This window comes from Aquarana catesbeiana, linkage group LG11, assembly GCF_042186555.1.
Source record: "Aquarana catesbeiana isolate 2022-GZ linkage group LG11, ASM4218655v1, whole genome shotgun sequence".
Taxonomy (NCBI): domain Eukaryota; kingdom Metazoa; phylum Chordata; class Amphibia; order Anura; family Ranidae; genus Aquarana; species Aquarana catesbeiana.
In genome coordinates, this window is record NC_133334.1 from 149,579,344 (window position 1) to 149,723,522 (window position 144,179).

The window sequence follows — 144,179 nt, forward strand, 5'->3', positions numbered from 1 at the left end:
AACAGGCTTGGATTGCTCACTGGCAATGAAGGTAGGGAACCAAGGGCTGGTGAATGGTGAAGTTGTAACGTTGCTATCCCAAAGAGGTCTTCTTCATATGGAAGCTCGGACACCAACGGACATTACCCACATGTAATGAAGAAGGGGCTCATAGCGTAATTCCGTAAACCATAAAAAAATTATTAAAAGGAAAAACACTTACATTTCAGAATAAAAAGCGCTTGCAAGTAAAATGGCGGCAGTGGAGTCCTCCCGACGCGTTTTGTCATCCAAGACTTCGTCTGGGGTACTTGCCCACTGCAGCCAGACTCCTTTATATAGGGACAAGGACCCCTCTGATGAGAATCCAGCTCCCAGGCTTGTTTGCATTGGCACTTCCGGGGTCATCCAAAATGGCGGACCCGAGTGCTTTCCAAGCCTCTCTTTCATGTAATTCAATTCCCATAGGTCTAATGGTGTCATGTGTTTCAAGAGAAGACGTGGTGCTGAGTGCCTTCCAAGCCTCTCTTTCACATGATTCCATTCCCATAGGTCTAATGGTGTCATGTGCTTCAGGAGGAGACATGATGCTGAATGCCTTCCAAACCTCTCTTTCAAATAACTCCATTCCCATAGGTCTAATGGTGTCATGTGCTTCAGGAGGAGACATGATGCAGAGTCCATCCATTTTTTATAAAATACAGTAAAACAGAGCAGAACAATAGAGAGAGAACAATAGAGAGAGAATAGAGAAAGAAGAACAATAAAACTACAACTATTTTTGGCTTTTTATATATATCTATATATAGATATATATATAGATATATCTATATATAGATATATCTATATATATATCTATATATAGATATATATATAATATGTAATATAATATAATATATATAGATATATTTACACTTTATTTATTTTATTTTTACACTATATTTACACTTTTATTTATAACTGTAACTGTAATGTTTCCAGGTTCGGGTCTCTCAAAATGTGATGGCATCTTTGGAGACCCTGTAAAAGTGTGTACTATGACTGTGCAGTGCTGTACCCTACGCTAATACTCCACTAGTATCTGGTAGCGTTCAAAACATTCACCGATGCAAAGACCAGGTTGGGCAGGACAGGAGGGACAATAATAGAGGGTGTCACTCCTATATCCACGTTTTCTACAGACACAACATCTTCTTTGGGGCGATCATTGGGTAGCGTTCAGCAGAGCCAATTGGAATAAGTATACAGACACTTTTTTGTACCAGCATCTGGCCTTACGGGCAATTAAGTACGGCGCCATCAACCAGTGGTTGAGGTCCACCCCTTCCATATTTAGGTTGTATTCGTGGACACAGAGGGGCTTCTCCACACCAGTCACTGTTGGAATTTGGACTGTCGTGTCTGCGTGAAGGGAGGATAGAACAAAAACATTCCGATTATCCCTCCACTTCACTGCAAGCAAATTATTACTTCTCAAGGAGGCTCTCTCCCCTTGTCTAAGTCGGGACTCTACAAGCCTCTGGGGTAAGCCCCGGCGATTAGATAGCATGGTGCCACATGCACCAATTCCATGATCAAACAAGTGACTAAAAAGTGGCACGCTTGTGTAATAATTGTCCATGTACAAGTGCTACCCCTTTCCAAATAAGGGGGGCACCAAGTCCCAAACAATCTTGCCAGCACTCCCTACGTAGTCTGGGCAGTTGTCAGGCTCCATGTGACTATCTTTTCCCTCGTAAACCATAAAACTATGTGTATAGCCTGTTGCCCTGTCACAGAGCTGTTACATCTTGACCCCATATCTGGCACGCTTGCTGGGAAGATACTGTTTGAAAAACAATTGGCCAGAAAACTTAATCAGGGACTCATCAATGCAGACAACTTGATCGGGAGCAAACAAGGCTGTAAACTGTTGGTTGAAGTGGTTTATGAGGGACAAAATTTTGTGGAGCCGATCGTATCCAGGGTCACCCCGAGGACGACAGATTTCATTGAAATTAAAATGCATGAACCGCAAGATCTGCTCGTATCGTGTCCTGGTCATGCAAGCAGAGAACACGGGCATATGGTGAATTGGGTCAGTGGACCAATATGAATGCAACTCACTTTTTTTAGTTATGCCCATGAGGAGGTATAGGCCCAGAAAGGTCTTAAAATCGGAAACCGTAATAGGTTTCCATTCTCTGGCAAGGGTCAAATGAGGATTAGCGGCGATAAATTGACCAGCATACAAATTGTTTTGGTCCACAATAGATCTATAGAGATCTTCTGTGAAAAACAGCGAATTAAAATCAACTGACGTAAAATAAACTGTTTCCAGCAGAATTCCGGGTTGGCCAGTGAATGGGGGAAGTACGGGTGCTGCAGAAGTGGTGGGCCCCCAATTAAGATTGGCATATTCTGCAGGAAGGGCACTATGGGTTTGATGGGCCTGTGTTTGTCTTCATGGTGGCTGTGGGACACTACATGTGCTAGCCTCCGTACCAGCTTGAACTGCACTTATGGGACTCGCCACGTCACCACATGATACTGCAGTTCTGGATGTATGACCAGGATGTACTAGGCTGCTGGTGTTAGCATATGCAGGGATCAGGCCTGACTCTGTGAACACTGCAGTTATGTGTGTTGTGTTTTGTAAGTGACAGTGATCGATTGATACTGCACTTGGGTGGGATGGACGGAGGGGCTAAACGCAGGTGCTAGCAGGCATCTGGGCTGATCCCGCTAACACTGCTTTTTGGGAACCCTAAACTACTGGGGATGCTAATTTAGATCTGATCCAATCTAAAATATTGATCCGTTCAGACACTATACTAGTAAAGGAGGTGTATGGTGCGTGCGTGGGTTTTAGCACTACTGGCACTAATCTGAAGCTGCCTGGAATTGACACTGACCCTAACTGACACGATAACCTAACTGATGTCACCTGCGGGGTGATCAGGGGTTAAACCTTTATTGGAGAATATATGGCAGGTACCCTGAAGCTATAAAAAAAAAAATGAACTAACCAGCGTCAATCGTGACACTAATATGGTGATCACTAGTGACAGGGGGTAAAAGGGTTAACTAGGGGTCAATCAGGGGGTTAAAACCTTTATTAGGGAATGTATGGGGGTACCCTGATGCTATAAAAACCTGATGGTGAAACTAACCAACTAACTGGCTAACAAGCGTCACCCATGACACTATTACGGCAATAAGAAAATAGATCTACTAGTGACAATGGTGACAGGGGGTGAAAGGGTTAACCGGGGGGCAATCAAGAGGTTAAACCTTTATTAGGGGGAAAAATCAGTGAAAAATTTGAGAACTGCACTTGGTGACACTGTGACAGGGAGTGAAGGGGTTAACGGGGGGCAATCGGGGGGTGATCCGGGGGTGAAAAGTGTGCCTACGTGTACTGGTGTTAGTGTAGTGTTGGTACAACTCACAGTTAGATGTCCCCTCTCCTCTCTCTGGAACTGAAAAGAATTCCATGAGGGGAGATGACTTAAGTTCCCCTGCCTGTGTTTACACTTACAGGCAGGGGAAGCATTTCATTCATGAGAACCATCATCAGAACCAAACAATGGACACAAACCACCACTCACGCCAATGGCAATACTCTCAACCTCGCATTCTCTAATCGCTGCACTCCCTGCAACCTCTCTAACACCCCCTCTCTCTCTGATCATAACCTTATCTGTTTCACACTCTCCTTGTCTCCTATCTTCCATGCTGCCAACCCACAAACCACTACTCGCAGAAACCTTTGCAACCTCAACCCTTCCCTTTTTCATTCTGCTACTGATGGCCTTTATGACAAAATTGCACCCCTGTCCTGCCCAAACCTAACCACTTTCATCTACAACAACACGCTGTCATCCTCCTTAGACGTACTTGCTCCTCTTTCTACACGCAGAACCAGGCCCCATCTGCTACAACCCTGGCAAATAGACGACACCAGAAGTCTCAAGAGATGCAGTCGTGCTCTTGAGCGAGCATGGCGTAAATCTAAGTCCCTGCAAGACTTTACCCTCTACAAATCTTCCCTTCTCAAATATAACTCCTGCCTCCACACTGCTAAACAAACCTACTACAACACTCTCATCAAAATCCTCTCATCCAAACTTCATCAACTCTTTTCTACCCTTAATTCCTTACCCCCCCCCCCACTGCCCCCACCCACCACTTACTACTCAACACATTGCCAACCATTTCAAAAGCAAAATCGACACAATTTGCAAGGAGATATCCAGCATTCAACTTCCTTCCTACCCAACACATCAGGTCCAACACCACACTCAATACTCTCCTCCTTCTGCCTAGTTACCACAGATGAAGTTGATAAACTCCTCTCCAAGGCCCACCTCACTACCTGACCCCTGGACCCTGTCCCCTCACAATTACTATGACCACCTTCCCACTCTGTCCCAAACTCCCTAACCCACATTGTCAACCTCTCCCTCTCCTTTTGCACCTTTCCTTCCCCGCTCAAGCATGCACTGGTTACCCTCATACTTAAAAAACCCTCGCTGGACCCCACCTGTTTAAATAACTTAAGACCCACTCCCTGCTCCCATTTGCCTCCAAGCTCGTCAAGCACCTTGTCCATGACCGAATGAGTCGCTACCTCATGGACAACAACCTTCTCGACCCCCTACAGTCCACAACATTCCACTGAAACTGCCCTACTAAAACTCACCAATGATCTACTTACTGCTAAAACCAATGGCCATTACTCCATACTTATACTCTTATGCCCTGTACACACGATCGAACATTGATCGGATATTCCGACAACAAAATACATCGGATTTTTTCCAACGGATTTTGGGCCAAACTTGTCTTGCATACACACGGTCGCACAAATCCGATCGTTCTGAACGCGGTGACGTAAAACACGTACGTCGGGACTATAAATGGGGCAGTAGCCAATAGCTTTCATCTCGTAATTTATTCTGAACATGCGTGGCACTTTGTGCATTGGATTTGTGTACACACGATCGGAATTTAAATGATCGGATTTTGTTGTCCGAAAACTTTATATCCTGCTCTCAAACTTTTTGTGTCGGAAACTCTGATGGAAAAAGTCTGATGGAGCCCACACACGATTGGAATTTACGACAACACAATCCGATCGCACTTTTTCCATCGGAAAATCCGACCGTGTGTACAGGGCATTAGACCTCCCTGCAGCCTTCGACACAGTTGACCACCTGCTCCTCTTCAACAAACTACACTCCCCCTGCAGATATTGCCCAAATTGTCCCCTCCGCTCCTCCCAGGACCTCCTGCTCTCTAGCATCTATTACCTTTTTTACCACCACCCCCTCCCTTTAGAATGTAAGCTCTATGAGCAGGGCCCTCCTGTCCCTTCTGTATTGAACTGTATTGTAATTGTGTTGTCCCCCCTCTACATTGTAAAGCACTGCATAAACTGTTGGCGCTAATTAAATCAGGTATAATAAAAATAATAATAATCGGAACCGATTAGCAGGTCCAGGCCAGAAATCATTGGCCTGGAACTGAAGACTGATCGGTTCTGTAACAAAACCGATCGTCGCAGGCGCGCCCCCTGCCCATGGGGCGTGAGTACTGTATGAGTATGGCAATTCGCGCAGTGGTGCCATTCTGCTGCCATATATCGGCGTGAGCTGGTCGGGAACCGATTAAAGGAATATTTCATGTTTATTGTTTTATTTTAAGCATTATTAGAATCACTGCTCCTGAAAAAACGATTCTTTTTAAAAACTTTTTTTTGCATTGATACATGTCCCCTAGGGCAGTACCTGAGTCCCCATACACTTTTTATGGCAATAACATGAGAACAAGTCTTTAAAATGAAACATAATTTTTCATGTTCGTGTCCCATAGACTTTAATAGGGTTCACATGTTCGTTAGAACATTTTGCCTGTTCGAGGTGTTCTGGTGCGAACTGAACCGGGTGGTGTTCGTGTTCAGCCCATCCCTAGTGATAACAATTTTACAAAACCAGAGGCAAAGATAATGCAATATTACCCAACAGAGCATGGAGACAAAGAGGTGAATACCTTAAACCTTAAAGCAAGAACTATTCAAAAATCCTTGTATAGAAATATCCCATAAACACATTCCTATTTATTGTGCAAAGGTATACACACTTATTGTATAAAAGTCTATAGAAAAAAAGCTATTGCTTATTGCTTAGCAATATATCTGTACCAACATTTAAAAATCACATAAAATCACAAACAATACACAATCCCATGGTTTTATAAAAAATATAATGTGCTCATATAAAGAAAGAATACTCTTTCCTTGGCTGAATAAGACCTGAGTCTTAGAAATGTTTGCAATATAATGTAAACGCAGAATAAAATTCAGTGTTCGTAAACCAAGTGCTAAGGTTAGTATACCATTATTAAAAGGAAGTAAACAATGGAGATGGGCTTCCTGCCATATTTTGCTGTAGATATAGACCTGCTATTCGAAATTGATCCTTAACAAGCGTACCTTATATGGTCCTTTAATGCAATTTGACCAGGTGAGGATTAAGCCCCGTTCCAGGCATTCAGAACCTTATTTGTGCTTTTGGGAGTATTTTTTATTTTATTATTTTGATTCTCCTTCTGTTTGTTTTTCAATAGGTGAACAACTTTTTCCTCTGATGTTACATTTTCTGGTTCCACATAGTCCAGGCTTAATGGACTCTCTATGATGGACTTTTGTTTTTTTTGTTTTTTTACATCATGATGCATTTATTGTGCAACATTTTCAGTTTGTGGATGTTTTGTAACATATTGTGGGAAAACATTTCAATAAAAATATATTATGAAAAAAAAAGAAGTAAACAATATGTTAAATACCCATGCTGAACTATGTGAGCTATCAAAGTCACTGCGTTTAAAAAAAAAAAAAAATCCAGCCATGAGTGGAAGAAACTCCAAGGAAAAAGGATGTAAGTATACAAAACAACACAGTCAAGATGGAAAAAGGCAAGGGATTTTAAAGGTGCAAAGGAGTCCAAAACAAAAAATATATATTGTATAAAAAGGTTTTTATATTTTTAATAAATTCAAAGTAAAAAAATACACATAGACAAATAATTGCAGTGTTTTACAAGTAAGGTGGTCACAATAAGCAGGTAAACTTGAGAGGGTATAGTCGCACATTAACCCGACATGTTTTGCTGAGATGCTTCTTCAGGGATGGGCAGATTGAAACATTAATAACAGGAAGAACTATGCATGCAAAGAAACAAAGAAAAAATCGTAAATGAATAAACAAATAATTGGCTACTGTAGGCAAATATATTATAAGGAGAGCACAGTACAGATCGAACACTGCAGATATGGTGCTTACCCCATGGCACCAACCAACCCGCATCAAATGCTGCCCAGTCCCGCAACTAACACGATGTCACTGATGACGACTCCTGGTCGACTCCCTTACCGGGGTTGTCTGTCACTGGCATGTCTTTCCCTCCCCCACAATCCTTCAAGCCCAAATCGAGGTTGTTTCCACTTTTGAATACTAACCCCAATATTTGGGCTTTTATTCAGCAAACCTCCCAAGCTATTGAAGAATCCCACTTTTCTTCCTCAGGGCCCTCTAACTTGACCTTAGAACAAAAAGACGCGATTAAATCACTTCAATCTAATCCTGAAATAATAATCAAACCCACCGATAAAGGCAGAAACCTGGTTATTATGGAAATATCCCAGTATGTGACCATGTGCAAAAAAATTCTGTTAAACCGAGACTGGTACCGACCCATTTCTAAAACAATAATTGATCATTTTTGTATGCAGTATTGTACAATTTTTCTCAAAGCCTATCATCAGGGAATTATTTTTAAATGTTAGGGATCCCAGGATCCCTACATTTTACGCCTTACCAAAGGTACACAAGTCCCTGACTGAACCCCCTGGACGTCCAATAATTTCTGGCTGTTCCAGCCTTATTGAAAATGCCAGTTCTTTAATAGATAGCTATCTTTACTCCCATGTAACATCGCTCTTCTCTTATACCAAACACACCATTGACTTACTAAGAACCATTGAAGGCATTTCCCTTCCCTCTAATACTTGGCTTGTAGCCCTTGATATTGAGAGTCTTTACAACGCTATTCCCCATAATAAGGGCATTGAGGTGATACAAAATCATCTAAATGAAAGAGGTCCTTCTTTTTCTAATTACAGTAAGTTTGTACTTGAGCTACTCGATTATATCTTGAAACAATGTTTTTCTCTTTGACTCTTCCCACTACCTCCAGGTGCAGGGGGTTGCGATGGGGACTAAATGTGCCCCATCGTATGCCAACCTGTACCTGGGGGGTGGGAAAAGGATGTTTTCTCTCGGGATGATTTGACTCATCTCTTGGATAGGGTGATCTCATGGCATCGTTATATTCTAATTTCTAAGGTTGATCTCTATCAACAATTTCAACCTTAAATTTACTATGCATTGTAGCCAAACTAGCATACATTTTTTGGGACTTAGTCATCTCAATTGATGCCAATGGAAAGCTGGATTCTTCTCTCTACAGGAAGCCCTCTGCAGGTAATACCATACTCCATGCTAAAAGTTCCCATCCAGACTCACTACTAAAAAGTATTCCATACAGTCAGTACTTACAGCTCAAGCGTAATTGCAGTAAAGACTCAGATTTTCAAATTGCTGCTAAAAATCTCTATTGCAGACTAAAAATTTGAGGCTACAGTCACACTTGCCTTAAAAAGGCATATAACCGAGTCAAGGCTCGAAACAGAGATTCTCTGATCTTTTCTTTCAAATGTTCTAAAAAAGTTGATACAGTGAGAGTCATTACTCGTTACTCAAACCAACATGCTGAGATTAGAAACATTTTGAACAAATTATGGCTGCTTTTGTCAGCAGACCCTATTGCAGTGAAATATATCAGAGAATTTCCTGAGATCACATTTAGACGAGTTCCGTCTTTAAAAGATCGGTTAGTTCACAGCCATTTTGATAATGTTCCTTTACCGACTACTCAGATCAACACAGGTACTGACCCTTGTGGCCAGTGTGATGTTTGTGAATTTGTTGACCACAAATCCCAATTTAAACTTCCAAATGGCACTTGGCATTCCATCAAATTTAGAGTCACTTGCCAAACACCTAGTGTCATTTACCTAGCCCAGTGTCTTTGCGGTGGCTTCTGCATTGGGAAGACTAAGCGACAGTTCTTCAAACAGATAAGAGAACACATTAAACCTATTAGGAAAAAAAAGATGGATACTGCCATCAGCAGACACGTTGGCCTATATTATAACTATAATCCAAATGTTATTAGATTCTTAGCATTGGAGCATGTGCCTCTGGACTCAAGGGGGGGCAGTGTTGATAGTACATTGCTCCAACTTGAGGCCCGATGGATTTATGATCTTAGGGTCACTGTATTTCCTGGCTTTAATGAAAGCCTCAGCTTCAAGCCTTTTCTTTAGTTTTTATCACTGTGAGCTCACCTTTTTTATGTTCCTTCCCCCCTCTGGCTTCCATGTTTATCTTCCTTTTTTTTTTTTACCAATTGAGTTTTATTCTTAGGATTTACATAAAAAATATATTATTCAGTGTATAGCCTCAGCATGTATTTTATTTTATTGTATCTTTATTCAGTATATTTGATGACTATTTACAATCTTTTTTGTATTTATGCAGTTATAAATGTCTTGGTTGGAGAGCACAGTACAGTTTTGACACTAAGACAGGTTACAGCTGTGGGTGGTCTAGTATGCTAGTAAGTTTTTTCTATTAAGTCTTTTCAATCATCTAAATGTTTCCACCTTTTTATCCATTAAGCTTCAATTATGTTATCTATCCTTTATACTACTCTGATAATATTTTATTGTATCTATTGAGACATTGTCCAATATCCTTGGGTTTACATTTGTAATTAAGTTTAATTTCCCCTGTTTTTTTTTTTTTCTTCTTTTCATTGATCTATTTTTAATTATCTAAATCTTAGTCCACCCACAATTTTTTCTTGCCATACCTTCTTCCCTTTTTTTTCATTTTTTCATTTTTTCATTAGAATGATTCCCTGCGTTTTCTACCTAGCAGGCCATTTCAAGTCCACCCTCCATCCCATGCTTTGCCAATACATGCTTTTAAAGTAAAATTCAATAAAACAATTTCTCCCTTCTTTGGCTGTTTTAGTTTCTACAGCCAGTCTTGCTCCTTATTCACCCTTATTCAACCATTGCTATTTTTATTATTACCATTATTCATTTATTTTATTTATTTTTTAGTTTGATCCTTCTGTCCTCTGTGACTGCACATTATGGCCTCCCCTAGGGGATTGTGTTAGTTGCGGGACTGGGCAGTGTTTTGACGCACCATATCTGCAGTGTTCGATCTGTACTGTGCTCTCCTTATAATATATTTGCCTACAGTAGCCAATTTGTTGTTTATTCATTTACTATTTTTTCTTTGTTTCTATGCATGTATAGTTCTTCCTGTTATTAAAGTTTCAGTCTGCACATCCCCTGAAGAAGCATCTCAGCGAAACATGTTGGGTTAATGTGCAACTATACCCTCTCAAGTTTACTTGCTTATTGTGACCACCTTACTTTTAAAACACTGCGATTATTTGTCTATGTGTATTTTTTAACTTTGAATTTATTAAAAATATAAAAACCTTTTTATACAATATATATTTTTTGCTTTGGACTCCTTTGCACCATTAAAATCCCTTGCCTTTTTCCATCTTGACTTATTTCCTTTTTGGGGATGTGGTGCCATTTTTAGTGGGTGTTTCACCACTAATCGGACCAAATCTATTTTGTATACAAAACAACAATGTAAAATTAAAAATAAATAAATACAAAAATGCATGATTGACAGATCCTTGGTACTGTTGAATAATAAAACAGGAGTGAGATTTCAGGTGACATCATTGACCAAATATGTTTATGACAAGATTTGGTTAGTGACATCACTCAGGATCCTTGCCAGCTGGTTTACAAACAGCAGTAATGGCAGTAGGTAATACCCCAATGGCAGTGATTAGCTACTTTTAACAAAACCTTGCAAACTTACCTTGAAAAAAAAGCCTGAAAAACACAATAAGATGCTGCTTCAATAGACTTTAATGGGGCGTGGCACTATGTTTGGGTTTAGCAGACGTTTTGTTGGGTTTTCCAAATCTCCTGCGAACCAAACTTTGCCCAGTTCATTTATGCCTGTTGACTAGTAGCACAGATATATGGAACATATACAGTTATACCAGTAGGTTTACATACCCTGGCCATATTAGGTCAATTACATCATAAGTATCCCTGCCCTTTTTTGTTCACATGTAGCTGTGGAGCAGGGACTATGCCTCAGCTGCAGCTGATTGGGGAGGTGAGTATTCAATGTGACAGCTTTCCACTAGTTCTGCTGGATTGAATTCAGACTGAATGCAGACCAAACCCAGTCCATTCCTAGTCACAAGCATAAATGATATGTTTGGAGAGGAGTCAACAAGGACTATAAAGAGAAGCACACCTACTGGATCTAAGCTGTTTTGATAGCGTGAGAAATACAGGGGGATAGGAAATTTAGTCAAAATTGATGGCAAGATGAATGTCAGAAAATGCTGTATGAAAATATATCATTGATCAGCCAAGCAACGGTGAATGGGGTGCACTTGAACTTTTCAACATGACAAAGATCTGAACCATAAGGTTAAGTAGACCCTTTAGTGGCTGCAGCAGAAAAATTAAAGGTTCTGGAGTGGCTATCACAATCTCTTTACCTCAACATCATTGTGGCACTTTGAGGAGACCTTAAACATGCAGATCATGCCAGACAACCTAAAAATTTAGATTTATTAAAAACTAAGGGCATGTAAAATTCTAACAGGGTCATTGTATATTTCTTTGTTGGCATAAATTAATGATTGTGCTTTTCTGTGATGCTTAACCTGTACGCATATATGCGGCCTCTGGATAGGCTAAATTTAAGGCAGAGCAGTTGCATATATGCATCCATATAGAATGGCTTTCTGTGCTGAGAGCACACTCCATGTGCACTCCTAGCACAGTAGCTGAAATTTCACTGAAAACCCCAGATGTATGATTGCAATCAGGAGTTTTCAATCCAAATACCAGGAGGTGGAGGTGGGCATTCCAATCATGTGACCAATGTGATTGGTTCTCACAGTGGTCACATGATTCGAATGCCCACCTCCACCCCCTGGCATAAAGAGCCAGGTCTGGCGGTGGGAAAGCGGTTAATAGTTAAATAAGAATCACAATAAAAAATAAAGACACACATCACAATAAAAATAAAGAAATGTTTTTGGTCTCATCACACAAAAAATTCTACATTGTACAAATTTTGCCACGGGTATGTAAACTTATGAACACAGCTGTACATGTAAAGAACCATCTACAATACAAGTGTGAAAGTGTATGACACTAATATTTTATAATATTATAATATTAAGACACAAAAATTGCCTAAAATATAAGTACAAAAGATCATTGTTATCCATGAATTCCACTGTAATAGGTGACCAGTCAGACACATGCCCTTTGCCACTTCCAACAAAAATCATCAAAATTATGGCTTCTAGAACAACAAGCCATCTTTAAATTAAATAATTTATTGAGTTATGTAAACATGTTCTGATCCGCATAACTGTGTAAGAGAACTACAGATTTTGTAAATAAACATTTAAATACATGAAAGAAAGAAAGAAAGAAAGAAAGAAAGAAAGAAAGAAAGAAAGAAAGAAAGAAAGAAAGAAAGAAAGAAAGAAAGAAAGAAAGAAAGAAAGAAAGAAAGAAAGAAAGAAAGAAAGAAAGGGATAAGCCCAATAATACTGTACACAAAGCAAATGGAAGGATTATATCCATTAATCTGATAAGAAAACTCAGGCAGGGTTTCTTTCATACAAAAAGAAAAAAAAATCAATACTTCATGTGACTATTTTATGAAGCCTCAGTCAGAAACCTTGAAATTCTTCAAGAAAAAATGTAGCAAAAAAAAAAATATATATATATAGCATATACAATTGCAACACAAGCCATATTGTAGTGTATTTGTTATTTAAAAAAATACCTTTCCTTTTCAATCTACAGCTGTTGTAATGTTCTGTAAAATTCAATGCAATATAGCAACTTAGAGCTGTTCTGTACACTGTTGGTGTACAGAACACCTACAGAAATATAATTTCCTTGTACAATTGGCTTGCTGATTTTCTCAGATGTTTGCACTAAAATACAAATCTAATTTTAGGCACCCTTGTAAGAGGAATTTAGGTTTTACTCCCCAAGGATTAAAAACCTCTACTGGGATGCAGACCCTGCAGGTTTTCCTTATTAGAACACAAAACGTGCACCAGCTAAGTATAATGAACAAATCACTTCCATTGAGAATCAGTATACAATCAGTCTGGTGAAACATATAGCTATTTCTTCACAGCAACAATGTTAAAATCCCTGTAATATACTGTTTTTACCATGTAAAAACATGGTGCACACAAAACACAGTGAAACCTTGCTCCAGTTTATTAACATTATTGCCCTGTACACATGACCTGATTTCCCGTCGGTATAAACTCTGAAGGTTTTTCCGACGGAGTTCCGACGGAATTCCACTGATAGTGTCTTGCATACACACCATCACACCAAAGTCTGACCGTCAAGAACGCGGTGACATACAGCACGTACGACGGGACTAGAGAAAGGAAGTTCAAAAGCCACTGCGCCACCCTTTGGGCTCCTTCTGTTAATCTCGTGTTTATCTTGTGTTAGTAGAAGTTTGGTTAGAGATGATTCGCGCTTTTCAGACTCCAGCTTTTTCAGATCATTTTACTGCTGTTCAGCTTGTGCTTGTGGGTTTGTATCTGGTTTTCAGTGCATGTAGTCAGTTCGTATCTGTTTTTCAGTAACAGAGGGGGAATGGAGTGCTGACAGGTGCTGCTGATGGATAGATAAGGGGCAGTGGCGTGGGAGATCAGATATGTCCAGGGGGTGACAAGCAGTTGAAAACAGTTAAAGATGGTTAAGGCATCTATGATGAGCGGCAGCCAGCTTGTCAGAGTAGAAGGGACTCTGTGGTATGAGAAAGCAGAAAGAAAAGCAGCGCCGCTCTAAGGGTAGTAGGTAGTTAAAACAAAAACTTTAACATTTTTAAATTGTGCACTCACATTTGTGTGATTAAAACAGGCATTGGTAAGTTCTCCTGGGCAATGCAGAGTCACTTCCGGAACCAGCTGGTCTGTGGTGGGGCCGGCCTCGGCCGCTTGTGGTGGAGTCAGTAGCTCCGAGGCGTGGGGTTCCCTCTGGCAGTGCGTCAGCAAGTACGTGGGAAGATGACATCAGGTGGAGGAGAGAGGGGGCGTGGCCGTAGCGCTCGCATTCGTAGCATGCGTGCTCCTTCATCAGGCATTAATTGATCCTTCATCAGGCATTGATCACGATGGCTGATGAAGGAGCACGCATGCGCCGAATGCGAGTGCTACGGCCACGCCCCCCGCTCTCCTTCACCTGACATCATCTTCCCACGTACTTGATGCGCTGCCAGAGGGAACCCCACTCCTCGGAGCTACGGACTCCACCGCAAGCGGCCGAGGCCGGCCCCACCACAGCCCAGCTGGTTCTGGAAGTGACTCTGCGTTGCCCAGGAGTACTTACCAATGCCTGTTTTAAACACACAAATGTGAGTGCACAATTCTAAAATATTAAAGTTTTTGTTTTAACTACCTACTACCCTTAGAGCGGCGCCGCTTTTCTTTCTGTAATCTGTTTTTCAGTGCGTTCTTGTCCACTCGTTGGTGATTTTCAGCTCACTCTTCAAAGGCCTTGCTGTTCTTCAGTGCGTTCTGTTAAGTTCGTTCTGCCCAGCCGACCGTTTTAAAACCATGTTGCGGGTACGTACTCATCGTAGAGTTCATGCTGTGTGGAGGCTTGGTGTTGGGGTTTATAGTTTGACCCAAGTCCAGTCCATGAACAGGGCGAGGAGCAGTTCATGGACCAAGAATTGGTTACTCCAGCATAACCAATTCTCGCTCATGCCTTTTATTTGTGAGATCCAGGAGAATAATCCTGATGATTTTAGGAACTTTCTCAGGATGAAGGACCCCATTTTTCACCATCTGTTGGCTTTGATGATCCCTTATATCAGCAGGCAGGATACCTGCATGAGGCAAGTCATCACTCTGGAGCAGAGGCTAGTTGCCACGTTGTGGTACTTGGCGACTGGGAGAAGCCTGCAAGACCTCAAGTTCTCAACAGGCATCTCCCCCCAGGCTCTGGGATCATTATCTCAGAGACCTGTTCTGCCATCATCCAGGTCCTGCAGAAGGACTATATTAAGGTGAGTTTTCTCCTTTAACATCACATTATATGTATTTAATGTTTGCTAATGTATTGTATTTAGTTCATCATTCCCTAATTACCATGATTGTAATATGCTGTGAATGTCCCCTTTATCCTCATGCATGCTGGAAGCTTTTAATGCTCCTTTTTTGGCCTACATGCATATTTTCCTTCACTAACCTCCCCAACATGCTATCCTGGGCCCATATACACCTATAGCCTAGTCACTTATTAACAATGTATGTTGTCAGCTCCATTGTAGTGCTTTACCCAAAACACCCCCTAAAATGTGTACAAATGTTATTGTTGTCCTTAAATGTATTTATAACCCCCCCCCCCCCAAAATGTGTCCAAATGTTACGTGTGTCCTTAAATTCAAGCAGAGTGCTGGAGGCTTTGTTTTTTTGGCTCCCAAAGTCACCTCAAACCCTTCCCCCCCTACAATTTTATCAATGGGCCATCAGAGGGGGTGAGAAATCTAATAAGTGGGCATAATATTTTAGTCTTTAAATACTCCTTAAAATAAATGTTATACTGATGTTGTGCAAGAATGTTTTTTGTGTAATCTGCTTGCAATGTTATATGCAAAAGTACTTATATTTTTTTTCTTGTTTGACTCCACAGTTTCCTTCAATGCCACAGGAATGGCAGACTGTGGCCTCCCATTTTGCCGACCGTTGGGACTTTCCAAACTGTGAAGGGGCTATAGATGGGAAGCATGTCCACATCTTGCCACCACCCCATTCGGAGTCTTACTATTACAACTATAAGGGGTTTAATAGTGTAGTGTTAATGGCGGTGGTGTCAGCACAATATGAGTTCCTCTATGTGGACGTGGGGAAGAATGGCCAGATGTCAGATGGAGGAGTCTTCGCCCAGACGGAGTTTTATCAGCATCTCCAGACTGGTGGCCTGGCATTGCCACCTGATGCAGATAACGTGGAAGGACTCCCCTTCATCTTTATTGCAGATGAAGCATTCGGTCTGGGCGAGCACCTGATGAGGCCATTCCCCCAAAGAACCCTCACCCTGGACAGGAGGGTTTTTAACTACCTGCTGGCCAGAGCGAGAAGAGTTGTTGAGAATACCTTCGGGATAATGGCCAGCCAGTTCCGCCTATTTCTGACAGCAATCCATATGGCGGACTACAAAATCAACCATATCATCCTATGCTGCTGCATACTGCACAATTATTTAAGAAAAAATTCACAAAATTATATAGCCTCAGTTGGGCCTGAGGTCGGAGTTATTACAGAGAATCCCCTGACGGACCTGGATACTGGCCGTCCTGGTTTGGCCCCCCAAAGCGCCCATGAAGTTCGGGAGAAATATGTAAATTATTTTATGGGTAGGGGGGCCATTGCTATGCCAGACAATGTCTAAAAAATTGTTTAATAAAAAAAAATATTATCTGATAAAATCTTGATTTTTCTTTATTGCTTCTTGATTTTTCTTTATTGCTTGTGTTTGTTTTTGGCTGTATCCTAGGTTCTCCTAGTGCACTTGTAGTGCCAAGTGGATTTTCCTTTAGTAAATAAGGCCCATTGTCACTGTAAACACAAAATACCTTAAAAACTGGTATTGAGCATTGAAAGAAGAAGCCACACATTGCTGATTGTCCAAATTTTTACTGTGTGCACATTCACACATATGCGTTATTAAATTTTTGTTGACAACACATTTTTTTTTGTAAATAGGCGTGTTTAAGAACATAAAACATACAAAACTATGGAACTTACAAAGTTCAACGTAGAAAAACAGAAGGCAGTATCAGACATTTTAGTGTCCAAAGTGTCTTGATATTGCCTTCATCAGATGGGGTGATGTCACCCCTGTAAAAGCCAAATTTTGAAGAAGCACACAAATTGGGGATTTCCTTCCTGATCCCATGCCTAATGTCAACATGTGCTATCTCCCATCATGGGGGATCAATAGACGTGTTTTGGGGGGGCAACCCCTTCCTCTCACCTATTTCATTTGGGAGGAAGGGGTTGCACCCACCAAACGCTTACATTGAAATGGCAGATAGCACATGTTGACACACTGTGTGCATCTTCAAAATTTGGCTTTTACTAATTCCTAAACAAAAGTGTTTTTAAGACAACAACAATTGAGAAAATGGTTGTATTTTGAAGATCTTTTAAATCCTCCTCAACACATCAGTCATGTTCTTCATTTGTTGCTCCATAAAATTTAGTTTGTTTCACATGATGTCGATTTCACGATTCCATGTCGTGATGTCTTGGATTAGGAGTTGTGCACTTGCACTTGTGAAATGTTGAGCTTGCTCTTCCACAACCAGCAAATCACCTAAAAAAAATTGAGAAAAACATGTCTTATAAATATGCAAGCATACATACTGTATATTACCTGAAGCTGGGGTGTCAGACACTCACCTGTTGTGGTGACAAGTTCGCCAAGTTCCTCCACATCTCCTTCCTCCAGATCCTCGTGGTGTGGTGTTTGGAGTTCCCCTTCTTTCTCAGGTGGGGGGTTCCTGGTGTTCCTGGTGTCCTCTGTTGAGTCTTGTCTGAGTCTTTGGTCCCATATGAGAAGGAAACAAAAGGTATACTTAGCACACAGATATTTAGGTATGACCAAATGTATTTAACCTGTATCTGCCCAAAACATTGTATTTAATGAGCGAACAATGTTTACTACGAACGCTTACTGTGTCCACTAACCTGAAACGTGCCATTTTAAAATGTCCTACAGTAAAGAAAATCACATGGCGCAAGTAATAATAAGATTAATCGGAACACACGACAAGTACTTTTTTTTCGAAGCACTTTCTTGATCCTTCTGTACTGATCCAGCTCCCTCAGTTTCAGGTCTGACCAGCGTTTCCTTATTTGCTCCTTTGATCGTCATACCCCAAAATTTGTGTGCAGACTCTTCACAACTTGCGTCATAATTTTGGCCTTTCTCACATGTGGGTTTAGGTATGGTCCATTCTTCCCATCATAATCGTTCCTCCTCAAGATGTCCACCATCTCCACCATCTCACCAAAAGACATATTTGAGGCCTTAAATCTTCACCTCCAGGATCGGGACGTTTCTACTTTCGGGCTTTCCTCCTCCTCGTTACTCCAATTAATAACACACACCTGCTGTGTCTCTGCCATGTAGCTCCTACTGCGTGCCAAAGAGAAGGGGCGGGGAATACACTAGAAAGAACGTCAGGAGCGGGCGACGCATGCTACTTTGTATACAAAGTAACACGCGTGTGTCGTACGTACGTTTGGTGTGCTGAGAAAGGAGGACGAACATTCTGTAACAAAGGTAAAATGTTTTAACTTTGGAACATCAGTGGCCTATGCTGCTTAAAGATTGAGGCCTATATTGGGATAAGATTATGAGAGTTTAGGCTGACATTAATGTTCTTGTCTTGTGTATTGTCTTTACAGAAAAACTGAATCACTTTAAGAACCCAGAATTTATGGCCAGTTTCATAGACAGGTATAGGGAGATGAGGAATTTGTGGGAGGTGAAACACAGCTTATATTATAATAAACAAGTTAGGAAGTCAAAGCTGGAGAAACTTCTGGAATTTGTGAGGTTCTTGGAAAAGAAAATTGGGATCTTGAGGAACATGTATAAGAAGGAGCATAATAAGATCCAGAAATCACTCCGATCAGGAGCATCAGCAGCGCAAGTGCATGTACCCAGGCTGTGGTAATTCCACAAACTGTAGTTTCTGGACTACCAGACTGAAGCCAGGGAATCACTTTCTACCCTTCCCTACAGCCTTCCCTCCACCCTTCACTCAACTTCAGCAGAGGCTGACGAGGAACAACCTGGGCCTTCCATCCTGGAAGAAGTGGATGCGCCCAGTTGGAGCCAGGTATATTATTTTTAGACATATTTATTGTCCTTATATTAATGATGTTAACTAGATGTTATAATTGATAACAAATTAATGATTTAAAACAAAGAGATTTACATATCAATAGACAGTAGTGGCCAAAAATCAACAGTTGATCAACAGATCAACAGTTTTAATCTCAAGTTTACAGTTGAATTTAGCCAGTCAAATCTAACTTTTTTGGATATTCAAATTGTAGTTAATTCGGATGGCAGCGTGGGAACAACTTTATATCGTAAACCATCTGCAGGAAATTCCCTGCTGCATGCCACAAGCTCCCACCCAGTTCCCCTCATCACCAGTGTGCCCTACGGGCAATATCTGCGAGTGAGGCGCAACTGCAGTGATGATTCCGATTTTGAAAAGGAAGCCAAATGTTTACATTTGCGCTTTCTTAACCGGGGATATAGCAAAAAATGCCTGAAAAAGGTATATCTTAGAGCAAAAAATCAGAATAGGGCTTCTCTCCTACACAACACTAGATCCAAAAAAGCTAACCCTGGAATTAGACTCATCACTACTTTCTCTAGTCAACATAAACAAACACGAGAAATCCTTAAAAAATATTGGTACCTCTTGATGGGGGATGAGAAGGTGGCTAAACATTTAAACCTGTATCCGCAGATTACGTTTAGACGATCCCGCTCTTTGAGGGATTCGTTGGTTCACAGTCACTATGAAAGCCATACCAGAATAGTTAAAGAAGCTGACAAGGGCAGTAGACCGTGCCACCAATGCAATTATTGTAGATACATTCTAGCGACACGAAGTCTATTGTTGCCCAATGGGCATCTATTCAAACCAAAATTTGCAGTAACATGTCAATCCATCGGCATAGTGTATATTATGTTATGTGAATGTAAAATGTTCTACATTGGTAAGACAAAGAGACTCTTTTTCTGTCGAATAAGGGATCATGTCTCCCTAATACAGAAAAAGAAAATGGAGACCCCTATTAGCCGCCATGTCGGCTTGCAGCATAACTTTGACAGCAACTGTCTACACTTTTTTGCCTTAGAACATATTCCTCCTGGGGATAGAGGAGGAAATTATGACAGACTACTCCTTCAAAAGGAAGCACGCTGGATACATGGGTTGTCGGCCCTCAGATACCCAGGCATGAATGATGCATTTAGCTTTAAACCATTCCTTTAAGGACTAGGGCATTCTAGCTTTAGTCCTTCCTCTTTCCCCTTTCTTTTTTCTTCTTGTCTTTTTTTACTTTGGGTTGCTGAATATATTTATTATTTTCAGTGTCTAGATTAGTTGGCATTTTTCGGATGCATTAATTGTATATAATTGTTGTAACATGATTATTATTTCTGATATCGATATGTTTAATTTCCACTGATTTATTGCTACTCATCTTACAAGCTATTTATGTAATTACATATGCACATTTACGTTTTAATTGCTAAATTCGGGTGTTTTCAATTTTGGGCTACCCTTGTCAATTTAGACCACACGGACGCCCGGGGCTTAGGAAGTGAACAACCAATCGCTCTGAAGGTGGAGGCCCTTGAGAATTGAGTCCGGTTATGTCACATGGGGGTTTTTTATGTGAAGCAATTGCTAATACTGAGCCTGTAATACAGCCCTCTAAAGATTGCCTGTTTAGAACGTATGTATAGTAAAGCATCTGAAGCTAGGCACGATGGTTCAAGGTGAACAATGATCGGTTTGCCCTTTCTTTCTCCCTTAGTCAAGATGGCGCCATCAGCGCCCATATGCTCTACAGGCTCTCAGTGGTGTAAGCATGCGAACTAAGCATTATGAACGCTGCTGACGTCGGAATGACGTCGCCGCGTTCCCCTGCGGTGCTGTGACGCAGGCATCCTCAATGAGCGTCCGCATCCCGGCGGTGAGATCAGACGCCGCCGCGATGGGGGGATATATAAAGGCGGTTCACATACCGCACACTGCTCTGCTACCGGCACTTCTCTATTGAGGGGGCATGGAGTGTTCTCGAGCCCACATGCCGAATTGATGTTCTACAAGTAAGTGTTATACCTGCAGCCCTGTCACTCTTGACGGTCAGCTGCATTCACAAAGCTCTAATGGCTTTTTCTATTGTATTTTTATCTAGATAGTATTGCTGGAAAGGGATTGCTCCCTCTGCACAATCAACCATAGTTCTTACCAGTTACCAGCTCACTATACTATCGATATATTCTGATCCTTATGGTCTGCATGTGCTGTGAGACTTTTGTGTTTCAAGCCATTATCAAATTGGTTCTATCTAAGGTAATGATTTTTCACTGGATGCACTGGATGCACTGGATGCACTTTGCATTCTTTTTGTGGCTAATTTTGAATTTATTTTGCATTATTTAAAGGACTACTTTAAGACTTTATATTCCCCTGTGGTCACATCAAGACAAGGAAACCCTTTATGTATGAGAGCCCCCCAGCTGAAAATTGGTAGCAGGTTATCAGCTAATTCAATCACTTATGCAGGATTGGTGTATTACAGCCTGGTAAGATTTGTAAAGCAAAAAATCTTTTTGTATGTTTTTCAATATATATATACATTTTTATGTTATTATTATTTTCCTGTACAATCTTCATTTCATTATTTGAATCAAACATCATTAGATGCATATTGTGCCTTGCTAACCAGCATGGTAAAAAACTCTTCATGATGATATATGTATTGATCATTGTTATTTTCCTATTGTTTAGAGTCCACTACAATCATTGCCTTTAAACTCCTGAAGAAGCTTGTATTAGAGCGAAACATGTCGAGCGGCAGATTGTCATGGAATCAATTAAGTAGTTTCATCCTGTTACACCTTTTAATGTGATTTTTTTGGTGGATTTATACTTATGTTCAAGCTTTTTTATGATGTTGTCTCATCTCTTTGGGGCATAGATATTTTAATCTATGATTCAAAATATAGATTTTATACATTATGATTGTACAGATTTATTGAATTTTGATCATACTGTTTATTTAAATAGCACCTTAAAAGTCCCTGGGGAAAACCCCCCCTCCCCCTTTTTTTGGCAAATTAGCCTTTACTCCTAGTGGCCAAAATGTTTGTGACCAGCTTGAAAAATGCTGGGATCAGAATGATAGTCTTTTCTATTTATTAACATTCAATTTGCAAGTCATGAGCTGAAAATTGTGTGTGAATGATGAAGCAAAAACTAAAACTATGTTCCTTTTTTATACACAGGATGAGCTCAGCCAGGAGGAGGGTCTGGAAAGTGGCAGCCAGGAGGAGGGTGTGCCCAGTGGCAGCCAGGAGGAGGGCGGGCCCAGTGGCAGCCAGAAGGAGGGCGGGCCCAGTGGCAGCCAGGAGGAGGGCGGGCCCAATGGCAGCCAGGAGGAGGGCGGGCCCAGTGGCAGCCAGGAGGTGAGCGGGCCCAGTGGCAGCCAGGAGGTGAGCGGGCCCAGTGGCAGCCAGGAGGTGAGCGGGCCCAGTAGGAGCCTCACCCAATCCCAGGTGCCTCCCCTCTGCCTTTCCACCAAAAGGCCCAGGAAGGGGACGATGATGGAGGAGGCAGCACTGGGCCTCATTATGGAAGCCAGCAATGTCCTCAGGAGCCCCCCGACGCTGAAGAGGCCTATGGCTGCTATCTAGTCACCAGGTTGCTAGAATTGGAGAAGGGCCAATGCCTCCTCTGTGAGGGAATTATTTTTGATGCCCTTCAGAAGGGGTTGAGGGGCCAGCTGACTGAGAACAGCCACATATATAAGCAAGACCATCCTCCTCCTCCTGCCACAAGTCCACCACCAGAGCCACAGCCTCCAAGGAAGGCTGCAGTGAAGGGTGCAGGGAAGGATGCAGGGAAGGGTGCAGGGACGCGTTGAGGGAAGGCTGCAGCGAAGAGAAGAAAGTGATGATCTGGGTTCAGTCTGGTCTGACAAAAGACGCAGGCTGTTGTAGTACCACAGCCTGGGGACAAATATGTCATCTGCTGTTGGTCCTGATCTCTGGGATTCCTGGACCAGATTGGGCTCCAAATTATATGGACTCCTCAAGCTTCCAATTTGCTTTTCCACAGACTTGATGTGTGCCCTGGGCCAAAAAGCTTTGCAAATACAAAAAGTTTCTCCAGCGTTGCCTTCCTTTTTATTTTGTTACCCAGAATAAATGGATATTTTATTTTCAGAAAATACTTGCCTATGTGTTTTTCTTCAAATAGGACAGTTTGTTTGTGAGTATGCAGGTACATTTCAAAAAGACAATGTCAAATTAACAAGGGACACCAACCTCATTGAGGTTAATAAAAAATACAAGATAATAATGGTATTGTGGTAACTTGACACACAAAAAAATAAAATTATATGGAGATCACTAGAAAATTATTTTTAATTCATCCTAAAAAAAATCTTGATGTAATAAAAAATATGACTATAAAAAATAATTGTAAATGTTATAATGGAGATCTGGCTTTTAAAAAAAATAGAATATTATTCATGAGATCAGGAGAAATAATGAAGAAATAAGTTTGTGAGAACTCTGTGTGAATATGAGCAGCAAAACAACTTCATTCTTCTAGCATTATAAAGAAGAAAAGAATGTGCTGCATTAAAAGATCATAGAATTAGCAGCATGAGGTGTGCTAGCTCCAATACGAATGCTAGTTTTACATCACACCAAGCGCTTCCTTCTCGTACTTGCTTCAGAGCATGCAGTGTTTTTGGTCCATCAGAACAGCATACAGACGAGCGGTTTTCCCGATAGGAATTGGTTCTGTCGGAAATATTTAGAACATGTTCTATTTCTAGGTCCATCAGAATTTTTGAAAAAATAAGTCTGATGAGGCATACACACGATCGGAATATACGATGAAAAGCTTCTGTCGGACTTTTTCTGTCAGACATTCCTCTTGTGTGTACACGGCATTAGCCTCTCCATCACAAAATTCCCCCCACTACTGTAAAGTTCCTCTCTGATCTGACACATGCAGCAGGGCAGGCTAGTAACTCAACTAAGGCTAACCTTAGTGGTGCAGGGGCGCCGCCCCCCCATCCATGAGTCCGGCCCCCAAATCTACATGTGAGGGCCCGGACGCATGGATTCCAGTGTTTTTTTTTTTTCTTTTGAAGCACGTGATTAGAGCCAGAGGTTCTAATAGACTTCAAAAAAGAGTGGGTTTGGGGAACAGAGCACACCCACTTGTGTGACAATAGCTAATGAATATTCGCTATTGTCTCCTTCTTTCTACTCCCGGCCAATCAGGAAGCCCCTATTGACCAGGGAGTTTTAGGACGTCTGTCTCCCTTGGTTGATCGCCGCTGTTCATCTTCCGTGGAGGGGAGAAGGGGGATGGGGGTTGATGGCCACTGTAAGTCTCCCACGGGGGGGTGACTGCCATCAGTCACCCACGGGGGGTGCTGTTAGTTTGTGCCACCCCCCACAATTTAGAGCACCATCCGCCACTGCTACCTAGCATGAGCCCTTGCTGGTGCTTGCTACATCATTTTGAGGACCGGGGATGGTCTGTGAGGGCTTTCCAAAGCACAGCACTTGGCTGGTGATGTTTGTAACTTTGTTCTTACACATATAAGACAATGAGGTCTGCTTGTCAGTGGATTATGCTATCCCTACTACATTTTTAGAGGCTTTATCATTATACCTTCATGTGTGGTGGGTCATTCCAGGAACCAGTTCTGTGTGTGTGTAGACTGGGGAGTGTGGTATCTGTCCTGTGCTGGGGTCACACACACCCGCTGCTGAGCTAACCCCCTCACAATAGGTTGAGAAGATTTCTGTGATCTACAGGTTAGATTGCCTGTATATACATCTTGGTGCATGAACGAAGGTACACTGCCTTTTAAAAGGGTCCTCCCTGATGCCTGTATACTGATCTTTCGGATGGAGCTACCCTGATGTGCTTGGCTGCCTGGTTATTCTGGTCATCCTCTCTCCATACTGTTGATCCTAATAGGACGCCACTATGATCGTGTGCCTGATTATATATAAGCTGTTTCCCAGCTTGTTGCTGGTAGGCATTCAATTTATCTGGTGGTGGATTTTTTCTCACGAGGTGCTATTGGAAAGATTTGCCCACTTCATTGCACTTTATGGGACTTTCTTTTGAAATTCACTTTTGGACTTTATTTTTTTATTGATTTTATATTTTTATACACAGTTATGTTTGTGTTTTTTTTTTCATATTATTTATGTGATCCTTCAGAGATCCATACACAATTTGGTCATAGCGCGGTTCCTACCCACCCACTAATCTATTTGATTGTGCATATCCCACAATTTAAAACTGCTGCTAATTTATGTATTTTTCTTTTTTGTGGTAGCGTGGTAATATTTTTTCTGATCACATGATCCTGGCTCCTTCCTCTGCAGAGACCTGGCTCCAGTGAAGATCTTCAAGCTAATGGTCCTCATGCCTCCCAATGCCCCAGATCTCCACCCCCAACTTTGCCTCCACCAGTAGAAAACCAAGCTTCTGGAGGAGGGAGCCTGACTGCCTCCCCTGCTCATCACAGGGCACTTCATGGTTGAAACAGCCATGAGTCCTTTCACTGCTTTGACCCCCTTGCTTTGTTTCCCTCTCTGTTGCCTGGTTAAATTCCTTTTTTCTCCCCCCACTGGTTCTCTTGTCCTATCAGACCCTTACCTTAGACTGCAAGACTTTCTCCCAAACTTGGCCTTCCCTCAGCCACGAAGTGTCATACTGCAAGTTATCGCTCTCCAACTTACAACCCTCTACACCAGCTGAGATTCTTCTTCATCCTTTGGTCTCCTGTCACACATAGACAGGCCTTCCATATATTACTTGACCTGAGACCACATCGCTTCCCGCTCCCAATACCACCACATACACAGAGAAGACTATTCTCACTTCTACTACCGACCAACGATGCCTTTGCCTAGGCTTATTCAACATGGATATCTATTATCTACTAATGTATATACAGTATCTCACAAAAGTGAGTACACCCCTCACACTTTTGTAAAAAAATGTATTATATCTTTTCATGTGACAACACTGAAGAAATTATACTTTGCTACAATGTAAAGTAGTGAGTGTACAGCTTGTATAACAGTCTAAATTTGCTGTCCCCTCAAATAACAGACAGCCATTAATGTCTAAACCGTTGGCAACAAAAGTGAGTACACCCCTAAGTGAAAATGTCCAAATTGGGCCCAACTAGCCAATTTCCCTCCTCTGTGTCATGTGACTCGTTAGTGTTACAAGGTCTCAGGTGTGAATGGGGAGCAGTTATGTTAAATTTGTTGCTATCACTCTCACTCTCTCATACTGGTCACTGGAAGTTCAACATGGCACCTCATGGCAAAGAACTCTCTGAGGATCTGAAAAAAAGAACTGTTGCTCTACATAAAGATGACCTAGGCTATAAGAAGATTGCCAAGACCCTGAAACTGAGCTGCAGCACGTTGGCCAAGACCATAACAGGGTTTAACAGGACAGGTTCTACTCAGAACAGGCCTCGCCATGGTCGACCAAAGAAGATGAGTGCGCGTGTTCAGCGTCATCCAGAGGTTGTCTTTGGGAAAGGGGTATGGGGGTCAGCCTGTCAGTGCTCAGACCATGCGCCGCACGCTGCATCAAATTGGTCTGCATGGCTGTCGTCCCAGAAGGAAGCATCTTCTAAAGATGATGCACAAGAAAGCCCACAAACAGTTTGCTGAAAACAAGTGGACTAAGGACATGGATTACTGGAACTATGTCCTGTGGTCTGATGAGACCAAGATAAACTTATTTGGTTCAGATGGTGTGAAGCGTGTGTGGTGGCAACCAGGTGAGGAGTACAAAGACAAGTTTGTCTTGCCTAGAGTCAAGCATGGTGGTGGGAGTGTCATGGTCTGGGGCTGCATGAGTGCTGCTGGAACTGGGGAGCTACAGTTCATTAAGGGAACCATGAATGTACTGTGACATACTGAAGCAGAGCATGATCCCCTCCCTTTGGAGACTGGGCCGCAGGGCAGTATTCCAAAATGCTAATGACCCCAAACACACCTCCAAGACTACCAGCTGCCTTGCTAAAGAAGCTGAGGGTAAAGGTGATGGACTGGCTAAGTATGTCTCCAGACCTAAACCCTATTGAGCATCTGTGGGGCATCCTTAAACGGAAGGTGGTGGAGCGCAAGGTCTCTAACATCCACCAGCTCCATGATGTCGTCATGGTGAAGTGGAAGAGGACTCCAGTGGCAACCTGTGAAGCTCTGGTGAACTCCATGCCCAAGAGGGTTAAGGCAGTGCTGGACAATAATGGTGGCCACACCAAATATTGACACTGTGGGCCCAATTTGGACAATTTGTTGCCAGCAGTTTAGACATTAATGGCTGTGTATTGAGTTATTTTGAGGGGGCAGCAAATGTACACCGTTATACAAGCTGTACACTAACTACTTTACATTGTAGCAAAGTATCATTTCTTCAGTGTCCCTCTGTCTCTCTATCCCCTACTCCCTCAATTTATACTCTTCTTTTTCTCCACCTACCTTAACCCATCATCATCCACTCCCCTAGCTCTCCTAATCTCCCTCTCCCCCCCTTACCTTCCATCAAATCGTAGTAAAAAACGCAAAGGGCGGGGTCCTGATGACCAGTATCGTTGGTCAATTCAGGTAACAGGTTACCGGCTCACCTAATAGGGTGGTGTTCCTTGTCAGAACAGGAGAAGTAGTCAAAATCTAAGGGGAGTGGGAATAGGACCCAAGGTGTCCTTACCTTCAGTGAAGGAAAAGGAACAAACTGCGGTTTACCCTGATATATCTTTATTAGAACAATTAGTAGAAAAACATATTAATCATTGAAAGGAAAGCATAAACAATAGGAGATTGCATAAGGTAAAAACTGACAACGTTGTCACTTAAAAACGCATGCCCATGAGCTCAGCCATATCCCAGTCATCCACATGTGTCAATCATCTCAAGTCATTAAGTGTGACTTAATATACAATGCTTACATGTGTTTAGGCGAGGTGAGTTCCAGGAAACCTTGGTAGCACAAGTCGGTACCCGTATTGTGCTTAACCATGGACCTCCAGACTCCCTATATGCCTATAGAGCTGCTGCATTATGTCTTTACAATGTTGAAGAAAGCATTGGTAATCTCAGACAAATAAATGCAATTCTGGCTAGAAAGTATCCCTGATAGTTAGTGAACAAGACAGGTTTTATTTCTGGATATAGCACTGTCAATCATAGAGATAATATATTAAAAAAAAAAAAAATGCAGCACGCTGTGATGCAAGCATGCGACTTGAGTCAAGGAGAAACAATAGATCCACAACAAGCCTGTTAGTCATTCAGCACCATGTTTCCATGAAACATTAAAGATAGCACCACATATAATTTGGATAGGACAATATGGTCAGCTGAGTCAAAACACAGAGCCTCAAAAAAAAAAAAAAAAAAATGTTCAGGCTGTGATTGCTTGCTGGATATACCAGTTGAAAAGAGACTCACTGTTTAGACGATATTAGATTGGTCCTCAATTGCAGCGACAAGGTGGTAAATCCAGAGTCCTTTGCAGGGGTCCACAGATGTGCAGGATGCAAATCTCTGTATTCCTAGTCCTGGTGACATGCACAGGATGTTATCCACTCAAAACCAGCATGGGGCCGCCTGGCCATTTACTTCCAGTTTTTGGTTGTTTGTGGATTTCCAGTTTGCGGAGATAGGATAAGGGCTAAAGAGTGATGAAAAGCCCAAGTTGGCTATCGGCAGAGGGCATGTGTAGGCACACACACCGACATGTTTCACCCACTTGTGACGTGGGTTTCTTCAAACCCTTTCTTCTCCCTTGACCCCCTCTTCCACCCTTTCACTTGTCCACTTCCTCACCTGCCTTCCTCCCCTCCCTTCCCTGACCTCCACCCCTCCCCATTTCCCACTACCTTCTACCTACACCCCCCTACACCCCTCTGCTCCCTACCTATAACCCATTGCAAGTAAACACAGCCACAGATGCTGAGTGAATGCTAATAAATCATACTACCGTCCTACTCGAGTGTCCATCTGGCAACACAAATCAAAGACCATAGTAGGGTCCCCTATATCTGGCTATACACGACCCTGTTTTTGTACTCCCAGCAACTCAATTCACTTAACTTTAGAGGTATAATCTACCACCTACTAAACTATAACAATTTCTTGACCAACCTTTGATGGATGGGGAAACATTACTATCTCTAATATGCTATTAGGACTCGCAATGGGACTTATGATATGTACCTTAGGTATTACTGCATAGATGATTTATCGTTTACCATAAAGTAATTGCATTAAGCTCTCTGTCTGGATGACCACCTGCAAGATCACCAATGTTATGCCCCCCCCCCCCCCTTTACAGTTTTTTTGTTTTTGAACCCTGAGGGACTAAGTGGAGGGGCGCCAAGAGTGGAAAACCCATTCAGCCCAGTGCATAACCTTAGAACCTGTAATAGATTACTAACTACAGTTCTAAAGTGAAGAGGTGTGTCTTAATTAAGTGGGAAACATCAAGGAAGTGTGATAGTAATATAGTCAAGTAATATAGCAAGCGTGTAAGTGCAGTGTAATATAATCCTGTTTTTCTAGATAAGAGACATGAACAGGAAGGGGGGTCAGGTAGTATGCGTTCACTATATTTTGGTGGATTAACATCAGAACGTCTAGAAGTGGATGGTGGGGGAGGACTCCCCATCTGTCATGTCTTAAGGCATGAGCCAAACATATGTGCTGAACGATATGTATAGCCATTGGCAGACAGATATGTTTCGGTCATATCGTCTCAGAGACCCAAAGACAAAACAAAGCAGTAGATTAAGTGAGCCAAATTCTTTATGTTCAGTCTTTTTATAGTGCAATACTGCAGTACCTCATGTTGAAAAAAGGAGAGGCGTGGAGGTGCCAACTGTGGTAGCTTGTTTATGCAAAAATAAAAGTTAGTGTAACAATTACACTTACTGGTTCGCAGGGTGGAGGTGTTTCTTTGAGATGGAAAGTGTCCTGGGATGTGCTGTTATCTTGTTTCCGGCTCGGATTTCATTCCTTCAGGCGTCTGGGTGTGGAGTCTGTACACAGGCTGAACCGCTGCATCCAGTGCATGGAAAGCTCCACGCTGACCACTCTGGAGTGTGGAAGAGGAAATGACGTCACTGATGCATGGCAAACGTCCAGGCTGGTGTTGGAGATAATGCAGGGATAGTACAGGCTACGCGCTCGGGGCTCACAGCTCCTTCTACTGGCCTTTTTGCTCCCTGGAGGAGAGCAGCTTGAATATATAGTGGAGGCAATTAGGTTAATTAGGTTAAAGTGTATGGGCTGGAGGTCTGTGGCTGTGGAACCACAACAGCCAGCAGACCCACAATCTTCCAAAAAGCACAAAAAAGTTGAAAGTAAAGTATGAAGAATTAAAAATATGATGAATTGGGGGTAAGTTTAATAAATATAAGGATAATAATAGTAAGTGGAATTAGAGTTAAAACATTTATTTAGAAGATGAAAAAAATGTGGAAAAAAAAAATTAAATAAAAATATAAACTAAAAACTAAAAACTAAAAAATAAAATGAAAAATAAAAATAAAAATGGGAAAAACAATGAAAAATAGAAATAAAAAAAATAAATAAATAAAAATAAAAATAAGTATACAAATAAAAATAAAAATAAATGTAAAATTAAAATAAAAAAATAAAAAATGAGATTAAAAAGCACTGGGATACACATTATGAGGATGAGCTCAGGGGGACATGAGGGAAGGGGGGGTGGAGAGGGGTGGGGTTAGAAAGGGGGTGAAGTTGTTATATAGAACGGTGGAGTTGCTATCTGGGTCCATGAGGGGACCCAGAAGACCAAATCTCCTCCGTCAATCAACATTGGTGGGATGCTTTTTTCCTAGAACAATATTTATCATATAAAATCACACCCAGAGGCTTGAGAGTGTTAAAACAATGTTCCTTCTTAGACCCAGACCTATCCAAAGAATGGGCTTTTGTATCTGAATTCTGTACAGAAAAATGGATAAAAATTATTATTGCACAAAGTAAAAGGAAATATGAAACCTTGGTAGCTGAAATTAGGGAAACCTGCAGCGGCATCACACAACACATTGCGCAACTTCCAAACACCTGGCTCGGGACACTAAAAAGGAACACCATCAGACAAGAAAATGACCTTATCCAAAACAAATTAGGAAAATTCAGGAGGGACATTGGTGATTATACCAACAACAGGGTTTTCTGCTGGAAGAAAAAACTGGTTGCTCCACCACCCTGGAGACCTGCACCTAGGTCACTCTTAACAGGTCCCTCACCGACAATAACCACCCAGCACTCCCACCATAACCCTTCACCTATCCCCGTTCCCCAACCTCTTCTCCAACTCATTCCCAAACCACAGCGAGTGGCAAAAACCAACAAAAACAAAAAACTCATAACCCCCAGTCAAAAACAATGCTCACACCAGTCAACAATACTCATGGGGATCCAGATCCATCACCAGATACACCTTCAAACCCAGTGGTTGAACCAAACTCCACTCCAAGTACTCCTTCTTTCAACACCAGGGTTATAACAAATACACAGTCCAACCCAGTCACCCCCCTTTTTCCTACTTCATCCTATAGCCCCACAGTGACCAACAACACAGAAACAACCAAGGATTTTTTAGGGTCAGCCCCCCCACTCAGCCCTTCAAAAGAAAGTACGCAAGAGAGGAGGAAGGGGGGGCAGAGGAAAACTTAAAAGGAAAAATACGGAAAGTATAAAGATTTTCAACTTATCCACCCATATATTATCTATGGAAGAGACCTCACTCGAGCAAAGGTCTCACCTTTGCACCTACCATCCGCCCAAACCCATTTATGTTATTCAAAGACCTTAATAAATTTATACGAGACTTGACAGTGAAAAGATTCTACAATATCCAATCCTCTCTGAAACCCCCACCCTCTCATGAACCCATTGAAACCATTAACCATGATGTCCTCTCAATAGATACAGACACAGATTCCTCCATCATCTTGGACCCAGATGAACTCCATACAGAATATCCCTTTGCAGATATGGAATTGTACACTCAACACTACCAAACATCCCCTTCCGATTCAACATACAAAATTCAAACCCAAGTCCATCTTCAACCCAGTACATAAAAAAGGCCTCTATCTACAGACTTTCTATCAAGTCATGTATACCGACCTTGTCCAAATGTGTAAATCGGCTCCCAAGAAAAGAGCTAACCTCTCTAAAGCAGAACAGAAGGCCCTGGATGAGTTAACCAACAACCATAATATCATCATAAAGGCAGCAGACAAGGGAGGCAGCATTGTAATACAGAACAGTTCAGACTACATGGCGGAATCACTCAGACTATTATCCGACACCAACACTTATTCCAAACTCACTCATGATCCCTTACCAGAATTCACCCAGAAAGCCACAAAACTATCCCACAGAGCCCTAGAAGATGGTATTATTTCCAAAGCTGAACTGTCATTTCTCATCAAAGGTTTTCGTAAAACTCCCTATTTTTACAATTTATGGAGAGCATCACCAGCGGGTTTTCTATGTACATAGACCATTTCCTTCAACCCCTTGCGCAACACCTCCCATCTTATATTAGAGATAGTACCCACCTATTGGAGATGCTTTCCTTCTACACCTGGGAACCCACCTACCAGTGGGTATCCTTGGACATTACATCTCTATACACTTCCATCCCCCACGCAGTAGGCCTCAGAGCAGTAGAATATGTTCTCTCTGAGGACCCCCTCATCATTCCCAGACAGGCACAGTACATCCTGGAGGCTACACAATTCTGTCTAGAAAACAAGGCACTGCCATGGGTGCCAATTTTGCCCCAAGCTACGCCAACCTGACTATGGGCTACTGGGAACTACAATACGTCTCACATAACAACCCTTTTGCCGCCCATATCATATATTATGGGCGCTACATCGATGATATCATTCTAATCTGGGAGGGCACATCAGAGAGTATATAGTCCTTTGTCAAGCATTGCAACTGCAAGTCCCTAGGGCTATCCTTCACCCATGTCATAGACCCTGAAAAACTAATCTTCTTGGACTTAGAACTTTTTCATAGTGAATCTGAAATACATGCTACAAACTTTGTCAAACCCACCGCTGGGAATTCCTATATTCACTACCAGAGCTGTCACTATCCAACATGGATCAACAACATACCGAAGACCCAGTTCCATAGAATTTGGTGGAATTGCACCAAGGACGAAGATTACCACATACAGGGTAAACTCCTTTCCAATAAATTTCAAGACAAAGGATACCCACCACATCTGGTACAAAAGGCCTTCCTCCAACAGGCAAAAAAACCTCCACCCAAACCCAAAACTTCAGATAATCCACAACCAACACGTTTCACTACCCAGTTTCATGATTGTCACAAGAAGATGGGGAACATCTTAGTCAAACATTGGTGCATCTTGCTTGGAGACCCCTTTCTAGGTTCTTCCCTCACCCAACTACCCAAGGTTTCATATCGTAGAGCAAAAAATATTAAAAGTAGGATAGCACCCAGTAAAATCCATAAAGTCCCACCCACTCCAGCCTCACACATCCCCCTAATTCCATTAGTGGGAATGTACCAATGCCAGAAAAAATTATGCCTAATGGACCATGGACAAAAAAAACTTCACTGTTAAAGACAAAACATACACCATAAAAGACTTTTATAATTGCTCCAGTGAATACGTGGTGTACTGCCTGACCTGCCCATGTGGTCTCTTTTATGTGGGCAGGACCATACGCCCCCTACGCCAACGTTGGCCAACGTTCCTTTTTTGAAGGAACACCAAAAATCTACCATGGGCCTCAGAGTCTGGGTCATCGAGGCAATGCCCAGAGGTCTTCCTGCTGTGGAACGTTTCAAACGCCTGTGTCAGCAGGAGGCCTACTGGATATATTCATTGGGTACTCTCTCGCCAGGGGGACTCAATGAAGAATTAGAAACACATTCTTTGTTGTAGTTTACTTTCCTTCCCCCCCTTCCCCTCTCCAATCATACATTCATTCTTTACTTTCTTATATATATATATATATATATATATATATATATATATATATATATATATATATATATATACACCTTGCCCATCACTATACAAACCATGTAGAAGTTTCTTACAACATAAAAATACCCCCATGGTCCTTTGCTGTCATATCATCCAGTCACCTGAGGGACCGCTGTCCCCTCATGGACCCAGATAGCAACTCCACCGTTCTATATAACAACTTCACCCCCTTTCCCCCACCCCCCCTTCCCTCATGCCCCCCTGAGCTCATCCTCATTATGTGTATCCCAGTGCTTTTTAATCTCATTTTTATTTTTTTTATTTTAATTTTACATTTATTTTTATTTTTATACTTATTTTTATTTTTATTCTATTTTTATTTCTATTTTTCATTGTTTTTCCCATTTTTATTTTTATTTTTCATTTTGTTTTTTATTTTTTATTTTTTATTTTATATTTATTTTTATTTAATTTTTTTTTCCACATTTTTTTCATCTTCTAAATAAATGTTTTAACTCTAATTCCACTTACTATTATTATCCTTATATTTATTAAACTTACCCCCAATTCATCATATTTTTAATTCTTCATACTTTACTTTCAACTTTTTTGTGCTTTTTGGAAGATTGTGGGTCTGCTGGCTGTTGTGGTTCCACAGCCACAGACCTCCAGCCCATACACTTTAACCTAATTAACCTAATTGCCTCCACTATATATTCAAGCTGCTCTCCTCCAGGGAGCAAAAAGACCAGTAGAAGGAGCTGTGAGCCCCGAGCGCGTAGCCTGTACTATCCCTGCATTATCCCCAACACCAGCCTGGACGTTTGCCATGCATCAGTGACGTAATTTCCTCTTCCACGCTCCAGAGTGGTCAGCGTGGAGCTTTCTCATGCACTGGATGCAGCGGTTCAGCCTGTGTACAGACTCCACACCCAGACGCCTGAAGGAATGAAATCCGAGCCGGAAACAAGATAACAGCACATCCCAGGACACTTTCCATCTCAAAGAAACACCTCCACCCTGCGAACCAGTAAGTGTAATTGTTACACTAACTTTTATTTTTGCATAAACAAGCTACCACAGTTGGCACCTTCACGCCTCTCCTTTTTTCAACATGAGGTACTGCAGTATTGCACTATAAAAAGACTGAACATAAAGAATTTGGCTCACTTAATCTACTGCTTTGTTTTGTCTTTGGGTCTCTGAGACGATATGACCGAAACATATCTGTCTGCCAATGGCTATACATATCGTTCAGCACATATGTTTGGCTCATGCCTTAAGACATGACAGATGGGGAGTCCTCCCCCACCATCCATTTCTAGGCGTTCTGATGTTAATCCACCAAAATATAGTGAACGCATACTACCTGACCCCCCTTCCTGTTCATGTCTCTTATCTAGAAAAACAGGATTATATTACACCGCACTTACACGCTTGCTATATTACTTGACTATATTACTATCACACTTCCTTGATGTTTCCCACTTAATTAAGACACACCTCTTCACTTTAGAACTGTAGTTAGTAATCTATTACAGGTTCTAAGGTTATGCACTGGGCTGAATGGGTTTTCCACTCTTGGCGCCCCTCCACTTAGTCCCTCAGGTGTTTGACCCCGCAACTTAGACCAGGTAGTGAAGCTAGGAATAATGTTACGAAAGCTTTAAACTTAATTCACAGGGCACATACAGACAACTTTGAAGGCATGCTGCTGTCTACAGATGCATAAAAATCTTTTGACCGCATCTCCTGTGATTTTCTGCTTCCGACATGCTCTCATATTGGCTTAAAATCACATATGCTCACTTAGATATCCACATTCTATCAAAACCCTACAACACAATTGAAAATTAACGGTACCCTTTCTGATCCGGTCCATATATACAATGGAACGAGACAAGGGTGTCCCCTTTCCCCTCTACTTTTTATTCTTACATTGGAACCATTAATAAGAATGGTACCCAGATAGCAAGCAATTGTGCTGCAAGTTTGAAAATGACTTGATAAGTAATTGCTGGACTTGCCAGGCTTCACAAGTTTAACATACAATTGCAGCAAATTCACATTGCATAACTCCAAATCAAATTTCTTTGCAAACATTCTGCAAGTCTGTTGCAAGTCCTATTTCAGTTATGTTGTGCAATAGTCATCCCACCACAGGGGTCACTGTGGTTGAATTTTCATGCTGTAGACTTGCAGAGCTCTTGCTGTAGACTCACCACTGCAACTTTTCTCCTGCTAGAGACTTGCCACACAAATTTGCTACAAATTGGAAAAGTGTCAACTAGAACTCGTGCTTCAAGTGCTCTGCAAGTGTACAACTTGCCAGTGAAAACATGCAGCAAGTTAACAGACTTACAACTGTGTGGCAAATTATCCATGCTACCTGGGTAAATAACTCTCCATCCATACATGGATTCCAGATAGGTATCAAAACATTTAAGTTTGCAGCTTACCCAGAAGATCTGTTGTTCTTCATAAAGCAACCTCATATCATTATGCCCAATGCAATGCATTTAGACACTAAAGTTATGTATCAAACTTTAAAATTAACTACAAAAAATCAGAAGCATTAAACTTGCCTTAGGGCAGACATCTTATCCTCTACTCAAACAAATTGTTCCTTTAAATGGGAAGAGAAAGCACTCAAATACCGAGGCGTATGGCTCACACCAAAACTCAAATCCATGTATGCTATAAACTTCAAACCACTACTCCAGAATATAAACAAAGACCTTGAAAAATGGACCCTGATATCCTTTTCATGGTTTGGTAGGACACCTATAATAAAGATGACAATTTTACCTAGCATGCCTTATCTATTCCAGACCTTGCCAATATCTATACCAGCAAGTTTTTTTCAAGCCCTATAATCAATGCTCACAAGGTTTTTATGGGCCTATAAAAAAACGCGCATCAATCTCCAACTGCTTACCCAAGTCAAACACAATGACAGAATGGGTTTTCCAAATTTTAAAAATGATTATTACACTTCCTATATTACCTGAATCATTGACTGAAACTGTCATGCGGACAGCAAAGACTGGGTAGTTTTGGAAAACAACATCGGCACTATACCTGTCACTATACCTGTGACACACTCACCCTGGATTACTTGGGAATTGTGTCCAAGTACTTCAAAGCATCATTGATAGGTGCAGCACTTAGGGTGTTTCAAAAAGTTAAAAAGGGAACCGAGCTGTCATCATCACCAGGACCCTTGACACCATTATGCTCCAACACAGCCCAAAACCCCCTTTTTTTTTTACACTAGCCTTGACAACCCTGACACGAACATATACGTACAAAACAAAACCCCTTCTGGCTACACATTGTATAAAATAGGGCAAAATTAAATCTTATACTGAGTTAAAGGAAGAGCAGGGAAACACAGCTATGACAAGTTACGCGTACCAACAAATTTATAGCTACATTTCTAACAAAACAAGACTCCCAAACTTTAAGACATCTGACTCCACTGGAATCAATTTGCCTGGAGGGAGCTAAGAGGGACAAATCCACATCCTTGGTATACTCCTGGTTGCAATCCTCCAATACTCTGGGGTTGGATAAACATAAATCACTCTGGGGGAAAGCCTTGAACACTATATTCAATGATGAACAATGTGTACATACTTGCGTATTCACACATAAATGCTTCATTAGTAGTCGTCTCCAGGAAACCTCCTTTAAATTTCTCACTCACTTGCACACAACACCAGTTACGTTAAGACAATCGTTTCCTAATAACCCGGATCTTTGATGGCATTGCAACCAGGAGCAAGGCACTTTAACACACATCTGGTGGAACTGCCCCCTCAAACAAACATACTTGAATAAAATGATTGACAAGATAAAACATGTAACCAAAACTATAATTCAACTATCTACAGCTTGCTGCCTTTTGCACATCTCCAACTGCACTATGAAAAAATACAAAAGGTCTCTGACTAGACATTTACTTACTGCGGCAAAAACTTTAAATTCCAAGATATTAAAAAATCCACACATTCCCCTACACTTACAGAATGGCTTTGCTGTGTAGAAAACCCCTATGCTATGGAAGTGATTAGAGCAAAAGCAAATGATGATACAGACAAATTCAATAAAACCTGGAATGTCTGGGTCAAGTTTAAATACTCAAAAGAGTATGACAAGATCACCAATAGCTGCACTACGATACTTGGATTTATCCCGATCACTTTGACTTTAATATGACTGTGTGATGACCCCATTGTTTGACTGTCTTGTTTCTTTATTTTCTTTATTGTACTTTCTTCTATTTTTTTCTATATGATTAAGAATTTTTATAATATGTAAATGACACTGGTTTCATTTATATAGTGTGTATGTACAAGTTCCAGATCTTAATGTATCTTTTCAATGTATGCAATATACATACAATTTTTACAGAGCATATTTTACCATCTGCAAGTGACCAGAAATCAATCAGCGCAATCCACGTGTGAAAAACTATTAATAATACAAACACGTGAAAATATAAATAAAATATCAAAAAAACAGTAGGCGCTATCATTAAAAGTGCTTTCACTTCACTATAAAACAAAAATTAAAACAAATAAACAGTGCTGTGCTACTCAAATGGTATATCTCAAAACATGTTATCAAGTGCCTAAATGAATCACAATCCTAATACCCCCCAAAAAATGACAAGTGTAAAGTTCATAAAGCTGTATAAAGTTCATGAAATATAATGACAGATGACTGATTGAAGTAAATTGGTTCAACAAACAAGTGCAAACAATGATTCAAAAAAGTTATCGCACTCGCCACCACCAGTGTCATAGGCTGCTCACCTCACATTTTGACCCCTGTTTCACCAGCGGTTCAAAAATAGCAGTCTTCCCCTCTGAGGATGAAAAATATCTCTGGCATGGTGCTGGTGCTTTAATTTCAATAGTTTTTATTGAGATATCAACAAAAGAATTTAGCAAGAATACAGGTATAAGCATTGTGCAACAATTACCGAAATAGTACCAGACATATCATAAAATACAGTAAAGATAGAGACCTATATGGTGCTAGCAGTAGGTTAAGTCCAATAAGACTGACTCCGGTAAGAAGGACCACTCCTCCACCCCAGCACCCCTGAAGGGAACTTGCTGTGCTGGGAGGGGAGGCTCGCCCTCCAGGTGGAGCCGAACAGCTAGTATTATGGTATCTGGTGTAACAAAAGTGAAGCAAAACCATTAGAAAGGAGAGTGAATCAAAAATGAAGTGTCTAGTATGAAGACTGAACCTAGACTGTTGGGAGAACAAACAGTGATTATAGCTATAGTTGCATGTGGAGGTCCAATGGGTGGAGGGAATCAAACCATAGGTCCAATCCTCAGCAAATTAGCTTTGGTAACAAGAAACCTTTCACCTGTAATTAAGTAAAGGGCTGAAGTAGCTTCTCCAAGTGCTAGCAAAGTAGTAGAACCTGTATGAAGATAACAAGAAGTTAGAAGAGGAAAGGAAAGAGGAAAGATGATCTTGATGCTACGAAGGAAGAACTCCAATATCTCCCCAGATCTACTCCTGTCTATAGATGCAGAAAAAGCATTTGACAGGGTAGACTGGGGATTTATGATGACTACACTATAATATCTTGGTCTGGGGCCTAAAATAATGAAGTGGATCACAAATCTCTATAGAGGACCTACGGCTTGTGTAAAAGTAAATGGCAAGATGTCACCAGTATTTTAAATGCTTAACGGAACACGACAAGGATGCCCGCTCTCGCCCCTTCTATGTGTATTATCTTTGGAGCCTTTTCTTGGAACTTTGTGAAATAACCGAGGGATAGAAGGGGTGAGAGTAGGGAGAAAAGAACATAAGGTCGCGGCATATGCCGACGATATCCTTGTGTACGTGACTAAGCCTAGAGAGAATCTCTTAAATCTCTTGAAAGAAATCGACAAATATGGAAAACTCTCAAATTTCAAAATAAATCCTGTTAAAACAGAAATATTGGATCTAAAAGTAAGAAAAAAAAGAGATCCCGGCCCTTCAAAAAGAATTTCCATTTACTTGGGTAAAGGGGGAGCTTTCCTACCTAGGAATTAAATTAACAGCATCACCCGAGAAAATCTACCCTGCAAATTACATCCCACTTTTAAATGAGATCAAGGCAGAAGCTAAGAAGGTAAACATACAAGCATTATCGTGGATTGGTAGAGTTAACATGATCAAAATGGAAATACTACCAAAGATACTATACAAATTCCAAATGTTAACCAATAAAGGTTCCACAGAGCTTCTTCAAAACCATACAAAAAATAATAACAAAATTCATATGGCAAAACAAAAAACCAAGATTAAAACTGGCACTAATTTCTACGAAAAGACAACATGGGGGATTAACAGCACCAGATATTTCAAGGTACTATAAAGCAGTCATCCTAGCACGTATGATAGAATGGGCAAAAGAAAATGAAGAAAAAAATGGATAGTAATTGAAAACACTTTAAGTAAAACCATGCTTCACAAAAATATTTAGATATTAAACAAATATAGAAGATTAGACCCCAACACACACGAGGTGACAAAAAATGTATTTAAAATTTGGAACGCACTACACCGGAAACAAAAATGGACACACAATTCACCATTGACGCCCCTTACGGGAACAAATTTTTTCACACCGTGTGAAGATATTTTTCGTAGACTAAAAATAAAAAATCCATTAATTAAAGATATTATAAGGAGAGGGAAGTTGGAATCTGCACAAAAATTGGAGATCAAATTCAGTGGGAAACTACGAGAATGGGAATATTTTCAATTAAATCACTTAATAAATACATCACCGCACCCGTTTAGAAATGGAGAAAGATTAAACCAGTTGGAAAAGCTCTGTATGACATCAACGCCATTGAAGGGAGGCATCTCGAAAGTATATGAGTTCCTGATAGACCTGGAAGGACAAGACAGGCCTCCCTTCATTGAAAAGTGGGAAATAGAGCTAGATACAAAGTTAGAGGATCAACAAATTAAGAGAATGATCGCAGGAGGATACAATCAAGCATGGGATATAAATACTATTGAGCTGAATTATAAATTCCTAGTCAGGTGGTATATGACCCCAGAGAGACTACACAAAATCAATCAAGTGGAAACATCAATGTGCTGGAAAAACTGTGGACAAAAAGCCACAATGTTACACATATGGTGGGACTGCCCGAAAATCAGTACATATTGGCAAGAAATTATTATAAGTATAAAGGAAATAACAGACGAGACGATAGAGAACAACAGACTGATCTGCCTGTTCCACGAAACCAACTCCTCTAGTAAGCAATATACGGAAAAAATAACGTCAAGATTACTAAATGCAGCAAAGGGAGTGATCCCAAAAAACTGGCTAAGGAGCGAAGGCCCAGACTTAAGAGACTGGATTAAACAAGTGGAGTATTATCATAAAATGGAACTTCTCTGCTGCAAGGATAAAGAGCAAATAGAAAAATGTAATTCTGTCTGGGCTGGATGGGAAAGATTCAAAACCTCAGAAAAATACTGGCAGAAGAAATTGGAAGGCATTAAACATTAAAAGGAAGGAAGGAAGGGGAGGAAGGAGGAAAAGGAAAAAGGAAAGAAAGAAGGAGATATTAGAGAGAAGAGGAAAAACACTGAGAGTAAGGCGGGGGGTGGGATTAGAAAGGGCGGGTAATAGGTGAGTGGGGTAGGACGGGAAAATTTTTTATATGGTCATTATTAAAGAAGGGAACTTCAGGGTCTCCAGTCCTTGTTTGTTTATTCTTTTTTGAAAAAAAAGCCACAATAATGTGAACTTGAGAAGGAACGAGTTTTAAACGTCACGTTGAAAAGGGTCTCTCAAAAGAAAACACTGAAGTGGTAAAGAAAAGAAAAAAAAAAAAAAAAAAAAGGAGAGTGAATCAAAAATGAAGTGTCTAGTATGAAGACTGAACCTAGACTGTTGGGAGAACAAACAGTGATTATAGCTATAGTTGCATGTGGAGGTCCAATGGGTGGAGGGAATCAAACCATAGGTCCAATCCTCAGCAAATTAGCTTTGGTAACAAGCTGAAAAAGCCTTTCGCCTGTAATTAAGTAAAGGGCTGAAGTAGCTTCTCCAAGTGCTAGCAAAGTAGTAGAACCTGTATGAAGATAACAAGAAGTTAGAAGAGGAAAGAAAAGAAGAGAGAAAAGAAAAGAGAGGGTAGAGAAGAAAGGGATGATACATCGTAAGACAGTGCGGTACTCGCTCATCTACAGAGGCCCAGGTGATGGAGAAGCTGTGGATAGTAGAGATATGTATCTAGTCCAGGGATCCCAGATAGCATCGTGTTTAGAGGTAGTGTCCAGAAGAATGCTAACCATTTTCTCTTGGGCCATGATCCATGAAATCTTTCTCTTAATCAAGAGAAAGGATACAGTTGGTCTTTTCCAAGCCCATGCAATTGTGAGCTTGGTCCCAAGGAAAATTAACATAATAAGTCATTGGACTAATTTAGGGGTTTTTGGGCAAGGAAAGTTTAGCAGAGCTAGCTGAGGAGACTTTTGGATTGGTAATCCCATTATTTTCCTAATGATAGTAAATATCTTACTCCATAGGCCCCTGAGCCTGGGGCAGTCCCACCAAATGTGCAGCATGGGCCCAACATGTCCACAATAGGGATGAGCTTCGCGTTCGAGTCAAACCCATGTTCGACTCGAACATCGGCTGTTCGATCGTTCACCGAATTGCGAACGTTATGGGCCGTTCGCGCCAAATTCGCGTGGCGCGTCATGGCCCATAATTCACTGCGGCATCGCAGTGCATTGCTGGCTGATGATTGGCCAAGCATGCACTATGACCCGCATGCTTGGCCAATCACAGCGCCATCGGTAGAGAGAGGGTGGCTTTGGCCAATTATGGCTCAGAGAGCTTAGAACACGCCCCACACTATATAAGGCCGCCTGCACGGCGGCCCTGTGTAGTGTGTTCTGGCGTGCTGAGAGATAGAGAAAGAGACAGTGTCATTTCATTTGAGTTAGCTAGATTAGGCAGGACAGTCAGTGAGTTAGCTGCACTTACAGTGTATTGTGTATATATATGCATCCCAGGTGTTGCATCTATATATATACACTGTATTCAGTTTAGCTAGATCCGTTCCTGTTATCTTCCTACTGACAGGCAGGCTTGTCTTGTTACAGTATTTACAGCTACCTGAAGAAAATTGCTGGTGTCCTTTTGATCCTATTAGTACCACAGTCAGGCAGCTAGACTATTTACAGTTAGTGTAGTGTGTCCTCCTCACAGTGTTCAGTTAAAGCTACAAGTTAGTTTAGTGTGACCTCTGCACAGTGTTCAGCTAAAACTACAAGTTAGTGTAGTGCACAGTGTTCAGCTAAAGCTACAAGTTAGGGTAGTGCGTCCTCCTCACAGTGTTCGGCTAAAGCTACAAGTTAGTTTAGTGTGACCTCTGCACAGTGTTCAGCTAAAGCTACAAGTTAGTGTAGTGCGTCCTCCTCACAGTGTTCAGCTAAAACTACAAGTTAGTGTAGTGAGACCTCTGCACAGTGTTCAGCTAAAGCTACAAGTTAGTGTAGTGAGACCTCTGCACAGTGTTCAGCTAAAGCTACAAGTTAGTGTAGTGCGTCCTCCTCACAGTGTTCGGCTAAAGCTACAAGTTAGTTTAGTGTGACCTCTGCACAGTGTTCAGCTAAAGCTACAAGTTAGTGTAGTGCGTCCTCCTCACAGTGTTCAGCTAAAACTACAAGTTAGTGTAGTGAGACCTCTGCACAGTGTTCAGCTAAAGCTACAAGTTAGTGTAGTGCGTCCTGCTCACAGTGTTCAGCTAAAACTACAAGTTAGTGTAGTGCGTCCTCCTCACAGAATTCAGCTAAAACTACAAGTTAGTGTAGTGCGACCTCTGCACAGTGTTCAACTAAAGCTACAAGTTAGGGTAGTGCGTCCTCCTCACAGTGTTCAGCTAAAACTACAAGTTAGTGTAGTGAGACCTCTGCACAGTGTTCAGCTAACGCTACAAGTTAGTGTAGTGCGTCCTGCTCACAGTGTTCAGCTAAAGCTACAAGTTAGTGTAGTGAGACCTCTGCACAGTGTTCAGCTAACGCTACAAGTTAGTGTAGTGCGTCCTGCTCACAGTGTTCAGCTAAAGCTACAAGTTAGTGTAGTGCATCCTCCTCAAAGTGTTCAGTTAAAACTACAAGTTAGTGTAGTGAGACCTCTGCACAGTGTTCAGCTAAAGCTACAAGTTAGTGTAATGCGTCCTGCTCACAGTGTTCAGCTAAAGCTACAAGTTAGTGTAGTGAGACCTCTGCACAGTGTTCAGCTAACGCTACAAGTTAGTGTAGTGCGTCCTGCTCACAGTGTTCAGCTAAAGCTACAAGTTAGTGTAGTGCATCCTCCTCACAGTGTTCAGTTAAAACTACAAGTTAGTGTAGTGAGACCTCTGCACAGTGTTCAGCTAAAGCTACAAGTTAGTGTAATGCATCCTGCTCACAGTGTTCAGCTAAAGCTACAAGTTAGTGTAGTGTGTCCTCCTCACAGTGTTCAGCTAAAACTACAAGTTAGTGTAGTGAGACCTTGTTAGAATATCAGAATTTATGAATGGTTGAGTTCTTCTGATAATTGAATTATATATATATATATATATCTTCTAGATTGGGAAAAGGTGAAGTTATATAGGTTTTTATACTCATGAAAGTTTATGCTGGTATAGGCTTCGTATGCATTTCTTGGGAGAGATTCATCTCACATATGGATACAATTTAGTGTAGACCATTTCACCTCCCCCATCGTAAGAGATAAGATTACAGTCTTTCCAAAGACACAAAGTTCCAGTATGTTAAGAGTAGGCTGTTTCTTTACATTACTATAATTCTTGATTAGGATATTAATAAGAACACTGCATTTTAAATATATGTATACTAATATGTAGGATTTTATATGTTTAAAGGAAACGTATATATTGTAAGTTAAATGATTCTTAAATGATAGCTATTCTCACATAGTTCATAGCCCCACCCTTAGGAATGTTGGAGGGACTGAATTTCCCGGTCTTTTCTGTGGGCCTATAAGTATAATGAAGCTTTTTGGGCCAGGCTCTTTGGAAAAGGTGGGGGTTAATTGTAGGAGTACAGACAGGCTGTGGGGAAAGGGACACATGCTTTTCAGTTCTCCATGAAGACACACACACACAGACACACACACACACAGATCTCAAGACATTGAAGCTTTTACACACAGACATATCTGATTTAAACTTCATTTTAAGAATAATCTATTTTTGTATTCTACATTTTGACATTGTTTTTGTAACATTTTGCTAATTGATCATTAAATCAATTTTGGAGGTTTTACACGAGAACTTAATGGATTTTTCTTGGAACTTTTCTCATCAATATGAATTATTGAAATATAGTTATTAATACAGTAACTACTCGAATTTTACAGACCTCTGCACAGTGTTCAGCTGAAGCTATAAGTTAGTGTAGTGCGTCCTCCTCACAGTGTTCAGCTAAAACTACAAGTTAGTGTAGTGAGACCTCTGCACAGTGTTCAGCTAAAGCTACAAGATAGTGTAGTGCGTCCTGCTCACAGTGTTCAGCTAAAGCTACAAGTTAGTGTAGTGCATCCTCCTCACAGTGTTCAGCTAAAACTACAAGTTAGTGTAGTGAGACCTCTGCACAGTGTTCAGCTAAAGCTACAAGTTAGTGTAGTGCGTCCTCCTCACAGTGTTCGGCTAAAGCTACAAGTTAGTGTAGTGCGTCCTGCTCACAGTGTTCAGCTAAAGCTACAAGTTAGTGTAGTGCGTCCTCCTCACAGTGTTCAGCTAAAACTACAAGTTAGTGTAGTGCGTCCTCCTCACAGTGTTCAGCTAAAACTACAAGTTAGTGTAGTGAGACCTCTGCACAGTGTTCAGCTAAAGCTACAAGTTAGTGTAGTGCGTCCTCCTCACAGTGTTCAGCTAAAACTACAAGTTAGTGTAGTGAGACCTCTGCACAGTGTTCAGCTAAAGCTACAAGTTAGTGTAGTGTGTCCTCCTCACAGTGTTCAGCTAAAGCTACAAGTTAGTTTAGTGTGACCTCTGCACAGTGTTCAGCTAAAGCTACAAGTTAGTTTAGTGTGACCTCTGCACAGTGTTCAGCTAAAGCTACAAGTTAGGGTAGTGCATCCTCCTCACAGTGTTCAGCTAAACCTACAAGTTATTTTTTGGTGAGCTCTGCACAGTGTTCACCTAAAGTTACCTGTAGAAGGTTGGTGGTGTTTTCCTGATCCTATTACTACCGCAGGCAGCTAAATACGCTACAAGTTAGTGTAGTGCGAGCTCTGCACAGTGTTCACCTAAAGCTACCTGTAGAAGGTTGGTGGTGTTTTCCTGATCCTATCACTACCGCAGGCAGCTAAATAAGCTACAAGTTATTTTTTGTCCAGCTCTGCACAGTGTTCACCTAAAGCTACCTGTAGAAGGTTGGTGGTGTTTTCCTGATCCTATCACTACCACAGGCAGCTAAATAAGCTACAAGTTAGTGTAGTGCGAGCTCTGCACAGTGTTCACCTAAAGCTACCTGTAGAAGGTTGGTGGTGTTTTCCTAATCCTATCACTACCGCAGACAGCTAAATAAGCTACAAGTTATTTTTTGGCCAGCTCTGCACAGAGTTCACCTAAAGCTACCTGTAGAAGGTTGGTGGTGTTTTCCTGATCCTATCACTTCCGCAGGCAGCTAAATAAGCTACAAGTTAGTGTAGTGCAAGCTCTGCACAGTGTTCACCTAAAGCTACCTTTAGAAGGTTGGTGGTGTTTTCCTGATCCTATCACTACCGCAGGCAGCTAAATAAGCTACAAGTTAGTTTTTTGCGAGCTCTGCACAGTGTTCAGCTAAAGCTACCTGTAGAAGGTTGGTGGTGTTCTCATACTACAGGCAGGCAGATGATTTTTCTAGCTGCAGTATCAGTATATATATATATATATATATATATATATATATATATATATATATATCCCATCTTAGTGCAGCTACAGGCCATTAGTATGTCTGGAAGGCCCACAAGGAGAGGCAGACAGTCACAAGCCAATAAAAGAGGGCAAGCAGGCTCTGTGTCTAGAGGCAACAGTGCTGGTCGTGGAGACGGTGCATCCTAATCAGCACGTGGCCGTGGGACACGCTTGGCCTTATTTTCGGCAGCTGGCCATGTTGAGCCGCAACATGCGGAAGACTTGGTTGAGTGGATGACCAAGCCGTCCTCATCCTCCTCATCCTCTCTCACCCATGCTCAGGGCCCTCGGCTCAATGTCATCAGTGACTCCTTCCCTAGCCCCACCATGTCCTCCTGAGGAGTCCCTCGAGCTGTTTGACCTCAGTGTTGGGTACATGCTCCAGGAGGATGCCCAGCGTTTGGAAGGCTCTGATGATGATACTGAGCTAGATGAAGGCAGTAACGTGAGCACGGACAGAGGGGGTGCCCAAGAAGGACACCAATCTGGCAGTCATGCTCCCCCTGCTGCAGCATACTGCCAGGTTTGCTCCAGTGATGAGGAGGGAGGGGATGATGGGGTCACTGACTCAACGTGGGTGCCTGATAGGAGAGAGGAGGAGGAGGAGGCACATCACCAACGAGGCAGGATGCCCTCCAGGGGCCAGCCTAAGGGCAGCACACTGACTGCATCACACCCCACAGCTCCGCATGTGCAGGGTGCTGCAGTCTCTGTGCATTATTCAAAAAGTTCTTTGGTGTGGGCCTTTTTTGAGACGAGTGTATCAGATCGCACCGCTGCTATTTGCAACATATGTCTCAAGCGTATCTCACGTGGCCAAAACATCTCCCGCTTGGGCACCACATGCTTGACCAGACATATGTTGACCTGCCATGCAGTTCGTTGGCAAGCGTATCTAAAAGACCCACACCAAAGAACAAAGAGGACCTCTCCTTGCTCCTCATCAGCTGAGATCTCCAACCCCACTATACCTTCAGTCCTCTCTGAGACTTGCACTGAGAGGAATGAAGGTGTAGAATTAGGTGTGTCACAGCCAAGTACTTGTGGGCAATCTGCTTTCGGTACACCGACGTCAGATTGTACCAGGCAAATTTCCCTGCCCCAGCTGCTGCACCGCCGAAAGAAGTTCACTCCCAGCCATCCACATGCCCAGCAGTTGAATGCTAGCTTAGCAAAATTGCTAGCACTTCAACTGCTGCCTTTTCAGTTGGTAGACTCTGCCCCCTTCCGTGAGTTTGTGGAATGTGCGGTTCCTCAGTGGCAGGTACCCAAACGCCACTTTTTCTCTGGGAAGGCGATTCTGGCTCTCTACCAGCATGTGGAAGTCAATGTCTTGGCTTCGCTGGACAGGGCAGTCAGCGGTAAGGTGCATATTACCGCTGACTCATGGTCCAGCAGGCATGGACAGGGACGTTACCTAAGTTTCACAGCGCATTGGGTGACTCTGCTGGCAGCTGGGAAGGATGCAGGACAAGCTGCAGTAGTGTTGGAGGTTGTTCCACCACCACGCCTCCAAAATGCCACTACTAATGATTGTGACACACCTCACTACTCCACCCCCTCCTCTTCTTCTTCCTCCATGGCCTCTTCCTGTGATTTGTCCTCGGAACCAGCGGTGCTCCGTAGGCGTTCAAGGGGCTACACAAGTACGCAGGCCAAAAGATGCCATGAGGTGCTTGAGCTGGTGTGCTTGGGGGACAGGAGCCACACTGGGGCAGAGGTTCTGTCAGCTCTGCAGGGGCAGGTTCAGAGGTGGTTGACGCCACGCCAGCTTAAGGCAGGAATGGTGGTTTGCGACAATGGCACCAACCTCCTCTCTGCCCTCCAACAGGGACAAATGACCCATGTGCCCTGTTTGGCTCACGTCCTTAACTTGGTGGTGCAGTGGTTCTTGGGCAGGTACCTAGGCTTACAGGATGTCCTGAGGCAGGCCAGGAAAGTCTGTGTGCATTTCCGCCGGTCATATAATGCCAGTGCTCGGCTGGCGGACCTCCAAAAGGAGTTTAACCTGCCCAAGAACCGCCTTATCTGTGACATGCCCACCAGGTGGAACGCAACGTGGCTGCACACACAGCAGAGGGCCATCAATGAGTACCTGTGCGACTATGGCACCAGGACAGGGTCAGGGGAGCTTGTTTTTTTTCCCCACGCCAGTGGGCCATGATCAGGGATGCATGCACTGTCCTGTCACCATTTGAGGAGGCCACGAGGATGGGTAGCAGTGACAGTGCATGCATCAGTGACACTGTCCCCCTTGTCCACCTGCTGGAGCATACGCTGTGTGGAATAATGGACAGGGCACTTGAGGCAGAATAGAGGCAGGAAGAGGAGGACTTCCTTAGCTCTCAAGGCCCCGTTTATCCAGACAGTGTTCCTGCGTGCCCGCCGATCACACAGGAAGAGGATGAGGAGGAGGAGGAGGAGGAGGAGGAGGAGGAGGAGGAGGAGGATTGTGTCAGTATGGAGGTGGAGCCTGGCACTCAGCATCAGCAGCAGTGTTTAAAGGATCAGTCCCAAGAAACACATGGATTTGTACGTGGCTGGGAGGAGGTGGCTGCGGAGCATGTCATCCTTAGTGACCCAGAGGACCCTGGACCGAATGCCTCAGCAAACCTACGCTGCATGGCCTCCCTGATCCTGCAAAGCCTGCGTAAGGATCCTCATATTCGTGGTATCAAGGAGAAGGACCAATACTGGCTGGCAACCCTCCTTGATCCACGTTACAAGGGTAAGGTTGCGGACCTTATCTTGCCATCGCAGAGGGAGCAGAAGATGAAACATCTTCAGGAGGCCTTGCAGAAAGGTCTGTGCAACGCGTTCCCAGAGACTGGAAGGTTACAAACTCCTGTTTCTGGACAACGTGTTGCTGAGGCTTCGGTCAGTCAAAGAAGGAGCGATGGAGAAGGTGGCCGCCTGACTGATGCGTTCAGACAATTTTTTAGTCCGCAGCCCCAAGGTATGATCAGTTCCAGCAACCATCGCCAGCATCTGTTTTACATGGTGCAGGAATACCTAGGGGCAAGATCTGACTTGGACACCTTTCCCAACGAAAATCCTCTGGGTTACTGGGTCTTGAGGATGGATCACTGGCCAGAGCTTGCACAGTATGCAATTGAGCTACTGGCCTGTCCTGCATCCAGCGTTCTTTCGGAACGCACGCTGTCCACCGACTCGGTCGATCAACTGACCTTCATAACAATGAATCAGTCTTGGATCACCACCAGCTACCAAGCACCTGATGCTGATGTAACCGAATAATTTTTTTTGAAATCTCAGATCCCTTCAAAGACTGCCTATGCTGATGCTGAGTGACTATCCTGAGTAGGGATGAGCTTCGAGTTCGAGTCGAACTCATGTTCGACTCGAACATTGGCTGTTCGCAAGTTCGCCGAACAGCGAACAATTTGGGGTGTTCGCGGCAAATTCGAATGCCGCGGAACACCCTTTAAAAGTCTATGGGAGAAATCAAAAGTGCTAATTTTAAAGGCTAATATGCAAGTTATTACCCTACAAAGTGTTTGGGGACCTGGGTCCTGCCCCAGGGGACATGGATCAATGCAAAAAAAAGTTTTAAAAAAAGACGTTTTTTCAGGAGCAGTGATTTTAATAATGCTTAAAGTCAAACAATAAAAGTGTAATCTCCCTTTAAATTTCGTACCTGGGGGGTGTCTATAGTATGCCTGTAAAGGGGCGCATGTTTCCTGTGTTTAGAACAGTCTGACAGCAAAATTACATTTTGAAGGAAAAAACTCATTTAAAACTACCCGCGGCTATTGCATTGCCGACAATACACATAGAAGTTCATTGATAAAAACGGCATGGGAATTCCCCAAAGGGGAACCCCGAACCAAAATTAAAAAAAAAAAAATGACGTAGGAGTCCCCCTAAATTCCATACCAGGCCCTTCAGGTCTGATATGGATATTAAGGGGAACCCCGGCCAAAATTTAAAAAAAAAATGACGTGGGGTTCCCCCTAAATTCCATACCAGACCCTTTAGGTCTGGTATGGATTTTAAGGGGAACCCCGCGCCAAAAAAAAAAAAAAAAAAACGGCGTGGGGTCCCCCCCAAAAATCCATACCAGACCCTTATCCGAGCACGCAACCTGGCAGGCCGCAGGAAAAGAGGGGGGGACGAGAGTGCGGCCCCCCCCTCCTGAACCGTACCAGGCCACATGCCCTCAACATTGGGAGGGTGCTTTGGGGTAGCCCCCCAAAACACCTTGTCCCCATGTTGATGGGGATAAGGGCCTCATCCCCACAACCCTGGCCGATGGTTGTGGGGGTCTGCGGGCGGGGGGCTTATCGGAATCTGGAAGCCCCCTTTAACAAGGGGACCCCCAGATCCCGGCCCCCCCCTGTGTGTGTGTGTGAAATGGTAAGGGGGTACTTACCCCTACCATTTCACTAAAAAACTGTCAAAAATGTTAAAAATGACAAGAGACAGTTTTTGACAATTCCTTTATTTAAATGCTTCTTCTTTCTTCTATCTTCCTTCATCTTCTGGTTCTTCTGGTTCTTCTGGCTCTTCTGGTTCTTCCTCCGGCGTTCTCGTCCAGCATCTCCTCCGCAGCGCCTTCTATCTTCTTCTTCTCGGACCGCTCCGCACCCATGGCATGGGGGGAGGCTCCCGCTCTTCTCTTCTTCTTTTCTTCTCTTCTTCTCTTCTTCTTTTCTTCTCTTCTTCTCTTCTTCTTTTCTTCTCTTCTTCTCTTCTTCATTTTCTTCTCCGGGCTGCTCCGCATCCATGCTGGCATGGAGGGAGGCTCCCGCTGTGTGACGGTGCTCCTCGTCTGACAGTTCTTAAATAACGGGGGGCGGGGCCACCCGGTGACCCCGCCCCCCTCTGACGCACGGTGACTTGACGGGAATGCCACAGGAAAGTCCCGTCATGTCCCGTGCGTCAGAGAGGGGCAGGGTCACCGGGTGGCCCCGCCCCCCGTTATTTAAGAACTGTCAGACGAGGAGCGCCGTCACACGGCGGGAGCCTCCCTCCATGCCAGCATGGATGCGGAGCGGCCCGGAGAAGAAAATGAAGAAGAGAAGAAGAGAAGAAAAGAAGAAGAGAAGAGCGGGAGCCTCCCCCCATGCCATGGGTGCGGAGCGGCCCAGGAGAAGAAGATAGAAGACGCCGCGGAGGAGATGCTGGACGAGAACGCCAGAGGAAGAGCCAGAAGAGCCAGAAGAACCAGAAGATGAAGGAAGATAGAAGAAAGAAGAAGCATTTAAATAAAGGAATTGTCAAAAACTGTCTCTTGTCATTTTTAACATTTTTGACAGTTTTTTAGTGAAATGGTAGGGGTAAGTACCCCCTTACCATTTCACACGGGGGGGGGGCGGGATCTGGGGGTCCTCTTGTTAAAGGGGGCTTCCAGATTCCGATAAGCCCCCCGCCCGCAGACCCCCACAACCACCGGCCAGGGTTGTGGGGATGAGGCCCTTGTCCTCATTAACATGGGGACAAGGTGTTTTGGGGGGCTACCCCAAAGCACCCTCCCAATGTTGAGGGCATGTGGCCTGGTACGGTTCAGGAGGGGGGGGCCGCACTCTCGTCCCCCCCTCTTTTCCTGTGGCCTGCCAGGTTGCGTGCTCGGATAAGGGTCTGGTATGGATTTTTGGGGGGACCCCACGCCGTTTTTTTTTTTTTTTGGCGCGGGGTTCCCCTTAAAATCCATACCAGACCTGAAGGGTCTGGTATGGAATTTAGGGGGAACCCCACGTCATTTTTTTTTTTAAATTTTGGCCGGGGTTCCTCTTAATATCCATACCAGACCTGAAGGGCCTGGTATGGAATTTAGGGGGACTCCCACGTCATTTTTTTTTTAATTTTGGTTCGGGGTCCCCCTTTGGGGAATTCCCATGCCGTTTTTATCAATGAACTTCTATGTGTATTGTCGGCAATGCAATAGCCGCGGGTAGTTTTAAATGAGTTTTTTCCTTCACCAGCACCAGTGCCTAAGGCCCAATTTTTCAGCCCGTTTAACAGGGGCGTGTAATTACAATTTTTGATGCAATACTTTGCAGCAGGGCTCATTCCTGCGTTCTAACAAGAGTATCTGTGAGGGGTTGCAGTGTTGTGGCACCAGCACCAGTGCCTAAGGCCTAATTTTTCAGCCCCTGTTTAACAGGGGCATGTAATTACAATTTTTGATGCAATACTTTGCAGCAGGGCTCGTTCCTGCGTTCCAACTAGAGTATCTGTGAGGGGTTGCAGTGTTGTGGCACCAGCACCAGTGCCTAAGGCCCAATTTTTCAGTCACTGTTCAACAGGGGCATGTAATTACAATTCTTGATCTAACATTTCACAGCAGAGCCCGTTTCTGCGCCCACCAAGAGCGAGTGAGGACTTACAGTGTTGTGGCACCAGCACCACCACCACCACCAAAGGCCCAATTTTTCAGCCCCTGTTCAACAGGGGCATGTAATTACAATTCTTGATCTAATATTTCACAGCAGGGCCCTGTGAGGGCTTACAGTGTTGTGCCCACGACAACACCTAAGGCCCAAATTTCTGCTGAGTATATAGGGCAGGCCCCTACTTTCAAACATCCAACTTACAAACAACTCCTACTTGCAAACGGAAGGAGACAACAGGAAGTAAGATGAAATCTAACCCATAGGAAGGGAAATTCTCTCATGTAAGAGTTAATATGGGAAAAACATTTCTCCTTTCCACTGATGCTTTATCACCAATCCTTGTTTCACAAAAAAACCCAAATTTTCAAAAAACATTTGTCATTGGGTCAAAAAGTGAGGCTCAATCTTCTGAAGAGGAGCACAGACAGCAAAACAAATGTCACAGGGGTGATGTTTTCCAAAAAGCTTAAAAAAGATTTTTTGGCTGGAGCTAAACATGTTAAAAATGTACCCGTTCAAAATTACAAACAGATTCTACTTAACAACAAACCTACAGTCCCTGTCTTGTTTGCACCGCCTGTATACTGCTGTTCAGAGTATATAGGGCCTGGTGGCCCCACACCTTTCCTTTTTTTAATTTGGGTGCGGGGTTCCCCTTAATATCCATACAAGACCCAAAGGGCCTGGTAATGGACTGGGGGGTACCCATGCTGCTTGTCTCACTGATTTTCATCCATATTGCCAGGACCCGACATTACATTAAAGCCGCAAGCAGTTTTAAATGACTTTTTTTCCTTTAAAAAGGACATTTTGTGCAGGGACTGTTCTGAGCACGGGAAACAAGCGCCACTTTACAGGCATACTATAGACACCCCCCAGGTACGATATTTAAAGGAATATTTCACTTTTTTTTTTTTTTACTTTAAGCATCATTAAAATCACTGCTCCCGAAAAAACGGACGTTTTTACAACTTTTGTTTGCATTGATACATGTCCCCTGGAGCAGGACCCGGGTCCCCAAACCCTTTTTAGGACAATACCATAAAAATTAGCCTTTAAGATGAGCACTTTTGATTTCAAACGTTCCAGTCCCATAGACGTCAATGGGGTTCTAACGCTCGTGCAAATTTTCGGTCCGTTCGCAGGTTCTGGTGCGAACCGAACCGGGGGGTGTTCGGCTCATCCCTAGCCCACAATTGCGAAAGCACATGGGGGAAGCATTTGGGTAGATTTTGGAGAGTTTTATGGGGACCATATACCATCTCATGAGGACTTTCATATTCCCTTCAATTGATGCTATATTCAAAATGCCCTTAGATGCTGCAGTAGAAGCTCTAAGCCATTCTTCAATACTCCACGTGTGTTGTAGGTCGCTTTCCCATTCTCTCATAAAGAGTGATTTGGTCTCAGCATTTGGGTAGATTTTGGAGAGTTTTAGGGGGACCATATACCATCTCATGAGAACTTTCATATTCCCTTCAATTGATGCTATATTCAAAATGCCCTTAGATGTTGCAGTAGAAGCTCTATGCCATGCTTCAAAACTCCACGTGTGTTGTAGGTCGCTTTCCCATTCTCTCATAAACAGTGATTTGGTCTCAGCCGTAGCAAGTGATCGGTAAATCATCGTAATCCCGCCCCTCTGCTCCACAGCCTGACCACACCACCGTTCATATTCCATGATCGAAAGTGGAGTGGGATTGGGGGACCGAAGGGACTGAAGGAAGTGAAATATCTGTCTGTATCGGAATCTTTCTGTGCTGGGCATGTCAAGTTTGTTAATGCAATGGGCCAAAGTAAGGAGTCCCGTAGGGTTAGCAAAATGTCCTATCCTATACATCCCCTTATCTAGCCACCACTGGAACGCTTTTATGTTCATGCCAGGAGGAAAAAAAGGATTTCAGAAAATGTGAGACAAAGGATGCCAGTGTGATACTAATAGAGGATTGGTTTTGAGAGAGTCCCATATTGCAAGGGAGTGGGAAAGTGTAGGGACCATGATGGCAGGCCTAGATTTAGACAAGGACCAAATGATATAATCTAAAGTAAATTGAGGGATAGCTTATCGTTCCATGTGTACCCAATCTGGGAGTGCAACCTTAGAGTAGATAGTGGAAAGTTGGGAAAGTTGTGCTGCCTGGTGGTACCAGAGAAGGTTAGGCTGACCCACACCTCCCTGATCTCTGCTCCTAAACAGGGTCCCTTTGGCAATCCTATGCCCCTTCACACCCCAAATAAATTTAATGATTTTAGATTTACATTTCCTGAGGTGATCCTTGGGGACGGATATTGGTAATGATCTAAACAGATAAAGGATGCGTGGGAGGAGAGTTATTTTTACCAAATTGACTCTGCCTAACCAGGATAGCCCCATTTTATCCCATCGTGATAAGTCCTCTCCTAGTTTGCGATAGAGTGGGGGAAAATTTGCATTATAGAGATTGTCAATTGACGCTGTAAGGTTGATACCTAGATAGGGGATCATTACCTCGCCCCACCCGAACCGGAAGCTGTCTTTGAGCAGGGCTATCATGGATATTGGTAAGTTAATGTTTAGTGCCAAAGATTTAGAGTAGTTAACCCGAAGGCCAGATACCTTGCCGAAGTCATCGAGCACCCTGCATAGATTTGGTAATGAAGTAAGTGGTGAGGTGAGGAAAAGCAAAACATCATCAGCAAAGAGGGCACACTTGTGGGTTTGTGGGCCACAATGCACTCCATGTATATCCGGATTATCCCGGATGGCGATAGCTAGGGTCTCGATGACCATAGCAAAAATCAATGGGGACAAAGGGCAACCTTGTCTTGTACCATTTAAAATCAGGAAAGAATGCGAATAACCCTGCATTTTAATTTGTGCTACCGGAGTGGAATAGAGTGCTCCTGTTATATTCATAAAGGATTGACCGAAACCCCATTTTTGTAGTATCAGGAACAGGAAGGCCCAGGAGACACAGTCAAATGCTTTCATGAGATCCAGTGAAAGCACGAATCCCTGCTGAGGGGGTCCCACGTCCCAGCCAGATCTTAGAAAGGAAACTATGTCTATAGCTCTCCTGATCTGATCTGGACCCTGTCTCCCATGAATAAAACTCACCTGATCCATATGAATATATAGGCTAATAAAGGAGGATATTCTATTCACTAGGATTTTCGTTAAGATTTTTAGATCATTGTTGATATATGATATGGGCCGACATTTAGTGGTGCAGCTAGTGTCCTTGTCTGGTTTTGGTAGTACTGTGATGAAGGCGGAATTGAGCGTCTTGTCTAGTTGTGCTCGAAGCTGGTTAAAGAAGTGGGCTAGATAGGGAGAAAGCAGCGGGGTAAAATGTTTGTAGTACGGGACTGAAAAACCATCCGGACCGGGAGCTGAGTCATTTTTAAGGTTATGAATGACCTGGGAAACTTCCTCCACTGAAATAGGGTTTTCCAAGCTGTCCCTATGGTGATCCCTGAGCTTACGGATTTTTAGTCAGCCGAGGTAGGAATCAATTAGGCTAGGTGAGGGTTCATTCCCATGTTTACTGTACAAGGAGCGGTAGAAATCATGAAAGGCTTCCATAATTTTCTGGGGATTCTGGGAGAGGGAACCATTGCTCAATCGTACCTTAGGTAAGGCGCACGCCCTCAACCTAGGAGTTAGCCTGTGTGCCAACATGGCTCCTAGCTTGTCCTTTTGATGGTAAATCCTCCCTCCATCCCATCTCAAGCTTTTCTCAGCTATGGCTGTAAGGGACAAATTAAGAGCCGTGCGTGCGGTTTCAAGAATAGCTGCCGATTCCAAAGTGGGGTTGCGTTTTTGTTGCTTGCTTAAATACGAGAATTCCCTTTCTAGTCTGTCTATCTTTTTTGCAGGCCTTGCTTATTCTAGCGGACATTTGGATCAGTTTACCACGTATGTAGGTTTTGTGTGCTGCCCATAATGTGGTGGGAGAAATATTAAAAAGGTCATTATGCAAGAAATATTCCTGGATATCTTTTTCAATTTCACAGACGTGAGAGGGATTGCTAAGTAAAGAGGCGTTTACTTTCCAATGAAACCCATGTTGATGAGTCATCGGTCTGTGTATGATCAAGAGGAGGGAAGAGTGGTCTGACCAGACAGAATCCTTAATGATTGCTTTTCGCACAAGCGGGGTATGTTTTTGCAAAATGAAAAAGTGATCAATTCTGGCAAAAGTATTGTGGGGACTGGAATAGTGTGTATAGTCCCGAGTCCCAGGATTTAGTTCTCTCCAGGCGTCCACCAAACCCTGTTGGTAAATCTGTCTGGCTACGTTGAGGCTCTGTCTGGTGGGACGCACACCATTCTTTCCTGGGGGCCAGGACTTATCCTTTCCTGCATCAAATGCAATGTTCGAATCTCCGCCATAAAGGACCATGCCTTCCAGCATTGGAGCTAGGGTGAGAAAGAGGGATTGAAAAAATTTCGATTGGCTTCGATTAGGTGCATAATATGAGATTAAGGTGTAAAGCTGGTTATCAATGAGTCACTTCACTAGTATGAACCTGCCATCAGGGCCCCTAAATTCTGAGGTCAGTGAAAATTGGGATTTCCAGGAAAAGAATATACCTACCCCTTTGGTTTTTTGTCAGAATTGGCAAGGTAGAACGTAGGGAATTTGGCATGTATGAAAGACGGGGCATTGGTAAGTGCGTTTCCTGGAGGAATAGTATATCTATTTTTTGGTCATGATAGTACTGAAAAACTTTCCGATGCTTAATTGGGGAGTTAATCCCCTGTATGTTGTGTGAAGCAAAGCGCAGGGCCTGTGTGTAGGTGGTGTGATCAGCCATGGAGCAGCGTAGACTGAGATGCCAGCAAATCCCAATCACCTACCTTCCATCGGAGGAGTGATTCGTGGTTACGATCCGACCTCAAGATCAATAGATCATGTTCCTGGGTCCTGCGGGTGAGCGAGACCGCATCCGTCACTGAAAAGAGTAAAAATTTAGTAGAGGGTAAAAGAGAAAAAGGGAGAAAAAGAGTAAGGAGAAAACAAAGAAGGATCCAGGGATATGGGAGAAAAGAGTTCACCATATCCCAAGATATAAATATGGCACCCCCAACTAGTGGAGGAAATCCCAACTAGGAGCAGGAAAAGAAAAACCCCAGCCCTGAGTGTAGGAGAAGGCGCATAGGTGCCGCTCCGTGCACGGCACCCCCAAAAACATTGCTAACAAATAACATAACGTGTTATGGTACTTTCTCCTTCCCAAAAATAACTTTCCCAAGATCATAAAGGGTTAATGTCCTCTAAGGCCATTGATGAGACCTCCCAAGGAGGAGGTGAGGATCAAATAACCTGTGGTGTGGGTGAGGTAGTAACTCAGGGGATGCTAGAGTTAAATGTTATTGTGTAGCAGTGGCAGAGGAAGTGCTCAATAACTGATGGTGGGAGACAAAATATGATGACTTCCGTTCAGAAAAGAGATCCACCTATAGGGAAATTTAAAGCAGAAAGACAATTATTCCCTGTGATCCCGGAGTCCTATGATGACAGGAGGGATACGTCTCATCCCGTGTAGAGGTCCTGCGCATTGGGTATTGAGATTCGTGCAAGTCCGGAAGTGTCCACAATCAGGTCATAGAGGATAAACTTCCACCATGGAGGGGGATTGTATTAGTGTCCTGAATCCAGCTGGATATGTACTAACCACCGAGCAAATGGGAGTTTCAATTGAGCAGTCAATTGAGGAAAGCAGGCAGGCATGCGTGCCTAAGTGTGTAGATGTGCCCATTTCCCAAAAAGTTATGAAAAAGGGAAAAAAAAATAATGAAGTGAGTCTGTCGTTCAGGTAGCAATGCCGTCCTTGGTTTATTGGTACTTAAGTTTTTGCCACGTAGAGGTGAGAGGACTAGATGGAGGAGGACTTTTGAGCAGGCTGGATGGAGATGACTGCATCAGAGAGGTTGGATCTGTGGGCAGGAGGCCGAGCTTCTTCAGCAAAATTTCTCCTTCCGCGAGCGTAGAGAATCTTAAATTCAAATTTCAGGCTCAGGGGGAAAAGCCACCAGTATTTAATATTTTTCTGTTGCAGAATAGACAGAAGGGGTTTGAGTGCTCACCGTCTCTGGATAGTGAAGGGAGAAATATCAGCATAAACCTGTGCTGGCCCAGAAGTTGAATTTGTGGGGTGGTGCAGGCTCTCCTCATTACTTCTTCTTTGACATTGTAGTAGTGAGGCTTCACTACAATGTCATGAGGCAGACCATCCGAGCGAGGGGGGCCATAGGCTCTGTGTGCCCAATCAAGTTCCAATTTGTGGGCTCTTATGTCAGGTATCAGGTTTTTGATTAAAGAGTGTACTGCTTCCGGGATGTCAGTGAAAGTCTCTGGAAGACCTCTGATCCTAAAGTTCAGCCTTCTGGACCAGTTTTCATGGTCATCAATTTTGGCTATTGCCCCCTCCAATTGTTCATGCAGCGCTTGGAATCGATCAGTATTTTGATTGACTCGATCAATGGTGGCATCCATTTTATTTTCAATATGCTCAATGCAAGAGCCCAGGAGGTGAAGGTCATATTTAATGTCTGAGGTAATATCTGAGGTGATTTTAGCAGCAGTTTGAGCAAGTCCTTTGTCAAGCATTTCAGCAAATCTTGAAAAGAGCATAGTGATATCTTGGGGGTGAGAGGTGATCTGGCTCAAATCCTGTGGCTGCAGTCCAGGCCTCTGTGAGGTTGATACTGAGGGTAACACATTCATGTCATCCAGGGACTGATTAATAATGTGGAAGCTGGGGATGCTGGGCCCATTATAGGAGAAGGCTGCAGGGTCCCTCCACATACCTCCTCATGAAGAGCCGCCCACCAGGGAGAAGAAGCAGCTGTGCCTGTGTAAGGAGCATCACGAAGCAGCCGATCCGCCGCCATCTTAGGTGTCACAGCGGCTTCCAGCAATGCCGTGATAGAGGCTGCGGGGGTCCGTTTCAGTAGCCCAATCAGCCTGAAATTGTGTCCGCTAGTGGCCTGGGTGTTCCGGTCCCGACTGAGGTGATTGGGGGAGATTGTCCCTGCTACAGAGGGCGCCGAATGCTCGGAACGGAGCTCTGTGGCTAAGCGTCCATGTCACAGAGCGCCGCGCATGCGCCTCCGGTGCTGGCGCTTTAAATCTCACTTCTCTCACACTCCCTTCAATAAGCTCAGGAAAGCCTTGATACCTCTCTCCCAATGGAAGATATATAAGGAAAGAGAATGGCAGAATCTAGTGTTCTCAGTTTTAAAACATGTATTTCCCAGATCAGGAATTGGTAAAACACTCACAAGTGTGGCACTTCAAGCCGTGCTAGCTGAACAAGCATAAAATCAAAGATTCCACGAGATGGCTGCGATCTGACATTAGTACGTAGGCTCTGCCACCTATACGCGTTATGTCAAGGCAAAGACTTCTTCAGTAGGGATGGGGCTAAGACATCACTGCACTGCTTAAATACTCGCTTTCATCCCTGTCACACACTGGCGGTTATTCAGCCACTCATATCCTGCCAACCAAGAAGTAGCATGCACAGGGGAAGAAGTCACCGCTAAAATGTGCTGGGGACACTACTAATCTCAAAAAAATTTGCAATGTTAAAATAAAAAAAACAAAGCTTACCTACCAATAATAAGTCACATCACAGCCACCTTTACACTAGGATACCACAAGAATTAATACATGTCACAATTTAATATTAATAAAACCAATAAGAATGCAAATAATTACAAATAAAAATGAAAATAACAATAATTATAAATAAAAATAAAATTTTCATTAAAATTAAAATATAAAATAAATTAAAATAAAATAAAATATAAAATAAAAAATATATAACTAAAAATTAAAGAATATAATAATAATGAAAAGTTAGCAAAAAATACAGAGAAAAGAATAGAGAAATATGAGCATATACATATTTAAACAACTTCCAATACAATATTGTCTCCTAAAACGAAAAAACTGAAAAAAAAAAAAAGTCATCTATCACTAATAAAGCAATTATTAGCATTATTAATGATAGATGACTTATCTTTTATTCAATATGAGAGTTTTTTAGTTTTAGGAGACAGTATTGTATTGGAAGTTGTTTAAATACAGTATCTCACAAAAGTGAGTACACCCATCACATTTTTGTAAATATTTTATTCTATCATTTCATGTGACAACACTGAACAAATGACACTTTGCTACAATGTAAAGTAATGAGTGTACAGCTTGTATAACAGTGTAAATTTGCTGTCCCCTGAAAATAACTCAACACACAGCCATTAAACCGCTGGCAACAAAAGTGAGTACACCCCTAATGGAAATGTCCAAATTGGGACCAATTAGCCATTTTCCCTCCCCGGTGTCATGTGACTCGTTAGTGTTTCAAGGTCTCAGGTGTGAATGGGGAGCAGGTGTGTTAAATTTTGTGTTATTGCTCTCACTCCCTCATACTGGTCACTAGAAGTTCAACATGGAACCTTATGGCAAAGAACTATCTGAGGATCTGAAAAAAAGAATTGTTGCTCTACATAAAGATGGCCTAGGCTATAAGAATATTGCCAAGACCCTGAAATTGAGCTGCAAGACCATACAGCGGTTTAACAGGACAGGTTCCACTCAGAACAGGCCTTGCAATGGTCGACCAAAGAAGTTGAGTGCACTTGCTCAGCATCATATCCAGAGTTTGTCTTTGGTAAATAGATGTATAAGTGCTGCCAGCATTGCTGCAGAGGTTGAAGGGGTGGGGAGTCAGCCTGTTAGTGCTCAGACCATACGCCACACACTGCATCAAATTGGTTTGCCTGGCTGTCATCCCAGAAGGAAGCTTCTTCTAAAGATGATGCACAAGAAAGCCCACAAGTAGTTTGCTGAAGACAAGCAGACTAAGGACATGGATTACTGGAACAATGTCCTGTGGTCTGATGAGACCAAGATAAACGTATTTGGTTCAGATGGTGTCAAGCGTGTGTGGTGGCAACCAGGTGAGGAGGAGTACAAAGACAAGTGTGTCTTGCCTACAGTCAAGCATGGTGGTGGGAGTGTCATGGTCTGGGGCTACATGAGTGCTGCCAGCTACAGTTCATTGAGGGAACCATGAATGCCAACATGTACTGTGACATACTGAAGCAGAGCATGATCCCCTCCCTGCGTATACTGGGCCGCAGGGCAGTATTCCAACATGATAGCGACCCCAAAAACATCTCCAAGATGACCATTACCTTGCTGAAGAAGCTGAGGGTAAAGGTGATGGACTGGCTAAGCCTGTCTCCAGACCTAAACCCCATTGAGCATCTGTGGGGCATCCACAAATGAAAGGTGGAGGAGCACAAGGTCTCCAACATCCACCAGCTCTGTGATGTCATCATGGAGGTGTGGAAGAGGACTCCAGTGGCAACCTGTGAAGCTCTGGTGCACTCCATGCCCAGAGGGTTAAGGCAGTGCTGGAAAATAATGGTGGCCACACAAAATATTGACACTATGGGCCCAATTTGGACATTTTCACTTAGGGATGTACTCACTTTTGTTGCCAGCGGTTGAGACATTAATGGCTGTGTGTTGAGTTATTTTGAGGGAACAGCAAATTTACACTCTTATACAAGCTGTACACTCACTACTTTACATTGTAGCAAAGTGTCATTTCTTCACTTGTTCTTTCGTGTTGTCACATGAAAAGATAGAATAAAATATTTACAAAAATGTGAGGAGTCTACTCACTTTTGTGAGATACTGTATGTATATGCTCATATTTCTCTATTCTTTTCTCTGCATTTTTTTGTTAATTTTCTGATTATTTTCATTATTATATTATTTTATTTTTATTTATATTTTTTTTATTTTATTTTCTAAATGAAAATGTATTCAGTTGAAAATCAGCACCAAATCCCGGAGTAGAAGTATGCACAAAGAGCAAAAAATGTTAAGACTTTAAATGTGCTGAAAACCTCCCTTTGGAATAACTAGTCAGGCGTGGTCTAGCGCTGGACGGAGATGGCCACCTGAATAGATCTGTCCTGCACAACGGGGCTATAAACTACTACTTACAGGACAATATGAGCTCCAAATGGGGAAGAACGACCACAATATTCTTACTCCCCCCAGCCACAAAGACTCACTCTCTCAATTATCTGGCAACATACCAGCAATGTTACGTATGGCTTCAGGAGATGGCCATGCGGCATCAGGAACTAAGCAGCCATGTTCTGCACACAGCTCCTCTCTGCAACAGCAAGCTAACAGAGGCCCTCCTGCCTTAGTCACACAGTCCTTGTGCCTCACACATACACAAAATCGTGGCTCGGATGGGGACAGTGGAGCAGACTAACACCCGCCATGCAGAAGCTATCAGACAGGTATAAAAATCTTCTGACATAAATCTATCCCATATCCTTGAGATCCATAGTCACCTGGAAGATCTGGACAATTGTGGCCACCGCCACAACATATGTGTCAGTGAGGTTCACAGAAAATATAAAGCAACAGCTTATAGAGCAAACAGTGTCTGGGATATTTAATGACCTACTAGTAGGGATGAGCTTCGAGTTCGAGTTGAACTCATGTTCGACTCGAACATCGGCTATTCGCCAGTTCGCCGAACAGCGAACAATTTGGGGTATTTGCGGCAAATTTGAAAGCCGCCGGGGGCATGTCCAAGATGTCGGCTTGAGCAGACATGCTTCCCGGAGCTCTGCTAGAGACGGATCCTGTTAACTTATCCTGCCTGGTTTGTTTGTCACTGACTTGGGCGCTTGGATCCCCCTAGGCCGTCCTGATCCTCTGCAGGACCGAAGAGCGGTAAGAAGCTCCGTTTTCCCCCAACTGCAACTGTTCCTGTCGAGCCGGCAGTGCACGGGGTGAAAATTCCAACATGGCCACTCAGACGGTGGCTGAGGAGACTCCCTTCCTGTCTCTCCCTGAGGTTATGGCGGCAATATCGGCATGCCAGGCTACCCTATCTGGGAAAATGGAAGCGGTCCAGACTGATGTTGGCCTGATTAGACAGGACTTGGAGAAGATCCGTGGCCAGCTGGGGGTGGCCGAACAGGACATTGCAGAGGAGAACTCGGTGGCGATTCGGACCCTGCAAAACAAAGTCAAGGTCCTTGAATATTGCGCCAAGGACGCCGAAAATCGCAGTAGGTGGTACAACCTGCGGATAGTGGGACTTGCGGAGGGGGCAGAGCGACAGAACCCAACTACCTTTGTGGAAGACCTCCTGCGATCCCTGTTCCCCGGAGCTCAGCTATCCCCTTATTTCACTGTGGAGAGAGCGCACAGAGGGGACCGGCTGGCTCCCCACCCTGCGCCTGTTAAACTTCAGGGACAGAGATGAACTTTTGCGGGCTGCACGAGTGCTGAAGGAAATCTCCTACCAAAATAACAGGCTGCTTTTATTTCCGGATTATACTGTTGAAACCCATAAACAACGCAGATTCTTCGATGCGGTCAAGGCGGCCATGAGGGCGAAGGGGGTTAAATACAGCATCCTTTTCCCCGCGAAGCTGAGAGTGGTAGATGGCGAGACAGTGCGTTTTTTCACCAATCCCAAGGAAGCTACCTCGTGGTTGGAGTCGCTACCTTCCCTGAAATTAGTGGATCCTCACCTTAAAGTGCCTGAATTTTGGCGGCACCCTCACACTTAGTATGTTTTGATATTGGGAGCGGACTTTATGCAGTTTTGTTTATATGGGTTTTGTATTCCTAGTTGCTCCCCTGGTCTTAGGTGCTGCCTCCACGATGTGTGAAGGAGTCCCGGGATGCCAGTCCAAACAAAGCTGCCTGCTGTGGGGTCCCTGGATTCATTGCAGTGATCGGTGACTGTCTCCATGTTGGTTTTGAAGCCAGGACTCCATATGACTGACATCCTGACCAACTCCAGGTCACCATGTACCTAACCCTTTGAAGTTTTGTGCCCCTGGTTAGTCCAGGTGAATTATCTATACTCATATATGTTTGGTTACCTATGGTTCTCTAGCATCTCCCGTTGGGAAGTTCTGTGCCCCCTGTTGGCTTAGATTGTGGTCCCCCCTCTGTGTATTTGAGGTAGAGGGGTGGCTGACTCTCTATGGTTGACTAAGGGACGCCTCCCTGAGTGAGCTACTCTGAAAGAATTGGGTTTGGGGAATTATGCACGATTCCAGTTTACGGGGTCTGCTGGGTGGGGGGAGGGGCGGGCAGCCGTTGCTGACCCTTGTTGGTTTTGGTTTAGTTTTTTTGTTTTTCACGGTATATTTTTCTCAAATTTTTTCTGTGACAATATTCCTTATCTTTAGGTATGGTAAAAAAATCTATGTCATGATGGACTCGTGGCTCTTGTGGCTGTGGGCACTGGTGTCTGGTCTTCCGCCCGGGTGGTCAATCCTGCCCCCCCAGGGATGGAGCACGGTGGTAGTTACTACCGGACCACTGTCTTTGCTTATAATCACTATGGCTAGTTTTTCAGTACTCTCCTGGAATGTCCAGGGACTGAATTCGGCTGTTAAATGTTCCCTGGTTTTTAATTATCAAAAATAGTATGCCCCTCATATCTGTATATTACAGGAGACCCACCTTGTGGGTTCACGAGTCCTTGGCCTCAGAAGAGCCTGGGTGGGTTCACACTACCATGCCACATATTCTAGTTATTCCCGGGGAGTGAGCATTTTAGTTCACCGTTCTCTCCCCTTTCAGCTGCAGAATGTCAAGACTGACCCAGGCGGAAGATATGTCATTATGCATGTGATAATCGCTAACACGGCATACGTGATTGTGGGACTTTATCTCCGCCTCCTGCAGATATGTCTCTTTTGTATGATATTATGCGTATGGTTATACAGTATGGTACTCCACATGTCATGTTGCTGGGGGATTATAATTTGGTTCCGTGTCCGGATGTAGACAGGCTCCATCAGTCGACTCGCAGGACTCCTGACCTTATGCAGTGGGCCGATACTTTTGAGCTTATTGACGCTTGGCGGCATTATAACCCTTCTGAGAAGATGTATACATGTCATTCGTCTACTTTTCGGACCCTCTCCCGCATTGACCTGGGGTTTTTTACGCGGGCGGTGCTGCAGAGGGTTTCGAAGGTACCAATCCTCCCTAGAGGAATCTCCGATCATGCCCCTCTTATGATGATGGTGCGGTCGGGGCCCACTGCTGGGCAGAGACTGTGAAGACTGTCGGGGTAATGGATAGCAGACCCTAAGGTTCAGGAGGATATGTCGGAGGCCTTGTGTCATTATTGGCTTGAAAATGCTGACTCAACAGGGACATTGGTGGTTTGGGATGCATTTAAGGGATGGCTGAGGGGAGAACATACTTCCCGCATTGCTCATAGTCAAAAGCAGTCTGTGCGGTCGCTGGGGGAACTGGAGAGTAAGCTTAAGAACAAAGAGGCAGAATATGTCGCCACTCCTACCCCTCTTAACTATGGGGCCTGGCAGTGTGCACTCAGGGCGGTTGAACTTCTGAGGATAGATATGACAAAGAAGTCAATGCTTAGTACGGCCCAATGAGTTTTCGAGTATGGAGATAAAAAAAACTGCTGTCGTTGCTGTCCCGAGGCCAGAATGCTAGAACTCATGTTGGGTGCATCCGGGATGAGGGAGTAGTTCCCCTCACAAGCCCTGATGAAATCCTTGCTAGATTTATGTGTTATTATAGTTCCCTTTACTCTAGAGTGGACTATGAGTTATCAGATCTCGGGGCCTACTTGGATGGGGTGGACTTTCCCGCTCTGTCCCGGGAGGCCAGGGAGAATCTGGAATGGGATATTACCCTGGAAGAGGTCCAGATCGCTATGACCCAAATGCAACCTGGGAAAACCCCCGGTGCAGATGGCATCCTGGTCGAGTTTTATTCCACTTATCAAGAATTTCTAGCTCCCAGACTCACCAGGTTGTTCGCCCAGTTTGCTGAGCTGGGGTCTTTGCCGGAGTCTATGTCCGAAGCTGTGATTGTGTTGGTGCCCAAGCCGGGTAAGGACCCCGAAGACTGTGCGTCATATCGACCGATTTCCTTAATCAATGTCGACACAAAGCTGCTGGCAAATATATTGGCCAATCGCCTGGCGCAGGTCCTAGATGAGCTCATCCATGTGGATCAGACGGGGTTCATGCTCGGCAAAGGTACTGATATCAATTTGAGACGACTTCACCTCAACTTGACCATCCCCCATGATAATGCTGGAACAAGAGTCACTCGACGCCGAGAAGGCATTCAATTCGGTTGAGGGGGCTACCCTTGGGAGGTTCTGGGTAGGTATGGTTTTGGCCCTCATTTTTTGCACTGGCTGCAGTTGCTCTATGACAAACCCACTGCTTGTATAAGGACTAATGGTGGGATTTCCGAAAGGTTTCTACTACAATGTGGCACGCGTCAGGGTTGCTCTCTTTTGCCTTCCCTGTTCGCCCTGACGCTGGAACCCCTGGCTATCCTGCTCAGGGCGTCCCAGGAGGTGGAGGTGTTGCGGATAGGCCCCTTGGAGGAGAAGGTGTCATTATACGCCGATGACGCCCTGTTATACTTACATGACGTGGACTCCTCCCTGCGGGCTGCTCTGGAGCTCTTCAACCGGTTTGGCCGTTTCTCGGGGGTCCGAATAAATTGGACAAAGTCTGTATTATTCCCTCTTGACCCCATGTCACGGGCCACTGCGGCCACCACCCAATTGCAGTGGGTTTCTAGTTTTAAAGATCTTGGTATTCAAGTAAGTCAAGACCCCTCTGAATTTTACGAGCTAAATCTGCGCCCAGTGCTAGTACAACTTAGAGCTAGGTGTGCCTGCTGGGGAACTCTCCCGCTTAATCTCTTGGGACGCATTAACTTGATAAAGATGTTTTTTCTCCCTAAGTTTAATTATTTATTTAGAAACTCCCCAATGTGGATCCCGAACATATTCTTTAGAAACTTGACAGCTGTATTGGGACCTTCATTTGGGCAGGGTCTACCCCTCAGCTGGCATGATTCACCCTGTGTCTTCCTGTGCGGTGCGGAGGATTGGCATTGCCTAATTTTCGGGTATACTACTGGGCGGCCATTTTGGTGTCGGTCTGGTTTGTCCGCTCTAGAGCTAATGCTGCAGTGTGCCTGGAGGCGGCTCTTCTGGGCTCCCTCTGAGAACCTAGTATATAGGGGTTCTGGGGCTTACACTGATCTTCCGCTTCCGACTAGGACGACGCTTGGAGTGTGGGTGGTAGCTAGGAAGAGGTTTCACAAGCCAAACCAGTGGTCACCTTTTCAACCTTTGTGGGGAAATTCTAGTTTCCCGCACTTTCGTACAATTCCGGACCCGCAAATATGGGCAAAGTATGGGGTGAAGACTCTTCGAGATATCATGCCAGCAGGGAAATTATTGACCTACAAAGACCTCTCCACCAAGTCTAGGTTGCCCGAGTGGATGTATTTCCGATATCAGCAGTTGCGCCATGCAACCCGAGCACAGTTCCCGGGACCCATTGTCCTTTCCATGGATCCCATAGAGGAACTCCTGGCTCAGGAGTCGCTTTCCAAGCCTCTCTCTTCCCTCTATTTGTCATTACTCAGCTTGGACTCTCCCAGGTTGGAGAGATTGTGGGAGATGTGGAGGGCTGACATTCCCACACTTGAGAGAGAGGAGTGGAACGATTGGTTATCTCTTCTAGGGATAAAGTAATATGGGCTAAGTTTCTGCATAGGGTGTACTACACCCCTTAGCGGCTGCACAGACTGTACCCCTTGAGAGACCCCCTATGTGGTAGGTGCAAACAGGAGGTAGGGACATATTTCCATATGTTCTGGACTTGTCCTAAAGTGAATAAATTCTGAGCTGTGGCGTTGGAGGCCATTAATGAGCGCCTTGGGTTATCATTGGTCCACTCGTCGGAGTTAGCACTGCTCGGTATACAAGAAGATGATCAAAGGCCACGTTATACTAAACTCCTGATTGCCTTCTTACTTTATTATGCCAAAAAAAATTCTTCTTAAATGAACCTCCGCATCCCCACCACCATGACGCTTTGGGAAGAAACTATTAACAAAGCTCTCCCACTGTATAAAATGACTTATTTTAATAGAAAGTGCCCCAAGAAGTTTGAGGGTATTTGGTCACCTTGGACAGCTTAAGTTTTATTTAAGAGTCATATTTGAACAGCATGATGGAACCTTTGTACACTTTTTGTCCGAGGGGCTTTGGCGCCCCCCTTTTTTCTCTCCCCCCCATTCATACTCCTCCTTGTATCTGATGGACTTTTGCTGGAGATCCATTCTGATTCATTTAAATTATAAGCTATCGATGGACAATTCTGGTGTGATAACACGTTTTTAAATATGACTGTGACTAACAACTGGATTCTTGTAGTTCTACCCTCCATTATATGACCTGTAATGTATACCATTTATATTTCTGTCTTGTACCATGCTTTTCTTAATCAATAAAATGAGATCTTTGACCGTGAAAAAAAAAAATTTCGAAAGCCGCGGAACACCCTTTAAAGTCTATGGGAGAAATCAAAAGTGCTAATTTTAAAGGCTTATATGCATGGTATTGTTATAAAAAGTGTTTGGAGACCTGGGTCCTGCTCCAGGGGACATGGATCAATGCAAAAAAAAGTTTTAAAAACTGCCGTTTTTTCGGGAGCATTGATTTTAGTAATGCTTAAAGTGAAACAATAAAAGTGTAATATCCCTTTAAATTTCGTACCTGGGGGGTGTCTATAGTATGCCTGTAAAGGGGCGCATGTTTCCCGTGTTTAGAACAGTCTGACAGCAAAATGACATTTCAAAGGAAAAAAAGTCATTTAAAACTACTCGCAGCTATTAATGAATTGCCGGTCCGCCAATACACATAAAAGTTCATTGATAAAAACAGTATGGGAATTCCCCACAGGGGAACCCCGAACCAAAATTATAAAAAAAAAAAATGATGTGGGGGTCCCCCTAAATTCCATACCAGGCCCTTCAGGTCTGGTATGGATATTAAGGGGAACCCCGGCCAAAATTTAAATAAAAAATGACGTGGGGTCCCCCTCAAAATCTATACCAGTATGGATTTTAAGGGGAACGCCGCGCCAAAATTTTAAAAAATGGCGTGGGTTCCCCCCAAAAATCCATACCAGACCCTTATCTGAGCATGCAACCTGGCAGGCCACAGGAAAAGAGGGGGGATGAGAGAGCGCCCCCCTCCTGAACCATACCAGGCCACATGCCCTCAACATTAGGAGGGTGCTTTGGGGTAGCCCCCCAAAACACCTTGTCCCCATGTTTATGGGGACAAGGGCCTCATCCCCACAACCCTTGCCCGGTGGTTGTGGGGGTCTGCGGGTGGGGGGGCTTATCGGAATCTGGAAGCCCCCTTTAACAAGGGGACCCCCAGATCCCGGCCCTCCCCCCTGTGTGAAATGGAAAGGGGTACAAAAGTACCCCTACCATTTCACAAAAAAACTGTCAAAAACGTTAAAAATTCCTTTATTTAAATGCTTCTTCTATCTCCTATCTCCTATCTCCTATCTCCTATCTTCTATCTTCTATCTTCCTTTGGTTTCTTCCTCCATCTTCTTCTTCTTCTGGTTCTTCTGGTTCTTCTGTTTCTTCCTCTGGTGTTCTCGTCCGGAATCTTTATCCGCGGCGTCTTCTTCCCTTCTTTCCTCGGGCCGCTCCGCATCCATGATGGCATGGAGGGAAGCTCCCGCTGTGTGACGCTTTTCCTCTTCTGACGGTTCTTAAATAACGGGGGCGGGGCCACCCGGTGACCCCACCCCCCTCTGACGGGAGCTTCCCTCCATGCCATCATGGATGCGGAGTGGCCGGAGAAGAAGATTAGAAGATTAGAAGATTAGCTTCCAGATTCCGATAAGCCCCCCACCCGCAGACCCCCACAACCACCGGGCAAGGGTTGTGGGGATGAGTTACTTGTCCCCATCAACATGGGGACAAGGTGTTTTGGGGGGCTACCCCAAAGCACCCTCCCAATGTTGAGGGCATGTGGCCTGGTACGGTTCAGGAGGGGGTGTGCTCTCTCGTCCCCCCCTCTTTTCCTGCGGCCTTCCAGGTTGCGTGCTCGGATAAGGGTCTGGTATGGATTTTTGGGGGGACCCCGTGCCATTTTTTTTTTAAATTTTGGCCGGGGTTCCCCTTAATATCCATACCAGACCTGAAGGGCCTGGTATGGAATTTAGGGGGACCCCCATGTCATTTTTTTTTTAAATTTTGGTTCAGGGTTCCCCTGTGGGGAATTCCAATGCCGTTTTTTTCAATGAACTTTTATGTGTATTGTCGGACCGGCAATTCATTAATAGCCGCGAGTAGTTTTAAATGACTTTTTTTTTCTTTGAAATGTCATTTTGCTGTCAGACTGTTTTAAACACAGGAAACATGCGCCCCTTTACAGGCATAGTATAGACACCCCCCAGGTATGAAATTTAAAGGAATATTACACTTTTATTGTTTGACTTTAAGCATTATTAAAATCACTGCTCCCGAAAAAACGGACGTTTTTAAAACTTTTTTTGCAATGATCCATGTCCCCTTGTCCCCTGGGGCAGGACCCAGGTCCCCAAACACTTTTTATGAAAATAACTTGCATATAAGCCTTTAAAATTAGCACTTTTGATTATTCATGTTCGTGTCCCATAGACTTTAACGGTGTTCGCGTGTTCGAACACATTTTTTGCCTGTTCGCAAGTTCTGGTGGGGGTGTTCGGCTCATCCCTACCTACTAGACAGACCCGCAGACTCCCCTATAGAGATGGAAAGGATTCATAGGACATTGAGACCCAGTGGACGAGAGAATGAGCCTCCAAGAGTCATTATATGCTGTCTGGTTAATTTTCCACTAAATGAAGCAATTCTCAGAAAAGCAAGAGAAGGAACTGAGTACTCCTTAATGGGAATGAAATTAAGCTCTTCCAGGACCTATCCACCCTTACTCTCCACTACAGACGAGCACTCTGCTGGACCAGCTGCACGCTAGAGGAATCCCATATAGGTGGAAATTTCCATTCTGCCTGCCATGTGGAGGGGACACACAGCACAACTCCGTACCCCTGATGACCTACAACCATTCTTCGAATCCATGAACCTGCCCCTAATAGAAGTCCCGGGCTGGTATAGTTCCTTCTCCATTTCAGAAACCTGGATCAAAGTTTTCAAAAACTGCACTCCAAGAGCGCAAAGACATTGTGACCAAATCCGCAAAAACTCATCTTCCTTGATGCATACTCCAAACCGCAGAGACAAAGCACCCAGGAGCCCTGGCTCATCCCCACCAAGACCTTATCAACCCTAACCTAATCTCCTTTTATATGGTGTACACCGTCCTATATCCCCGTCTACACAGTAAACAAAGATCTCCTTACTGGTAAAACTTTTTGTACACTCCATTGCAACATGCAGATACAAACTTTTCCTTACCAAACAAATTGCATTCTTTCGCCAAATCGGGGACCTTTTGTCCTCCTTTTCAATGGGGATTCTTATTCTTGGGGGAGACTTCTACGTTCCTCTCAATCCAATTTTGGATACATCTTCAGGCACTTCAGCCATGCCCTATAGAGGTATAGAGTGGAAGGTGCTGCGCTAACCAGAAGAAAGCTGTAAATCTCTATCTGTGGTCAATAAATTAAATAACATAAAATCGCGTAATAAATCGCATAAATAAGTGTTGGCACTAAAGAACATTCAAGTCTTAATAATCAGCATCATGTGTATGTGAAAAAAAGTGCATAAAGAATCTTACTCGATTGGTATATACTAAATGGCAGAAAATCGCATATCAAATCGCATAAATATGTGTTAACACTAAAAACATATAAATCTTAATAATCATGTGTAAGTGCACAAAGGACATAAACACTACTTCATGTGAATAATTCCCAATAAAAATGCATAAAATAAATAAAAAATAACCATCAAAAACATATCCTTATAAATGGTGCAAAACGTACAAAGTGCCAGTGCTTGAAGGTGATCTAGATATCGCGTGACCGGGCGTGACCGGATGCTGGAGTGAGAGGAGGTGTGTGTGTGAACTTCCCCCAGCCCGATGCCTCCGTGTTCACCTGAATCAACCCGGCAATTTGACCTGGCTGGATGAGCTTTTTCCCCCTGCAGAACTTGGCATCTGTTCGGCTGCCTGGCTCCCCTGTCTCTGCCCGTGCCGGAGTGTGACGCCGGAGCAGCAGCGCAGCCGCCCGGGAGAGGACGTGGATCCGAGCCCTCGGAGCAGGGAGGAGAGGGTCGGGCTCTCTGCTTGAATGGTTACCCAGGCAACGGCTTCGGCACTAGCGGGAGGAGGCGGCTGGGACGGCGTGTGTTAACAGCAAAAGGAGCCATCACCGGCTGGCAGCACTAAGGTACCAGCTACTGTGGTTATTCAAAAGCGGACTGTCTCTCCCCTCTCCCCGAGGGTCGGGTTACCGCCACGGACAGGGGGGGTGGAGGCTCAGGCAGCCTGACATACTGTTACACAGCGATCCTGTCTTTATTAGGGAGAATATACTTCCTGACAGCTGGTGGAGGGCTGTATCAATAAGACAGACCCTAACCTATCGCTATAATAAAAAATCTTAACAGTGCTGAAATACCTGCTATTTTAGGTTGGTCAATTATCCCAGCAGCAGCTAGAAGGACATTACCGGGTCTGAGACAATACTGAGGGAAGAGAGAGGAGGAGGGGGGGAGGGGAAGAGAGGAAGGGAAAAAAAAAAAAAAAGTGGTAGAGTATCAACTCCACGCGTGGTTAAACCCTCTTATATATCCCTCTGGATCATACAATAAGTCATGACTAGGAAAAAGGGAGAGGAGCTGCAACAACAGGAGAATACTAGCTCCCAAATGACCCGCACTTCAAAAGAGAAGGGGAACCAGGCAGCAGCTGCAGCAGCGGCCAAACTGGAAAAATTTGCGCACCCCTCTACCTCATCTCCATCTAAAAGCACTCAGCAGCAGCAGCAGGACAGATCACAAGCGGGAGGTTCAGGGGACAGGAAGAGTCTAGGAAAAGGACCAGCGGTAATGTACACAATAAAAACGGCGAGCAGCAAAAGCTCTGCGGGCGAGCCCGCGGGATTAGCGACTAATAATGCCACTGTGCAAAACGCACCAGTAGAAGCTGAACCCACACTGAAAGATGATACATCTAGTGGAGGACTTTGGAAAGTTCTCAGGATTGACCATCAACTGGGAGAAATCATCGCTCCTGCCGGTTGATCCATTGGCCAATCCTATTTCGATGAGCTTGCCCCAACTGAAAGTTATGGAGAAAATGAAGTATCTCGGTGTTGTGTTATCCAAGGACCCCAGTGCGTTCATTGAGGACAACTTGGTCCCCCTCCTATCAAAACTTTAAAAAAAATGTGATATCTGGAGTAGACTCCCCTTATCTGTGGCGGGTCGGGCCAATCTGATTAAAATGGTCTGGTTGCCTCAGTTGTTATACCTGTTCCACAACTCCCCAGTTTGGATTGGGGAGAAGTGGTTCCAAAGAATTCAATCCCTTTTCAGGGAATTAATATGGAAAAAAGGGCAGGCCAGGATAGGTTTACAAAAACTGCAGTGCCCCGTCACGGAGGGGGGACTGGGGGTTCCCCATCCGTCTACCTATTTCCTGGCAGCCCAGTTACAACAACTTGGCGGATGCGCCATTGATGGAGGGGGAAGTAAGAGTGCTCAAATTATCTTACAGGGAAGCCCACATAGTTCACTAGTGGAAGCACTGGAGGCAGATTCACTACAAGGAGAGATCCCGACACTTAAAATGATTACTAGGGTTTGGCAGACAACTAAGCGATTAATGGGGTGTAAAGGAACCTCAGAATACTCACCAATTTGGAATAATAAGAACTTGCAGGAATTACTATCTGTTGACAGGAACAAGTTGTGGGAAAGGTGCGGGATAAGCCGGCTGATACAGCTATATGTGGGGGATACCCTGAAATCCTTTGAGGAACTGAGGCATGAGCACGGGTTGCCAAATCGTGTATTCTATAGCTATCTACAGATTAGGCATGCCTTGAGCAAGCAGCTCGGTAGGCAACCCCCCACATGGTGTAGGATTCCACTACTACAAACAATAATTAAATCAGAGACCTCTAAGGGGTTAATCTCAGAGATATATACCCAATTAATAAAGCGAATAAATATGCAGGTAGGCTTCCCTGGGGGCAGGGACAGATGGACGGCCGATGTGGGGGAGATAACGGACACACAGTGGAAAAGGATCCTGGAACTTGGACCAGAGGTGTCGGTCTCACCCTCACAAAAAGCCTCCCATCTGATGCTGTTGCACAGATCTTACTACACACCAAAAAAGCTTTTTATGTTTGGCCACAGAATTAACGACGAGTGCCCTAGATGCAGAAGAACAGGCGACTTAATTCATATGGTATGGAGGTGTCCAAAACTAGTCAGGTATTGGTCCGAGATTTTAAAGAAAATAAATACCACGTTTAAAATTAATTTAGAGCTTGATCCCAAGACTTGTGTGCTGGGACATGTTAATAATGGGCTGAGAGACAGGAGCACAGCGGTAGCGGTAGCAAGATGCCTGTTTCAAGCCAGGAAACTAATAGCACAGTCTTGGCAATCAAGAACCCCCCCAACTCCGGAAGATTGGATTGGAACCGTCAACTCCACAGTGTGGAATGAAAGGACATTTTACATTAGGTCAGGCAACTACAATAAGTTTGTGAGATTGTGGAATTTGTGGGTCCAAGCAATGCCATGCCCGCAATCAGTGCTACTTTAGCGCTGAGAGTACTTGCCTTCTTATTAATGGAGTGCGGCTGAGTTAGGAGTAGCTTAGAGACAAGAGAGAACAATACACAGAACCGATGCTGTCCATTGGGTGTGCCTTGGAATTATGGGGGTCCAATAAGGGAGGGTCACAGGGGGGTGGGGGGGTGGGCTCAATCAAGAGAAAAGTAATAATACATAAATATGTATAATAGTAATAATAGGATATGTGGTCAACCGGTTTTGAGGTATAAGTTGTATGTTATGTGATTTGTAGTTCGGCACTACTGTTACTATTTTCACATTGAAATGCAAATCGTAACACATTACTTAAAAAAAAAAAAAAAAAAAAAAGATATCGCAAATAGAACACATCAATACAACATGATATGGATAATAAATAATATAAATAAATGTCCCAATATAGTGATACAAAATATATTGTGCTGGCCTGCAAATCAGATGACCAATGACATGCCAGTAGGTGCAGCAAACTTAAAGTGCCAGTGTAACAGTCATTGAAGGTGCAAAAACAAGTTCAGGTGTATTCAATAAAACAACAGTGGGGTGTCTGGGATGCAATTCACTCAGTGTCCTCTTCGTGCATAAAACACTACTGTAAGCAGTGGCCCCTTACCTAGCGGTGCTGGGTCAACCGCATGAATTGTAGCTAAAAACGCCAGGTCCTGAGCCTTAATCGCGTCCCTATATCCACGCTTGCCGGTGTTGGATTATCCTAATGGCAGCTTATGATTACCAGTAGCTATGGTCCTATCAGGGGTCCTGGACCAGCGCAAATCCTAGCTCAGCCTCCACATCTCAGGTGTGTGTGTACAGGAATATGCAGGACAAAGGTACCTGATAGTGAAGTATGTATTAACCAGGTAATGCTTTATTAAAATCTTTAAGTAGATGTACTTACATAAAAAACAATGCAGAGCAAGCCTCTCTCCTACGAGCAGCGAACTCGTTCTGTGTCTAGCAATGTGAAACAGCCTATTCCGTCCCTACGCGTGACGTCACCGATCACGTGACTTCTTCAGGGGATGAGCAAAATAGGCTTATTGTGGTCTTAAATAGTCTCTCCCATAGTGATTAATGGGCGGCCATTTTCTCGTAGCCGTGCCGGCCATTACTAGGTCTCACATGGGCGCGGCCATTTTGTAGGTTAGAAACGACTACCAAATCATAGCAAAACTAGGTGTTTGATGGGCGCGGCCATTTTATAGGTTAGAGAAGACTTTTTACTCATACCAAGGCAAATAGATACCGAATTGGCTATATGTTTATGTAACGATATATTGCGTTTCTCATAAATATGGCTTAATGATATACAGAGGGGCTAGTTGGCCAGAGACGAACGCATAGGTGGGCATATATTAAAAAAGAGAGAGATCCCGCTGTATTGGAAGCTACAAGTTGTCAAATAGTCGGAGGCTAACACTAAAAATGCATACATGGAAATTTTAATTGGTGAAATATAATAAAACAAATTTTAAAAGGCTAAAATTAAATGATTTAATAAAATATAATTAAAAAATAAATGCGGGGTTAAGGTGCAAATCGCTGGAATATCCAGTAAAATTAAAATTAGAATTAAAATTAAAATAGCTGCGGAGGGATGATGGAATGGGCTATTTCATAACATGTATACTCGTATAAATATTGCATGGAATACCTACAATCACAGTACAATCATATAAAATGTGAGGGGAGGTGAAATAGAGGGGGAGGGGAGAGGTGATGGGGGGAAGGGAAAGGGAGAGGGGGGACGGGGAAGGGAAGGGGAAGGGGGGAAGGGGACGGTGAGAGGTAATGGAAGGAGGGGGAGGGCCGGGGGGGATACGAATAAATCTGTATTGATAAATCACAACATGTACTAATAGTAGCAAAATCCAAGGGCATAAGAAGAGAGAGGGGGGGAGGGCCAAAACATATTCTTAAAATACTGGTGAGAGGAAAAGAGAGCTGGTAATATACACTCCTATTAAAAATCGCTTAAAAAGCAGTTTAAGTCAAATTCGATGTTCAAACCTCTGGGTGCAAAAGTATCTAGGGTGAAAATCCACTTAGATTCGAGCTGGTTTAGGGTCCTAACCTTGTGTCCCCCCCGCCAGTGTCTGACATATGGTTCAATTCCCCAAAATTTTAATTGTGTGGGGTCTTTGTTGTGACACAGCAGGAAGTGTTTAGAAACACTATGTTTGTCATGGGACTTCTTCTCGTTGGGGCGTCTAGTTCTCAAACATGCAAAACACCTTTTGCAAGGGAAGAAACCATTCCGGGTAAAAAAGGAGATTACTTTCTTTGGTGGATCAATTATGTTTTTCACAATTTTGTCTCTAAGGGTGGGTGCTTTCTTGTAAATGAACCTGAAATTCCTTATCTGCCAGAAGTATATGCCAGTGTCTCTTGATGATCTTCTCAATTCTCTTGTGTTGGGCGTTGAAGTCCAAGATTATCGGTGCTACCGCTAATGTTGTTTCATTTCTGGTTTTATCTCTGATTAATTCTTTTCGGTCCATTTCCTTGACTTCCAGTATTTTGTCTCTTATGAATTGTTGGTCGTAGCCTTTCTTGGCGAATCTCTGCGCAATCAGTTCTGCTTGCTCTAGATAAATATTAAGGTGGGTACAGTTCCGTCTTACCCTCATAAGTTGACCTTTATGGACATTGAACAGCCAATTCCTGTGGTGGCAGCTTTCAATAGGGAGATAACTGTTCCTATCCACCATTTTAAAGTGCGTACGTGACCATAGTATACCGTTTTCTTGTATGATGTCTAAATCTAAAAATGTCACTTTTTCATCACTGGCCTCCCAAGATAATTTAATATTTCTATCATTGATGTTAAGGTTTTCCAAAAAACTGGTGAGCTGATCCAGTTCGCCTTTCCAGAGTATAAAGACATCATCGATATATCTCTTGTAAATGGCTAGTTCGGTGGGCCTGTCTCTAAAAACATTCTGTTCCTCCCACTGGGCCATGAAAAGGCCTGCCACGCTTGGGGCAAATTTAGCTCCCATCGCTACTCCTGTTTGTTGATAGTAGTAATTCTTGTCATACCAGAAATAGTTGTTCTTAAGGCAGAAGTCTAAGCATTTCACTATGAATTTCCTTTGGACGCATGGTAGCTTGGTGTATGACCTAAGGCCCCATTTTGCGGCTTTGCATGCTTGATGGTGAGGTATCACTGTATATAAGGATGAAACATACGCGGTAGCCATAATCCATGGACCTGTTTCTTTTGGGACATCTTCTAGTATTTGCAACATCTGCTTAGTGTCTCTGAGGTATGCCTCTGTATTCTGGACCGCTGGCTGTAGGAAATAATCTATATATTGCCCGATTCTCGATGTCAGTGAGTCTATCCCATTTACAATCGGTCTTGGTGGTGGGTTAATTTTATCTTTATGAATTTTTGGCAATGAATATATGATCGGGGTCCTACAGGAATCAGGTATCAGATATCTAGCTTCTTTTTTATTCAGTATGTTTCTCTTTACTCCTAAGCACACCACCTTTTCTAGTGCTTTTCTGCACTTGAACATCAGGTTACTTAATAATCTGCTGTAAGTTGTCTCATCTCCCAGCATCTTGGTCATACTGCTGTGGTATTGCTCTTTCGATAAAATCACAATTCCCCCTCCTTTATCTGCTGGTCGTATAACCAAGTCTTTCCTTCTTGTTAGTTTCTTAATACCACTCTTTATGTGGCTTGGTTCTTCTCTTTTCTTGATTTTTAAAACTTTAATATCATCTAAAACTACTTTTTTAAAAACCTCAGTATACTTGTTCTTTATTGAAGGATTAAAAACAGATTTGTTTCGTAATGTACTATGCACAATCTCCTCATCACAAGACTCTATATGTCTAGGCCTTGGTGGATTTCCTGCAATGTACTTGGCAATATTAAGTTTCCTTGCGAATTTCTGGATCCCTAGAGGGTGCATATTTTAATCCTTTGTCTAGAACCCCTATTTCCTTATGTGTCAACGTTTGGCCGCTCAGATTAAAGATACCCTCTCCTTTCACTCCCTTTTTCTTTTGCTCTCTCTTTCCAGATCGCTTTCCTCTCTTCTTTCTTGACTTCTTCTGTGGCTTCTGTTTTCGTCTATATGTCTCGGGGGAGGGTTCTCCCGGCCCCTGTCTAAAAAAGGCCTAGTGTTGTTGGAGGTTTTGTGCTGTGCAGGATGTTGCCTATATTGGCCATTTCTCTCCTCCCCACGATCAGTCAGTGGAGCATAATAGTTGTATGTAGGTATCGGGCTACGTTCATGGTGTCGATGATTTCTCTGTTGTGGTCCTCTTCTTTCTTCGTATCCGTAATCTTGACCAGGGCTTCTTCCTCTTGGGCCTTGATAGTCATATGTTGGTCTTCTGTTGTCTCTGTAATCATATGGCCTCCTCTGTTCCCTATGGTCTTGTGTGTATCCTCTATAATCCCTCTGGTCATATGGGGGTTTGAACCAATTATTCCCATTATATGGTTTCCTATTGTTTCTCCCGTAGAACGGTCTTCTTCCACCACTCTGCGAGGTTCTATCATTTTGCTGGGGTCTTCTTTTTCCTCTTTGGGGGTATATGGATATTCATTCTTGTATCTATCATCTTGGTATAATTGTCTAGGTGTTGTTCCTCCATTTCCTTGATCATAATAGCCCCTCCTCTGTGGGCTTTGTGTGGGTGGTTCATTTGTCTGCTGGGTGTACATCCTCACTATTTTCTCTGGTGTTGAATAGGTGGAACTCACTTCTGTTTTCCCTAATTGACTTTGCCATTTGAAGGCTTGGTCATTCTTAAAATCGTTAATGTCCCTAATATATTTTTTACTTTTCCTTTGCTGTACCTCCTTGTCCTTCTTAGTTAAGTCCCTATTGAGCTGCGTGGTCAGTGTTTTAAACTCAGAAAAATAGTAAAAACGCACGTATGCGACTGGACAGCTGCATGCACCGAAGCAAGGGTCAGACATAAGCCCAAAATCAAACTGAGGTATAGAGGGGAAAGGTGCTGCGCTAACCAGAAGAAAGCTGTAAATCTCTATCTGTGGTCAATAAATTAAATAACATAAAATCGCATAATAAATCGCATACATAAGTGTTGGCACTAAAGAAAATTCAAGTCTTAATAATCAGCATCATGTGTATGTGAAAAAAAGTGCACAAAGAATCTTACTCGATTGGTATATACTAAATGGCAAAAAATCGCATATCAAATCGCATAAATATGTGTTAACACTAAAAACATATAAATCTTAATAATCATGTGTAAGTGCACAAAGGACATAAACACTACTTCATGTGAATAATTCCCAATAAAAATGCATAAAATAAATAAAAAATAACCATCAAAAACATATCCTTATAAATGGTGCAAAACGTACAAAGTGCCAGTGCTTGAAGGTGATCTAGATATCGCAAATAGAACACATCAATCCAACATGATATGGATAATAAATAATATAAATAAATGTCCCAATATAGTGATACAAAATATATTGTGCTGGCCTGCAAATCAGATGACCAATGACATGCCAGTAGGTGCAGCAAACTTAAAGTGCCAGTGTAACAGTCATTGAAGGTGCAAAAACAAGTTCAGGTGTATTCAATAAAACAACAGTGGGGTGTCTGGGATGCAATTCACTCAGTGTCCTCTTCGTGCATAAAACACTACTGTAAGCAGTGGCCCCTTACCTAGCGGTGCTAGGTCAACCGCATGAATTGTAGCTAAAAACGCCAGGTCCTGAGCCTTAATCGCGTCCCTATATTCACGCTTGCTGGTGTTGGATTATCCTAATGGCAGCTGATTACCAGTGGCTATGGTCCTATCAGGGGTCCTGGACCAGCGCAAATCCTAGCTCAGCCTCCACATCTCAGGTTTGTGTGTACAGGAATATGCAGGACAAAGGTACTTGATAGTGAAGTATGTATTAACCAGGTAATGCTTTATTAAAATCCTTAAGTAGATGTACTCACATAAAAAACAATGCAGAGCAAGCCTCTCTCCTACGAGCAGCGAACTTGTTCTGTGTCTAGCAATCATGTGAAACAGCCTATTCCGGGACGGAATTGTTTCACATTGCTAGACACAGAACGAGTTCGCTGCTCGTAGGAGAGAGGCTTGCTCTGCATTGTTTTTTATGTGAGTACATGTACTTAAAGATTTTAATAAAGCATTACCTGGTTAATACATACTTCACTATCAAGTACCTTTGTCCTGCATATTCCTGTACACACACACCTGAGATGTGGAGGCTGAGCTAGGATTCGCGCTGGTCCAGGACCCCTGATAGGACCATAGCCACTGGTAATCAGCTGCCATTAGGATAATCCAACACCGGCAAGCGTGGATATAGGGACGCGATTAAGGCTCAGGACCTGGCGTTTTTAGCTACAATTCATGTGGTTGACCTAGCACCGCTAGGTAAGGGGCCACTGCTTACAGTAGTGTTTTATGCACGAAGAGGACACTGAGTAAATTGCATCCCAGACACCCCACTGTTCTTTTATTGAATACACCTGAACTTGTTTTTGCACCTTCAATGACTGTTACACTGGCACTTTAAGTTTGCTGCACCTACTGGCATGTCATTGGTCATCTGATTTGCAGGCCATCACAATATATTTTGTATCACTATATTGGGACATTTATTTATATTATTTATTATCCATATCATGTTGTATTGATGTGTTCTATTTGCGATATCTAGATCACTTTCAAGCACTGGCACTTTGTACGTTTTGCACCATTTATAAGGATATGTTTTTGATGGTTATTTTTTATTTATTTTATGCATTTTTATTGGGAATTATTCACATGAAGTAGTGTTTATGTCCGTTGTGCACTTACACATGATTATTAAGATTTATATGTTTTTAGTGTTAACACATATTTATGCGATTTGATATGCGATTTTTTGCCATTTAGTATATACCAATCGAGTAAGATTCTTTATGCACTTTTTTTCACATACACATGCTGCTGATTATTAAGACTTGAATGTTCTTTAGTGCCAACACTTATTTATGCGATTTATTATGCAATTTTATGTTATTTCATTTATTGACCACAGATAGAGATTTACAGCTTTCTTCTGGTTAGTGCAGCACCTCCCCCTCTATACCTCAGTTTGATTTTGGGCTTATGTCTGACCCTTGCTTCGGTGCATGCAGCTGTCCAGTCGCATACGTGCGTTTTTACTATTTTTCTGAGTTCTTGTTTTCTTTTCTTTTTCCAATTGGGTAACGCAGGAATATTCTGATTACATGCCCTATAGAGCACTGGAACAAATCAAATTGCAACTCCAAAGCCTCACGTTACATGATACCTGGAAAACATTGAATCCACATGGTAAAGATTATACTTATTTCTCTCCTGTACACCAGAAGTACTCACAAATTGAATTTTTTTCATCTCCCAACCTGATATCTCTTTCTTACAAAAAGCTACAATAGAGCCCATGATACTTTCAGACCACCACCCAATCACCATTCATCTAATTTTCCCAGAAAATATCTCCAGAACGAAAACCTGGAGACTCAATACCTCTATACTCAAAGACCGACAGATAAGCAAAGGTTCCATACATGTATTCAGGAATAATTCTCTTGCAATGATACCACAGAGACATCACATCTCACTCAGTGGAAAGCACATAAATGTGTAATTCGGGGAGTTTCTAAAGGTCGCTTCAAAAATAAAAAAAGAACGCTAAGCAAACATTTCATCCCTCATGACTCGCATACGCTCACTAGAAGCGACACACAAACAAAATATAGCCTCCACAACCCATCAAGAACTCGTCCAAACAAGACTTCTTCTTCTTGAAGAACTCAATATGAAAACCAAAAGGCAGTATATTTTAAGGCACAAAATCTATTATGAACAAGATAATAAAAGCGGCAGACTCCTGGCCAAAGCAGTTCAAAACAAAAAGAGTAGTGCCACATTCCATCACATAACAGATAAACAGGGAACCATACAATCCTCCAACAAGGGTATAGCACACCAATTTGAAAAATATTACCAATCACTCTACAATATTTCTTCCAACCCCAAATCCCCCATAACACTGAAATGAGAACTTACACCATCCAAAACTTTCTCTCAAAATAAGGTGCCTCAACGATATCTACAGATGCCTCCCGTAAACTCACTCAGAAGAGGATTTCGAGAAAGCCTTCAAAGACATGAAAGTCGCCAAGCACCTGGCCCAGATAGCCTCCCACTACAATATTACAAAACTTTCAAAGATAACCTAAAACCTTGCTTCCTTCTAGCCTTTCGCTCATTTAAATCCGATACCTAACCTTCCCCACAACTCCTAGAAGCACATGTAGTGGTTAGTCCAAAAGAAGGAAAAGATACTTATCTTATTACAAACTATCGCCCAATATCACTTATTAACGTTGACTTTAAAATTTACGCCAAGTTCCTTGCTAATCGCCTTTTTACCACTCCTCCCCTCCTTAATCTCCCTTGATCATGTGGGCTATTATATCTGGTAGAAAAGGTAGGAATAACACAATCAAAGCATTAAACATTCATCATTGGCTTAATCATAATGGAAACAAGGATTTTTCCAATCCCTCGATGAGGAAAAGGTGTTTGACAGGGTGGCCTGGGATTATATAGAAGTCCTTGCATCAGTCGGATCACTGAACCTAATACTGTCATACATAAAAGAACTATATTCCTCTCCAATGGCGGGAGTTTGCGTAAATGGCCACCTGTCCAACGCCTTTCATCATCATAATGGCACCAGACAGGGATGTCCTCTTTCCCCTTTACTATTTGCCCTTACCATTGAACCTTTATTAAACAAAATATGCTTAAATCCTGATATTAGAGGCATCACCATTAAAAATCAAACATATAAGCTTGAGGCATTTGCAGATGGCCTGTTGATTTTTTAGCAGAACCCCACATCTCTCTACCAAACCTGCTAAAAGACCTAAAACAATTCCAGACACTCACTAATCTAAAGATAAACAATCAAAATCAAATGCTTTAAACATAACATTACCTCCAGACAAGGTCTCACAATGCCAAAAAACTTTCCCTTCTTTTGGGCTAAAGGTTATCAGGGCTGGCTCAGCCCTTCCCTCTCTGAGCTGGCCACTCAGTTGTCGGCTAATTGCCAGCTCTCTTCTCTCTCCACAGTTTACCAGCTGTTGTGGATCTGCTCGTCAGTCCTGCCTACTTAAAGACATCCAGCTCACTTCTTTCCTGCCTTCGCCTTGGTCACAACACAAGAAACCATCTCCTGCATTCCTGTTTAAAGACTGGCTTGCTGACATCCCTTCTGGCTTCTTATCCTGCTTGCTGTTCCTCTACTTGGATCCCTGACTTCTGGCCTGGCTGATTACCGATCTGGTTACTGAACTCTGGCTTGGCTGACTACCCGATCCAGTCACTGGACTCTGGCTATGCTTTGACTATGCTTACACTATTACCTTTTTATTTTTATTAATAAACAAGTGTGATTTAACTGTACTTCTGTCTCGGTCTGGTTCATGGTTTCTGACAAAGACTCAATCACCTACCTTGGAATCAAAATTCAAACATCCCTGTTGAATCTTTTCAAATACAATTTCACCCCAATTCTAAAGGAAACAAGGGAAGATTTAAAATGCTAGAATGTACTTAACATCTCCTGGTTTGGCAGAGCCTCCCTATTCAATATGACTATTCTCCCTCACTTCCTCTACTTGTTACAAACCATTCCCATACGAATACCACCTTCCTTTTTTCTCTCCTTTCGTCAAGCTTGTTCCTCCTTCATTTGGAGAGGTATATCGCCTAGAATCAAATTTAAACGCCTCACCCTCTCGAAAAATAAAGGAGGTATTTCCCTCCCCGACTTATGCCGCTACTACTGGGCAACCCATTTAACTTGTGTAGTAGATTGGAACATTTACCACACGGTAAAGGATTGGGTCACACTAGAACACTTAATCTCACCCCGATGCAAGCGATCCTTACCATGATTGCATCCAAAACCTCTTCTCTGTTGCAAAACTTCACCCCCTGATTGGCCCCACATTGGAAATATATCATATCTCGAATAAAGTCTAAAACCCAACTCCATGGTTTAGCCCGTTAACCCCATTACATTCCAATCCAGATTTCCCTCCAGGCACCAATGATAACTTCCTTAGTCAGATTTGGCCCCATAGAGATGTTCTTGCAACTCACTTTTTCCACAGAGGAGCCTTCCTAAAACTGGATGACCTGAATGCCAAACTAACTCCCGACTGCATCCCTATGTGGACCTATATGCAAATAAGACACTTCTTGTCCAGACCAGAAACTTCCCAACATTGGACGAAAAAACCTATCTTGGAAAATCTTTGCACCAAACACCCCCCCCCCCCCCCCAAAGACACCTTATCTCGGAACTGTACTGTTCATTATTCAAAGAATACTCCGCTTTCTCTAGCAAAGCGTGTATAGCCTGGGAACAAGACATACATTTTGCTGACCCTGAATGGAAAACTATCTGTTCCCATATACACAAGGGTTCTCTCAACGTATCCACTCAAGGATGTGGATTTAAAATCCTCCTGAGATGGTACAGAACCCTGGCACTACTTAACACATTTTCTAATTCTATTCCTAATAAATGTTGGTGATGTGATGCCGAAGTTGGTTCAATGCTTCATATATCGTGGTCATGCCCTATAACCGAAACTTTTTGAAAGTTAGTACATAACACCACCCTCTCCTATGAGGGAGGAGTGGTATCACAGACTTAACAATATAGAAAAAATTGAGGAACTCATCAGTATTTTCCATGAAAAGATTTCCAAATTCACAGCAACATGGTACAGTTGGCAACACTATAAAACAACATCTGAACATTCGATGAACGTGCGTTGATCTCTTCTTGACAGAGAGCCGCCCTACTGAATTAAATACAAACACTAAGCTTGCTCTTGCCTCACCTGGTTTCTAACATGTAACTGTAGAACAGAGAGATCATCCCACTCATCTAGCAATATAGAATCAACTCCAATATGCTTTTTTTTTTAACTAACCCATTGCAGCTTTAGTGGAAAGAAAGGGGAGTCTGGAAACTCCCTCCCCATCCCCCCTCCTTCCCTTCTTTTTTTTTCCTTTTTTTTTGTCCCACCCTACTCTTCTACCTTCTCTTCATCTCCTGATAAAAAGAAAAGAAAAAAGCACACCATACTACACAGTAAACAATTAGACATCAAAGAAATCCTGGACAGCCGCACTCCAAAAATATTTGCCTTTATTCAATAAAGTGTCATCCAAAATACAGGTCACAGCAGAGTGGAACAAAGCTTATGCGTTTGTTCCAACACAGAACACAGAGTGCTTAGTCATAGCTAACAATCATAAAAATCAAAGTGAAATAAATAATAAAAGTTACAAACCATGTGACCACATAATTAGCAGATACCAATTAATCAATGAGTATACCAATTAGGCATCATGGGTCAACTGCAGTTTCAACAAGTGCAGTGAAAAAAATATAAATTAAAAAAAAAATATATATAAAATATAAATATAAAAATGTATATATAAAAAAAAATGTGAAAAAATTATGTATATATGTTGAAATATGCATGTGTATAACAATGAAATAAAGTGAAATAAAACATTGTAAACCAACAGTAATTAATGCTTTAAAATGATGGAAAATGTATTAAATGTGTGTATAAAATAAAGTGAAAAGAATAAAGTGCAATAAAAAGTGAAAGACGGAATCTGTGTTGCGATAAATATTACTAATATCGGACAGATCCATATACATGAAACATCAATTAATATATATTTGGTATATCAAATGAATATATGCAATCAAAATAAGGGATAAGGGAGAGGGAGGAGAGGGAGTTGGGAGGAGAGGGAGTTGGGAGGAGAGGGGGAGGAGAGGGGGAGGGGGAGGGGGAGGGGGGGGAGAGGGGAAAAAAAGGAGACGGGGGGAAGGAGGAAAGGAGAAGGGAGGAAAGGAAAAGGGGGAAAAGGAGGGAGAGGAAGGGGGGAGAAGGCAGGAGAGGGAATGGGGAATGGGGAAGGGGGGGGGAGGGAAGAGGGGAAGGGAAAAACGGGAGTAAGGGAAAAAGAAAAAGGAAGAAATTGTGTTCACTAAATAGCTAAACATGAATATCACTTACTATATCCAATGATGGCATGCAAGCATTAGATGTTAAAAATAGTCTATATGGAATGTAACTACGATAATGTGTATTGTAAATGTTCATAAATGCGATGAATGAACAAATCAAAGTGTGTTAATAAGCAAGCAAAACACCGCACTTGTTGTAACCATCAATACACCATCCGATAATACACATCGTAAATAAGGAATATTAATGCGTCAATGGATATAGACGTAAAGACAATAAATGTTGACACTGCCATGTTATGTGTTAAAATTCCAAATATGGACACCTATAAGCATTTAAACATATACAAATACACCTAAAATCAACACGATCTACACAGAGATCCATAATGTACATAATCTACACAGAGGAACACCAGTATCTTCATATTTTCATAACATGAGGCTCAATGAGGATCTATCAACAGTCATAAAACCATTAATGAGTTGATATAAGAAAGCTGATTGAGTATCATTTAATAAATAACGCTGCAAAGCAGAAAAAAAAAAAAAAGAGAAGGGTGTTCATATGAGATAAAAAATTGCATTAGAGCAGAACTTTTGCTATAATATCTAAACCTGAACATGTGTATATACATACTATTATATGCTAAGGTAGGGATTAACGAGTAGTTATAAACTAGAGACTGGATAATAGTAAATACTAGTAATTGAAGCTGAACTGTCAGAACGGTATGATTGGATATAGACCTATGGTCATACACCTTACAATCCAGCAGAAAATCGGTTGCCGGAGTGAAAGGCCCAATAACACCTAAAGCCCATTAAATTATTCTGATCATTCAAAGCAAACAATAAGCTAAAGACTAAGTAATGAAAAGAAAAAGTATGATGTTAATCTCTATGGGCAATGGTGAAGTACAAGTCTATGTTATACATATGACGATCAGTACAAATCTATATCATACAGATATGACGATCAAACAAAGACCGGCCACTAGGATTAGGAGCCCAATGGGCAATAGTAAAGTACAAGTTTATAATCATATATATATAACGATCATACAAAGTCTGACTGCTGGGTTTGGGAGCCAAATGACCCCCAACCATAAATTAATTGGTTGAACTAACACAACCGTATGGTTAAGTGTGAATCTGTGGCCATACACCTTACAATCCAGCAAAAACTTGATTGCTGGAGTGAAGAGACCAGTAGCACCCAGAATCCAATGAACTGCTCTGATAGCTCAGATCAAACAGTGTACCGGATACCGGGTAAAGGAAAAAGACGATTTGAAGTTAATGTATATAAATAATTCAATCTAAATCTGTGGCCGTGCATGCGACAATCAGACACAGTTCAATGACCAGATGGGAAATGAGAGGAGGTCAGTCATGAACTGGTTAAACTAACACAACAGTATAGTTAAGTGTGAACCTGTGGCCATACACCTTACAAACCGGCAAAAACTTGATTGCTGGAGTGAAGAGCCCAATAATACCCAGAATCCAATGAACTGCTCTGATAGCTCAGACCAAAACAGTGTACTGGACACTGGGTAATGGAGAAAGACAATTTGATGTTAATATATATAAATAATTAAATCTAAATCTGTGGCCATGCATGCGACAATCGGACTCAGTTCGATGACCAGATGGAAAATGAGAGGAGGTCAGTCATAATAGTAGGAAACATCCCACTCAAAGTTTAACCCTGAAGGTATTCTCGTGTGTAAGGAGAATATCCAGAATACTTCGCACTTGCAAAGCATTCTGAACCTGTTTCCTCCCATGATGGGGGTAGTAACCCTTTCTATTCCTTGGATGGAAAAACTAGAGACATCTTTAAAATCGATGAGATTCCAGTGTTTAGTAACATTGGTGAACCTGCTCCTCTCAATATCATACAAATGATCATATAATCTGTCTTTCAATCGGCGTGTAGTGCGACCCACCTATTGAATGTGGCAGATGTCACAGGTAGGGATGAGCCGAACACCCCCCAGTTCAGTTCACACCAGAACCTGTGAACGGACAGAAAATTTGCATGAACGTTAGAACCCCATTGAAGTCTACGGGACTTGAACGTTCGAAATCAAAAATGCTAATTTTAAAGGCTAATTTGCATGGTATTGTCTTAAAAAGGGTTTGGGGACCCGGGTTCTGCCCCAGGGGACATGTATCAATGCAAAAAAAGTTTTAAAAACGGCCCTTTTTTCGGAAGCAGTGATTTTAATGATGCTTAAAGTGAAAAAAAAGTGAAATATTCTTTTTAAATATCATACCTGGGGGGTGTCTATAGTATGCCTGTAAAGTGGCACCTGTTTCCCGTGCTTAGAACAGTCCCTGCACAAAATGACATTTTTAAAGTAATAAAAGTCATTTAAAACTGCTTATGGCTTTAATGTAATGTCCGGTCCCGGTAATATGGATGAAATTCAGTGAGACAAATGGCATGGGTACCCCCCCAGTCCATTACCAGGCCCTTTGGGTCTTGTATGGATATTAAGAGGAACCCCTCACCCAAATTAAAAAAAGCAAAGGCGTGGGGTCCCAGGCCCTCTGAACAGCAGTATACCGGTGGTGCAAACAAGACAGGGACTGTAGGTTTGTTGTTAAGTAGAATCTGTTTGTAATTTTGAACTGGTACATTTTTAAAGTGTAGCACCGGCCAAAAAATCTATTTTTAAGCTTTTTGGAAAACATAGGGAAGGGTTATCACCCCTGTGACATTTGTTTTGCTGTCTGTGCACCTCTTCAGAAGATTTTACCTCACTTTCTGTCCCAATGACAAATGTTTTTTGACAATTTGGGGTTTTTAGTGAAACAAGGATTGTTTATAAAGCATCAGTGGAGAGGAGACACACGTTTTTCCCATATTAACTCTTACAGGAGAGAATTTCCCTTCTTAGGGGTAGATTTGCAAGTAGCAGTTGTTTGTAAGTTGGATGTTTGAAGTAGGGGCCTGCCCTATATACTCTGCAGAAATTGGGGCCTTAGGTGTTGCCACAAAACTGTAAGCCCTCACAGTTACTCTTGGTGGGCCCAGGAACGGGCTCTGCTGTAAAATATTAGATCAAGAATTGTAATTACATGCCCCTGTTGAACAGGGTCAGAAAAATTGGGCCTTTGGTGGTGGTGATGCTAGTGCCACAACACTGTAAGTCCTCACAGTTACTCTTGGTGGGCGCAGAAACATGCCCTGCTGTGAAATATTAGATCAAGAATTGTAATTACATGCACCTGTTGAACAGGGGCACAAAAATTGGGCCTTTGGTGGTGGTGGTGGTGTTGCCACAACACTGTAAGTCCTCACAGTTACTCTTGGTAGGAGCTGGAACGGCCCTGCTGTGAAATATTAGATCAAGAAGTGTAATTACATGCACCTGTTGAACAGGGGCAGAAAAATCGGGCCTTTGGTGGTGGTGGCGCTGGTGCCACAACACTGTAAGTCCTCACAGTTACTTTTGGTGGGCGCAGAAACGGGCCCTGCTGTGAAATATTAGGATATTACATGTCCTTGTTGAACAGGGGCAAAAAAATTGGGCCTTAGGCACTGGTGCCACAACACTGCAACCCCTCACAGATACTCTAGTTGGAGTGCAGAAATGAGCCCTCCTGCAAAATATTGCATCAAAAATTGTAATTACACGCCCCTGTTAAACAGGGGCTGAAAAATTGGGCCTTAGGCACTGGTGCTGGTGCAAAAACACTGCAACCCCTCACAAATACTCTAGTTGAGTGCAGCAATGAACCCTCCTTGCAAAATATTGCATCAAAAATTGTAATTACACGCCCCTGTTAAACAGGGGCTGAAAAATTGGGCCTTAGCCACTGGTGGCGGCGCCCAGAACCAAAAATATTCTTACAAGCTATCAGCATGATCATTGAGGAGGAAGACGATAGTCACTCAGCATAACAGGATAGTCACTCAGCATCAGCATAGGCAGTCTTGAAGGGATCTGACATTTCAAAAAAAATTATTCGGTTACATCAGCATCAGGTGCTTGGTAGCTGGTGGTGATCCAAGACTGATTCATTTTTATGAAGGTCAGTCGATCGACCGAGTCGGTGGACAGGCGCACCCTGTAACCAGTTACAAAACCTCCAGCAGCACTGAATTTGCGTTCCGAAAGCACGCTGGATGCAGGACAGGCCAGTAGCTCAATTGCATACTGTGCAAGCTCTGGCCATTGATCCATACTCAAGACCCAGTAACCCAGACGCTTTTCGGTGGGAAAGGTGTCCAAGTCAGATCTTGCCCCTAGGTATTCCTGCACCATGTAAAACACACGCTGGCGATGGTTGCTGGAACCGATCATACCTTGGGGCTGCAGACTAAAAAACGCATCGGTCAGATGGCCACCTTCTCCACCGCTCCTTCTTTGACTGACCGAAGCCTCAGCAACACGTTGTCCAGGAACAGGAGTTTGTAACCTCCCAGTCTCTGGGAACGCGTTGAACAGACCTTTCTGAAAGGCCTCCCGAAGATGTTTCATCTTCTGCTCCCTCTGCAACGGCAAGATAAAGTCCACAATCTTACCCTTGTAACATGGATCAAGGAGGGTTGCCAGCCAGTATTGATTCCTCTCCTTGATACCACGAATACGAGGATCCTTCCACAGGCTTTGCAGGATCAGGGAGGCCATGCAGCATAGGTTTGCTGAGGCATTCAGTCCGGAGTCCTCTGTGTCACTAAGGACGACATGATCCGCAGCCACATCCTCCCAGCCACGTACAAGTCCATGGGTTTCTTGGGACTGTAAATGATCCCTTAAAGACTGCTGCTGATGCTGAGTGCCAGGCTCCACCTCCATGCTGACACAATCCTCCTCTTTCTCCTACTCCTCCTCCTCCTCGTCCTCTTCCTGTGTGATTGGTGGGCACGCAGAAACACTGTCTGGATAAAGGGGGCCTTGAGAGCTAAGGATGTCCTCCTCTTCCTGACTCTTCTGCCTCAAGTGCACTGTCCATTATTCCACGCAGTGGACAAGGGGACAAGGGGGACAGTGTCACTGATGCATGCACTGTCACTGCTCACCATCCTCGTGGCCTCCTCAAATGGTGACAGGACAGTGCATGCATCCCTGATCATGGCCCACTGGCGTGGGGAAAAAAAACAAGCTCCCCTGACCCTGTCCTGGTGCCATAGTCGCACAAGTACTCATTGATGGCCCTCTGCTGCATGTGCAGCCGCTGCAGCATGGCCAATGTTGAGTTCCACCTGGTGGGCATGTCACAGATTAGGCGGTTCTTGGGCAGGTTAAATTCCTTTTGGAGGGCAGCCAGCCGAGCACTGGAATTATATGACCTGCGGAAATGCACACAGACTTTCCTGCCCTGCCTCAGGACATCCTGTAAGCCCGGGTACCTGCCCAAGAACTGCTGCACCACCAAGTTAAGGACGTGAGCCAAACAGGGAACATGGGTCAGTTGTCACTGACGGAGGGCGGAGAGGAGGTTGGTGCCATTGTCGCAAACCACCATACCTGCCTTAAGCTGGCGTGGCATCAACCACCTCTGAACCTTCCCCTGCAGAGCTGAGAGAATCTCTGCCCCAGTGTGGCTCCTGTCCCCCAAGCACACCAGCTCAAGCACCGTATGGCATCTTTTGGCCTGCGCGTTTGTGTAGCCCCTTGAAGGCCTCGGAGCACCGCTGGTTCCGAAGTCAAATCAGCACAGGAAGAGGCCAAGGAGGAAGAAGAAGAGGAGGGGGTAGAGGAGAGAGGTGTGGCAGAATCACCACTAGTAGTATTTTGGAGGCATGGTGGCAGGACAACCTCCAACACTACTGCACCCTGTCCTGCATCCTTCCCAGCTGCCAGAAGAGTCACCCAGTGCGTGGTGAAAGATAGGTAACGTCCCTGTCCATGCCTGCTGGACCATGAGTCAGTGGTAATATGCACCTTACCGCTGACCGCCCTGTCCAGCGAGGCCAAGACATTGCCTTCCACATGCTGGTAGAGAGCCGGAATCGCCTTCCGTGAGAAAAAGTGGCGTTTGGGAACCTGCCACTGAGGAACCGCACATTCCACAAACTTACGGAAGGGGGCAGAGTCTACCAACTGAAAAGGCAGCAGTTGAAGTGCTAGCAATTTAGCCAAGCTAGCATTCAATCGCTGGGCATGTGGATGGCTGGGAGCAAACTTCTTTTGGTGGTGCAGCAGCTGGGGCAGGGAAATTTGCCTGGTACAATCTGACGTCGGTGTACCGATAGCAAATTGCCCCCAAGTACTTGGCTGTGACACACCTAGTCCTACACCTTTATTCCTCTCAGGGAGATGTTTTGGCCACGAGAGATACGCTTGAGACATATGTTGCAAATAGCAGCGGTGGGATTTGGTGCACTCGTCTCAAAAAAGGCCCACACCAAAAAACTTTTGGAATAATGTGCAGAGACAGCAGCGCCCTGCACATGCGGAGCACTGCGGTGTGATGCAGTTGGTGTGCTGCCCTTAAGCTGGCCCCTGGAGGGCATCCTGCCTCATTGGTGATGTGCTTCCTCCTCCTCCTCCTCCTCTCTCCTATCAGGCACTCACATGGAGTAAGTGACCTCATCATCCCCTTCCTCCTCATCACTGGAGCAAAGCTGGCAGTATGCTGCAGCTGGGGGAACATGACTGCCAGATTGCTGTCCTTCTTGGGCACCCCCTCTCTCTGGGCACACGTTACTGCCTTCCTCTAGCTGGGTACCATCATCGGAGCCTTCAAAACACTGGGCATCCTCCTGGAGCATGTACCCAACACTGTGGTCAAACAGTTCGGGGGAATCCTCAGGAGGACATAGTGGGGCTAGGGAAGGAGTGATTGATGCCATTGAGCAGAGGGAAGAGGCCGCGTTGGCAGCTGCTTTGCCAGACAAAGTACCCTGAGCCTGTGTGAGAGAGGATGAGGAGGATGAGGACGGCTTGGTCATCCACTGCACCAAGTCTTCCGCATGTTGCGGCTCAACATGGTCAGCTGCCGAAAAAAAGGAAAAGCGTGTCCCACGGCCACGTGCTGATGAGCATGCACAGTCTCCACGACCAGCACTCTAGACACAGAGCCTGCTTGCCCTCTTTTATTGGCTTGTGACTGTCTGCCTCTCCTTGCAGGCCTTACAGACATACTAATGGCCTGCAGTGAGATGTAGCTGCACAAAGCTGAGATGTATATATATATACTGATACTGCAGCTAGCAGAATCAACTGCCTGCCTGTAGTATTATTAGTATGAAACACCAGCAATTGTCTTCAGGTAGCTTTAGGTGCACACTGTGCAGAGGACGCACTACACTAACTGTAAATGCTGTAGCTGCCTGCCTGTGGTATTAATAGGTTCAGAAGAACACCACTAATTTTCTTCAGGTAGCTTTACTTGAACACTGTGCAGAGGAAACAGTACACTAACTGTAAATATTGTTGCTGCCTGCCTGTGGTATTAATAGGAGCGGAACAACAACAATTTTCTTCAGGTAGCTTTAGGTGCACACTGTGCAGTGGATGCACTACACTAACTGTAAATACTGTAGCTGCCTGCCTGTGGTATTATTAGAATCAGAAGGACACCACCAATTTTATTCAGGTAGCTTTAGGTGTACACTGTGCAGAGGACACAGTACACTAACTGTAAATACTCTAGCTGCCTGCCTGTGGTATTAATAGGATCAGAAGAACACCACTAATTTTCTTCAGGTAGCTTTAGGTGCACACTGTGCAGAGAACACACTACACTAACTTGTAAATACTGCAGCTGCCTGCGGTACTGTACTAATAGGATCAGAAGAACACCACTAATTTTCTTCAGGTAGCTTTAGGTGCACACTGTGCAGAGAACGCACTACACTAACTTGTAAATACTGCAGCTGCCTGTGGTACTGTACTAATAGGATCAGAAGAACACCACTAATTTTGTTTAGTTAGCTTTAGTTGCACACTGTGCAGAGGACGCACTAAACTAACTTGTAAATACTGCAGCTGCCTGCGGTACTGTACTAATAGGATCAGAAGAACACCACTAATTTTCTTCAGGCAGCTTTAGGTGCACACTGTGCAGAGGACGCACTAAACTAACTTGTAAATACTGCAACTGCCTGCGGTACTGTACTAATAGGATCAAAAGAACACCACTGATTTTCTTCAGGTAGTTTTAGGTGCACACTGTGCAGAGGATGCACTACACTAACTTGTAAATACTGCAGCTGCCTGCGGTACTGTACTAATAGGATCAAAAGAACACCACTAATTTTCTTCAGGTAGCTCTAGGTGCACACTGTGCAGAGGACACAACACTAACTTGTAAATACTACAGCTGCCTGTGGTACTGTACTAATAGGATCAGAAGAACACCACTAATTTTCTTCAGGTAGCTTTAGGTGCACACTGTGCAGAGAACGCACTACACTAACTTGTAAATACTGCAGCTGCCTGCGGTACTGTACTAAAAGGGTCAGAAGAACACCACTAATTTTGTTTATGTAGCTTTAGGTGCACACTATGCAGAGGACGCACTACACTAACTTGTAAATACTGCAGCTGCCTGCGGTACTATACTAAAAGGGTCAGAAGAACACCACTAATTTTGTTTATGTAGCTTTAGGTGCACACTATGCAGAGGACGCACTAAACTAACTTGTAAATACTGCAGCTGCCTGTGGTACTGTACTAATAGGATCAGAAGAACACCACTAATTTTCTTCAGGTAGCTTTAGGTGCACACTGTGCAGAGGATGCACTAAACTAAATTGTAAATACTACAGCTGCCTGTGGTACTGTACTAATAGGATCAGAAGAACACCACTAATTTTCTTCAGCTAGCTTTAGGTGCACACTGTGCAGAGGACACACTATACTAACTGTAAATACTGTAGCTAATTGGACTAATAGGATCAGAAGAATACCAGCAATTTTCTTCAGGTAGCTTTGTATACTGTAAAAACACCTGCCTGCCTGTCAGTAGTAGGAAGAGAATAACAGGAATGGATCTAGCTAAACTGAATACAGTGTATATAGATAGATAGATAGATAGATAGATAGATAGATAGATAGATAGATAGATAGATAGATAGATAGATAGATAGATAGATAGATAGATAGATAGATAGATAGATAGATAGATAGATACCGTATTTATCGGTGTATAACACGTGCCGGCATATAACACGCACCCCAAGTTTAGGAGGGAATTTTAAGGAAAAAAACTTTTAGGAGGGAAGTTTAAGGAAAAAAAACTTACATTTAAATGCCCATCAATGCAGCCTCATCAGTGTTCATCTGCAGCCTTGTTAGTGCAGCCTTGCCCCAGTGTCCAGTGCAGCCTTGTCAGTGCAGCTTTGCCCCAGTGCAGCCTTGTCAGTGCAGCTTTGCCCCAGTGCAGCCTTGTCAGTGCAGCTTTGCCCCAGTGCAGAATTGTCAGTGCAGCCTTGCCCCGTGCAGCTTTGCCCCAGTGCAGCCTTGCCCCAGTGCAGCCTTGCCCCAGTGCAGCCTTGTCCCCAGTGGTCAGTGCAGCCTTGTCCCCAGTGGTCAGTGCAGCCTTGTCCCCAGTGGTCAGTGCAGCCTTGTCCCCAGTGCCGCTGACATACACAAGTTTAGTGTGTATTTTTAAATATGGCGCCACGGAGTTCGGAGGGACTCGGCGGCACTCGTTCAGCTGAACGAGCACCGCCGAGAACACAGTGACTGGGCGGAGCCGAGATACACATAGCCGAGGGTTCTCAGCTCTTCTCGGCGCCGTTCACAGTCACGCCCAGTCCCTATGATGGACATAACAGAGGTCCAATGGCGGGACTGGGCGGGACTGTGAACAGCACCGAGAAGAGCCGAGAACCCTCGGCTATGTGTATCTCGGCTCCGCCCAGTCACTGTGTTCTCGGCGGCGCTTGTTCAGCTGAACGAGCACCGCCGAGTCCCTCTGAACTCCGCGGCGCCATATTTAAAAATACCCGCTATGTGAATGTCGGCGGCGATCGCTCCGATAGATCACAAAAATAGCGGGGATCGGCGTATAACACACACCCACGATTTTCCCCTGATTTTAAGGGGAAAAAAGTGCGTGTTATACGCCGATAAATATGGTATATATATATGTATATATATATATATATATATATATATATATAGATATATCTATATAAAGATATATCTATATATCTATATATATAGATATATAGATATATCTATATATAGATATATCTATATATAGATATAGATATATCTATATATCTATATCTATATATAGATATATAGATATATCTATATATATACAACACCTAGGATGTATATATATATACACAATACACTGTAAGTGCAGCTAACTGACTCGCCTGCCTACTCTATCTAACTTAAATTAAATGACACTGTCTCTCTGTCTATCTATTTCTCTCTCAACGCCGGAACACACCACACAGGGCCGCCGTGTAAGTGGCCTTATATAGTGTGGGGCATGTACTAAACCCCCTGAGCCATAATTGGTCAAAGCCACCCTGGCTTTGGCCAATTACGGCTCTCTGTACAGACGGCGCTGTGATTGGCCAAGCATCAGCCAGTAATGCACTGCGATGCCGCAGTGAATTATGGGCCATGACGAGCCACTCGAATTTGGTGCGAACGGCCCATATTGTTCGTAATTCTGCAAACGGCTGAACAGGCGATGTTCGAGTCGAACATGCGTTCAATTCGAACACAAAGCTAATCTCTAGTCACAGGTAATGATGTATATTATGTACTGGGTGTTGCAATTGATAAAGGATAGAATATCAAATGTTTTGCCGTTGGTACTGGACTTGTCGTTTTTACCTGTTTTAATATAGCGACAATAATCGCATCCTTTAATGCCACATTTAAAATTCCCTCTAAAGTGCAACCAAGTCAGTCTCTATTGTTGTTTGCTAAAAAGGCTAGGTGAAAGGGAACTGCCCAATGTGGGTGCTCTATGAGATACCGACTTGATGCCCTTAGAGAGAATTTGATTGTATATGGGATTGTTCAATAAGATAGGGACGTATTTGGTAACTGTGTGTTTGATCCTATTGTTTTCTGAACTCTAAGGTGTGGAGAAAAGTGGAATATTAATGGAGGAGAAAGGATGTTTTCTGTATCTATTGCTGTTGGCATTCTCCAATAATAGGGTATTTCTAGGTATTCCGCTAGCTGCAGATAAAGCTTTTTGTGTTATTTTATCAGGGTACCCCCTGTCTCTAAACCTCTGTGTCATATCTTTGGCCTCCTTCTCAAATGTATCCGATATACTACATAAACGTTTCAATCTAAGAAACTGACCATAAGGTATACCCCTAATTGTATGACTCGGATGGGCAGAGTCTGCTCTCAAATGGCTGTTGCCAGCCGTGGGCTTTCTGTGTAAACCTGTGATAACCTTTCCATTGGTGCCTATCAGTTTCAAGTCAAGAAACTCTATGGTCATAGCATGAAGATTACCAGTGAATCTCAAATTGAGGTTGTTGTCATTTAAATATGAAAGCCATAGATCCAACCTGGCTTTTTCAGCAGATGTAATAAACAACAAGTCATCAATGTAGCAACAGAAAAAAATGGTATCCAAACGACGGGGGCTATCAACAACTACTCGTTAATCCCTACCTTAGCATATAATAGTACGTATATACACATGTTCAGGTTTAGATATTATAGTGAAAGTTCAGCTCTAATGCAATTTTTTGCATTTTTTTTCTGCTTTGCAGCATTATTTATTAAATGATACTCAATCAGCTTTCTTATACCAATTCATTAATGGTTTTATGACTGTTTATAGATCCTCATTGAGCCTCATGTTATGAAAATATGAAGATACTGGTGTTCCTCTGTGTAGATTATGTACATTATGGATCTCTGTGTAGATCGTGTTGATTTTACTTGTATTTGTATATGTTTATATGCTTATAGGTGTCCATATTAGGAATTTTAACACATAACATGGCAGTGTCAACACGTCTTTACGTCTATATCCATTGAAGCATTAATATTCCTTATTTACGATGTGTATTATCGGTTGGTGTATTGATGGTTACAACAAGTGCGGTGTTTTGCTTGCTTATTAACACACTTTGATTTGTTCATTCATCGCATTTATGAACATTTACATTACACATCATCATAGTTACATACATACATTAGCTATTTAGTGAACACGATTTCTTCCTTTTTCTTTTTCCCTTCCTCCCATTTTTCCCTTCCCCTCTTCCCTTTTTTCTCCCCCCTTTTCCTCATTCCCTCTCCTGCCTTCTCTCCCCCTTCCCCTCCCTCCTTTTCCCCCTTTTCCTTTCCTCCCTTTTCCTTTCCTCCCCCCCCCCCCCCTCCTTTTTTTTACTCCTCCCCCCTCTCCCTTATCCCTTATTTTGATTGCATATATTTGTTTTATATACTAAATATACATGAATTGATGTTTCACGTATATGGATCTGTCCAATATTAGTAATATTTATAGCAACACAGATTCCATCTTTCACTTTTTATTGCTCTTTATTCTTTTCACTTTAATTTGTGCACACTTTTAAAATTTTCTGTCATTTTAAAGCATTAATTACTGTTAGTTTACTTAGATATACACATACACACATTTACCACCATTTTCACAATGTTTTATTTCACTTTATTTCATTGTTATACACATGCATATTTCAACATATATACATAATTTTTTCACATTTTTTTATACATACATTTTTATATTCATATAGCTTGACACTGATTTTTTACTCAACTTTTTCATACACTTTTGCTTTTTGCACACGATATCCTTTATTTGTACTTTTTCAATCATTTTTTTATTGATCTCGTTTTTGTTCTGTTTTTCACTGCAACCACAGGTGACCCATGATGCCTAATTGGTATATTCATTGATTAATTGGTATCTGCTAATTATGTGGTCACATGGTTTGTAACTTTTATTATTTATTTCACGTTGATTTTTATGATTGTTAGCTATGACTAAGCACTCTGTGTAGTGCGAAACGCGTAAGCTTTGTTCCACTCTGCTGTGACCTTTGGATGACCTTTGGATGACACTTTATTGAATAAAGGCAAATATTTTTGGAGTGCGGCTGTCCAGGATTTCTTTGATGTCTAACTGCTACAGCATTGCCAGCACCCGGACTTCTAGACTGGAGGAGATGCCTTTTACTTTGATCTGACCCACCTGGAGCGGTAAAACTTTCTCTTTACACAGAAAACAATATCTCTTTAAAACTGACTCAACCCTAGCTTATGCACCATCGTCATCTATCCAAACTTCTTCTATGTTTATTTGTGTTCAGAATACAATACATGGAGCTGCTCTGATTTGAAAATGAAAACTCTTTATTATATGTTATATGTAACCCTTGCAAAGTTCATGTGTTTCAATGTACTACCTGTAATGTTGGAATATGAAATATGTTTCTTGTATGTCTCATTCTCTTGAATAAAAAATTATGGAAAAAAAATAGTCGTATACCATATAAACGTATAACATTTTTTTATTAAATTGGTTAAAATGTGTCTCAAAAATACATAAGACACTACATTAAAACATAATGTACCAGCATCATACTACTAAACCCCATGCACTCCTCCTTGTCTTCAAAAGGTATACCCTCTAGTAACTGATCTGATATAACATAGCTATTAAGAATAATATCAGTCGGGAGAAATTGAAACCAAGGAGACGACCACAACCCAATGCGTTTAGCCTTGTCGGCTTCTTCAGGGGTTTTTGATGGGGGTCAGATGGGTAAGTAGAGATGCTGTAAGAGAAATAAAAATACATAATATACATTCATAGATATACAAATTCATTTATTGAGAATATGGGTATACATATAATATAAACACTTACATTTAATATATACCGATTCTGGGGTACCCAATGAGGGCATAAACACACTTCCACCAAAGCACTATATGTGAATCAAGTGTCTGTCCAAAATCAAACGTGCAGGCAGATCAACCCAAATAAGGGGGGACCCTCACCAAAATAAGCCAAAAAAAGATACAATGCTCATGGATTAACAAATTTTACTATTGCCATTCAATATTAAAAAAAAAACAGGCACTAAAAGAAAAACTAGAAAGGTGAAAAAACCCACCATGATATTTTCTTCCACTAGGATAACAGCAAAACCACTGGGCAACTTATAAACCAAACAAATCTAAAGGGTAGCATCAGTTCAATTTAGGAGTACAAGGCTAAGATGATAAGCACGGTATCAAAATCTGGAATAACATAAAAGAATATACTCATTTAGATTACAGAATGACCGGTTTAACCATGTCATTTAACGAAGCTTAAAATGCCATAAACATACCTTGTTTTCCTACAAGAATATTCCTCTTGTTCTGTTCAACATGAATGTAAACTAGGGTTGTCCTGATACCACTTTTTTAAGACCAAGTACAAGTACCGATACTTTTTTTAAGTACTCACAGATACCGATTACCAATATATTTTTTTAAATGTCATGTGACAGTAGCACTGATGGGTGGCACTGATTATGTATCACTGATGAGCACTGATAGGTGGCACTGACTGATGAGCACTGATAGGTGGCACTGACTAATGGTTGCCACTGATAGGGGGCACTGACTGATGGCTGCCACTGATAGGGAGCACTGACTGATGGCTGCCACTGATAGATGGCACTGATTGATAGCTGCCACTGATAGATAGCACTGACTGATGGGCACTGATAGGTGGCACTGACTGATAGGCACTGATAGGTGGCACTTATGGGCACTGATAGGTGGCACTTATGGGCACTGCTGGGCAGGCACTGATGGGCAATTGCTGGCCTGGCATATAAAATGACATGAATGATGAGAGGTGTCATGTAATTTATCATATAGTATATACTATATGCTGCAATGCCCATCTTGGTACACCTTGCACTTGGCAGCAGTAATCAGCAGTGCACATCTTGTTACATCCAGCCCAAACAATATGGGCTAGGTGTAACAAGATGTCCACTGCTGGCTTACTGTGGCCGAGTGAAGGGTTTACCAAGATGGATGTCGTAATGTTACCCTCCAGAAACACAGAATGTCTCTTCCCTTACCGAATGTGATGGCTCCGGTCACCAATTTTGATGGAATATGCGGCTGCATCCTGCACCCTTTCCCCGGCCAGCTTACCCCTAGTTCCACTGCTGCCAGCCTGTTGACTCGATCTGCGCTTCCCCCTCTCTGCCTGCTAACTTACAGTTTCTGCCTGCTGACTTCCACCGCATTCCCACGTATCGGATTAGGCATTGGGAGCAGTTGTGCATACCACTCTACCTGTAAAACATAATGATCAAGAGCACCAGCATTCACCTGCATTACAAAAAATGTGTTCCCAGATTATTTTCATTCATTTCTATTGTATATCCCCTATTCTGAATAAGTGTAGAGCATGCTAGCTTGTAATAAGGGATCTACCCATAAATTAATGTGTGAACATTAAGCATCCATTTAGAGTGTAATTACCAGTTCAAAGTGAGCAAGCTGAATAATAACACATCAGTAGTGGAAGGGGGTTCAAAGGAATGGTTTAAACCTGGTGACTTTGTTGCCTGAAGCCGGAAAATCTATTGGGTCTCCAGCTGCAGGAGTCTTTTATCAATATCTCCTCCTCTAACTGGTCCTCCTACATGTTCCATGGCAAAAAACTTCATATGATTTAGCTCAAAATTATGGTACAGGCCTATATGATGGCTAATTGCCGATTGCATCTTGCCATTTTTTATCTCATATACATAATCCCTTATGCATTTTTGAAAGGGTCTTTTTGTTTTGCCCACATAAAATGCTTTACAGCTACATCCCATATAATTGACAACTCCTACTGTGTCTCAGGTAATGGCTTCCTTTGGAGCCCATAGTTGTCCATTGGTCAAGCAAATAGTTTTTGCTTTCCAAATCCAACTACAGTAGTTGCATTTACCGCATTTATACGTACCCTTACATTTTTGACTCCAAGGAATCCTAGAGACAATTTTGTTCAGATGGCTGTGAGTCAAATAAGCTCTTAAGTATCTTGCTCTACGGTATGTTATTGATGTTTTTTTACCAATGTATTTTGCAACTGTGGAGTCATCCTGTAGGAGATGCCAATGGTGCTGTAAATTTTTTTTTAAATTCACATAATTATGGGAGAAGATCATAATAATTAGTGTAGGGTTATTATTCTCTGGTTTGCGGTGAGTATATAAAAGTGATTCATGGGATTTCTGTTTAGTTCTATTAAAGACCTTTTTCAAACACTTTTTGCTATAGCCTCTTTTTAAGAGACGTATTTGTAGATCCGTTGCCCAAGTTTGAAAGTCACCCTCCTTGCTACAATTTCTCTTTAGCCTTAGATATTGGCTGTATGGTATACTGTTCTTGAGTGCTTCTGGATGAGCACTATTTGCGTGGAGAATTGTGTTAGCCGATGTTGGTTTTCAATATAGATCTGTGGTTAAACTTCCATCCAACCCCTTTAGAATTTGGATATCAAAGAAGGTGACTCTCTGTTGGTCAAACTCCATAGTAAATTTCAAGGGAGTATGACCAATCCATGTCATAAAGGTCTCCAGTTCACCACACGTACCCGTCCAGATCATAAAAACATAATTTATGTACCTGTGCCAGAACATGACATGGCACAGGTGCATTGACGAATCGGCACTGGAGAACACCGATCGCTCCCATCCCCCAAGGTACAGGTACACATTTAGTTCCCCATCACAACCCCCTCCACCTGGAGGTAATGGGGAGCCATTGAAAACAAAAACATTTCTTGACAGAACATATTCAAGCAGTTCCAAGACAAAGGCATTATAAGGCCACATGGTACGATTCTTTTCTTTAAGGAATTCCGCAACAGTAGTAATTCCTTGTGTATGGGGTATAGAGTAATATAGGGCCTCAATTTCAATTTTTAACAGCCAAAAATCTGCTGGCACAAAAATGTCTTCCAATACTCTCAATAAATCCCTGGTATGCTGTACATAGGAGGGCAGGGATATTATGAATGGCCTTAGATAATCATCAATCAACTTACTAGCCTTTTCCGAGATGCACCCAATACCCGACACAGTTGGTCGACCAGGTGGAGTTTCTTTATTCTTATGCACCTTTGGTAAAGAATAAAATGTTGATATCACCAGATATTGAACATTTAGGAATTCATACATGTTCTGATTAATTAGACCTGCCATAAACGCTCTTCCAACAATCTCCCTAAATTCCTTATAACATATCTCCATTTGTGTTTCTGGGATCCATCTATGCCATGTTGTTTATAATGGCCATACACATCTTAATATACTTTGGTCGATCCATGATCACCACATTGCCCCCCTTGTTCAAAGGTTTTCTAATGATGTTTTCATTCTTGGTTAAACTTAAGGATTTTTGTTGAAGAGGGGTAAGATTTCTGTCCTTAATATTAGAGTGCGGCAGACATCTAATATCATGAAAAACTTTTTGAAAAAATGACCAGATGTGTATATTCCTTTACAAAGGAGGAAAAGATTGAGATGTATTTGTGTATTCAGGGATGACTTCCATTCTTGGGTCAGGGACTGTTTTGGGGGGTATGTCAAGATCTGAGGATTCCTCAGAATTACTTTCCTCCCAAAGTTGCATTAGATCTTTTAGAGCCCGGAAATCAAATGATTGTAAAATCTTTCCAGAGCTCCATATCTCAAGCTTTTTGAATCTGTGGAGTGACAGTAGTATAACGAATAACATGAAACAGCAATTTTCTGGCAAAGAGCATAACGTCCTTTGCCCATTCAAATTTATTCCATTTTTGGGTGGGGCAAAAGCTTAGTCCCAGGTCCAAAACCGATTTTTCATCCTCAGTCAATTTGTACGAGGATAAATAAATCACTTCTAATTTATATTTATCGAATTCTTCTTCGTCATGTACTGTAGGTCCCCAAGTTGCCCTGTATCTTGGAGTCCTACAAAGGGGGCTGGCCTACTTGTGAAGAAGAAGGGGCTGCTGATTTGGAATTATTCCTCGTGTGTTTATATATATTTATGTTTCGCCAGAGGGACCTGAACTCCTACTATTGCCTCCATTGTGCAATTATGTAGTAACAAAACCACCAAAGGTAGGTAGAGTAGACATAGACAATTGAAATTGAGGAAAAGAAAAAGAAAAGTTTAGGGGTGGTAAAGATGAGCCCCACAAATCAGAAAAGCCACCTTTGTTAGTGTTCTGTCTTTTAGTGCGTGTATTACTTGTGCCGTGACCACCAAACTTTTTTTGATTTTCATACGTTCAGGAATTCCTAATGTTGCTGAGTCAATCTGTTAGAATATAGATGAGGATGACATCAAAGAAATTAGATCTGTGTCATCATCATTGTGCTGAGTAAGACCTCTCACCTGCAAAGTATTTGGGCGGGGAGTACATATAGGTTTTCCTCTCTGATGTGTCTGCCATTTATAGGCTTTGTTGGAATCATAGGCTACAATATCACGCATCAGCTTTTTGTTTTTGTTTAATACTATTTTCTTATTAAACTGTTCAATGAATTCATTTAAACCTGTCTGCTTTTCTATATATTTCTCGTTAGATGTGAGTTCCTCGTCTAAGCATAATTTCTGAATTTGCTCATCTATCCCCAGAATTTCTTTGTCATAGTGATCCTTTAGGATCTTCATTATATGGGTGGAGCATTTGTGAAGATTATCCTCACAAATTCCTCTCATCTCATTGCTCACCAGTGGGATAGTGGGAAAGATTTGAATCCTCAAACCAAACGGGACGCAATTCCGTTCTATATAGAAATCAAAATATTTTTTATCCCAGTACAAGGATGATTTTTTAATCAATAATTGCTTTATTCTCTGAAAGAATCTATCTGGATTCCTCCGTCGTACCAATTGCTTCTGACTGTATTCTAGAGGTGAATCCCTCCCAATTTTGTCCACAAAAATTAGTCATCTTGGATATTTATTAATTTAGCTAGCCTACAAAAATTCAAACTATGCATAAATATTAGTACACATGGGTTTTTTCTACGGTTGTCCCGATACCGATACTAGTATCGGTATCGGGACCGATACTGAGCATTTGCGCAAGTACTTTTACTCGTGCAAATGCTCCCGATGCCTAATCCGATACCTGGGAATGCGGCGGAAGTCAGCAGGTGGAAACCGGAAGTCAGCAGGCGGAGCGGGCGGAGCGGAAAGTGAGTCAACAGTCTGGCAGCAGTGGAACTAGGGGTAAGCTGGCTGGGGCAGGGGTGAAGGGCGCAGCCACACATTCCGTCAAAATTGGTGCCCGGAGCCATCACATTCGGTAAAGGAAGAGACATTCCATGTCTCCGGAGGGTAAACATCACGACGTCCATCTTGGTAAACCCTTCACTCGGCCGCAGTAAGCCAGCAGTGTACATCTTGTTACACCCAGCCCATATAGTTTGGGCTGGGTGTAACAAGATGTCCGCTGCTGCTTACTGCTGCCAAGTGCAAGGTGCACCAAGATGGGCATTGCAGCATATAGTATATAATATACTATATGATAAATTACATGAATGATGAGAGGAAAGGAAGGATTTTGCAATGCCATATTATAGGTTCAAAAATAAAAAGAAAAACTGCGCTGCAGAGCAAAAAAGGTCAAAGGTAAAAGCTGCACACAAAATACACCAATATCTGTGTATACCATGAAAAATAAAAAATAAATAAAGTGCGCTAATTATATGAAAATACACACATAGATGTGAATACATGTGGGTGGTAGTAAAAACCCCAATCTACTGAGAGCAAGTAAATGACTCCATGAGTGGTAGAAATATATAAGTGCAAAACATAAAAACTCAAAGAAGAAACAAAAAATGTGTACATGTGAAGTACAATGATATCACGCTATTAATATCATTGTACTTCACATGTACACATTTTTTGTTTCTTCTTTGAGTTTTTATGTTTTGCACTTATATATTTCTACCACTCATGGAGTCATTTACTTGCTCTCAGTAGATTGGGGTTTTTACTACCACCCACATGTATTCACATTTATGTGTGTATTTTCATATAATTAGCGTACTTTATTTATTTTTTATTTTTCAATGCCATATTATGCCAATCCAGCAATTGCCAATCAGTGCTGCATTTAAGTGCCTATCAGTGCCTGCCCATCGGTACCCATAAGTGCCACCTATCAGTGCCCATAAGTGCCGCCTATTAATGCCAGCCATCAGTCCATGCCACCAATCAGTGGCAGTCATCAGTCAGTGCCACCTATCAGTGGCAGGCATCAGTCAGTGCCACATATCAGTGCTCATCAGTGCTGCATAATCAGTGCCACCTATCAGTGCTACTGTCATATGACATTAAAAAAAAAGTATCGTAATCGGTATTGGCAAATACTTGAAAAAAGTATCAGTACTTGTACTCGGTCTTAAAAAAGTGGTATCGGGACAACCCTAGTTTTTTCTTTACTAATTTATAAAATTCCAAAAGGAGGTTGTCAGGAAAGAGGCAAGTACCAGTCTCGCCAATATCGCTGCCTTCCTTCGCACATGCGAGGTAGAGCGGCACTCTGGCGCATCCCTGGGCACGATACAGCGAAACGGCTAATGCGCGTGCGAGATTCAGCAGAATGGCGAATGCGCGTACGCAATAGCGCGCACAACATGAGCCTCCCACTGGCCTATATAAGCCACTCTGTGCCATGACCAGATTGCTGGTTTGTCTTTCAGCTCCCCATGTGTTTCCTGCTTGAATCCTGATTCTTGATTACCTGTTGTGACCCGGATTGACCTTGACCTGCTCTGATCTCTTCCTGCATCTGACCTTCGGCTTGCCTCTTGGACTTTTCCACTTGCTTCCTGTGTTTGACCCTCGGCCTGTCTACGGATATTGCTTCCTGTCTCCAGTGATTGATCCTCAGCCTGCTCCTGGACTTTGCTATTGTCTTCGGTGCTCGACCCCTGGCTTGCTCACAGACTTTGCTTCCAGTTACCTGTGTTTGACCCTTGGCCTGTTTACAGACTTTGCTTTCAATCTTCTGTACTAAGTCATCAGCCTGCTGACAGATCTGCTAACAGTCCTTTGCACTAGACTGTTTTTGCCTATCTAGAGACTCTTACCAGTCAACGGTGTTTGACCCCCGGCCTGTTGTTGGATCAGCTGTTCATATTCCTTCTTGAGCTTCAGCATCTTCCAGTCTTGCACATCTCCCTGCTGGTAACCTTCACGCAAGACCTGCCCAGCCTGCTGGTGACTCATGCCTCTTTGTGCCCTTCACCCCCTGTACCATCTCCAGGAGTGGAGTGCGCTTAGTCGCAAGAGGTTACCGCCCTCAGCATCTCAGCCTCTTGGTGAGTACCCTTATCTGACAGAACAAACCAGCCATGTCAGAGGCCGACAGAGCGGGTTCTCCTCTTGAGGCCCTGTGCCAGCAGGTTGCAGCCCTCACACAAGCCATCCAGAAATTGCAGGAGGGTTATGTCCAAATGGAGGGTCGTCTCCAGCATCTGTCCGGGTCGTCTGCTCCAGCTGCCGCAGCTCCTATACCTTCTTCTGGGGTCACCTCGCCTCAGGCACAGACCAGCTCTACCGTGGTAATGGCCCTCCCTGAACCCAGGGTTCCTACACCTGAGCGATTTGTTGATGACCAGAAGAAATTCAGAGCTTTCAAGAATGCCTGCTCCTTGTACCTGGCCCTCCAACCCAGAACTTTCTCTACAGAAGTTGTAAAAGTAGGATTCGTAATCTCCTTATTATCCGAAGAGCCGCAGGCCTGGGCTCATAACCTTATGGAGCAAAGAAGCCCTATACTGAACTCACTGAACATTTTCTTTGAATCTATGTCATAATTGTATGACGACCCCCAGCGCACCGCCACAGCCGAAGCCATCCTAAACACCCTCTCCCTAGGAAAAAGACCAGGAGAAGACTACACGGTTGACTTCCGAAAATGGTCGGCTGATACAGCATGGAACGAAGCTGCCCTCAAGTACCAATACCGTCAGGGTCTTTCTGAGACTCTTAAGGATGAGCTGGCTTGGGTCGAGACTCCAACTACTCTGGAGGAGTTAATCCAATTGGACATCAAACTGAGTGACACACCCACCCACCCTGACTGAGCTGGTCTCATGGGGGGGGGGTGCTGTGTCCACAGTCTGAGTCACCAGTTACTGAGCGGAGCCGCCCTAAGCTGGTCTGATAAGGGGGGGTGTCTACAGACCACAGCACAGGTGTAGACAGACAGTGACCCACACCCACATCAGATCCGGTCCAGCAAGCAACACGCCTTGTTGTCAGCAGATTACAGCTTCTTCCCTGTGGTCATCAGATCCGGTCCAGTAAGCAACACGCCTTCTTGTCAGCAGATTACAGCATCTTCCCTGTGGTCATCAGATCCGGTCCAGCAAGCAACACGCCTTGTTGTCAGCAGATTACAGCATCTTCCCTGTGGTCATCAGATCCGGTCCAGCAAGCAACACGCCTTGTTGTCAGCAGATTACAGCATCTTCCCTGTGGTCATCCGATCCGGTCCAGCAAGCAACACGCCTTGTTGTCAGCAGATTACAGCTTCTTCCCTGTGGTCATCCGATCCGGTCCAGCAAGCAACACGCCTTGTTATCAGCAGATTACAGCTTCTTCCCTGTGGTCATCAGATCCGGTCCAGCAAGCAACACGCCTTGTTGTCAGCAGATTACAGCATCTTCCCTGTGGTCATCAGATACGGTCCAGCAAGCAACACGCCTTGTTGTCAGCAGATTACAGCATCTTCCCTGTGGTCATCAGATCCGGTCCAGCAAGCAACACGCCTTGTTGTCAGCAGATTACAGCATCTTCCCTGTGGTCATCCGATCCGGTCCAGCAAGCAACATGCCTTGTTGTCAGCAGATTACAGCTTCTTCCCTGTGGTCATCAGATCCGGTCCAGCAAGCAACACGCCTTGTTGTCAGCAGATTACAGCTTCTTCCCTGTGGTCATCCGATCCGGTCCAGCAAGCAACACGCCTTGTTATCAGCAGATTACAGCTTCTTCCCTGTGGTCATCAGATCCGGTCCAGCAAGCAACACGCCTTGTTGTCAGCAGATTGCAGCTTCTTCCCTGTGGTCATCCGATCCGGTCCAGCAAGCAACACGCCTTGTTGTCAGCAGATTACAGCTTCTTCCCTGTGGTCATCAGATCCGGTCCAGCAAGCAACACACCTTGTTGTCAGCAGATTACAGCTTCTTCCCATTCATTTCAATTGGCAGGAGCGGTGGAGAAGCAGTATACACACCACTCCTTTACCGCTCCAAACATGCTGCTAGCAGGACTTTTTCTAGCGTCCTGCCAGTGCACCGCTCCAGTGTAAAAGCCCTCGGGTTTTCACACTGGAGTGTGAGGAGCGGGTGTTTCAGGGCCCTTTGCAGGCGCTATTTTTAGCATTATAGCACCTGCAAAGCGCCTCAGTGTGAAAGGGGTCTTACAGCACAATACTCTGAAATCACAAAGCGGTCTTTACTAGGCTCCCTTTCTTTAGTGCTGCACTGTTTACCTTTTAAATGTTATATGTTATATTGTTTTCCAGCAATATTGTGTCAGCAGCTTTACTAAGCTGAATTTTAGGTAACCCTAGTGCAACTTAATTTGTGTATTATATAACTGCCACTGGGACTGATTACAGTAAAATATTGTAAATAAAAAATTATGGCTACACATTCATCACACATGATTAAATTACACAATGCAGACTTTTTTTCTTACATTCAATGTGTAATGGGACCATCAAAAAGGATGTGTGAAAAAATTCTGTGCACTTTAATAATTAGCCATAATATATTATAGTTTACTTATGATATGTAATATTTTAGTGAATCAATCCCAATGACAGTAGGCCTGGCACTGGGATTGAATAGTGTCTGGATTGATTAGACAGGCCGTGGGGCCTAAAAGTTTGAATAAAATTAGCACACTTTGTACTGTAATAATGTGATAAATGTGTAGCCAAAATTCCTTATATATAATATTTTATTGTAATCAATTCCAGTAGCAGTGTCTAGGCCTGTCACTCAGCTCACTGGAATTGATTACGCTAAAATTGTTATATATAATTATACCCTTACTAAATACATCAGACTTTCTGCTTTACAAAAAGGTCATTTGGGGTGTATTTGTACTGTCCTGGTGTTTTCGGGTCTCAAGAAATGAAATAGGCCAACAATACATCAGGATTGATCAATTTTTAGATATATACCATAGATTGTGGACTCTATAACTTTCCACAGACTAAATAATATACACTGATTTGGGTTATTTTCACCAAGGAAATGTGGTCATGATGCAAATCTCCCAGTCACATCCCAAAGGTGCTCTATTGGATGAGATGTGGTGAGTGTGGAGGCCATTGGAGTACAGTGACCTCTTTGTCCAGTGGTGAGATGATTGGAGTTTTGTGACATGGTGCATTATCCTGCTGGAAGGAGCCATTAGAAGATGGGGACACTGTAGTCATAAAGGGATGGACATGGTCAGCAACAATACTCAGGTAGGCCGTGGTGTATAAACCATGATCAATTGGTACTAAGGGGCCCAAAGTGTGCCAAGAAAATATTCCCCACACCATTACACCCCCACCACCACCAGCCTGAACCGGTGATACAAGGCAGGATGGATCCATGCGCCAAATTCTGACCCCACCATCTGAATGTCGCAGATGAAATTGAGACTTATCAGACCAGGCAACCTTTTTCCAATCTTTTATTGTCCAATTTTGGTGATCCTGTGCAAATTGTAGTCTAAGTTTCCTGTTCTTAGCTGAGAGGAGTAGCACCTAGTGTGGTCTTCTGCTGCTGTAGCCCATCTGCTTCAAGGTCTGCCCATTCTCCTCTGACATCACCAAGGCATTTTCCTCCACACGGCTACTGCTCACTGGATATTTTCTCTTTCCCACCATACCCTATAAACCAGAGAGATGTTGTGCATGAAAATCCCAGCAGATCAGCATGCAATTACACAGGCACATTTAAAAGCTAAAGAATATGGAATTGCCGTAGAGAGAAGAGCCAGGTTTAAGAAGAGGATGGCAGGGGAACAGGCACGTGATGCTGGAGGCATAAGTCTACAAGACGAGAACAAGAGGGCAATGCTTGAGTGCATTGATCGCTTCCATTATGAACTCCAGATCAGATTAAGAGCCATCATGGAAGTTGCAGCCATGTTTGAGGCTGTTCAAGCAAAGAGTCCAATATATGAAACTGAAGAAAAATTAAAGGTGTCCATTCCAAAACTGACCACTTTTTATGACGCAATATCTGAGAGTGAGCTGTTAATAGAAATGCCCAGACTGAGGAGACATCTCAAAGCAGCCAAGATCAACCTAGAAGAAGTCAAAGATTGGTCAGCTTTACAAGTTTTGACCTTCATAGCAGAATGGGACTTCATTGAATCTCTTCCAACCCTTTCACTGTGTCTAAAAATATTTCTCACAATCTGTGTGTCTGTGGCTTCATGTGAGAGGAGCTTTTCAAAATTGAAGCTGATAAAGAACTATTTGTGTTCAACGATGGGACAGGCAAGGCTTTCTGATCTTGCAATATTATCAGTTGAAAGTGAACTAGCGAAATGTATTGATTTTGATGATGTTGTTCACAATTCTGCAGCTGTCAAGGCTAGAAAAGTAAAGTTTTGATAAGGATGTTAAATAAATGCTTTCATATTTGTTCCTGTTTAGGGATGAGCCGAACACCCCCCTGTTCGGTTCACACCAGAACATGCGAACAGGAAAAAAGTTTGCTCGAACACGCGAACACCGTTAAAGTCTATGGGACACGAACATGAATAATCAAAAGTGCTAATTTTAAAGGCTTATATGCAAGTTATTGTCATAAAAAGTATTTGGGGACCCGGGTTCTGCCCCAGGGAACATGGATCAATGCAAAAAAAAGTTTTAAAAGCGGACATTTTTTCAGGAGCAGTGATTTTAATAATGCTTAAAGTCAAACAATAAAAGTGTAATATCCCTTTAAATTTCATACCTGGGGGGTGTCTATAGTATGTCTGTAAAGGGGCGCATATTTCCCGTGTTTAGAACAGTCTGACAGCAAAATGACATTTTGAAGGAAAAATTCCATTTAAAACTACCCTCGGCTATTGCATTGCCGACAATACACATAGAAGTTCATTGATAAAAACGGCATGGGAATTCAACACAGGGAAACCCCGAACCAAAATTAAAAAAAAAAAAATGACGTGGGAGTCCCCCTAAATTCCATACCAGGCCCTTCAGGTCTGGTATGGATATTAAGGGAAACCCTGGCCAAAATAAAAAAAAAAAAATGACGTGGGGTTCCCCCTAAATTCCATACCAGACGGTCTGGTATGGATTTTAAGGTGAACCCCGCGCCAAAAAAAAAAAAAAATGGCGTGGGGTCCCCCCAAAAATCCATACCAGACCCTTATCCGAGCACGCAACCTGGCAGGCCGCAGGAAAAGAGGGGGGGACGAGAGTGCGCCCCCCCTCCTGAACCGTACCAGGCCACATGCCCTCAACATTGGGAGGGTGCTTTGGGGTAGCCCCCCAAAACACCTTGTCCCCATGTTGATGAGGACAAGGGCCTCATCCCCACAACCCTGGCCAGTGGTTGTGGGGGTCTGCAGGCGGGGGGCTTATCGGAATCTGGAAGCCCCCTTTAACAAGGGGACCCCCAGATCCCGCCCCCCCCCTGTGTGAAATGGTAAGGGGGTACTTACCCCTATCATTTCACTAAAAAACTGTCAAAAATGTTAAAAATGACAAGAGACAGTTTTTGACAATTCCTTTATTTAAATGCTTCTTCTTTCTTCTATCTTCCTTCATCTTCTTCTGGTTCTTCTGGCTCTTCTGGTTCTTCCTCCGGCGTTCTCATCCAGCATCTCCTCCGCGGCGTCTTCTATCTTCTTCTCCTCTGGCCGCTCCGCATCCATGGCATGGGGGGAGGCTCCCGCCCTTCATCTTCTTCTTCATCCTCTTCTCTTCTTCCTTCTTCTCTTCTTCATTTTCTTCTCCGGGCCGCTCCGCATCCATGCTGGCATGGAGGGAGGCTCCCGCTGTGTGACGGAGTCTCCTCGTCTGACGGTTCTTAAATAACCCGCCCCCCTCTGACGCACGGTGACTTGACGGGACTTCCCTGTGACGTCACGGGGAATGCCACAGGGAAGTCCCGCCATGTCCCGTGCATCAGAGGGGCGGGGTCACCGGGTGGCCCCGCCCCTCGTTATTTAAGAACCGTCAGACGAGGAGACGCCGTCACACAGCGGGAGCCTCCCTCCATGCCAGCATGGATGCGGAGCGGCCCGGAGAAGAAAATGAAGAAGAGAAGAAGAGAAGAAGGAAGAAGAGAAGAGGATGAAGAAGAAGATGAAGAGAAGAGCGGGAGAGTCCCCCCATGCAATGGGTGCGGAGCGGCCCGAGGAGAAGAAGATAGAAGATGCCGCGGAGGAGATGCTGAATGAGAACGCCGGAGGAAGAACCAGAAGAGCCAGAAGAACCAGAAGAAGATGAAGGAAGATAGAAGAAAGAAGAGGCATTTAAATAAAGGAATTGTCAAAAACTGTCTCTTGTCATTTTTAACATTTTTGACAGTTTTTTAGTGAAATGGTAGGGGTAAGTACCCCCTTACCATTTCACACAGGGGGGGGGCGGGATCTGGGGGTTCCCTTGTTAAAGGGGCTTCCAGATTCCGATAAGCCCCCCGCCCGCAGACCCCCACAACCACCGGCCAGGGTTGTGGGGATGAGGCCCTTGTCCTCATCAACATGGGGACAAGGTGTTTTGGGGGGCTACCCCAAAGCACCCTCCCAATGTTGAGGGCATGTGGCCTGGTACCGTTCAGGAGGGGGGTGCACTCTCGTCCCCCCCTCTTTTCCTGCTGCCTGCCAGGTTGCGTGCTCGGATAAGGGTCTGGTATGGACTTTTGGGGGGACCCCACGCCGTTTTTTTTTTTTTTTTTTTTTGGCGCGGGGTTCCCCTTAAAATCCATACCAGACCTGAAGGGTCTGGAATGGAATTTAGGGGGAACCCCACGTCATTTTTTTTTTAAATTTTGGCCGGGGTTCCCCTTAATATCCATACTAGACCTGAAGGGCCTGGTATGGAATTTAGGGGGACTCCCACGTCATTTTTTTTTTTTTAATTTTGGTTCGGGGTTTCCCTGTGTTGAATTCCCATGCCGTTTTTATCAATGAACTTCTATGTGTATTGTCGGCAATGCAATAGTCGCGGGTAGTTTTAAATGGAATTTTTCCTTCGAAATGTAATTTTGCTGTCAGACTGTTCTAAACACGGGAAACATGCCCCCCTTTACAGGCATACTATAGACACCCCCCAGCTACGAAATTTAAAGGGATATTACACTTTTATTGTTTGACTTTAAGCATTATTAAAATCACTGCTCCTGAAAAAAACGGCCGTTTTTAAAACTTTTTTTTTTTGCATTGATCCATGTCCCCAGGGCAGGACCTGGGTCCCCAAACACTTTTTTATGACAATAACTTGCATATAAGCCTTTAAAATTAGCACTTTTGATTTCTCCCATAGACTTTTTAAAGGGTGTTCTGCAGCATTCGAATTTGCCGCGAACACCCCAAATTGTTTGCTGTTCGGCGAACTTGCGAACAGCCAATGTTCGAGTCGAGCATGAGTTCGACTCGAACTCGAAGCTCATCCCTATTCCTGTTTATTTTTGTGTTTATTTATTTATTTATTTTTTCAGTAATGTTTAACGTTAAAATAAATACAGTTCTTTAACAGTTTAAGCTTTGAATTCTATTATTTTCATATGATTTTGTTATTCAAATTTGCTAGTTGATTGATAGTTATTAACGGCACTACTGTTGCCAATATATGCAGTGTTGTTAGGGGGAAAAAAAAATGATTGGGGGGGTGACACCATGTTATACGGCACCAGGTGACACCAACCCTAGTGACGTCACTGTTCCCCATCATCTTGGGACTTCCCTGGCTGCAGTCTCACGATCCCCAGATTAATTGGAGCAAGAAAGAGATTTCTTTCTTTGACGCCGTCTAGAGGATGGGCGTGTGACGTCTGCACGGGGGAGGAGCCCAGCGTCAGCTCTGGTGGAGGTGCAGAGACAGAGCGTCCGGATGTCTCGTGGGGTGAGAGACCACAGAGACGCGGACCGGGTCCGGTGGTACAGCTGTCCTCTGGACTAGACCGCTGCGCCTCCCGTTTCCCCCCCTCCCCCCCCTCACCGCGGACGTTGTAGAAGGAGGCTTTGCCCGGCGGGACCCCCTGAGCGGAGGAGCAGCGGCCGGGATCGGAGCCACTAAACCGCACTGTCGGCGGGGGAAGTATCATTGCGAAGGGACCAGAGGCAGGGAGCTCCAGCCCGACGGCAGCAGCAGGTTGTCTCTTTTTTTTTTCTTACCGGTTCAGAAGGGAATGATCTCTCTGCCCAAATCCATGCTGCACCTGCCCCAGACTGAAATTATGCTGACAAAAGAAGAAAGGTATGAGAAGATGTAATGCTTTATAATACAGCCTCAGTCACTCATATCTCAAACTAGGAGCACAAATTTTGAAAGTTGTTTGGACTCTGAACTGTGTTTTCTGTGATCAAAAGAGTGGGGCTATTTGATGGGAAGTGAGGAAAGGAGGAAGATACAGGACCTTTTCAATATAGGCGTGCACTGACAATTTCTTTCCCAGGGCAGTAAAAAGTTGGCCAAGGCCAAGCTCTCCATATATATCTTCCCCCCTCGATATATCGCTGTGAATACTGCTGAGAATAAAGTCTCATTGAGCTATATCAACAGAAGGGGGAAAGGGGAGGAGGGAGCAGAGCAGGAGGAGGAGGAGGGAGGAAAAGGAGATACCCCCTGCCCCCCCCCCCCACGCCCAGACTGCCCTGCCGTCAGGCCCCACAGGGAAGCTATAACGGTGGGACAAACCTAGTTCCTGGGGCGGAGACCCGGTCCGAAGCAAATAGTCCCTAACAAGTGGTAGCTGAAAACGACAGGTAAAGGAGAAAGCATGAGAGGCCGTACAACGCGAACAACTGAGCCCCAGGGTGCCAGAGAGAGTCTCAACACCAGTACCATTCAAAAATACTTAAAAGAAGTAAGCGCCAAAAGCCCGGGTATGGAGGCGAAACAACTAGGGACAAAGGACAGAAAGAAAGATCAACAGAAGCAAAAAGGGGGTCAGGGGGACAAGGCGTGTGAAGAAATGGACTTTGAGGGAGCACCTGCCTGGAGTTCAGCGGAAGAACTTAGGATATCGGCGCTAGTACCAAGTAAAACAGAACTAGCTGAAATGTTTAAGCTAGAAAATGTGATAAAAACTGAAATATCAAATGTTCGAGCAGATATGGGGCACCTCCTTCGCCGGGTGGAAGAGGTAGAGGAAGTTTCAGTGCTTCAAACCAAATTAATCTCTGAATTAAAGGATCAAGTCAGCAAACTGCGGAAGGAAAACCGCAACATGGTGTTCCAGCTGGAGGAACAGGAAAACCAAAGTCGGCGACAAAACCTGCACATTAGGTCCATCCCGGAGCAACAAAATGAGGACCTAGGGGGAAAAGATGAAGAAAATCTTTAATCCTATCATGGGGAAGCGAGAAGAAGAGCCCATTTTGATAGACAGGGTGCACAGAATAAGAAGGCCCCCCCATGTAAAGCTAGATACTCCAAGAGACGTGATTGTTAAATTTCATCAATACGAAGACAAGGAAAGAATATGGAAGAAATTAAAGGGGGCCCCCCTATAACGTTTGAAGACCAAGAGCTACAGATATTCTCAGACTTATCAGCAGGAACCCTCGCTCGTAGAAGACAGATGAGACCAATTCTGGACCAACTAAGGAAATCTAATCTCAAATATAGCTGGGGGTTTCCAACATCCCTGATAGTCTTAAAGGACGGTAGATCAAGAAGGATGAGATACTTGGAAGAAGCTCAGGACTTCTGCGACAGTCTGGGTATTCCCATCCTGGATTTGTCGCAGGCCAGACTGATTGAGAGACCTTGAGGGTAGAATGTTTTGACCTGACTGGCGGTCAGTGGAGGGGAACATTTTTTTTTTTTTCTTCCCCCCTTGCTGGTCCGCCCCCCCCTCCCCCTTCCCCTCTATGGGGGTTGGGGTTGGGGGCTGGTTCTTCTGTGGTGGTGGGTGGCATTGGGTCAAGGGTGTGGGTTGGGGGGGGTTGCTGATTACTGTCGCTGATTATTGTCTCTGGTGGGGTGTGGGGGAGGGGGAGGGGGTGGGGGCGGAAAACTAGAGGCGGGTCCACTGGATTATTAAAGATAAGCCACACCTCATACATTCTCTCCTGACGGGGGGAGTGCAGAAGCTAGAGCTTTCGCTGGAGCTCCACCCTAGAGAGGGAGTTCCGTAGATTGGAATGGGAGAAGTTCCAAATCGGGGGACTCAGGGTGTAAATTTCACCATTGGTGGGGGGGGGAGGGGGAGTGGGAGGGATGGGGGGGGTGTGTGGCAGTTGGGGGGGGAGGGGGGGTAAGGGGGGTGGGAGGGGTATTGCAGGACGTGCTCGGAGGAGTTGGGGATATGACTGAAGATTGGGCCTATTGAAATGCTGGAGCTTAGACTCATTTCGTACAACGTGAAAGGGCTAAATTCGCATAGTAAAAGACATAAAATCTTAAGAGAACTGGAACAGCTGAGGGGAGACTTAATCTTTTTACAAGAGACACACCTGACTCTTGACACCAGAGTAAGGCTCTTCTCCGCTAGGTTCCCCCAGTGGTTCTATGGAGATACTCCCGACAGGGGGTCGAGGGGAGTCGCTATTGGACTTTCAAAGGTCACGAATTTCTCCCTAAGAGAAAGAATGGTAGACCCAGACGGTCGTTTCATTTTTCTAAAAGGCAAACTGGGACCTAAATTGATTACCCTAGCAAACGTATATTGTCCTAACAAGAAGCCCACCGTTTTCTTGGGTCAGATGCTGAAAAAATTGTCAGAGTTCGGAGAGGGGGAAGTGATCTTGGGGGGGGACTTAAATTTTTGCCTAGATCCAGAGCTGGATGGTACGTCCCGTGCCCAGGGGACAGGGAAGGTGTCTCTCAGGGCTATCAGGCGCAAGTTATATCAAAGCCATTTAATAGATGTCTGGAGGCTCCAACACCCTAATGAGAGAGACTACACCTTCTTCTCCCCTGTGCACGGGACCTACTCCAGACTGGACTATTTCTTTGTAGACCATAGTTTGCTGGATTGGGTTAAAGAAACAAGGATAGAAGTAATGACTCTGTCCGATCACTCCCCGATCGTGATGCGGATCAAAATACCAGATGCGCAAGGGCGACTCGGCTCATGGAAATTGAATGAGGATCTATTGAGAGATCCCGAAATAGTGGAGAGATTACAGGACGAGGTAGAATTCTTTTTCAAAACAAACGACACGGGGGATGTATCACCAGCTATATTATGGGATACACACAAAGCCTATATGAGGGGCATTCTGATATCAATAGGTGCAGGTCTGAAAAAAAAGAAAAGAGAAGAAAGAGAAAAGTTGTTAGAGGAAATTTATTCCTTGGAACAAGCACACAAAAAAACAATGGGCCAGGACCTAGACGGTTACCACCTATTGGTCGCCAAGAGGGAGGAGTTAAGAGACTTGATGGACCTAGAGGCCAAGAAAGCTATAAATGCTATAACCAGGAACAACTACTTCTGGGCTAACAAGCCTAGCAAACATCTGGCCAGGATTATCAGGAAGAAGAGAAGTAGAAACTATGTAGAGAAAATACTCAGCAAAGGAGGAGCAGTGAGGGCGACCAGTAACGCCATAGCAGAAGAATTCAAAAAGTTTTATGGGGACCTATACTCGATAGGGCAATGGGGGTCAGGAGATACTGCTCGATTAGATAGGAGCAAGGAATTTCTGAAGGAAGTAGGACTAGGGGGCCTGTGACCTACTGGACAAACCTCTGGAAGAAGAGGAAATTTTGGTAGCTTTAAGGGAATCTCCGAAGGGGAAAAGTCCAGGCCCGGACGGCTTTACCTCTCTCTACTTAGAAAAAATGAAACACATCCTGGTCCCGAGGCTATGCCGATTTTGGAACGATCTCGGTACAGGATGCGAAATGTCAATGGAAGCTTTAACCGCCACTATCACTCTAATTCAGAAGGAGGGGAAAGACGCTAGGCTGTGTTCTAGTATAGACCAATCTCCCTTCTGAATGCAGACGTTAAGCTATACGCAAAAGTTTTAGCGAATAGGCTTAAAAAGAAAATGATAAATTTAGTACACCCGGATCAGGCAGGTTTTGTCAATGGGAGACAGTGTAGGGACAATGGGGTTTGGGCGGTGTTATTATCGGAAGTATGTAAACAAGGGGGACCCCCAGCTCTATTCCTGTCAATTGATGCTGAAAAAGCTTTTGACAGGGTAGACTGGGGGTTCATGATGAACACTCTGGAGGCCCTGGGTTTCGGTCAGAGGTTTGTCTCCTGGGTCAGGGTCCTATACAGCAACCCGGCAGGGATGGTGAGAGTCAATGGGGTGACATCAAAGCCCTTCAGGATGTTTAATGGAACAAGGCAGGGTTGCCCCCTCTCCCCTCTCCTGTTTGTTCTGACCCTCGAGCCGCTGTTGTCCGCCATTCGGAATAACTCGGACTGCAGCGGCATAAGGGTCGGAACAGAGGAGCATAAACTAGCGGCTTATGCCGACGACATTGTGTTCTTCATAACAAACCCTAGAATAACCCTCCCCAATCTATTGCAGATTATTAGAAAATATGGAGAAGTTTCGAATTTTAAAATAAATTCCAGCAAATCCGAATGCCTGAGCATTAATATAAGTAAGCAGGAAAAAAATCACTTGGCTGCTGTCTTCCCCTTCCCTTGGAAGGAGGAGATGGAATATCTGGGGATTAAATTAGCCAATACCTTCAATAGATTATTCATAAAAAACTTCATTCCTATGTTAGACGACATCAGGCGAGAAGTGAGAAGACTTCAGGCCAGACCCCTATCGTGGTTTGGGCGAGTCAATGCGATAAAAATGAGTCTAGTGCCCAGGATCCTGTTCAAATTCCAGATGCTGCCCATTCCTTTACCTGGATACTATTTAAAAGCCCTTAGGAGGCTTATAAGCGAGGCTGTTTGGGGGGGCAAAAAAACACGTATTGCATTTACAGTATTAAGTAGGGGGAAGAAAAAAGGCGGTATTGCTTTACCAGACTTTAATAGATTTTACAGTGCAGTTGTGTTGTCCAGGATCACAGAATGGAATAAAAAAGACACGGACAAACGCTGGGTTCACATTGAGCACTTTTTGAGCAACACGAATTTAGGACAGGCACTCTGGAACCCCCCAAAATTTAGAGCACTGAGCACTCACACATCTTTACTAACGCTTAACACACTTAAACATTGGGATAGGACACACTATAAGAATAAATGGTCATACAACTCACCACTGATACACATGAAAGATAATGTTTTTTTTGAACCAGGAAGGAGGGAGGTGGGAGGGAGTTGGCTGAAGGGCGACACTGTACAATTGAAACACTTTTTAAGTAAGGGGCAAATTCGCACTTTTTCAGAATTAAGTATAGAACCTAACCTTTGGGTAATGAATAGATGGAGGTACCTCCAGCTCTCCCACTTTGTAGAGAGACTTCCAAAACCTCTCAGGAGCATGGAGGAGCTCAGACCGTTCGAGCAGCTCTGTGCAAAGGAACAAGCAGGAAGGGTAATAACGCAAATATATAAGATCCTGGGAACCGTGGAGGAACTGGAGGTACCCCCCTATATTAAAAAGTGGGAACAGGAACTGGGATCTCAATGTAGTGAAACTGTGATAGATAAGATCTTGCGGATGGTCCATTACGTAGCAGTCGACTCCAGAAGATCAGAAAGCCACTTTAAATGCCTTGCGAGATGGTATGCCACCCCAGATAGGGTTAGCAAAATGGATAGGACTAAATCAAACACTTGCTGGAGGGGCTGTTCTACCCCAGGAACTATGGCCCACATTTGGTGGGAGTGTCCTATTATAAAAATCTTCTGGAAAAAAATATTAAGTTTGATAACAGTTATCACAGGGAAAGTAATAGCAGAAGACCCATGGGTTTGCCTTTTCCATGGGACCCTGGATTCGGTAAAGAACTATAAAACCTCCCTGATCCCTATTATGCTAGATGAGGCTAAGAGACAGATATCGATGAATTGGCTGAACGTCTCGAGTCCCTGTACTCGAGAATGGTTGCACAGCCTCAATGAAGTATACAACGTCGAGCGGTTAGACAAGGGAGGAGCCGAATTTGAAGAGGAGGAGCACTCAGGGAAATGGGCAGCCTGGATTAAGTTTAAAGGGACCTGGGATTATCTGAAGGAGATTGTAGGCCCAGCATAATAGCATAATCACACAATTGTGTAGACACTATTCCTCTCGATGAGCATGGTCCTGAGGGGAGGGGGAAGGGGAGGGTGAAGGGGTGGGGGGGTTGAGGGGGGGTAGGAGGGGATAACTGGTTATAAGATTTTAAAATGGTTATGTAGAAGATTTATCCCCGAAGGGAAATGTATTGTTATTTATAAAAAAACGATAAATAAAGAATTAAAAAAAAAAAAAGAAAGAGATTTCTTTTTCCTCGGATTACTGTTCTCAACACTGTCTAAACCCAGTTCCAGCTTCCTGTTTGACTGTGAAACCGGTACCCGACAACCTTCAACATGTTCCTCCAGTATACCTTGAATTCAGGGACGTTTTTGACAAGAAAAAAGCTGACAGTTTGCCACCTCACCGGTCTTACGACTGTCCTATTGAACTTTTACCCGGGTCTGAAATTCCTTATGGGTGCATATTTCCGTTATCCGAGACTGAATTGGAAGCCCTCCGGGTTTACATCGCTGAGTATCTGGAAAAGGGCTTCATCCACCCATCCTCCTTGCTGGCTGGAGCCGGCATCTTTTTTGTCAAAAAAAAGGATGGTTCTCTAAGACCCTGTGTTGATTACAGGGAACTCAATAAAATAATAGTGAAGAACAGGTACCTGCTTCCACTCATTCCAGAGTTTTTCCAGCGGTTCCGAACTGCACAAATTTTTTCCAAATTGGACTTACGTGGTGCATACAACCTCATCCGGATTCATGCTGGTGACGAGTGGAAGACCGCCTTCAGATCCAGATTCGGACATTTTGAATACTTGGTGATGCCATTTGGGTTATGCAATGCCCCGGCCACCTTTCAATACTTGGTAAATGACATTTTTCGAGAGTACCTTGAAAATTTTGCAATTGTGTAACTAGATGACATCCTTATTTTCTCTGCTACCATTGAACTACACCAGACTCATGTAAAGAAAGTTCTTACTATCCTCAGAAAACATGGACTTTACCTTAAAGCAGAGAAATGTGAATTTGAAAAAACTGTTGTTCAACTTCTAGGATTCATTATTTCCACCGATGGGGTTGCAATGGACCCAGAAATGGTTAAAGCAATTCAAGAATGGCCGGCCCCTGCAGATAAAAAAGGTGTCCAGCGGTTCATTGGCTTTGCTAATTTTTATCGAAGGTTTATTCAAAATTTTTCTTCCATTGTCTCGCCCATCACCCAGCTGACCCATCAACAAAATCATTTTCAGTGGTCCCAGGAAGCTCAAGAGGCTTTTGATGAGTTGAAGGCCCTGTTTACTTCTGCACCTATCCTGCAGCATCCAGACTCCGCACTACCCTTCATATTGGAAGTAGATGCTTTAGAGGAGGCTACAGGTGCTATTCTGTCTCAGAGACGGGGTCCCAAGTCCCTCCTTCATCCAGTAGCCTTTGCTTCATGGAAACTAAGCCCTCCTGAAAGAAATTACATTGTTGGAGACCGTGAGTTATTAGCCATCAAGTTCGCCTTGGAGGAATTGAGATATCTGTTGGAGAGTGCGTCCCATTCTATAATGATTTTCACAGACCACAAGAACTTGGAATACCTCAAAACAGCCAAGCGCCTAAATCCCCGACACGCATCCCTACTGAAACCAGTGATTTCTAGCCCTTTTCAGGAAGAAAAAGACCACCTCCTCCTCTGGTTAAAATCAATGGCGAGAATGAGTTTGAGGTAGAAGCTATAATTGACTGCAGGAAGAAGGGCAAGCAGCTCCAGTACTTGATTAAATGGAAGGGCTACCACCCTGAGGATAATTCTTGGGAACCTTCAAGTAATTTACACGCTCCACGCTTAATCCAAGCCTTCCACAAGAAACACCTGGGCTTACCGTCCAGATTGGGCATCCAGAGGCTGACCCTCGGGGGGGCACTGTCAGGAAAGAGGCAAGTACCAGACTCGCCAATATCGCTGCCTTCCTTCGCACATGCTCGGTAGAGTGGCACTCCAGCGCATCCCTGGGCACAATACAGCGAATTGGCTAATGCGCATGCGCGATTCAGCGGAATGGCGAACGCGCGTACGCAATAGCGCACACAACATGAGCCACCCACTGGCCTATAAAAGCCACTCTGTGCCATGACCAGATTGCTGGTTTGTCTTTCAGCTCCCCGTGTGTTTCCTGCTTGAATCCTGATACTTGATTACCTGTTGTGACCCAGATTGACCTTGACCTGCTCTGATCTCTTCCTGCATCTGATTCTCGTCTTGCCTCTCGGACTTCTCCACTTGCTTCCTGTGTTTGACCCTCAGCCTGTCTATGGATATTGCTTTCTGTCTCCAGTGATTGATCCTCAGCCTGCTCCTGGACTTTGCTATTGTCTTCGGTGCTCGACACCTGGCTTGCTCACAGACTTTTCTTCCAGTTGTGTTTGACCCTCGGCCTGTTTACAGACTTTGCTATCAATCTTCAGTACTAAGTCATCAGCCTGCTGACAGACCTGCTAACAGTTCTTTGCACTAGACTGTTTTTGCCCATCTAGAGACTCTTACCAGTCAACGGTGTTTGACCCCCGGCCTGTTGTTGGATCAGCTGTTCATCCTCCTTCTTGAGCTTCAGCATTTTCCAGTCCTGCACAGCTGTCTCCCTGCCGGTGACCTTCACGCAAGACCTGCCCAGCCTGCTGGTGACTCGTGCCTCTTTGTGCCCTTCACCCCCTGTACCATCTCCAGGAGTGGAGTGCGCTTAGTCGCAAGAGGTTACCGCTTTCAGCATCTCGGCCTCGGTGAGTACCCTTATCTGACAGAGGTCAACTGAAATACAACATATGGGTGTCTACCACCCTAGTAAAGTGATTTATTTAGTTGAAAATCAGCACCACATCCCGGAGTAGAAGTATGCACAAAGAGGAAAAATGTCGTGACTTTAAAGGTGCTGGAAACCTCCCTTTGGAATAACTAGTCATATACCATATACAATTATAACATTCTTTTATTAAATTGGTTAAAGAGTGTCTCAAAAATATATAAAACACTACATTAAAACATAATGTACCAGCGTCATACTACTAAACACCATGCACTCCCCCTTGTCTCCAAAAGGTATACCCTCTAGTAACTGATTAGATATAACATAGATATCAAGAATAATATCAGTCGGGGGAAATCGAAACCAAGGAGACAACCACAACCCAACACATTTCGCCTTGTCGGCTTCTTCAGGGGTTTTTGATGGAGGTCAGATGGGTAAGTAGAGATGCTGTAAGAGTAATACACATACATAATATACATTCATAGATATACAAATTCATTCATTGAGAATAATGGTATACGTATAATATAAACACTTACATTTAACAGATACTGATTCTTTGGTACCCAATGAGGGCATAAACACACTTCCACTGAAGCACTATATGTGAATCAGGTGTCTGTCCAACATTAAATGGGCAGGCCGATTAACCCAAAAGAGGGGGGACATATTGGACACATTTTAACCAATTTAATAAAAGAATGTTATAATTTTTTATGGTATATGACTAGTTATTCCAAAGGGAGGTTTTCATCACCGTTTAAGTCCCAACATTTTTCCACCTTATGCATATTTTTTATTTTATTTTTTATTTTTATTATTATTTTTATTTTTGTTTGCAATTTTTTTCCATTCTTATTGGTTTTATTAATATTAAATTGTGGTACATATTAAGACTTGTGGTATCCTAGTGTAATGTAACTTATTATCTGTAGGTAAGCTTTGTTTTTTTATTTTTTTATTGAATATTTCACAGAACATAAGTGAAAAAACATGTAGAAAAATAGTCACTCAGACATGCATTTTTTCAGCTTATTACACAGTCTTGAGAATTATTCTATAACAAAGTCTGTATACAATATACATGTAAACCAAGGTAAAAAATGTGATATATAAAGTATATCTTGTTAGATCAAGAGTGAGGAACACCACTCACACCCTGCCCAGGCACCCGAACTGGGAACACACTGTGCTCAGGAGGAGAGCGGCTACCCCCAGCCCTCTTTTGGGGTTTGTTGTATTGTTTTCATTGTTAGATAACGTCTAGTGTTAGACTAAGTAGTATATGAAAAAGACATTGGTGTTCGAAAAAGAAAAAAGTAAGAACTATAGAATACAAAAGTATAAAATAATATAAAATAAAATTAGGAAAAAAAGAAGAAAAACACAGTCAGATAGCTACTTCCCTTTGGTAGTACAGTATGGTTTATAAGTGATACATTTAGGTCTTATGTTTCAATGTGTACCAATCTATGCATTTTTCCCATATTTTTTGGGCTTTACTGTAATTGTTTTGGGTTGATGCATATAACATCTCATACGCTGCGTGAGTGTTATGCCGCGTACACACGAGCGGACTTTACGGCAGACTTTGTCTGGCGGACGGGATTTCATCAGACAATTCGATCGTGTGTGGGCTCCAGCGGACTTTTCTCAAAAGTTGGACGGACTTAGATTTGAAACATGTTTCAAATCTATCCGACGGACTCGAGTCTGGTCGAAAAGTCCGATCGTCTGTATGCTAGTTTGACGGGAAAAAAAACCCACGCTAGGGCAGCTATTGGCTACTGGCTATGAACTTCCTTATTTTAGTCCGGTCATACGTCATCACGTACGAATTCAACGGACTTTGGTTGATTGTGTGTAGGCAAGTCCGTTCATTCAGAAAGTCTGTCGTAAAGTCCGTCGAAAAGTCCGCCGGGCAAAGTCTGCCGTAAAGTCCGCTCGTGTGTACGCGGCATTAGTCGTATTTATTATTTCATGTAGAGATGAGGTTTGTTGATCTGTCTAATGGCACATTATCGTTAATCGTGCACTAGAATGTGCACGGCTATGGTCCTGTATGCTGGTGGAATTAACTCTATGTCTAAGGATAAAATTGCATTTCCCAGCGACATGGGTACTTTAACCCCTTCCCGCCGAGCGTACGCAGACGTGCGTACTCGGCTTTCCGGGGTTATACCGGGATGATGCCCGCAGCTGCAGGCATCATCCTGGTACCGTTGTTTAGAGTGGGCGATCGACTATCCGAGTATAACAACCGATGAGGCTAAAAGCCACTCGACTGTTATACTGGAGGAGCGGGAGGGGACATCCCCCTCCTGCCGCCTCCCGCCGCTCTTACCGGGCCTCCCGTTCCATCAGGAGGCCTGATAACCAATCGGCCACCTCCGGCGGCTGGGGGTGGGCTAGAACGAAGCTGTGGGTGGCTTCGTTCCAGTCTCCTAATCGTAAACACGGAAGCGACGTCATGACAAAAAAAAAATACACAGTATTCAGAATCGCCATTTTCGGCAATCTGAATACTTTGAAGTGCAAAGGAGGGATCGGGGGTCTAAAAGAGTACTTGTCACCACCTATCACTGTCACAAGGGATGTTTACATTCCTTGTGACAGCAATAAGTCATCACATTTTTTTTTTTAAACACAATTTATAAATATAAAAATAAATAAAATAAATAAGAAAATTTTTTTTTAAAGCGCCCCCATCCCCACGAGCTCATGCAGAATAGAAAACACATACAGAAGTCGCGCCCGCATATGTAAACGGTGTTCAAATCACACATGTGAGGTAATGCCGTGATCGTCAGAGCGAGAGCAATAATTCTGGCACTAGACCTCCTCTGTAACTCTAACCTGGTAACCGTAAAAAAAATTTAAAGCGTTGCCTATGGAAGTTATTAGGTACCGTAGTTTGTTGCCATTCCACGAGTGCGTGCAATTATAAAGCGTGACATGTTTGGTCTCTATTTACTTGGCGTAACATCAGCTTTCACATTATACAAAAAAATTGCTGTAACTTTACTGAATTTTTTAAAATTCATGAAAGTGTCTCTTTTCCCAAAAATTTGCGTTTAAAACACTGCTGCACAAAAGCGTGTGATATAAAATATTGCAACAATCTCCATTTTATTCTCTAGATTCTCTGCTAAAAAATATATATAATTTTGGGGGGCTCTAAGTAATTTTCTAGCAAAAAATACGTATTTTAACTTGTAAACACCAAATTTCAAAAATAGGCTTAGTCATGAAAGGGTTTTTAATATTCAATACTTGTGAAGTTACTTCATCTACACCTTTCCAAAAGGGGATTATAGTAGGGCAAGACCAGAGAATGCGGTACAATGTTCCCACAGCACCACAGTTCCTCCAGCAGGTATTGGAACTTTGTGGTGAGAATTTAGCTATTTTATGGGGTGTCAGATACCATCTGAGGAGGATTTTTTGCTATAATTCCCATAAGTTTACACTCTTTGTCACAGCGTACGTGATGTGAAGTGTCTTTCGCCATTGTTCCAGGGAGTAAGAGGTATCTAAGTCCTTCTCCCAGGCAATCATATAAGTTATTTTCAAGGGTCTATCCTTATTTTTCAGTATATTATAGAACAACGATATACAGTACCTTTAATCTTGGTGGTAGGGTTTGTGTAGTATGGTGGGAGAAAGCGATGCATATCTAGGGGTGTACAGTACCTGACCGCGAGAATGTGTTTCCAGTGCGATCCCATCGCGCTGGTTCTCTGCGACAGGGTATTGTGCATCTCACACTGGCTCACTCATCGGGAAAGGAAAACTGTGTTTTTTCCTTTCGCGATGAGTGGCAAGCATTGCTGACAGGTGTCTGATATGAATCATGAGGGGGACCGCCGCGCTAAATTTAAACAAAAAAAAGCATGGGTTCCCCTCCAGGGGCATACCAGGCCCTTAGGTCTGGTATGGATTTTAAGGGGAACCCCCTATGCCAAAAAAATGGTGTGGGGGCCCCCAAAATCCATACCAGACGCTTATCCGAGCACGCAGCCCGGCCGGTCAGGAAAGGGGGTGGGGACGAGCGAGCCCCCTCCCCCCTCCTGAACCATACCAGGCCGCATGCCCTCAACATGGGGGGGTGGGTGCTTTGGGGCAGGGGGGGCGCCCTGCGGCCCCCCCACCCCAAAGCACCTTGTCCCCATGTTGATGAGGACAAGGGCCTCTTCCCAACAACCCTGTCCATTAGTTGTCGGGGTCTGCGGGCGGAGAGCTTATCGGAATCTGAGAGCCCCCTTTAATAAGGGGGCCCCCAGATCATGGCCCCCCACACTATGTGAATGAGTATGGGGTACATCGTACCCCTACCCATTCAGCTGGGGGAAAAAGTGTCAATAAAAAAACACACTAGACAGGTTTTTAAAGTAATTTATTAGTCAGCTCCGGGGGTCTTCTTCCGACTTCGGGGGTCTTCTTCTGACTTCTCCGCTCTCTTCTCCCGGTGTCCAGTTCTTCTCCCACTCTCCAGTTCTTCTGCCGGCTCCTCCGCTATCTTCTGCTCTTTTGCTGCTCTTTTGTTAGCGGTGGCCCGGTCTTCTCCATTGTCTTGTTCCCTCTTCTCTTCTTCCGATGTTGACACAACACTCTCTCCCACTGTAATGCTGTGTGTGAGGTGCGCAATGACTTATATAGGCATGGGGCTTGGTCACCTGGTGATCCCGCCCCTTATGACGTCACAGTCCCGGGGCATGATGGGACTTGATTTCCCGGAGCATGATGGGACTTGATCATCGGGGCATGATTTCCCGCTCGGCGCTGGCTCCCATGATGGGGGTCACAGGTGTCAAATCTCGCCGATAACAGCAGCGAGATTTACACAATATTGCGGTCACCTACTGTATTGTTGGCTAGTAACAAGAAAGTGATAAAGATCACCACCTATAAGTTGTATATTTTCCAATTCTTTTCATCTGGTATTGGGGCTTTGGGGGAACCATGTTTTAATTTGCACCAATATTGAGGCAATGTAGTAGTCTTTACCACCAACCTTGATAGTATTGATTAGTTTGGAGAATGCACACCTTGCCCTCTTTCCTTGCCAAAGATATCTGTTGATCATAGATTGGACTTTAATAAAGAAGATGTTAGGCACTGGGATAGGGATGGTCCTAAATAGGTATAGAAATTGTGGTAGCAGTACCATTTTAAAGGCTGCCAGTCTCCCGGACCAGGATAATTCTGTTTTTGCTAGATATTGGAGTTTGGGGTGTAGTTTATCTAAGAATATGGAGTAATTTGCTTTGAACAATTCCTCTGTCTTAGGTGTTAAGGTGATGCGTAAGTAATTTATACCTGTGGTGTTCCACGTGTATGGGTATAATTGTTCCATTTTGCGCCTAGTTTTAGGAGGTATATTGATGTCAAGGATGTATGACTTAGTGTTGTTTAGGTCAGGAAGGATTTCTTTAAACAGAGTAGTGGCGTACTCACGCAGGTCTCCTTGCTGTACAGACTCTGGGATCCCTCTGATTTTTAGATTGTTCCTTATACTTCTGTCCTCAATGTCAGCCATTTTAGATTTGAGCCCTTCTATTACCTCCTCTTTTTCATCATGGGCATCTACCAAATCGTTCACAGTATCTGCAAACTCCCCCATTTTGTTTTCAATGTACCCCACTCTGGATTCTACAGCCTGTATCTCCTTATTGAACTTTTGAATGCAAGACATCATGTCAGTTTGGATTGAGCTCCTTAGGGACAGTAACATGTCCTTTAGCACTGTGTCCATAACTGGCTGATTATTCATTGGGAACACCTCTATGCTGTCAGGCAGCTCTCTAGTGTCCTCCTCAGAGTCAATTCTGGGACTAGCTGTGGGGCTGCATCCAGAGCCATCCATCCGGAATTTGGATTTAGCTGGGCTTGCAGACTGAGGGGTATTAGGGTAGGATTGCTTGCTGTCTGTGGACCCACTATTTTTGCTGACAGATGCAGAGTTAGCAGGGGTGGAGTGTGTGTTGTGGGCCAGGGTGGATGCCTACCTCCATGTGTCTGCCATGAAACAAAATCCATTAGTTTCTGGGGCTTCCTGAGGTCTTTTCTTTTCCTGACCATGGCCATTGATGCTGTGGTGTGCAGATCGCTCCATTTTGGGGTGAAAACCCCCTCTGTAAAGTTGCTATTAGCCACTGTTTGTCTGTGAGGAGAGGAGCTCAGCTCTCACACATCCATCTATCTCTGCAGCCAGCCACGCCCACCCCCCCCCCACCTTGGTTTTTTATTTTAGCATTGCACATTTTTTAAGATAAGTAGTGTCCCCAGCACATTTGAGCGGTGACTCCTTCCCCTGTGCAAGCTACTTCCTGGTTGGAAGCATATGAGCGGCTGATTAACCGCCAGTGTGTGACAGAGATGATGGCCATCTCCTGGAATCTTTGATTTTATGCTTGTTCCAACCAGAACAGCTTGAAGTGCCACACTTGTGAGTGTTTTACCTCTTTCTGATCTGGGAAAAAAATGTTTTAAAGCGGAGAGCACTAGATTCTGCCAGTCTCTTTCCATATATATCTTCCATTGGGTGATAGTTATCAGGGCTTTCCTGAGCTTATAGAAGGGAGTGTGAGAGATGGAGGACTTAAAGCACCAGCACCATGCCAGAGATTTTTGTCATCCTCAGAGGGGAAAACTGCAGTTTTTGACACACTGGTGAAACAGGGGTCAAAATGTGAGATGAGCAGCCTATGACACTGCTGGAGGCGAGAACAAACACTTTTTGGAATCATTGTTTGCACTTGTTTGGTGAACTGATTTACTACAATCAGTCATTTGTCATTATATTTGAACTTTATACAGCTTTATGAACTTTACACGTTATTGTCATTCTTTTATGGTCATTAGGATTGTAATTAATTTAAGCACTTGATAACACGTTTTGAGATATACCATTTGAGTAGTGCGGCACTGTTTATTTGTTTTAATTATTATATTTTACCATCTGATTATATTGCGAACATGCCTTAAACATCCTGTTTAACTGTTTTTCTTTTTGCGGTTATATGCTGTTCACATACTTGATACATACTTGTTTATTTGTAACATCATCTTTGTTTATTTTCAAAACCTGTTCAATAAATACTTTTATTGAAAAAAAAAGGAGTAATAATAGTAACGGGGTTGTCTCTAGTATATGATGGGCTGCCATTGTTGCTCTTTAAATGTTCATGCACTTGGTAGGGGTCTCCCTTGAAAGTTATAGGTAGTAAGTATGCAGAAAATACCAGTTAGTAACGGTGGTAGTTTAGCATTTACTATGGCACAGACATTTTGGTGCAGGTGTTTGTCAACTGCTTGGAGTTTGAGCGGACATGGAACTCTGCTGTGTAGATATCCTGCTGGCAGTCTCGTACTCCTGCTGCTGATTAGATCCAAGCCCCTCTGGTTTGGCCTACCTGATAGAGCTGTGCCATGGACCCATCCCTCAGACCCACGCTTCTTCTGGGTGATTCTGGATCCTCCCCTGCCCCCAAACATGCTGGGATATGTAGTTCAGAAGCCCAATCACTATATTACATGGCTGTTGCTTTGGACTACACCTCCCAAAGTTCCTAGCATCCTGCATGTAAGCTTATGTGGTCTCCTGGCTTTAGTTCTCCTGCTGTTAACTGGAGGGAGGATAGTGCAACATGTCTTCGTTAACACAGAAAGAAAGATATAATATGGCATTCTCGATCATCAAATTACTGTAGTCCAAAGCATGACTACATTGTAACTATGAAAGTGAAATCTTTTGTGTACAGTAAAGTTTTACAGGTCAACACAACTACAAGGCCAATGAGGTATGTCTAAGAATCATGGAGTGTTTTCTGCAGTATTAAGCAGTAGGATACCACAAGTCTCACATCACAGGCAGCATTTTATAATACCATGTATAAGGCAAGCTGTGATGTTGTATAAACACTGGGGTGTCTAGTGGAGTGCAGATAAAAGTATGTTTTCTGTGCAATCAAAAGGGCCCCTTAGTTTCACCTATGTATTCAAAGTTGTATCAAAAAAGGTGCACTGTGAGCGCAAACCATTGCGCTCGCAGTGCACCCATGTGTGGTAGCAAAGCAAATGAATATTTGTTTTGCTAACACAGAACCACCTCTCAGCCAGTCAGGAGGCCCGATGTAATACTGGGCACCTGATTGGCTGAAGGTGGAGGTTTTCCCATTGTCCGCCGTGCAAAACAGGAAGAAGACGCGCACGGAGGACACAGCATCCATTACACGTCCCACAGCATGCCGCCTGACCCACCAGCACGATAAGGTAAGTGCTGGGCAGACAGTGGGTGGGTGGGTGGATACAGTGGCTGCATATTATAGGCACAAAGGCTGCAAATAATGGAGCACAGTTGGCTGCATTTGCGGGGCACAGTGGCTGCATATGATGGGCACAGATTTTGCAATTGATGGGGCACAGAGGCTGCATATGATGGGCACAGTTGGCTGCATTTGATGAGCACAGAGGCTGCATATGATGGGCACAGAGGCTGCATATGATGGGCACAGTTGGCTGCATATGATGGGCACAGTTGCCTGCATATGATGGGCACAGTGGCTGCATATTATGGGGACAGTTGGCTGCATATGATGGGCACAGAGTCTGCATATGTTGGGCAGAGTGGTTGCATATGATGGCACAGTGGCTGCAATTGATGTTTTTGTTTCAGTATTTTTCACCAGCTGTCACTGCTATACACAAATAAAATAATTAATAATATTTATCTGACTGGCAGTAAAAAACAAATAATATTTGGCAAAAACTGAAAGTCTTTTGGTGTACTTAAGTAAACGGTTAACAAAATAGCTTTGGAATGCAATAACAATGTGCCCTACAGGAATTTAATTATGAGAGATGAAGTTAACAAAAGTGTAAAGCAAGATTTTGATAGTGTAAGCATATAGATTTTATACGATATATAAGATCATTTCAAAAAATCTATACTTTGGGTTAAACCATTTAAGGTGATTGGCAGGAGTCTTATTGCTTCTACAGTGTGCACGATGACCTCTAGCATGTAGCTTTTCATGTGGGTTTTCTGTGCATTATTACTAACTACTGTAGCAACCCTTTAAAGGACACACCAAGTCTAATAGTGCATTTAAGCAAAAGGATTACTAGATTAGCACAATACCTTTTAGAGCTACTGAGAATAGTTAGAATATATTTAATGTGTGTGCATGTGTGTCTTTTGCTACAGCCTATAAATAAATAAATAAGTGTATATATCTAATATATGTTGCATTGAACATTATCTACTTATGCCACAATTCATATATCTATTAAATGTTGCATGAACATAGGTTTCCTATCTATTTGTGCCATAAGCTATTTGTCCAGTTTGGAACGGGTGACCCCGACCCCCTCTGATGTCACGGGGAATGCCACAGGGAAGTTCCCTGTCAAGTCCCTGAGCGGCAGAGGGGGAGGGGTCACTGGGTGGCCCCGCCCACCATTATTTAAGAACCGTCAGAAGACGAGAAGTGTCACAGAGCGGGAGCCTCCCGTCATGGATGCGGAGCGGCCCGAGAAGAAGAAGGGAAGAAGACGCCGCGGAGGAAGAGGCTGGATGAGAACACCGGAGGAAGAACCAGAACAACCAGATGAACCAGAAGAAGATGGAGGAAGAAACCGAAGGAAGATAGAAGAAAGAAGATAGAAGAAAGAAGATAGAAAAAAGAAGACTTTAAATAAAGGAATTGTCAAAAACTGTCTCTTGTCATTTTTAACAGTTTTTTTGTGAAATGGTAGGGGTACTTTTGTACCCCCTTACCATTTCACACAGGGGGCCGGGATCTGGGGGTCCCCTTTTTAAAGGGGGCTTCCAGATTTCGATAAGCCCCCCGCCCGCAGACCCCCACAACCACCGGGCAAGGGTTGTGTGGATGAGCCCTTGTCCCCATCAACATGGGGACAACCCTCCCAATGTTGAGGGCATGTGGCCTGGTCTGGTTCAGGAGGGGGGGCACTCTCACATTTCAGACTATCGTCCTTCATGCCCCAGTAGAAGGACGATGGCCTGAACCATGTCGGGTTGCTAATGCCTACAGATGCCCTGCTATCAAGTGATTTTATTCTATTTTGTTTTATTTTGTTTGTGATCATGTTTTATACATTATAGTGCACTGTCCAGCACTTTTTTTAGCTTTTTCAATAAAAGCTTTTCCTAACGGATTCATGCCCTATGTGGAGAATTTTTTATTCTTGTCACCTTTTATGAATGGGACTTTGTTGAGCTTTAACTAGTTCTCTTGGCATACTCCTTCCATCTGAGGAAGACATCCGGATTGATTGGGAACCCCTACACTATCGAACGGTGATGGTCGTTTTAGATGTGACTTCACATCGGGATCTCTTCAGCCAGATATCCTCGGGATCATTGGATCCCCCAAGCCTGTAAGACACTCCACCGTATGGTGACTGTGTCCACCCTTTCCGGTAAGGATATTCATTTCTACCACTTGTTGTCTCCATTTGAAACCTAGAAGATCCATACGCAAGGTGTCCCCTCATACAGAATCGGTTCCAGCCCTCACCCCTTGTGGAGTTCTGGCACCATTTATACCTATGTACCCCCTTTTATTTACGAACTGATACATCATTTATTATATTTATGGACTTTTTTCTCATTTACTTATATGTTAATGGTTTACCATTGACATACATAACCCAATAGATATTGGTTATGCTTCCAGCACTTTTTCACAGTCACATGTTGAAAACGTAATTGCACATTTTAGTGCTGCATGTGTCCCATTTATATTCTTTTGTACACTGTCTACCACACTGTTACATGCTGGCAGCTATCACTTATATATTCTTGTAATAGCGCAATTATTGATTAGTCTTATTGATTTGTAAAATCATTTAAGTTCATTTTTTTCCTCATTAATGTACACACAGTGCCCCATATTGACAGAAAAACACAGAATTGTTGAAATGTTTGCAGATTTATTAAAAAAGAAAAACTGAAATATCACATGTTCCTAAGTATTCAGACCCTTTGCTGTGACACTCATATATTTAACTCAGGTGCTGTCCATTTCTTCTGATCATCCTTGAGATGGTTCTACACCTTCATTTGAGTCCAGCTGTGTTTGATTATACTAATTGGACTTGATTAGGAAAGCCACACACCTGTCTATATAAGACCTTACAGCTCACAGTGCATGTCAGAGCAAATGAGAATCATGAGGTCAAAGGAACTGCCTGAAGAGCTCAGAGACAGAATTGTGGCAAGGCACAGATCTGGCCAAGGTTACAAAAAAATTTCTGCTGCACTTAAGGTTCCTAAGAGCACAGTGGCCTCCATAATCCTTAAATGGAAGATGTTTGGGATGACCAGAACCCTTCCTAGAGCTGGCCGTCCGGCCAAACTGAGCTATCGGGGGAGAAGAGCCTTGGTGAGAGAGGTAAAGAAAAACCCAAAGATCACTGTGGCTTAGCTCCAGAGATGCAGTCGGGAGATAGGAGAAAGTTGTAGAAATTCAACCATAACTGCAGCGCTCCACCAGTCTGGGCTTTATGGCAGAGTGGCCCGACGGAAGCCTCTCCTTAGTGCAAGACACATGAAAGCCTGCATGGAGTTTGCTAAAAAACACCTGAAGGACTCCAAGATGGTGAGAAATAAGATTCTCTGGTCTGATGAGACCAAGATAGAACTTTTTGGCCTTAATTCTAAGCGGTATGTGTGGAGAAAACCAGGCACTGCTCATCACCTGTCCAATACAGTCCCAACAGTGAAGCATGGTGGTGCCAGCATCATGCTGTGGGGGTGTTTTTCAGCTGCAGGGACAGGATGACTGGTTGTAATCAAGGAAAAGATGAATGCGGCCAAGTACAGGGATATCCTGGACGAAAACCTTCTCCAGAGTGCTTAGGACCTCAGACTGGGCCGAAGGTTTACCTTCCAACAAAACAATGTCCCTAAGCACACAGCTAAAATAACGAAGGAGTGGCTTCACAACAACTCCGTGACTGTTCTTGAATGGCCCAGGCAGAGCCCTGACTTAAACCCAATTGAGCATCTCTGGAGAGACCTAAAAATGGCTGTCCACCAACGTTTACCATCCAACCTGACAGAACTGGAGAGGATCTGCAAGGAGGAATGGCAGAGGATCCCCAAATCCAGGTGTGAAAAACTTGTTGCATCTTTCCCAAAAAGACTCATGGCTGTATTAGAGCAAAAGGGTGCTTCTACTAAATACTGAGCAAAGGGTCTGAATACTTAGGACCATGTGATATTTCAGTTTTTCTTTTTTAATAAATCTGCAAAAATGTCAACAGTTCTGTGTCTTTCTGTCAATATGGGGTGCTGTGTGTACATTAATGAGGAAAAAAAATGAACTTAAATGATTTTAGCAAATGGCTGCAATATAACAAAGAGTGAAAAATGTAAGGGGGTCTGAATACTTTCCGTCCCCACTGTAGGTCCCCAAACACTTTTTATGACAATAACTTGCATATAAGCCTTTAAAATTAGCACTTTTGATTATTCATGTTCGAGTCCCATAGACTTTAACGGTGTTCGCGCGTTCAAACAAATTTTTTGCCTGTTCGCATGTTCTGATGCGAACCAAACAGGGGGGTGTTCGGCTCATCCGAAGTGACTACTAAAACTTTCCCTTGTCCACTCAGGTCAGATTCCAGACATAGGAAATCTATGCATACTAGGTCCATTGGCCCTTGGTTTTACTTTGTATACAACTGAGACAGGAATGACAGTAGCTCTCCACTACAGTCCTCATGTACGGCCAATAGATCCTGTCCCTCACCAGTTGAAGTGTCCTTTCTGAACCCAGATGACCATGGTGATCATGCAAGACAATCAGTACTTTCTCTCTTTGTCTCTCTGGCAGAATAAATTGCCACTTCTCTTTAGGATCATCAGAGGGGCCCCTTCGGTAGACCACCCCTTGTTGCAGCTGCAACCGATCCCACTTTTTATGTAGTAGGCAAGCTTCATTCTGAGTGCTCTTGAGAAGTAGATCAGGGTGTTGGCTCTCCAAAGCCTTCAGTGCCAGGCTACAAAGTGGATCTTCCTGTTGGTCTCTCCGGAGGTCCTTCAGAGATAGCTTAGGTAGACCCTCCTCCATAATCTGAGTGACATCACAGTAGCACTTAGGCACCGCCACAGAGGACACTCTGACTTCTTCAGCTGTGGCTCCACCTTTTCCTTGTTGTTCTGCCCCTTCACAAAGGGCTCTTACTTCTTCAGGGGCAAGCTGGGTCCATTCTTCTAAGTGGTCCAGAGAGCAGTGAGGCCTTCTTGACAGGTCATCTGTGTCTCCGTTCCCAACCCCTGGTCGGTATTTTAGGCTGAAGGTAAATGCCGAGAGGGCAGCCAACCATCTATGGCCTGTGGCATCCAGCTTTGCTGTGGTGAGCAAGTATGTGAGAGGGTTGTTGTCCATCTTGATCACAAATTCTGCACCATACAAATAGTCTTTTAGTTTGTCTACTACTGCCCACTTCAAGGCCAGGAATTCGAGCTTGTGAGTTGGGTAATTCCTCTCAGCAGGTGATAGACTCCGGCTCATATAAGCAATGGGCCTTAAGTGTCCGTCATGCTCCTGATAAATTACTCCACCCAGCCCATCTCAGCTGGCATCCACGTGCAGTTCATAGTGTCTGGTAGGGTCTACATAGGCCAAGACCGGGGCAGTGGTAAGGCTCCACTTCAGCTGTCTGAAAGTGTCTTCGCATTGCGGAGTCCACTGGTTTTGGATGGACTATTTCTTCTTCCTGGGTCCCTCTTTTGGTTTTCCAGGTCTATCTGGGTCTAAACCAGCTTCCTCTTGGTTCTTCAACAGCTCAGTGAGTGGGTGAGATATCTTGGTGAACCCTTCTATGAACCTCTGGTAGTACGAACAGAACCCTAGGAATGACCTAAGCTCGGTCACATTCGTGGGTCTGGTCCAAGAGGTTACAGCTTCCAGCTTCTAAGGGTCTGTGGCCACTCCTTCGGCAGACACAATGTGACCCAAGTAATTCACTGAAAGTTGATAAAATTGATACTTTTCCATGGAGAGCTTCAGGCCTTCATCATGGAGTTTCTTCAAGACCTTCTCCAGGCACTCTTCATGCTCTTCCAATGTTCTGCCGAACACTATGACATCATCCAAATACACCAACACTTCAATCAGGTTCATGTCGCCCACAGTCTTCTCCATCAACTTCCGGAAAGTGGCTGGGGCTCCAGACAGACCTTGTGGCATGCGATTAAATTCGAAGAATCCTACAGGAGTGATGAAAGTGGTCTTTTCCCTATCTTCGGGGTGCATGGGATTTGATAATACCCACTGTGACAGACCTAGCCGAGAAAGAGACTTTTGGAGGGGACTGTATGCTAGCCTCTTGTCGATCGATCGGGGGCCCTTGCATTTGGGGGAACGGTGCTCTTTGTGAGCAGTATGCCTGGGGACCCTTGAGATAGTATTACTGTGGATTCGGGTCCTGGTCCCCCAGGACACACAGACTCTGGGTACCCTGGATTTGCCATATTGGAATAGTGGCTGATTCATAATGCTGGGACAGATACTGTTAGGAGATGCTGATGTAAATTCCAACACCTGTCTGTCTATTGTCTGCTAAAATGTTTATTGTAAATAAGTCTACTATGGGATCTAAGAGTCATTAGATCCCCATTGTTAATTGTGTTAATTAACTCTGCTATTGTGTGAAGAAGAGTCTATGTTGATTGTGATAATGTTGATTGGATTTTCTGAACTACAAGACAGCCAGTCTGGCCTAACGGTCATGTCTGAGTCATCTAGGCTGTCTAAAGGGATTAGTTAATTAGCTCATGTTAATTAGGTTAATTAGGTTGCAGCTGTATTGTTAGAGTAATATGAGCAGGAGGTCTGCACTTCCACTTTGAGTGTATAAAAGCCTGTATTTTGTCAATAAAGATAGATTCCTGTTTGAACTTAGATACAGCCTGCCTGGTGTTTGTTCTGAGCTATCACAACTGGACTAGAACGGCACAGAGCTGTGGTTCTAGTCCCGGACCATTGGATGACCGAACCATCAGACGTTGCAATCTGATTCAATAGCTGCAGAGGAGTGTTGGGAGAGTGGAACCGAGTGAGCAAGGGACTCATTACACCCACTTTTTATATCCAGCACACTGAACCACTTCACCCCTGACAGGCTCTATAAGGCATCTTCTATTCGGGGTGTGGGGTATTGGTCAGGAATGGTCCTTCGGTTCAATGTCCTATAGTCAATACACAACCGTAATGACCCATTCTTCTTCCTCACCACCACTATTGGGGAAGCATATGGACTCTGAGACTCTCAGAAAATTCCAGTCTATTCCAGCTCAGCCAGCTGTTCTCGCAGATCTTCTAAGTCTCCCAGTGGAATCCGTCTTACTCTCTCTGACTGAGACCTTCCCTCTGCTTCTCTGGAGGGCTTTGGTCGACAACACTTCTGGGATTATTTCCAACCCCTTATCTTCCTTTTCTCTGTCCGTCTCAAGGACAATGAAAGGGCCAGGTTATCTCCAACTGAGTTTGATAGAGGCTTTTAAACAGACTACTTCACCTGGTTGCACAACCTTCTCAGTCCTGTCTAGGCGCCAGATTTTCCCCACCCCCTCTGATGGGGCTTTCTGTTCTTGCACTAGATTCTGGTACATTTGTGCTAGCATTGGGTGTACCCTCTTGGCTGGAGAAGCCTGTCCTTGGACAAGTGGTGTCAGGAGTCTTCGGACCAGGTCAGTATTGGTCCCAATAATAAGAGAACTTCTATCAGCCCCCGGGGGGGCGAGGACACACCACAGCCAGGGTGTTGAAGGTTTTGGCCCTTCCTGTCAAACTCAGGTTGACGGTGAGCTTAATAGGTAGGTAGCCATCATAAGGGAAGTTCTGGGTCCCTAGGCCCCATATCTCTAATTCCTCCAGCTTCTGCAGTGGTAAGTGTTTGAGATGTTTTTCATAGAAGTCTCTGTAAAGTAGAGTTACTTGGGCTCCAGTATCTAACAGGGCTTTGGCGTAGATTCCTTCCACTTGAATGGGGATAATTGGCGAAGGTCCCACTAGCTTAGGAGGGAATCCATGGGGATTGGCAGGCTTAGCCTGTTTGGTAGTTTGTACTTTTACACCTCGCTTCCGTGGATTCTTGCCTGGCTTCAGCCTAACTATGGCTCCAGGTGCCTGGTAAGAATGGGGTTGTTTGAAGTTGGCTGTTGTAATAGGGCGCCCAGTTGACTCCTTCACTGGAGCCCTCTGAAGTTTTCCACCGGCTCCTGGTGTTTTGTCTCAAGTTTTACTGGGCTTGGACACACTTGACGGTAATGCCCCGCAGTTGAAACAGGTCTTTTGCCTCGCCGGTTTCTCGGTTTGAGCAGCTGTAGGACCCGTCGAGGTCTTGGGTGCCGGAACTTCCTCCTTCTTTGGTTCAACCAGTTTGGCAGTCAACAGGGCCATCATTTCCAACATCTCCTTCTGCATCTGAAGCAATTTTCCTAACTCAGACTCACACTTTGGCAGATGTCATTTCCAACATGCTCCTGATACTTAGGCCTGGACTAATGGCATTGATTACAGCCTCTACAATTTCAGATTCCAGATACCCTCTTTGGGGTCCCAGGTCAATCTGATGCAGGAGGTTTGTGTAGGACAGTTTGTCTTTCTGTCCCTTCTCCCCTATCTGACCGTCGATCTTGAAATCCTTCCGGATCGTCACCTCTGGCAAGTGGCTATGAGTGCGTCTCTGTATGACTGACACAGGTCTGGGTGTTGTCTGACCGTCACTCGGGTCTCTGCATTAGACACTTAGCTCTTTGAGGTGTTTTGCGATCATGCTGGAGGTTTCCTGTAACCTCTCCTGTATATCATTACACTGCTGTTTCAGGGCAGCCAGTTGTTGTTCTGATTGTGAACCATCCTTATGAGCTCTGAGTGTTTCAACAACGGCCCTCTTCTTCCTGTTAGGGAGCCCTCTGCCATTTTCCCTTGGTGTTGACCGGATACTGACTTCCTGCACGAATGGCTCCATTTGTCTTGAGCTGGGGCAACTCTCACCTGGCCTTGCTGGGTGTGTCAGGGAAGGTCTTGTTCTGTCAGATAGTTTTACACTGCTGCCTTGGAAATTTTCAGGAACTCCTTTTCTCCATTCTAATAATGTGTGGGAGTTCAATTGCCACGCTTGCCTCTGAGCGTGCGCCTTCCACTTCACACCACTTGACCACAGTGATGGGGTCCATACTGGTGCCAAGAGGGTGGGTTTGATTGCAGAGTAACAGGATCCTGGACTAGCCCCAACGTGTAGCACTGACACCCGAAGGAGCTGCTGATATTTGATTGGGCCTGTACTCTGCTCTTCCACCCCCAATAAATTGGCTCAACCAGCTTGACACAGCTATGAAACAATGTTGGTGTGAAGCTTAACAACAAAGGACAAACCCACACTATACAATACACCAATAATGTACCTTTGCCATTACCTGGGTATCCGTTGTTCCACCTGTAGAAGAATGAACAACACTTCACACTCATTGTAATTAACCAGAATGTAATTTTACTGAGACTGGTAAAAACAGTAATTACAACTACATTGCCACACAAAAGTAATATGACAATGCAATAAGTATTCACAAACTGTTAATACGTAAAGATTTCTTGGATGACCCCTGTAGGTGTGCCTCCAAGTGGGACTAATGCTCAGAGTGACAGTGCCTTGACACTGGGCACCTTCCCACTTCCAGTACGCTGCACTAAGCACACTAATGCAAAGTTATACAAATACAACACAGTACAGTAATTGCCCAAAAACTCCCCCTGAGGTATGATGCAGTCCTTTGTTACTGTAAGTGAACACAAGGCCTCTCAGTGAAAAATGTAGTCTTTGGTCTTCTCTTCTTTTGCTAGCTATTATACTGCAGTGTCTGTAATCCAAGGGTTTAACAAGCAAAGAAGTAAC